The 144179-nt window shown below is 35.5% G+C and overlaps 1 long non-coding RNA gene across 1 annotated transcript; it reads left to right on the top strand.

Annotated features, from left to right (window-relative positions):
- Positions 1-4374: 4374 nt before the first annotated feature.
- LOC149920020 (uncharacterized) lies at positions 4375-101433 on the top strand. Its single transcript, XR_016463614.1, has 6 exons — positions 4375-4454; positions 41719-41809; positions 48335-48397; positions 64645-64730; positions 96714-96780; positions 100698-101433. It is a non-coding gene; the product is annotated as an uncharacterized LOC149920020 (long non-coding RNA).
- The last annotated feature ends 42746 nt before the right edge of the window (positions 101434-144179 follow it).

Genomic DNA, 144179 nt, shown 5'->3' on the forward strand with positions numbered 1-144179 from the left:
TTAAAAATCAACTGCAATCATCTTGTGCTGCTCACTGCTAATAGAATGCTTGCCACCACTTGGGAAATTAACTGCAGAAGTGAGAAAAAGAACTTTCTAGTTGAAAATGAGTTGTTAAATGCCTATTCATGAGAGCACGAGAAAGAACTTTGTTACTGTGAAGGTGACAGAGCACTGGAACAAGCTGATAGAGAGGTCGTGGAATCTCCTTCTCTGGAAATATTCAAGATCCACTTGGATGCTTTCCTGTGTAATCTACTGTAGGGCACTGCTTTAGCAGGAGGTGGGACTTGATCTCCAGAGGTCCCTTCCAGCTCATGATTCTATGTTACTCATCAAGAGCATAGCAAAAGATATGCATGTCAAATGCTAAAATTGTATTCACTGATTAGATCATACAAACGAGACTGGAAATCAAACTTGCTATTATAAAACTGGTGTTCAAAAAATGATATAGGTGTTTGCAGAAAGGCAGATAATACCTTTGAGCAGTATCACTGCTACTGCTTACAAATGTTATTTTAGTTGTAAAAGATTGCTACTACATTTGATTTTTGTGTTGTGAGTGTAGCAAAATTTCTATATGGAGCTACAGTATAATCAGTTAAATATGTCTGGATGTTTTAAATTATAGTAACAAATCTCTTTTACAGAGCACTACCAAAGTATGATCACTGGCATTCATTCCATCATAGACTAATATATTAATTATATAATATTTTTTTATGGAATTTTTGCATCTACTTCAGAAGAAATAAATAACAACTATTTTTCAGTGTTAAAAATATGATGGTACTTCAAGCTATAATGCTTGGTGATCTGGATGCTTTCCAGAGCAGTAAAATTCACAGTTTCTCTTGTGAGTTGTTCTTTTTCATAATCCAAGAAATTAAAAGGAAAAAAAAAAAAAGGAAAACAAAACAAAAAAAGATGGGAAATAAGACAGTACTTATCAGTTATTGTACCTTGAATTTTTGAAGCATCCCTGTAGCAGAAATGCTAAGTCATGGCCAGAAACATTGATTGAGCACCTGATGGAAGTGCAGGGCCAGCCCCGGGGAGCTCAGGTGTGTGCAGTGTACCTGAGTGTCTGGAAGGAGTGGAGCCAGGATCTAGCCCTTCCCAGACCTCATTTAAGGGTTGGTAGTGGAGGAAAGGCCATATTGCTGATGATTCCTGCCTACTTTAGGTCTTCTGAAGGGGAGCAGATTCGTTCCTTTACTTCTGTGCCCACAGCTCTTGATTTGAACAAGTCCTCACATGCTGTAGCTTAGGTCCATGCTACTCTGCTGTCACTGCTGTGTTTTCCGTTGTGTCACAATCCCCTAAGTTGTTTTAGTATGATGCACTTTTTCTCCCAGGTTATTCATTTAGTTCTCTACTGATAGGACAGTAGGCTCAAGCAAGACGTTGGGGTTTAACCCTGTGAGTTACGCTGATTAAGTAGAAAAGAGAAAAAGAGAAGTGATAAAATATTTAATTCTAGAGATATGGCCTTATGTTTGTTCTTCTAGATTTTTAGCCTACGCGTAGGGGAAAAAAATGCTAATTTTCTGACTGAGATCAATGAAAATTGCACCGTACAAAGTACAGATGGACAAATAAAAATGAGCCTGAAGACTCTACTATTGTATGAGGGATTTGCAAGAGTTTTTATGGAGAATTAAGCTGATATCTGAAGGGGAAGCTAAACTTTTCTGGTGTTCACAAAACTCTTCCTGCACTATACCAATCACATTGACAAATACGGTTCCTTCAGAAGTAAAGTTTTAAGGAATTTTGAAAAGGCCACCAAGTGTCTTTTAACTCCAGGATCTTCTGGCGTACTGTAGATACAAATGAAAAAAAATGTCTGATGCATCGTTTTTCTTCTGAGGAGAGCATTTGTAGTAGAAGAAAGAACTACCCAACTTTAGCGTAATGAACTAATGCAATGGAAAAGTATACTACAAACAAATAAAATCAGAGAAGTTATTGATATCTTATTATGCAATCTGTGCGATACAATCAGCATCAGTTTGTGTGATATGAATACAGTTTAAAAATACTCCTGCACATTTTCTATTTCTACATATTGTTATCAAAAGAGAGGCCGTTGGTAGCAAAGAGATCCTGTAGAACTTCACTGCAAGTCACGCATTCAAACAGCAGCATACTGATAGATTAGCATTAATCATCACAGATATATTCCTGCACTATACTTTGTAATTACTAAGGTTGCATCCCTTGAGTGTTTGTCTTTCCACAGCAAAACTAAACAGTGTTAAACATGCACACCTGCATGGTGGGTGTTTAGGTTTGGTGTTTTGTTTCATTTTTTTATTAATTTTGCATAGATAAATCAAACTAACTTTGAAAGAATAATCAGAATCATTTTGATCAGAATATCTTCTCAAATGCCTACCTCTTTCTTTTTTTTTTTTTTCCTACGTATTTATTTTTTCTTTATTAATTCAAAGAATGGTCAGACATTGCCTTGAAATACTTCTGGAAGAAATGTGTTTATTACAATATGAAATAATTAAACAAATGGTTTAATGAAGTCAAGGTATTATAAACAGTTTTTGTTTATAGAGGTGAGCCGAATACCTTTCCCAAATTTGCTCCTTCTAATCAGTAAACAAATCTTTGATTGGAAGAACCCTTTGGTCCCTCAGTAGTTACTGTGCTGTGATCTGCAGTATGTTCTGTCTTGCTTTATATCTGAAAATACTTTTTTTTTTTTACCTTTTTTTTTTATTATGTAGTTTCTGGAGTGGAACACTTGCAAAGGTGGGAATATTATCCTTCCTTCATTTCCTTTCCCCACTAAACATCAGGTTAGATCACAAGAACCATTTGGGGATAATTAGCATTTACTTCTCATCCAGAAGTAGATAAAGTGACGTAAAATCTCAAGATGACTTAAGACCATGCCTGTGTTTTACTCTAAAATACGTGATAGATTTTTATGATTGTAAAACTTAAAAAAACTTTATTAGTGTCATGCATGTCTTTTGCTACAGTTGAGAAAGCTCTAACTACTAACTGTGTTAATGTTTACAACCCCTAGTAGCCCTAATGCTATCAACGCTGTAATGAGAGCAGAGAATGTTGTTTCTGACATCTTTGAAATTCACAAATGCAGCTGAGGCTTGTGTTGGCAGTGCTCTTAGAACAAAGCATTGTTAAGGCTGTGTCCTGAATATCTTTTGTAATTAACTTAGTAGCTAGAAAACTTGTTATCGCTTAATATTCCACAAGTCGGGGCTCAGTGAATCAGTGGGACTGGAATGGAGATGTTTCTAGCAGTACTGCCCATATTTTAGATTTTTTTTTAAATTGTAGCCTTGAGATTGCAAAAGGCAATATATTTATATACTATAATTAATACAAAGTTGAATGGAATATTACACTACAATATTATAAAAAAGGAATTATTTTTGAGAGACATCACAAATGAAGCAGTACAGTACAGGGAATGCAAAAATTAGCAGTGACTGAACATTGATAAACTCACTGTTTGTGTACAGAAATGGATATAGAGAAATATTCTTTGTGACATACTTCAAACAAAAAAAGGAAAATCTTTTAAATATCTTTCCACATTAACTCTGAGGTTTAAAAGTAAATGCAGGTGCTAATTTTGTCTCAGTTAAAATATGAGCATTCAAGTGAACAGATAAATACCAGACTTTTGAATTATGATGACTGAGAAGGTGCTTTCAGACTTTCGTTCTGGCGTGAAGTTTGAGTGTTCTGTCACTAAAGCCTATGTCAGAAGCAAGAAGCTGGGACATCAAATGAAAGAAAACACTGTGTCTCTAAATATCCAGATCTTATGCTGACATACGTACCATTTTCATTTAAATGAATAACAAAAATGTCTGCAAAATATTCATATACTTTAGTGAAAATTCCCACTGAATTTAATATGAAATTCTTTAGGTGAAAGTAAGAATATATGTATATATTTATTCATAATGCTAACTGAAAAAAGAACTAACAATAAACATCTTTTATAATGATGAAGATAGACTTCATAATGACACCACCCTTTTCTAGAAACTTTTATTTTCTGTCTACTGATAAATGCTGAATAAATATCACAGGGCTAAAAAATGACTTTCATTTGTATGAAAAAAATACATAGAGCAAATTGTATTTTTAAAAGATGTAGTTAACTAAGGTCAAAAGGTTAAAAGAGGTCAATAATCCTGCATCATTAGTCTTTCCAGTAAAACATTGGCAAGGACCCCTTCCTCTCTCTCCCTGTTTTGGGGAGTTTTTGATTTCAATGTAGCTCATTAAACATCTCAAATTGAAGATCCCACAGGGAATGCAATACCTCTCTCTTTACTTTATCAAATCCTTCATCTAAAAATGATAAAATAAGGATCGTTCAGAGGAGCTCCATACTTCACTCCAAGGGAATAAACCTGGCCTTGGAAAAGCAGGCATTCAACCCATAAAAGGTAATAATTTATTGTTTGAATACTTCCTCAAAATGGTGGAGATCCAGATGCATATCTGCTCTGTTAGATAATCCTCTGTGTTGATCCTCCTGTTTTTGGTAATTGATAAACCTCTTCATCCTAGATACATAGAAATAGGTGCATATTTCTAACTAGTGTCCTACATTATAGCTGTTCTTGCTTCTAGTGGGCAAGTTCAGAACCAGGAACCCATTTACTGGGTTACCTCAATCCTGAGCAGAGGCAACTTCAGAGATTGGATGCTACTGTTCAAGGGCATGGTAATGATTTGACTGAGGAAGAAATTCAGTATACAATTGTGATTAGATCATAGAAACCTGTTCTTCTAAATGTACAGAATGCTGAATGTTGTAGTGTTGAGATTACGTAGCATTGAGATTCTGCAACTTAATACTCAAGCCAGGATAAGACAAATGTAGGTGTTGCTTATGGAGGTGCAACTGTCTTGTTAAGGTTAGTCAGAATTAAAAGTCATGTTCTGAATGCTTAGCAGCTACCATACTTAAATTCCAGATGTACTCTACAACATAAAGAACAAATCTAACAGTTTAAAGCCATTTGTCACCCTAAGTGCAGTATGATAACTGAGAAGAGACAAATTATTCAAAACTTCCCTACTTTTCCAGTTCTCATGTTGAGCTTTGATCAGTAGACTTCATTAATTCGTTACATAAAAGTCGTTTTTTCCCCTTATCTTTACATAGCAGGGGAATTACATTTTATTAATTAGTGGATACAAACAAAGGAATAAAAAGATCCTCTAAGTTCTTATTCAGTGAAAAAACCTTTGTGTTTGAATGCTCAGAAATATTTATAAACATTAGAATTATGACCATGCATATAGTCTCTTCAGTAAAATCAAGATGCTGATGGAAGGGTAGACAGACTAGCCATAAAACATAATCTTGGTGTCAGATTGAATACATTTATAGTTTATACATCAATAATACGTATTTCTTTCAAGTTCATTATCTCTTACTGATTTTAAAGACTACCCATATTTTTCTCGTAGGTTAGTATTCTTGTCATTCATTCACTTGACTGCTTTTTGGATAAGGGCCTGTAGCCACTCCTTTATTGAAATGGATGGTTGTGTTTACCCTTTATTCTGTGGCCTTCAAGCAAATTTTGTTGAATGACAGTATTGTAGCCATAATTGTAATTTATTACTTAAAACATGAAATTTATGTAAAAGTATCTTTAAGTATCAGTATTTTCCATATTGCTGGTAATGGTCTGCAGCAATATGACACAAAATTCACTGATAAATACTTTAATGCCTAAATGCTAACACATACACAATTCATCTACCTTGGCACATCTAAAACAGTAATTACCTAATGCCATTCACACAGTGTGGGGTTAATTGAAAGAGGTCTTGACCTTTGTGACCTGTCAGTTTTGCCTAGTCAGCTTGACCCAGGTCAGAGATTCTGCCTGATAGCTTTTTTTTTTTTGCATATCATAAAAGCTTCTTGTACTTAGAAATAGTGCTTATACATTTCTCTGCATCTACAGTTTTATGTACGTATGTATATCATAAGGGTGTGTATATGCATGCACAATAGTAACTAAACAAGAAATACTTTTTATTTTTCTTTCTCAACTAAAATAGACATCATGTAAATTGCAAAGTGAAGATGATATTTCTTTTCAGTTTGTATCCTAGTCATGATCGCAAAGCTAATTTCCTAGATGAGACAGTTGAAATTTATTGTTGCTTATGTTATCACAAATGACTCTGGAAAGAGATTTTGTCAGATACATAAGGTTTTCAAGTAGTAATATATACTAAAATAAATCATCTTTAATGTAAAAATATAATTAGTCACAGCTCTTAGCAACAGATGCACTTAAGAGAGCACAATACCTGTGATGCTGATTGAATTTTAAACCATGTTAAAACTGAAGCATTTCATGACATCTCCAAAACTTATTAAAACATATTTAAATCCAAAAGTTGTATACCTGAAAAGAAGGAAATATCAGAATTAAAGTTACTTCTGGAGACTGAACTCAGTCATTTTGTCCCAGATTTCTTTCTGTGCCTTTAATTCATGATCACAGAAATCACTGTCTCTGCTTGTCAGTTTCAGAGCTCAGAGCCACAGGAGGTACAAATGTGTTCAACTACCTGAAGGCAGTGTGGAATGACAACAGAGCCAGGTTCTTTTCACTGTTGCCCAGTGATAGCATAAAAGGCAATGGACACAAACTGGAACACAGTAGGTTCCCTCTGAATATCAAGAAACATTTATTGTGCAGGTAACCAAACAATGGCATATAATGCCCAGAGAGGTTGTGAAGTCTTCCTCTTTGGAGATAGTCAAAAGCTGCCTGTATAGTTCTGGGAATCTGGCTGACCATTCCCTAGTTAAAAGCAGATGAGCACCAGAGATCTCTAGTTAGTAATAACACATTTTCAACAGAGAAGATGAATTTGATAGTAGATTACTCTGATTTCAAAACAAAAGAATGGGTCCAGCAAATTAATTTGGCAAGGAACACATTTGTACTTAACCCACATTTCTTTATGCATCACATGTACCATAATCTTGTTTGCTTTGATATTTCTCAGATGCACTAATCTTTTCATCCTCTGAGATCAAATCTGAACTTCTATTGATTTTATGTTAAGGAAATCCACACATCCCTAGACAATAACTTTTGTACCCTGCCCCTGGTAGATCAGTTGTGTTTTCTGTCTATTGCATCACTATAAAACTAAATTTTTCTGGTTAGTTCACCAACAAAATCTCGTTTATACATGTTTATTTATATCCCTTTTGACATGTTGCCTTCTGTGAAATTTTCTGAATGTATGTCAAACTAAGTCAAAGAACTACAAGGGCAGGTTTTTTTTTTTTTTTTCTCTTCAACGTACTGAAGGAAGGCTCTTCTGCCAATCCTGTTGCTGGAGAATACATCCTTATATGTACTTTGTGAAGAAGGACTTTTGTTGTTAATGCTAGTGTGTTGTGACTTTCCAACATCACCTGTGAAGACAAAGTATCTTCCAGTTCCACCATGGGCTGAGATTTTAGTAAACTGAAGGGATTAAAGGCCAAAGAACACTAGATAGTTCACACACAGGTAAACATTGCTGAAGTATCAACAAATTCTTTAAATTATATACAATTCATACACTCTTCACTGCTCGCTCTTCTATGCTTATAACAATGCCCACCAGTTCGTTCTATTAACCAGGAAATAAAAGCTTTAGAAGAAGATAAAATGAGTAGAAAGTTTTCTAGAACGACTTATAAGAGATTTTCAGGGGAAGAATCCTACCAGTAAGATTAATTTATGAAAAGAATTGTTATAGAATTGATTATATCAAATTTTCTGAAATAGTACAACATTGAATCATTGAGTGGTCTCAGGAAAATAGACTGTGCTTCTGAGACATCCTGTTTTTATTTTCTAAGAGTTATTACTGGACTGAGTAAACTTTATAACTGCACATGACACTGAATTTGTAGAAATGGGATTGTATATTGTTTGTGAAATCTGCTTGGCATCTCCTGCTGCTCTGAGAATTTGCTGCAGAAAACTACTCTCTGTCTTCCACTTTTCTTATCTCTACCACTTTCACTTTCCACCACAGATCTCTTTCTCACTCCTATGCTTAATCTCCCTAATATTTTTTAACTATGATACATTAGATATTAAAGTTATCTTAAATTATCAACAGTGGAAGTAAAATATCGTATGAATATCAAAATATGATGCTTGCTGAGGTAGGTTTATACTCCCACGTTAGTCAACGAGATGCATATGTGTCAGTGTTTGAGTATTTTCTAAACACGTAGTAACTGCTATTTCTGGCACGTGTGTGGCTGATTGTTTCCAGAATGAACAAAACATAAGGCAGCATAATTATGCCTGGTAGATGCAGGCCACACTTTCAACAGTGGTCTTGTTTTTATAAATTAGCTAAATGGTTTCCAGAGAATGATGTGCTGAACTGTTTGGGACACATTTCTTTTAAGGAAATGATGAAAGGCTTTGCAAGTAGTTCCAAATGGTTCATATTTGCTTTGTGTAATAGTCAGGCATATTAGTCACCTGGAATGTATCTATAAAAGATTGAGGCTGCTTCAGAATAGTTTAATTTAATCTTTACTTTGATTCTTACCGCTATACTTATTCCTAGTAAAACTTTATCATATTAATGAAAAACTAATATAAAATTATGAATGGAATGATTATTGTTTTTGTCTTAAATCTGTATAGAGTGTTGCTTTACTTACATTTGCATTTTTGAAATATGGTGTTACTTAAGCAGTTTTATCAGTGGACCTAACTTCTTATTACAGAGAATATTTTCAGTAAAATGACAAAAAGTAAAAGTCATTGAAAAAATGTTAATTTCTGTGTGCAGTTAGAAGCTGCTGGAATAAAGTAGTTCACAGAAGACAAATGATTACTCAAAAATAATTTCTGCAAATTAATAAAAGAAATAGGAACTCATAGTGTGGCTTAGAAATATTACAAACTTAGCAAGGTTCTAGGGCAACATATCAAATAAAACTCATAAGCTTTGTTCTAATCTTTCCTTATGTACCCTGGAAATTATTTATTCATAAGTTACCTTCAGAATAAATGTCTTGTCCTAAAGGATACTGGTTTTCATATTCCTTGCCGTACTATCTGATCATATGATACTGAAGCCTACTGATATTTCTGATGATAGTCTCTGTTGGAATCTGAAGAGTAAACTGAAGAAAGATTTCTTTGAACAACACGGATTAATTTGTGTTTTTCCAGAGAAGATTTTTATAAAGGCATACTAATTTCATGAGCACTAAATGCTCTTGAAAGAGAAAAAATACATATTTTTATTTTATCAGATAAGACTATCTTTCTCCCATCCCATTTCCTCCCAGCAATATATCCAATAGCATTACTTAAATAACAGTAAGTATTTTTGAAAGTAAAGAGTTGCTAAAAGTGCCTGCCAAAAGCATTCCAACTTTCATAGAAAGAGAAGCAAAGGTCTTATGGCAAAAATTTTGAATGGACCTCAGACTCTGAAGACTTACACTTCTGACTTCTGCAACAAGTCAGTACCTTGTCTTAAAATGAGTTTACAAGCTTTACTGCTCATGAAGTTTGCTTGATAATGCTATGCTACCTGAGGTTCTAGAGATTAATCCAGTGTGAGCCTGAAGTTCAGGGCAAAAGTGAAGCAACATGTAGCCATACTTAGCCACAAGATTTGTGAAAATCTTAGTTGATATGACTTTGTACCTATATAAAGTCGTATGGCTTTTTTGGGAGGGGGAGGGGAGGAAAAGAAAGATAATCTGAAAATTGAGTTTTTCTTTTTAATCTCTTCAGATGAAATGAAGCAATGATAATTCTTTTTCAGTGCTTAGTCTGTAGCTTCTGATGACACCAGTATTTTTATTATTCCTCAGGGAAGGTTTTCAAATGATTCTCCAGGTTCTGCAGTGAATGTACTGTAATGAATCTCCTGTGAATTGTAATGAATCTCTTCCTAATTCAGAAGCTACTTTAAGCAAGCTTAATTCCATTTCAACTCCATATTCCATATATTAAGCAAGCTTAATTCTATTTCCTTATTATCTATTTCTGTTTAGAGATCTGCTTGACATGCTAACAGAAAAACAACAAAATCAGAAGCAAAAACATGCTGATCTTCAGTGTGATTCACTTACATTTTCCTAACAAATAGCTTAATAAATATTAATGTCTATTGCCCTGATAAAAAAAAAAAACAAACATGTGAAAAGAACTCATACCCTGTGCTCTGAGAGGCATGCTGATTGCTAAATATTTCTCACACATCTAACTTAAAAAGTGACACAATTCAGAATTCAGTTCTGGATGAATATGAGAGAAAGGCAAAAGTCCATAAAACTACAAGGAAAAAAAAGCAACAATAAAATATAAGAGAACCAGGAGAAGGACTGAGATGTGTCTCCAGGAATTGGTAGTCTTTGAAACTCCTTTCAAGACTTAATTGCCAAATCTTTCAGAGCTGCATTTTGAACCTGTTTGAAGTTTGTTTTGTTCTTTTTTTTTTTTTTTCCCCCAGAATAAAAGGTCCAGTTGTTTCCCAAGATCACAAATGAACTAGGTGTTATTAAAAGTTGTATTTTAAAGTAAAAAGCTCAGCATAAAGTGTATCTAGCATTTTGCTTTACCAGAAATGGATTATTTTTGTTGCACTTGCCACCAAATCAGCTTCATAAAATAAGCCTTTTTTTTTTTGCAGACTGTTAATGGAATAACTTTTCATTAAAATTTGCCTTTAAGAACTCTCAAATAATAATGCCAAAGGCTGACTTAATCTCTAAACAGTGCCAGCAGCTTTCAGAACAATTCAATGTGCTAATTGCTTCATACACTTTCCACAATATAGTCCTTCAATTCTAAATGATTTTTACAGAAAACTGCTATCATTGCAGTCTGCAGCAACTATTTATCTTGTCTTGATGTGGTATGCCTTTGAAAGAACTTAAGACATTGCAAGCTGAGAAAAGTAAATTGTTGAAATAAAGCCTACAAAAGGTTTTATTTTTGTCATGTCAGTAACAGTTCCTGAAAAAAGTCTTTACCTGTAAATGTCCTCTTTTAATCTGTACATTTTCTAAAGGAGAAAAAAAATATAATGGAACGGCTAAGACTGGAAGGGACTCATGAAGTTCATCTACAATAAATTTGCTCAAGCAAGGGCACGCAGCCCAGGACCATGTACAAGCAGCATCTGAATTTGTCCAAAGAAGGGATTCTGCAACCTCTCTTGGCACCCTTTTCAAACTCTCCATTCCCCACAATGTAAAGCATTTCTTGATGTTCACAGGGACTCTCTTGTGTCCCACTTTGTGCCTATTATCTCTTGGTAACCACTTAAAAGAGTCTGGCTCTGTCTTTTTTGTACCCTCCATTCAGGTGCTTATAGATATTGATAAGATCCCCAAAAGCCTCTTTGCCAGGCTGAACGGTTCCAAAACCCTCAGCTTCTCCTCACAGGAGAGGTGCTTCATTGCCTTGATCACCTTGGTGGCCCAAAGCTGGACTTGTTCAGTAGGTCCCTGTCTGTTTTACTGGGAGGCCTAGAAGTGGGTACAGCACTCCAGATGTAGCCTCGCCAATATTGAATAGGGAGGAAGGATCACCTTTCTTGACCTTTTGGCCACGTCTTGTCTAATGCAACCACGAAAACCACTATCCTTCTTAGCATCAAGAACACGTTGCTGTCTGCTGTTCAATTGGATCTTTACCTGAACTCCCAAGTCCTTTCATCTGTAGAGCTTCTTTCCAGGTGGGTAATTCCCAGCGTATACTGGTGCCTGGGATTGCTCCTTCTCAAGTGCAGGGCTCTGCACTACTTACTGAAGTCATGAGATTCTTGTCAGCCCACCTATCCAGGCTGTTACAGTTTTTCTGGAGGTCTGTGTGGCCCTCTGGTAAATCTTTTCCGAGGTTCATGTCACTGGTGAATTTACTGAATGTGTAATCTGCCCCATCATTTAGATTATTAATGAAGATGTTAAGCGAAACTGAATCTAGTACTGACCTCTGGGGTACTTTGCTGTCCAACCAGTTTTCTAACTATCTCCCCATCTACTAATTCATCCCATATTTCATCAGCTTGTCGCTACAGATCTTGTGGGAGATAGTGCCAAAGATCTTACTGAAGTCTATGTAGACATTATCCATTTCTCTCCCTACGTGCATCAGGCTGGTGATTTAATTACTGAAGATTGCCAGGTCAGGCACAACTTTGCTTTGGTGATTTCATACTATTATTTCTAATGCTTTTTTTTCTCCTTCATGTGCAGGGAATGGTTTCTAGAATTATCTGCTCCATGATCTTCAAGGGGAAATAGGTGAAGCTGACAAGCTCATGTCTTCTTTTCTGCACTTCCTGAAGATATGTTTGACATTTGCTTTCCTTTCATCTTCAGACAATCACTTGAGTTGTCAAAACTGAAGAAAGATTTTGAGTCTGGCCTTGAAATCACATATGCAGCTTCCTCACCACTTTCTCAATAGATGAATTCATCAAGGCCCATCCTCTTATGAATATCTATCGGTTCTGCCCACATATTCCACTTCTAAAACAAGCTAAAAGTATTGCTTTTAAAATCAAGTGAAAAGGAAGCAGTGCTTTAGTTGTCATGTGGGATGTGGAAAAGCTTTCTTTCTTGATGAGTGAGGATGAAATAGCTGGTATGAAACTTACATGTATTCCAATAAGTGATTTGGACATCCAGCATAGTTATTCTACATTGGTTTTTTTTTTTTTGTTTTATTTTTTTGTTCAAGGAAAGAATTAGTCGTCTGAGTGCTTGTAGAGAAGTGATTTACTCCCTTATCTCTTATTTAGAAAGTTCTTGTCTCTGGCCATGTTTAGAGTCCTAGAAGCCTATTTTTTTGCCAAACTTTTAACATTCTTAGCAATCAAAGCCACTTTAGATCTTTTCGTGTCTTATGCAAACCTCTGACTAACCTAAGAATAGACTCTGGTCTCCCATTTCCCTGAGGTTCACTCTGAAGAAGGGTAGTTGAAGAGGCAATTTGTCACGAGATGATTCCATCTTACCTGTTATGCATTGTGTAGCCAGCGCATTTATTCACAGAGAGAGAGGAGGCTGTTAACACTGCTGAATCAGTGCTTTCTAAACTGAGATCATAGAATCATAGAATTCTGTGCAGCAGATAGCAGGAGAGGGGCAGTCTGACAAACTGATGTCTGACATGAAAATATGGATAAAGCAAAGGTGTGGAATTGAATTCCTCCATGCGGAAAAAAATGGCACCTGTTCATATTCATTGATGCTTTTTGAATGTTTATGGAGACAAAAGAGTGGATATCAGTAGAGTAAGGTGGTGAATGGTATGTTTCAGCTGTAGTGACAGAGATGTGAAAGACAAGCCATGTTTCTGGATGGCCATGGAGATTTTTTTGAGAGTGGTATGCAGGCTCTCGTTCATCTCTGGTGAAATGCATAACCAATGGTGGTGACTATATTAAAAACTGATGTTTTGTAGCTGAGAATTTTCTCTATCAAATACTGCTACTGTGTTCTCTGTATTTGTTACAGTTTCCATGGAAATAAACAGGAGGTATTACTTTCAGAGCAAGATAAGTGTATGTATGAGTGTGTGTATGTGTGTGTTTATATCTTTATATATATATATATGTATATATTTGTCAGATGTGGACATGGTTAAAGTTGTTTGTACACTTTTGAGATACTGTTATCTGTTATTTACCTATGTATTTTGGAATGAACACACTTCCTTATTTATTCTTGTAGATGTCTCTGAAAATTGAGATTCATTTTAGAAAGAATAGACTTTTTGTTGTCTTTCCTTGGGATTTTCATTATAAAGAATTTACCTTGTATCTGGCTGGGAGGTAGGAAAGAGAGGCATTAGCAGAGAGACTTCCTGGAAGTGAATTAGCTGAGAACCTGTAAATTTGTCTTTTCTCTGGCATTTCTACCCCTGCATGATCACAATATTTCCTTCAAAGTAATTAGGTTAGAATCATTCTTACAATGGAAAAATAGAAAGAAAACTTTAGGGACATTTAAAGAAATTATATATATTTGGTACATTAAAAACTGAGCTGGAAAGCAAATTTTGTAAAAGGTTATATAATTAAATAAAATTTTATTTAATAGATTTTCCTCTTCCCATGACATCAACAGTTTTTCAGTACTCAAAACAAATGTATCTCATTTTCAAATGAAATTGAGGGGGATATTTTAAATAGTTGCAAACACATCTCAGATCTTGTAGTCATAACACGGTGTTTCTTCAGTCTCCTACCAGTGTTCTCCTAACTCTACACCTTTGATTAATTGGGTTTTAAGAGATTGAATTAGAAGCTAAATAGAAAGGAAAATTCAAGGTATTTAGCATATCTCCTGATTTGGGATGGTTAAGGAACCAGCAATATAAGTATGCACTACAGTGAATGGTAGGATAAATCCTACTTTTTAAAAAATAGCATTTGAGGAAATAAGGCCAGGCACTGGAGAGCAACACTGCAATTTATTGTACATAAATACTTCTTGGAACCCAATTTCCAAGTAGCCAGGCTAACACAAGGCAAGCTCTCCTCATTTAAAATCCTGTGAATCTGAGAGGATTATCAGTCTTACCACAGTGAAAGGCATGGACTATGTTGTGCATTTTTTGCTTTAGAAAGAAGCACAGAAAGTGTTGTGGCCAAACAGGGAAGATAAGCTCAGCAATAATCAGATAAGTGGGAACAGTTAATGACACAATTACAATGCACTAAATAGCTAAGTAGAATTGTAGATTCTCAGCAAGTAGGATATGTACCATTCAGAATTTGGCATGACTGTCATGTAGAGACATGTTAGTAGAATAAGAAAAAGAACTTGTACCTCACTAGATTCTCCCAGACCAGCTTCTGTGAGCAGATGGCGGTACAGAACTGATAAGTGTAAGTTCCATTTGGTTCTATATTCTGGTAGGTAGCAAGAAGTGATCCACAGGTGTATCAGTGGTACACTGTGTGTTTCACAGCACAATGCTTTCCCAACAAGCAATGCTTCAAAAGCAATCAAAATGGGATAATTACATACTGCTTTCACTTTAGGAAAAATAAAAATAAAAGAGGTACAAGGCTAGAAACTGGAAAGATTATATTACACATAATAGTGTCCCCAGCAAACTTGACAGACAATTCAGTGCCGTAGGACTTCAACTAGATTCTGTGGAGCTTTACAGCATCCAGGATTAAGCAATCTCTATGGCAAAAATGATCTTTTCAGGGATTTCAAATCACTGTTTAAGCAGCCATCAATATTACTAGAGGTGTTCTAAGGTAGCATGAAATCAGCAACTTAAATAAATGTAAATACTAATCCCCATGCTGATTGGTCCCATGTTCAGTTTATGTCTGTCTCTATTAACTTTTCCAGATTAGAAAAAAACAGTGCAGTGCTATAGAGTTTTATTTTAATCACCTATATTCAAATTAAAGAACCCCTAAAATGATGTTGTTTTGTGTCATGACTAAAACAAATTAGCATTTTTCTCTTCACACTTTTGCAGTGGAGTTTCCCTCCACCTGATACCCCAAAATAAAAGGAAGAATAAAACCAATAAGCACATGAAGCATTAGCATGCAACAGGAAAGTGGGCTGGTGTCTTTAACAGGGTACATCAGCAGTGATGTTTGGTCATACCAAATCTGTAGAAGGTCAACTTATTTTCCTGATTACTTTTAATCTTGGCTTCCTTAAGAATCTTTGCAGAGCTATTGTAATCACATGGCTCAGGCTAGTTCATTAAATCCTCAGCTTGTTGCTTGCAGATGTTTGAGGCAGGTGTTCTGCATAGACCAGGGAGTTTGCTTTTTTCTGCTGCGTGTTGCATTGAAGGTCAGAGGTTATACCTCAGTGGTAAGGTCTCAACTGCAAGGCAAGTCTCAGAGGTCTTTGTTAGGGGAGAAAAAGAATTCAGTCTCCTTAAAATTTATGTACTGCAAAAGATAACTGCACCTGCAGATTGCTGCTGTTATTGAAAACACATGATGGCTGTTGGAAGAAATATAAAATGCAACTCTGTAGTTCCTTTTGAGAATATGCAGAAACTCCAAATGATCTCCATTAGACCAGAGATACCCTAATGATTAATCTATCATTCAACAGTTCACAGATACAGTACAAAATGTGAGTTTTTTCAATACACTTGGGCATTCATTAAAATTCATATGTATCTAAACATTTATTTTGGGTAGTGGTGCATTCACCATCAAACAGTCACCCTGCATGATATAAGTTATGTCAGCAGGCAGGCATTCCCAATGACCCAGCTAGTTCATAATTGGAAAAGGTTAGTCCAGTCTTTCCTGACCACCTGTGTGTTGGCTTTTTAACTTCCCAAATGGAAAGAGCAAAGATAGATTCTTAGAGATCCAGGAAATCCTATGAAATAGACCACCCTTATTAGAGAATCTTCTGTCTTAAAAGGGCCACTGTAGGTTTAGAGGATAAAAATCTACTTTGGTTATGCTAGAAACAACCTCCAGTAAGTCTCAAAATTTTGGCAGTTTTTGTTATGTTACTCTGATATTAATGACATACATACAGAAAGAGATGGAAATGTCTTTGTGTTTCTTCTATTGACACATGCAGCAGTAACACTTCAGCATTCAGTAATGACTGTTGAGGCAGTGATGCTAATAACTGCAGAAAGTTGACAAAAGTTAAGACAAATGCTAGAATAGAATCAAAGCTTTCACTACCACTTGTTTGTCAGAAAGAGCCATTAATTTCTTACAGTTATCGTGTAGGAACTGTGAACAATCAATCTTTTATATTTGCATGTTGTTCTGAGCACTCATGAAAATTTTGTGTGAAATAATGATGGGTGTTATGGATGTGACAATAAGTGTGTTATGCCACTGTACTACATATGCCCTACACACTAAATACAGTTGGATAAATTGTGTACAATATTTTTTGATTTCTGAAAAATCTGTATTTATTAAGCCGTAATTTTCATAGTTTAATAAAGTGGAAATATAAAACAATCTAATTTCATTATTTGAAATATTTCTGAACATCTAATCTGAACAGCCTTAGCATTTGCCTGTTTATTTAGGAGATGCCTCATTTTCATCTGTTTTTTCTTTCCTTACTTTTTCTCGTGAATAGTGCACCTATGACATCACATCCAGAAATCCATCTGTAGTGCTTGTAATGTACTGTTTTCAACTGGATATGAATAGGACCAATGTTATAGTCTGGAATATTTTTGCAAGGATCAAAAATTAAAAAAATTTAAAAAATAATTTTAAAAAAAGAGACATCTAATATGCATATGCTCATGTAAGCCATAACTTTGAGGCAAACTCAAAGCCAATAGTGACCACTGTTAAAGGGTAAAACTGAACAGTGATTTAACTAGTTTTTTGCTACATTTTTACATGTACTGTACAGTGTACTGCTGAATGTTATCAAGATTTTAATAAAAATTTTTACACCATAATAATTTTTAGATTATGAAGCACAAACTCAGAATAGGCAGTGGGTATTGTTACACTGACAAATGCAATGTTTCTGATAGAAGACAAAATCCTGTGCAAATATTTTCTCCAGTTAAGTTATGAAGTGATTAACTAGTTTGATTCAGAACTGACATCATGCCAAGAGTCACCTGAATTAAGATGGTATCTAACCTTGAGAATACATGGGTTTAAACTCAATTTTCATAGTTTCTTTTATAACCAGAGTGATATGACTTAAAAAAACAAACAAATAATCTTTTTTCCAAATAAAATTTTTCAAAAAATTTCTGACAAGAACATCTGCATTTGCAACACTTGTCTAAGAACTGAAATCAAATTTTATTGCCTTTCCTACATGAAAAAAATTAAGTGCATATTTTTCATCATGATTAGCATCCATGTTAGATTTTAAATGAGACAGTTTATAGATCTTCCTAATTGCAAAGGCTGTGAGTGATAACTTGGATGGATATTCTACTTTTTCTCTGGTGAGCATCTCTCATCATGGTGTTAACACCGGTGAACTTAGGAAATTTCAGTTTTAACAAACCACTATTTTCTGGTGAAGATCTATTTTATCAAAGAAATTACAGCCACTTGTGCCAACAAGTCCTCTGTTACGCATATGCTTAATATGGAAGCAGAGCAGTGAGGAGAATCACTGAGTATGTAAACAGTCAAAATGGATAAATAGGATAAGACAAACCTTTATGTGCTATCACTAAGGTAAGACATTTAATGCACACTTAGAGTACATTTGTCACACTTACATTGAAAACTGGGGTATTGACTCATTCCATTATAGGTAAAGCAGTAAAATTAGGTTTACAATTACAAAATTAGACATGTGGGACACATTTACAAGCATAAATTCTTAAGTTAGCTTGACAGACTGTGCTTCTTACTCTTATGATGCTATGTTAATAGCACATTGATTTTATTATTTACTATGGATATATACAGTCTGTTTCAGGCAACATCTTTTCAAGACCATTTTGTGTGTTTTGCTCAGACTGTTCAACTCTTAGAGTTTCATTTTAGGATACATATATAGAAGCCCCTCTATAAATCTGTCACTACTTGGAGTAGGCATCTATGGAATATTCATATTCTGTGGCAACCCTTTTTCTTTCAGCTTCCAAAATTTCAAAGGAATGTCTGGTTTACTGGGTCACATCTGAACTTGCTAACTGCACATGCAAAGTCTATCAAATCAAAGCCATTCTCAGTAATGCTACTTCTCACAAAGTTGTACAATGTAAGCTGGAACAAAATGGCTATCTCCATCATGCAAACACAGAGAAAGTATTTTCAGCCTGAATTGAGTTTTAGAATTAAAACTCAACCAAAAGCCCAATTATATGGTGGTATCTTCCTCAGAATGTACTCTTCAGGCTCCAAAGGGTGAGAGGAGTCATGTGAATGAGTCAGCTGAGAAATGGTTCATACAGTACACATTTACTTTCTGATCACTCTAAAGGAAAGACTGGAGATACTTTTATATGATGAGCTGGCATAGTTGGTAGGTTCTGGAAATAAGACTGTGCTTCAGAAGTAAACTTTCAAGAGACTTTAGAAAAAAGTTACTACAGGTACTGTAGAGTGACTCAGGGATCAATTATGCAGTACAACATGGTTATGAACAGCTTTTTTTCATATCTGAGTTCAGTTGCTCACTTTCTCAGGCAGAAGGATGCCAGAGCCAATCATATGATTCTTTAAGTAAAAGAAAAACAACAACCAACCAGACAAAACCAGCACAAAGAAAATATGAAGAAATGACCACAGGCTTAGTATGTTTATCATGCTTTACATCTGTTTTTCTTACTATAACAGCAGAATAAACAAAAATGCATCAAAATCAATTTAAGCCCAAGAGGCTAGTATTTTTTTGCCACCAGTTCTACATTGTCATATGCGTGAAGAATAAATGTCTAGAAGACATACATTAAAAATGTTTGCAGGAAACAGTAAAGCAGTGTTTTTGTCACTTTTCAGAGGAAATATCACACTAGATCATCCTTCTTCAGAAGAAAAATTTGTCCAGGAAATCACACTACAATGAACTTTCCTTTCTTTCTTTTTAACCTCTAGGTTAAAAACACAAAACAAGGCAAAACTGGATAGCTTCTCACAACTACCTCTTGCTTGATCTATGTCTTCTCCCAAAACAGTTTTTCTATATTCCTGGAGCAGAGGATATTCCATCACGAGTATGAATGCAGATTGTGTACTGCAGGAAACTTTTTTTGGACTCCTTCCAGTTTATCTAACTGGAGATATGCCATTGCCTTACTCAGGATAAATATGCTGGCTGGTTGATTAATCATATCTCTGCCTTTAGAACCTCATTTTATACCTCTTTGTCTGTGCACTGACTCCTCCTCTCTTTATCTTGACTCTAAACAGTTTTTGAATATCAATCATTTGTTATGATCATCACCTGATCATCATCCCAATACTAGCCCAATAGGCAACAAATTATTTTGTAATTCCCTTTCATCATTATCTATTTTTTGTTAAAATCAATGGTAGCTTGAGGAGACTGCTGAAGAGGAAAATATTCTGAAGATGGTAGTTGTAGGTTCTTTTTTTCATCAAATACCTTTTCTGCTCTTTTAAAATTATTTTAAAATTGGATGGTTTTAGGTACTAGATGAGCAAGGATATGCAAAAAGTTGCACGTGGAAAAGGCTGAAACACTGTATGTCTTCTTTGCTTCAGATTGCACTAGCAAGACAAGCCTTCAGAGATCCCAGCTCTCTGGAGGAAAGGTGGGATAAAAGATGATGTACACTTGGTGGAAGAAGATCAGGACAGAAACACTCAAGTGAAGTAGACACGCATAACTGCAAAGGAAGGACCCACAAATACTGAGGGAGATGGAAGATGGCTACTCTCTTTGTTTGAACATGATGATTGGGAGAAGTGCCCAAAGGCTGGAAGAGGGGAAATGTCACTCGTATCTTCAAGAATGTCAAGAATTATGATGTAGGGAACTACAGGGTGGTCAGCCTCCTCTTGGACTTTGGGAAGGTAATGGAGCAGATAATCCTGGAAAAAAAACATTTCCAGGCTCAGGAAGGAGAAGAAAATCATCAGGAGCAGTCCATATGGATTCACCAATGAGAAGTCATGTCATTCATCAATATGATAAACTTCTGTGATGAAATGACTGGCTTGGTGGATGAGGGCAGAGAGGTGGATTTTGTTTTCCTGAATTTCATTAAGGCCTTTGAGACTGTCCACCATAAAATAGATAAGCTGTTGATTTATGGACTATATGAGAAGATAGTGAGGAGGATTGAAAATAGATTGAATGGCTGAGTCTAGATGGTGGTGATAGTTTGGAAAAACAGTGAAACACTCCACGGGTCAGTACTAGATTCAACCCTTCAGCATCTTCATCTGGATCTGAATGATGGGACAAAGTACCCCCAGCAAGTCTGCAAAGGACAGAAAACTGAAAGGCTTCGCTAATTTAAAAAAGTCGTGTGAGCTACCTGTTCTATATAGACCTTTTCGAGCAGGGGATTGGCAGGATGAGATCCAGAGGTATCTTTCTACTTCAACCATTATATGATTCTGTGATTCAAGTCACTTAGACCAAAATACATGAACATAAATGTCACCACGTGACTGATGCTTGAACCTCTAAACCGTTGTGATTCTGCAATTAAAAGACGGAGTTCAAGTTCAGTACAACATAAACTATTTTTTTAGTTCACGTGGTAGTTGAATAATCTATAATTAAGTGTGAATGTGCTAGAAGAGCAGGACAGAAGTGCATGTGTTTGCTTTGCTGGAATAGTGGTAGTACTGGTGATAAGGATGAGTACTGTGAACAGTAAAGAGTTTTTTGTTGCAAAAATAAGAATTTGTTTTTATGGAAATAAGGTCTGCATTTGAAAGATAAATAATATCATCCATATAAAGTATTACAGTATCAAAAACAGTATGGTAATTTGTCAGGACAACTTTCTAATATAAGCAACTAATTTCCTTACTGTACATACATAGCATTATATGAGGGCTGCTCTGAAAGAAATGCCTCCTATTTTATTGTGTTGGCCTGCAATTTCAGAGGCGGATGTTGCTGGTATGGCAGTAAAGGCAGAACCTTCCCACCAATATCCCATTACATGTTGTTGCTGTGTGCCAGATGAGAGCAGAGGGGTACTCTGACAAAACACGTCTGACACGGAAGCACAGATGAAGCAAAGATGTGGCATTGAACTCCTCCATGTGGCAAAAACTGCACCCAGTGACATTCATCAACACTTCCCGAATATTTATGGAGACTGAACAGTGTATGTGAGCAGAGAGAGGTGTTGGGTAGTGTGTTTCAGCAGTGGTGACAGCTACAGTGGGTCACCTCCACTGGTGCGGATTTTTACAAGTGCAACAAGTAGGATCTTGTTCATCTCTGGTGAAATGAATAACTAATGGTAGCAACTGTGTTGAAAGCTAGTATTTTGTAGCTGAAAATTTGCCAAATAGTCAAATAGTGTTATTGTGCTCTTTGTAGCTTTTGTAGTTTCCATGGAAATAAATAGGAGGGATTACTTTCAGAGTGAACTGTGTACCACAAAGCAGCTGTTATTGATGTGAGTATTTTATCACAGATCAAAACAGAATTTCTAGCGTACCCAACTTCCCAGCAGGAGCCATTAGGGAAAGAAACCTATGATTAATTTTGACAGCAACAGAATCTGTATTAAAAGAATGCGAGCCCCAGACCTAACAGGCTTATAAATTATGAATGAGTATGTGTGCTAAACCTGCTCAGACACTTGATTTAAAAGAATTGACACATAGGTGTGCCAGGAAAATATGAATTGCAGCGTAGGAGGTCTTTCAGAGAATTTTCAGCAAATATTATTGTAGTACTGTTGTGCTGCCTTGGGGGCTTGGATAAAACTTAACATAGCTTCGCAGGGAGAAAATAATAAGATGAATGAGGTATAACACAATCTTAACAGGGAAATTTTTCTTAGGTTTGTTTCATCACTCAAAAAGGGTGTGATGGGGTCTTTCTGTTGTGAGTTTTAGGTTACAGGGCAAATGTGTAAGATGCTAACGTAAAGAAAAACTTCTAAAAATGGAGAAAAAAAGTTTTGCTTGGATGCTTAGAGGCAGTGGAAGTCACAGTCAGCATGGTATGTAAAACCATTTTCGTGTTGCTGTTCACATGAGAATGTGACTTTTTCAGCAATTCTGAAAATCCACACAAGTAGTTGATGCATTAAAATGTAGATGCATTTCCAGAGGCACTTAATAGTTTATATAATATATCTACTTTGCCAAGTTGAACTCAGGTAATCATAGCCTGTTTTCTTAGCTTACCAACATTTTTTTTTTTGTTTTTCACAATGTGAAACTCAATTTCCTCCACTTAGTTACCACTATCCCTTCTTTCTCTGTTTATTCTCATTTTGAGGTGGCCATGTCACTATCAGCAAGGTCAAAGACAACTACAGGGGGATGGATATAGGCAAACCTTGATCTCTTCCTGTAAACAGGAATCATGTTAATGCGTAAAGAAAATAGCAACACTTGTTCAGATTATTTTTATTAAGTGGTGGTGCACCACAGTGGAGACATTTGTCTTGCAGAGCTGAAACAGAATCATCATTCTGTCTTTATCAAGAGAGTAGAAAGAGTCTCCTAAAGAATGTTTTATTTTGCTTATCTCTCACATTTGCTCTTTTGGTTGAGTTCCAAGACTACTAATACTTGTATATGTTCTCTATTTTGATCTTGACTGAATATCAGACATATGATTACTTTTCTTGTGTGCTGAATTTAGGCATCTTGACTCAGCAATATTTCTTTGTATTTCCTGGGAACTTTTGTTTTCTTTGTGAAGTTCAGTTTTATTACTATATCTGACAGTAAATTGATCAGATGAACTTTCTTCCAGAAGGAATTGTAGCTTCTGTCTGATCATGTGGAATGAAGCGAATTGCCTGGCTTTTGCAATTTGAGACATTTGGTTAGATAAACGATATTTATGTCTTACTGACTTGGAAAAATAAGTATTTCTGTTAAGGTCATCATATTAGATATCATATTCGAGATCCTTAGCAGCTTCCCAAATTGTATGTAAGTTAGACAAAAAAAAAGTATGCATCCAGTGATATGACTGATTCTACACATTTGATGTCCTTACATATTAATTCCCTGTTAGATACTTCATGTCTTCTAAAGGATGTCTCAGTACATGCTATTTTTATTATTTTACTGGCATGTCAAATCACATTGTCCAGTCTTAATAAATGCCTCTATTCCTTTAGTACATATATTTCTTACTACATTTAGGTACAAAACTCATTACTATTTGCTGAATTATGAGGGCTGCTCCAAAAGTAATGCCTCTCATTTTATTATGTTGGTTGGTATGGCAGTGGAGGCTGATCTAGTGTCTGGCAACCCTGATCATGACAGGGGGGCTGGAACTCAATCATTTTTGAAATCCCCTCCAACTTAAGTCATTCTATGATTCTATGATTCTGTGACAAAATGGCATCTGACATGAAAGTGTGGATGAAGCAAAGGCACATCACTGAACTCTTTCATGCAGAAAAAACAGCATCCATTGACTTTCATCGATGCTTGCTAAAAATTTATGGAGACCAAACAGTGGATTTGAGCACAGAGAGGCGTTGAGTGGTGTGTTTCAGCAGTGGTGACAGCTACAGATTTTTACAAGAGCAATATGCAGGCTCTTGTTCATTGCTGGCAAAAAGGTAGCTAATGCTAATGACTATGCTGAAAACTAGTGTTTTATAGCTGAGAATTTGCTTTGACAAATAGTGTTATTTTGCTCTTTGTATCTGTTATGGTTTCCTTGGAAATAAATAAGAGAATAAATAAATAAATGCATACTTTCATAGCAACCTACATATGTAATGATATTTTTAACAACTGCTGACACACACTTAAAGTCGATATTATGTGTTTAATTGTTGGCATAATTCAGTCAATTGTACAAATTATTCAAATCAGTAAGTTAAGGAAAATTACTATCACCCACATGTAAGCATAGTAAAGCTGTGTGTTAAACAAATCTGTTTTGTTTTACCTATCATAATTACATGTATCATTTTGCAACAATTGGTCAAAAATAATCTCTGATAATTTTTAAGAACAACTGTTATCACTATCTCATTGTGAATGGCAGTAATTTATCTCAAACTTCTTTCACTCACTTTGAAATATTATAAATGTTATCCTGCCTACAACCCAATCAGTTAAATGAAGTTATATCTGACTTCTCTGTTTTTTAATATTTTTACTTTATTTAAGACACTATATTGCAGTCCTGATCTAGGCCTTAGGGGAGGAAGTGAAGAATAAGAAAATAAAAAAGTTTCTGAACATGATGATACTATAAAATTTCTGATTTTAGGTTTTAATTCTCTGTAATTGAGAAAGGACTACTTAAAACTAAAAACATTCCTTTAGGAAGTACTTTGTTCTCCAAGATTTTCAGGAACTCAAGCAAACTAGAGGCAGAGGAATGACAGTCTATTTTAGCTGTAGAAAGACAGCAAGGCTGAGAAATCAGTTTGTAGAGCTAAAATGATTTCAAAAATTTTGGAACAGAGAAGATATCAAGAAGAGAAAAAATAGGACAAACACATATTCTTTAGCAAGACATCTCACAAATGGAGGTTAATTTTATGAGATATTTCCCAAAAATGGGAGCTGAAGTTTCATCTGTATTTCTAAATAAGTACAGGGATTTATTTATTTATCCTGTCATTTATTTATTTCTTAAAGACTAAGTGCTCCCAACTGGCTCTTGTCCATAGTGTTTTAGGATTCTAAACTTCTAAAATAAATTTGTCTTGGAGAGACTTAGCTGGACAGTTCCAAAAAAGAGAGTCAGGAAATGCTGCTAACAATTAGGAAGTAAGTATGCTACAGTCCAGTGCTACACTCAGATTCTGGCCTTTATTTAATACAGTACAGAGGAACCCAGAAAGCTCTTTACCTTGCCCAATCCACTGTGCGGCATCTGGCTCTCGAGATAGAGAAACATTTCAAACAACGATCACTATCATTTGTATGTAAATATCTCCAGTTTAAGAATCTGTGTCTGGGACATATATTAATTAATGTAGATTAATTAGTATAAAAATCAAATTAATATATTCTTTTGGTTTTATTCTTTTGGTTTTAAACTCATCTTAAAAATTCTTCTTGTCCCCTTCCTGATCTTCACTGTTGGTTTTTCTGCATTCTTATTGTTTTCATTGTTATAGCACAGAAAATGCTGAAAGCCTTGAGCTTATTCTATGCTTAGATATATGTTTGTTTTTCAATTATTATACTGAATGTAATGATGGTATTAAGAAATACTAGGAGCTCTGCTGGATTGAGGCCAAGATTAATATTGCTAGACAGATTAAGCTATATTTTATGCAGATTTAATAGAATGTTCATGCTCTTCCTATGTAATGTTGAAAATGGACCAGATTAAGAGAAAAACAGATATTCAGAAATCGGCCCTGGCTAGTAGGCTACAGACATTACACAGAGTGCCACAATAGGAAGGGTAAGTTGAAGGCTGTCAGTATGCTGAGTGCTGCACAAAACCAAAAGGCTGCTGATGCCTAATATAATGGAACCATCCTGGATCTCAAATCTAGTTTAATCGTCTTTGACAGCATAATGTTTTTCTTCAGCCATATAATGAAAGGGTGGGGAAGAAAATGATCAGGTTTAATATACAAACTAGAATTTGAATCTAGAATTTAGAAGATGCATCTCTCTTACATATATTATGTATAAGAAAACACAGTAGTTATTTAAGAGTTTCAGTCATTATTCTGCTGTGTTTTTTCATTTGTCCATAAAATACCTTCTCTGATTAGCATTTTCCTCCTGATGAAACACCCTTGTCAGTATTTCTCCCAAAGGAATGAGTTTTATCATACTGCCCTTCAAACTGTAAGAATACATTACAAAACTAAAACTTTCAACGGAAGGTATTATTTTACAATCCTGAAAATAATATATTTATTGAATTTTTATTAAAGATCACTAATTATTCCAAGTGACTAGTGATCACGAATGAATCCCCATTGCATTTGGTGCATAGCTTTTCCTAACAATATTGCTGTCCTAAGAAAAGGAAAAGAAAGATCAAAAGCACGGAAGGAAAGCACACTGAAAGTTTCATATTATGGTAGACAGCATCAGTTTGGGGATGTATGGGTTTGGGCAGCAGGGAGGCTTCAGGGATGACCTGTGAGCAGAACCCATCAGTGCCCCACATCAGAGCAGAGCAGCTAGAGGTGATCCAAAGGGACCTGCTGTGCCAGAGCTGTGCTGTGAGAGGCACTTGGTATGCTCTGGGAGAGTGGAATTAAGGAAGAGAAGCACCACTGCATTACAGCAGCTCTCCCTGTGCAGTTTCGGAGGAGCCCATAGGGCAGCAGTGGCTGAGGCCTGGAGGATGCACAGCCCATGGGTAGCCCCACAGGAGCAGCCCATGCTGGAGCTGCATCCTACATTATGTCATATGGAATATCCCTTTGGCCAGTTTAAGTCAGCTGCCCTAATTCTGTCCCTTCCCAGCTCCTTCACTGAGAAACTGAAATGGCCTCAGCTCTGTGCAACACCGCTTAGAAACAACTATAAGCATTGTTGTGTTATCAACATTGTTTTTCTATTAGAAGCAGAACATAACATCATATCTGACACTCTGAAGAAAACAATTTTGTCCCAGATGAAACTAGGACAGCTAGCAATAAATTTCATGAAACTCCCTATGCTGAATCTGTTTTGCCCGTGATGGTAGATGGTGAGTGATCTGCCTGTCCTTATCTCAAACCAGGAGCTTTATTTTTCATCATATTTTCTACTCTACAATGATGATTGAAGTAAGGACAATACAGAGAGGCACATGTAGAGCTGATTTACATACAGTTTACAAACTAACAGCCATTTTGACTTCCAGAGGGAAATATTTATTGGGTGAGTCAGTTACTTTTGAAAAAAACATTCTATTTTTCTGAGGAATTTACAGACATTTTAACCACTATTCATTAAAACGAAGACTTGAAAATACTGAACTAAGTTAAATAAATTTCAAAGGATTAAAAAAGTGTACATACCATATTTTATATATGACCCAAATACTGACTGTAGGATACATAGGCACATTTTCTAGTAGCAGAGGTTTTGTTATTTTGTCTTTATGGAGTTAATATCCTCTTCAGTTACATTCAGATGAATGCAATGTCATTGGTATTTATCATATTTTTTCTTGCTCTTTTGCCAGATATAATTCATATATTGATTGGACATGTCTCTGTTAAGTGAGTATTCAACTCTTACTGTTTACTTTCCTTAACATGGTACTGATGTCATCTTTCTAGAATGGTCTTATTTGGGATGAAAACTCATGAACTACGCTGATAAGATCCATGGAAAATTTGTCCATATGACCTGTTATGCCAATTTAAGAAAGAATAGTTTCTGTCAGATTAAATTGTCCTTATCTGTGTGCACTGCCTGATTTTGATTTTGAAAGAGAACACGAATCACAAAATCACGAAATAATTTACGTTGGAAGGGACCTCTGGAGGTCATTAGATCTTACTTCACTCTCAAAGCAGATCAGATTACTCAAGGTTGTTTGAAATTTTGAGCACCTCCAAGAAATAGACCTCACAGACTCTCTGAGCAACCTGGGCCAATGTTTTCATGGTAAAAAATATTCCTTTTATCTAACCAGAATCTTCCTGTTGCATGATGTACCTATTGCAAAGTCTATTTATATTTTGGATATTAAATATGTCAAAGGCTGTTCTCTAGTACTGTGGGCAGCTGGTATGGAGCAGATTACATTCATAACATTAAGCAATCTTTTCCTGCAAAAGTAGAAGACTGCATGCAAACTTTGTTGTGAATGCTCCTGGTCCTTGTCATTTCCCAGAAATAGTTTGGGAACAAAATGTGAAAAATTTGCAACAGACATACTGAGGAGTCTAGTAGTTTACAAGTTCTAGTGCTTGGAAGTAGCACTGCCTACTTTAACTTGGTGCCTCTTATTTCTATTTAATTTAATAATGAAGACAAGGCCTATAATTTAAGAAATATAAGATTGTATTATGTAACCCATATGATGTAACCATTATGATTTGTCAAATCTACTGACAGGTGCATTTCAATGTAATTTACGTAGATTTTAGTAAAGCATTTGACACCATCTCTCATAGTACTCTCCTGGAGAAACTGGTTTCTCATGGCTTGGACAGGTGTGCAGTTCACTATGTGAGGAGCTGGCTGAATCATTGGGCTTAGAGTCATAGTGAACAGAGTTCAGTCCAGTTGGTGATTGGTCACTAGTGACATTCCCCAGGACTCAGTATTGGGGCCAATTTTATTTAACATTTCTATCAATGATCTGAGTGAGTGAATATAGCGCGCTCTCACTAAGTTTGAATATGATCATGACTTTAGTGGCACTGACAGTCTACTTGAAGGTAGGAGGGCTTTGCGGAGAGATCTGGATAGACAGGGTTGATGAGCTGAGCCCAAACACGTGACATCTAACAAGGTTAAATGCCAAATGCAACACTTGAGTGATAATGACCCCATGCAGCAGTATAGGTTTGCGAAAGAGTTGCTGGAAAGTTGCCTGTCAGAAAAAGACTGGAGGATTTTGATCATCAGCTGAATAAACATGAGGCAGCAGTGTACCTAGGTGGCGAAGAAGGTCAGTGCCATCCTGGTCTGCATCATAAATACTGTGTCCAACAGGACCAGGGAAGTGATTGTCCCCCTGTACACAGTAGTGGTGAGGCTGCACCTTGGATGCTGTGTTCAGTTTTGAGCCTCTGACTACATGAAGGATATTGAGTTGCTCAGATGTGTGCAGAGAATTGTAACAAAGCTGTTGAGGAGACTAGAAAACAAGACTTAGAAGGAAGACACTGAAACAATTGGAGTTGTTTAGGCTGAAGGAGTTTGAGGGGAGACCTTATCACTCTCTACAATTATCTGGAAGGAGATTACAGTAAGAAGGGTGTCTTGTTTCTCAGGTGACACGTTATAAAACATTAGGAAATAGCCTGAAACTGCACCACTGGAGGTTTAGATTGGACATTAATTATTTCGTGGAGAGGGGGATCAAGCATTGGAACGGGCTGCCTAGGAAGTGATGTAGTCTTCATCCCTGGAAGTATTTATGAGGCATGAATGTGGCACTAATGGGACTCAGTAGGTAAGGGTAATGGTTGGACTTGATGATCTTGATCTTCCAGCCTAGATGATGCTATTTTTTTAATTTTTTTTTTAATTATTATTTTTTTCTTTTTCTGTGATAGTGCAAATCTGGCAATTGGCATTCTTCATGCTGAGAAGGCAGTCTTTCAGTAGCACTGTAAACAGATATAATCGTGTATCATACTTCTTAGAGTATGTGAACATGACTAGCAAAAGGAAACACAGTGTGGCTTGCCAGTTGTAACATTAGGTAGAACACAGTCTGCTTTCTCTGACTTGGAGCTTGAATCTTTACAGAGAAAACTCAAAATCTCTTTCAAGCGTCTTCTTAGTGCTCAGTGACTCACTGGCTTCCTATGTTTTGCACAGATCTTTTTTTTCAGGTTTTGTAGCTGAAGTTGGGCTGCATTTCTAGTGTTTTTACAGCTTTACATCCCCTACTGGACACTGTTACCACGTAGATGCATAATGTAGATAACTTTATCTGTACAGTGCTCTGTTCATGACCAGATATGTACATGAAATGATAAAAAACTTGTAAGAAATCTCATCGATTGCCTCTTAGCACAAATCACAATATTTATGGTAGCTTTTTGAGCATTACTGAATATTAGTAGCTGATAGCTGGCTAATCAACCAGACACAAACTGTTCTTTTTTAGAAATAAGCCAAATAGATGCAATATATTTTTGTGTAGTATAAGGTGTGATAACTGAAGTGGATTTTAAAGTCAGAATCATGAAAATGAATGCTTAAGATGTATTGCAATTTTCATTTCTTAAGGGGCTAGTCAGTTATTCAGATCTCAACTAAATTAATAGATAAAGTCATTACAATCTATAGCTGTTCAATGACTGTTACTCAAATGAACTGATAGAAATTCTGTTTCCTAATGTTTTTATGGTGATAAGACCATCTATTGCTTTCATTAGCAATTTTATGTGTAGACAGACCTGAAGTATAACACCTATCTCAAAACTTATCTCAATTCTGTCTACCTGAAAGACAGATATTTAGTTTAATTCTTTTGATAACTTGATTTTTTGGAACAAATTAGTAGCTGATTCCAGTGACCTATATGAAGTATCTATCTGAGTAGTCCAAAATATGCTTAAATACCTTATGTTAAGCAGAATAAATGCTCAGTTTCTCAATGTAAGCAACACAAACCAGATTCAGTGGGAAAAAATTATCTGAGAATGTTTTCTAGCTTCCCAACATCTCAAGTCAGTTTCCAAAATGGCAGTAAATGTACCTTAACATAGCTTGATTTTCATCTTGGGAAAACCAGAATTAATTTAAGTGTAGTTTCTCATGCTGTACAATGATATTTTTTTTTTTCTTTTTTTTTTCCCCTCAACTTAAGTATATACACAAGACCTAGAAAGATTTTTCTCAGAGTCTGAAAAACAGAGCTCAACATAGGCATGAAACAATTGTCATAAATACCTCAATAATTATGCTTTATCACGAGAATCTGTCTTTTGGTAATGCAATGCTTTCTACTTGATAAATATAACATCACTCTAATATGATTTTGAGCATAGATACTCCAATTTATTTTGCTACTGAAAACAGTCAAAATTCATAGTTTTTAAAATTTATTTCACATATTTTTATTTAGTTTCATGCAAACTTTCAAATTTCTCAATTGTTCAGAAATACTCCATTTTTAAATTAACTCTATGTATGACTAGAAAAAAATATTTTTCTTTTTTTCTTCCTTTCCTTCTTTTCTTTCTTTCCTTATTTCTTTTCCTTCTTTTTTCCCTTTCCCTTTCCTCTTTCCTCTTTCCCTTCCTTCCTTCCTTCCTTCCTTCCTTCCTTCCTTCCTTCCTTCCTTCCTTCCTTCCTTCCTTCCTTCCTTCCTTCCTTCCTTCCTTCCTTCCATTATTTCTTCCAACGTTGTGGAAATGTGAGTTTTATTTCTGTAATCAATGTATAAATAATAAAAATTGCTGTAATATGTTCAGTGAGTAAAATGCTAGCCCAGCTTTTAGAGTTTCTGCCTTTTTTGAAGTATAATTTATTGATATATAATTTATTGTGCCACTCAGTAATATCTTTAACTTATAATGAGCTTAATAACTGTATATGTTGTCTTTAGATAATACATAGACAGATAAAGCCATATCTACAATATTACTCACAATGACCACTCTCTGCAGTGCTTGGTAAGCTTTTGTGTCTTCACATACACAAAGCATATGTCTGAAAAGAAGAGTCCTTCATCTGTGCTCTTTTCATTAACATTTTTTGTGCCTACTTGACCTGAAAGTTTTATTTTCTTAAAGGAATCTTTGATCCTCAGCTGTTTTGCCTCCTCAAGCAGAATCCCAAACAGTTGGTCATCAAGAAAACTGGAACAAAAATGCCATCTTCCAGTGTATATATCTCTATATAAAAATACATATAAAATAGTTAAACATGTAAAATTTATGTCTCAGACTGATGTAAATGACACCCTCCTCCCCATCCCAATATTAAGAGTATTAGAGAAAAGAACTTTAAAATTCCATCAAATGGCCAATTATATCCCTAATCAGTACTTTGAGATATAAAAAGCTTTAGTCATGAAGGAGAAAGAAGAATGTTTTAATATTTTCTCATATAAAATGCCACCTGTCACAGAAGGATTATTAACAATTTACTCTAGTTAGTGTAAGCCAGTTATTAGTGCAAGAAATGAACTTCCTTAGTATTCATGATTTCAAAAGTTCAGTAAACTCTACTTTATTCCCTTAATTCTAATTCAAATATTTCTGCCAATACATGGCAGGAAAAAGATAACTTCTATATTTTTAAGATATATTCTATGTTATATCAGGTACAGCAAAACCATCATTTTTTGCTCCAATAACATAGTTCCTTGTATTGGTTGGTACTTTGGAAATTTCAGGTAATGTGCTTAACAGTGTGTCACAGACTTAAATCATTACAGAAAAATGAAAGTGGTGAGTGGTAAACTTCTACTGCATTAGTATCCATTGCACACAGTCTGAAATTTCATGATCAGCAGTTGCCTAACTGCTTTTTAAAGTACCTTTCACCTCAAGAAGTGTGAGGTGTTCAATCATGTCTCACAGCACCTGACAAAGGAAATCTGAACCCACAGGAGTGTGTCCTTTACAGTAAGCCATGTTCACTCTTTTACATGTGCTTGTCTCTCTGGCCTAATGAAAATTTAATATTTTCCTTCAAAATGGAACACTTCAACAAGAATAATTTAGTGAACTCATCTATTTCACATCCCCACAGAAAGAGGAAGAACTGAACTGGCTTGCTTAGCAACTAGTGATCCCTAAGATACTAGCTGATTACATGGCTGTATGTACACTATGTAAGCAGTTACACATATATGTGAACACAGGAACTCACCATATACGTTTATGTGCACATGCTGTCCATGTGTATTGGTATCTATAAATATATGCATGTCTTTCTATATACTGTGAATCATCTGAAGGACACTGATCAAGGTTGTGCATTGCAGCTAGAGAAAATGTCACTTCACAGCCAAAGAGTTGTGAAGAAGAGTGAAAACTAAAAGCATCTTGCATTCTCTTTGAGATATTCTTCTGACTATTCCCACTCAGCAGTTTCCGTGGATTCTTTTTCTCTAGATCTTCGTGCATACACTTAAAGCTTTTGTTACCTGAATTAGGCATTCAGTGTTCAGTGGATAGGAAGGGTCAGAAGTTAAAATTTTCAAAAGACACCTATGTATCTTTTTTTGTAAAACAATTTACTCCATTTTTGCTTTAGAAAAGGTTCAATGGTCGACAGTCTAATCAGCTCCTCTTAGGGATACATTAGACATTAAAAACTTTTGGAATACATCTACAAACTATGTTAACTTACGTATTTTTTATGATAATGATGAGAATAATTGGGAATTATTGGGAATATTTGTCTGTATTTCTAAGAGAAAATATAATATGTATTTGTTCATGACTTAACATAATATATGGTTAGGTTGTTAGATGGGAAATAAATACCCAAAAGAATGGATTTCAAGTATCATTTCTTAAATATAATGTGGTGTACCATTTAATAAGCATTAAGATGAAGTCTAAACTAATGCATAATATGAATACTGCTATTATCTTTAAATGTACTTACATCTGTATTTAATTCACTTACTTTATTTGCTGCTTTGTTGGCTGGACATAAGCCACATGGACAACTACTAGAAGAGCACATTTTTCTCTCTACTGAAATATCAAGCTTCACAAAGGATTGTACATCTTTATTCACACTTTATGCACACTTCTTGCATGCTTTTTCATTATATTTGACTCATATTGAACTTTTTTTTTTAATTTTGTTTTTGTATTTTTATTCTGCCAATAAAATATTATTAATTCTGTGAAATTAAGCTTTAGGCCCATGGCTTGGCCCAACGGTGCAGAGCTATGGCTGAGCATGGCAGCACTGTGGGGAGCGGGAGCTAAGGACTGCTGCTCCCTAAGTTTGGTGGCCCTGACAGTGACGTGGGGACCTAGGCCTGTATAAGTAGGGAAGCCCTAGGGTGAACAGGAACAGACAAGGCCAAGGGATCACTCAGGACCCAGGCCCAATGGTTTTACATGTTAAGAAATAATAGTAATAAACTCTCATTGCTATTCAGAAGTTTTTAAACTACATCTTTTTAATTAGAATATTGTGTTCTCCTTGATTTTTGCTGTGCTCATTGATTTAGAGGAGGTTGCAAAAATACAGTATTTTAAGAAAATTTTTGGAACATTCCACATTTGTTGGTTCATTTTACCATTTTTTAGCAGAAGAGTGCATTCTCTTTCCATTAAATCAGTCAATGAGAAAGTCAGTGACTACGTCAGTAGGAGCAGAAATTCATTTAAAATTAGAGCAAGTATGGACATGTTTTGTACATGCAACTGTGAACTTACATGAAGTTAAATGTAATGCATCTGTCATAAAATAAGAATGGCACTTTCTTTTCAGTGCAAATTTTGAGGGAGAATCCTAGCTGCGATGCTGCTCAGTTGGTATTATTTGGACCTTTGGCAACAAAAATATACACTGAAGTCTAGACATGGCCATTTTTGTTCTTTCCGGTTTTTCTTTTTCCGTAACAGAAAACCTTCAATTTTTTGTTATTACATTAAAACATACAGAGTTGGCACATTCATCAAAGCCATTAGCCAAGAATCTACTTTGACAGATTATACTAAAGAAAGATTTGACATGAGAGCAAAGTCTTGAGTTGAGAGAACAGCTATATATTAAGTGAGCCAAAGACTCATAGTCTGAGAGTGAATGTGTGGATGTTTTTTGTCAAATCAGAGATCCACATAAAGCTTGGTTTACTTCATTTCAGGGCCTCAGAAAACAGATGTCTCACCATTCCTATGACAATGAAATTTCTCTCTGTTCAAACACTGTAACAAATGGTGGGTAGTGTAAAAGGATCTTCTTGTAAAATAGTAAGAAGTTGGAGGGACAGAATTTAATGGTATAACTACAGATGTGATAATGACCAGCTTTTAATACAAAAGAACATTCCTTCTGAATTTTGCTTTTGTATGCATAGTGCTAAGAATCTGACTGCTTGTTGTGCATATGGGGGTTTGTAGCCACTAGCTACATTTTAAAGGGTTTAATTAATTCCCAGGAAAAAAACTGATGGTCTCAGGCTTTTAACACATTACTATTGGGAGGCTTAGTTTGAAGGTTTGTCTTTGTCTATATGATGATGCCCCTGACGTGTAAGTCACATCATATTTGTCTGTGGCTGTCATTTCTAGGGAATTACTGTCCAGTAATTTTAGCATTTGCACATTCATTATCAGATTTGCATTTAGTTTATAATATCTTTTATACTAGTTTCTACATGAATACCCTGAGGAAATAAGCTAGGAAAATATTTAGAATATATAAAGGTTGATATGCTTAACCAACTAAAGAGTATTGATTAAAAATCATTTCCAAAACTGTATTAGATCTTGGGCCTTTGTATAAACACAAGCTAACAAATCAGCCTAATACAGATTTATTTTCTGCTACAGTGCAGTGTAACTTGAAGTTTCTTTGTTGACAATTTATTATGAACAGGATCTTTTTTATTATTATGAAGAAAATTCTGATGCAACATATTAAGAAAAAAAAGCATATGGTAAAATAATTTTTTAAAAGGTAATAACAGACACAAATTAAGATTATATATGCTCGTATATGCAGACACTGACATTTAGTAATCAGTTGCTTAATTTAAATTGTTCAGCAGAACTAAGAAAAATCTGTATACATTCAAGACTTTGCATGGCCAAAAAATGAATCATTTCACACTACGTGAGCCAAGACATTCCACAACCTGTACAAAACAGAGACAGCCCACAACAGCATAACCAGAAAAAAGTCCTTTCCAGGGTAATGATTTCATATGGATGTTGTAGACATGGTTGATCCAAAGGCGTGGAAGGTATATACATTACAGTCTTATGTCTGACCGGGTGAAAGTGTACTTGTTGACCTCTACATTTGCGCTTGTTTATAATGTCTCCAAAGCCAGTAAAGAAATTTATGATATATGTTTAAAACAGGTCAGAAGAATTCAAACATTCTGTATCTTCCATTCCCTTCTTGTCTCTACAGTATGCTAGATGTTACTAGTGCAGTTACAGCTATTCATTGTGTGGGCATGCAAAGATAAATTGTGCTATCACATAAAATTTACTTCAGTAGTAATCAAAAAAGTTCTGAAATGTTTAATGTCTTTCAACAACTGTCTGTCAGATTTTTTATATAACAGTAGTAACTTCTCATTCCTAAAACACCTTTCATTCAAGCTTTTCAAAGAACATCACAAGCTTTGGATAAGTTCCAAGGAAGAATCTTAGATGTTGGAACAGAAAATACCTAAAAATTACACATCTGATCACAGCAAAATGACTCAAGGAAATTCAGTTCAATGCACAATCACTGCAGGTATGAGGCATTTCAGAAGTATGATCATGAGTAGGGAGCCATTACGTTGGCAGGAAACATTAAAATCAAAGGAGTGTTTGCTATGTTGGCCACCTCTGAGGCACCAAAAGAAAGAAATGCGACTCCAACTCTCTTACATGCATTTTTAGACACTGAGTTAAAGAAGAGTTTGTGTTTTCAGTGTTTTCAGTTCTTTGGTGCCAAACTTGATTTTGTTATATTTTGTAACTGAAATGAAAAAACCACAAAAATTTTGTATGAGTTTAAGAGGCAGGGTCCTATCAGATGACTGATTTGCCATGATAGGCCACCTTCTTCTAGTTCTGCTGCCCCTGTGTTTTTTGGCTGATGTTTTACCATTTTAACAGATAAAAAATAGCTGCTCCATCAGCAATCTTTCAAAAGTGTCTGCACCATAAAAACTTTTGTTTTGATCTAGGCTTGATGCTAACTGTGAATGTAATCACTGTAGTACTTCATGTATGGATTATGAATTTAGACAGGTTTATTTTGAACATTTCCAAAACTACAGTTTTCTGTGCATGTTTTGAGATCTTTACTTAAACTTGTAGGGAGCACCATGATTCAAAGTATGACTGTATGATTGTAGACACTTTTTCCCCACCCATTTCTGGAGAAAGCTGTTTTCTCCATCCTGATACATTCTATCTAAATTAAAATTTAGGCACGATGGTCCATATATGGGACTTGTTCTGAGTGCTTTACAGTGTTAAAGTGAACTAGGGGGAATTGTGATTCTCATTCAAGTACATACATACTGAATTAAATTTCTCTCATGTAATATAAAACATTATGGAATTAACACGAAAATTTAAATGTGGTCCATCCCAAGGGAGTAGAAGAAAAAATTTCCTTCAAAGAACATGCTTCAGATTGTCATGTTGCAATGAAACAAATATTCTCTGTCAATTAGATCACTTTATTTTCATTCAATGTAAAAAAAACCCAAAGTCAAAGTCAAATGGAAATTTCTAACTCTAACGTGTTTAAAATCAGATTATATCAATCCCCTTTTGAGATAAAATCGAACTTTCTCAATGGGAGATGACAAAAGTGCTCATACACAAACTGAATGCTGTACTGTTTCGAAATAGAAGATCCTAAGCATCTCAAAGATGGAATGTTTTTGATTTTGTCATTGCCTCAGCTGCTACCCCTTCAAAAACAAACATAGAAACAAACAAACAAAAACCACTCAGAGATGTTATTGCGTTCCAAAAGTCAGATTACAATAAAATCAGTAAAACTTGTCAAGTACTTAAATACTATGGAAAAGAATGCAACCAAAACATTTTCAGCAGCTTTTCAGAGTACTACAGTCATTGAGGCCAGGGATGATTCAGTGAACTGTAATGTTAGATCATCCATCCTGTAGACTGACTGAGGCAGGGAATTTAGGGAAAATTAAGATATACTTAATGTTTGGAAGACCACATTAAAGCTGCAGCAGCAACAGTGATTCTGACATGTTCTAGAAACCATTCATATTCTTTGCATTGCTGTTTCTTTAAAGGTGATTGTATGGACATTTTGATTTAAAAAACTAAAGTTGCGAGCTTTGAGGAAAAACAGCTATTAACTATCTCTGCTTGCTTCCTCATGTTTTGCTTGTTTCATCATTCATCATTAATTATCCTATTAATTTGTAATGGATAATAATTTAATTTTATATTAGTTCTTCATATATTATAAATTTTATTTTTCCCCTATAAAAATAGTTAATTGGTTGAATCTTTCCTCATGCTTATTTAGCTTGTGAACAGACTATTTTTGAAATATTATAAAAAATGTTTTTTCCTGATAAGAACAGTATATATAAATATATATATATAAAACCTTCCATCATAATCTCCTGTGTTCTCACATGTTCTACACTGTAAGCAGGAGTAGAGGAATATTTTTTGTGTGCTTGTTGTTGAAATCAATATAATCTATATGATCTGTTTTGCCTTGTGGATCATAAAAATTGTATTAAGGATGGCAAAGATTAAATACTTAGCATGAAAATGAGCACTAGAATAAGGAGAAGACAAACAGGATTTCATTAGCTAACAACTCTACAGAAAGAATATGTTGTATAAATGCATACTTCTTTGCAGTATGTAAAGATTTACCAAGCTATTTGAACTATTTGAATAATAATTGAATTGATTAGCTGTCTAAAATAATTAACTGATGAGAGATATAGAAAGATTATTCTACAAGAGATACAGTGCCTTGAATATTAGAATGTCCTCCCCAGTGTATTTTTTAATGCTATAAGATCTAATTTGACTAGACTAACACATCATTTATGGTCAATCAATTTGATACAATATGTAAATAAGAAATATCTTGTGGGCTTTGATTGCGTTGTTTCAGTAGTGTAACAATGGCTATTAGGAGCAAAGCTCTAAAGCAGGCTTAGGCTATGCAAACTCTTGAAAGAGAGTGATTTATTCACTGTGTTTAACCTTGTTAAAATTTATGAATTATCCACATGCAAGTCCAATAAATTTATTCCTGATGCACTGAATCTTTTTACCACTAATATATTTAGATCACTCTGAAAGTAATGCCTTCTATTTATTTCCATAGGAACTACAGCACATACAAAGAGCACAATTGCAATATTTGGTAGAGCAAATTCCCAGCTGCAAAACATTGTTTTTCAACATAGTCACCACCATTAGCTGTGCATTTTCACCAGTGATGAACAAGAGCCTGCATGCTACTCTTGTAAAACCTTCACATTCACCTCTGACACTGTGGGATGATATAATAAAGTAGGAGGCATTACCTTCAGCCTTCATAGTTTGAAATACATATCAACAATTTCCATCAAAAACAATGAAAAATTGCCATTAAAAAAAAAAAATAAATGTTTTTCTGTGGTAACTTTTACTTCTTCACTGAACAGCTAAAGCATTTGGAACGAAGAGGAAAATCCGGCAGAGTTCAAAACTCTTCATGCCACTGAGGCTGCAACACTTGATGCAGTTATTGCATTATTGCATTAGAGATCTCACAGACTGTCAGCAGAATACACGTGTGCATGGGCACACACAGACCATCTTATATACATACACATCTATATTTATATCAGTAGTCACAGAAAATAAACAAGAAAAAAGTCATAGACTGGTCATTTTCACCTATTTTATCAGCCTTTCTCATGCTCACTCATATGATAAGAGCATTTTTTTAGTTCTATGTGAGAAAGAACTAAAAAAATGTAATTCAGACAGTGGCTTAATAGTTGGTTGCACACAAGCAGCAATTTGCCGGACTCACCGAACCCCAGAAAATCCTGTTTTATCATGAGTTCAGAGATTTCTCAAGGCAATTTGCATAAATTCTAGATGTTGAATACACCAGAATCCCACTGACCTTTACAGATAAATAAATTGCTACGTGTACATACATAATTTTCTAAATTGTCCTGTTCATTGAGTTTCCACACGTTTCTTCTGAAAATGAAAAGTACTGATTTAGGGGGAAAGCCTTTGTCGATTAGGTTGTTTCACCAAGCAGAGTAGTCTCTCTTCTTTAGTTTTATGGCTTACATATATGCTTTGCCTAACTATAAAGGCTCGTCATGGGATTTAAGATACTGCCTTCTGTGTCCCTGTTATCAGTGCAGTGAGGGAGACATGTACCAGAATTTATTCTAAATTCACATCTGTTTTTCTCCTGGATAGATTTTTAAGAGTCAGATGTGATGGTGCAGCTGTTGGCCTTTTGCACATACTGTCTCCTCCTTTGAGGACCAAGCATTCGTTTTCTTCTCTTATAGAAGAAAATTACAGTTTTCTTTAGGGGATAGTTCTCATTAGGCTCTTCAACGTGCTCAGGTCTGTGGAAAGGCAATTCTTAGAACACTATTCCATCCCTATGTGAGGTTCAGTCACCACTCCCTACCTTAACTTGTGAAATGGTACAGGCAGCAGAGGAGGTCAAAGGCACATCCATCCTTTCTCATAATTGTAGAGCAGGCCAGGTGTGTTGGAAGGTGGAAAATCAGCAGATAGCTTTGTTTCCTGCCATAGAAAACTATGTTCTTATGTTGTGAAATGGAAATTCACTTTGAAGACCATATTGCATTAAAATACTATTTCAAGTGCTCATGGTCACTTGTTTATATATGTGTTTATATAGAGAGAACTTTTCATGTTTAGCCCTCTTGTATATATGCCTGTTACTTTGGCTTTCTTAGGTGTCAAATCTCTGGTGACTGGTGTGTTTGTGGGAGGCTTGAGGTAATTTTTGCAGTCCCAGAAAAACTGAAAGCACAAGGGAAAGTTAATTACAGTAATTTCTTCACTGAAATGTTGTAATGCAACAAAATAATAGAACTGATGATTTCACTTTCTTTAAACTTACTAATAGGACATAGTAATCCTTTCCTATGAAAAATCTATTCTGACACTGCAGTTTGAAAGAGATTCTTTACTGCTCTCAATTCTGTTTTGTAACATTCCTTTGTGCTTTACTGTGCATGCCAAGGCATTGTTGGAATTAGGAATGGATGAATTCAGTGTCCTGAGAGAACTAATGAAGATTAGTATAAGTACTTCCATGTGGCATGAAAACTAGAGAGATTTTGGGAAGAAGACAAATCAAGGTTTGATTTTGTCTCCATAAAAGAATGAGGAGCACAGTCAGATTATCTAGCTAGTGCTGTTGAATCCTTTTGGGGAAAAAAAATGCTTCTTCATTACATTCCTTTGATTTGTTCTAGTCCTGCTGACATAGGCTATTAAAAACCTTGTTTATGTTTTAGAGGCTTTTTAAAAGAGCACTTTGAGGCTTTATAGTGTTTGTAGAATATTCTTTATAGTTAAAATTACATGCTGAGATGGTAGGCTGCTGAGCTAATGTATTGTTACACTGATTAAATTGATTAAAAGCTTCATTTTTGACAGGCAAATTGTAGAGGCCGAGATCTCTTTATTGTACATCTCAGTAATTCAGCTCATGTCTTGTCCTACCTAATAATTGCTATTCTTCCTCCCTCTTTAGGAATCATCTCAGAAGCAGGTACATTTTCAACCAGCGTATTAGCTTCAGATCTGAATTACATGAGCCACAGTGTACAGAAGTCTTATTAAAGGTAATGGCTCATTCAGTGAAGTATTTCAAATATGTTCCTTCTCCTTCCTTCCTTGCTTCCTTGCTTCCTTGCTTCCTTCCTTCCTTCCTTCCTTCCTTCCTTCCTTCCTTCCTTCGTTCTTTTCTTTCTTTCTTTCTTTTCTTTCTTTCTTTCTTTCTTTTCTTTCTTTCTTTCTTTCTTTCTTTCTTTTCTTTCTTTCTTTCTTTCTTTCTTTCTTTCTTTCTTTCTTTCTTTCTTTCTTTCACTATACAGTGGACAAAGAAAGAGACACTTAATTTCTTAATTTTTAGAAGATAAGAAAATTGCTCTTATGGTAGCTGTGGATTGACAAAAGAGGACACGTTGCGAAAGTGTTTTATGTCCTAATCTGAACAACACAAGCTTACTTACAAATGTGTGACATAAAATTTTGAAATAAATCAGTGAAAATGTTAAAGACAAATGAAGAAGATTCATCATCTTAAATCAAGCCAGAAACCTGACAGTTGATAGTGGTGAACTATTGATAGTACTGTACAGATTTCCAATTTGACACAGATATTAGGCTATTTTGAGGTAAAAGTGGGTTTGTTAGCTATAGATCAGTGCCCAGTTCAGTGACTATTAAATGAAAAATATATTATTTGCCTGTCTTACGACATGAAAGGTAAGAAGATAAAATGAGTCTACCTGGTTCAAACTGAAAGTCCATTGGCTCAGTAACCTGAGCTGATGATTCTGCTCAGTGGACCATTCAACATGATCCAGAACAACCGTTCTGGTTATCAAAAGTGTGAAAACTTCTGGGATGGTGGTGACATCCTTCTGGTTCTATATGAAAGCTTTTCACTTACGAAGCTTTTATCTGGGTTTTATATTTTGAACCTTTATTACAGTACTCTGTGACAGTGAATTTAGCGGCTGATGTATCTTCCATTTAAACCTGCCATTTCATTTGGACACCTTTTTCTAAAAATACTTTTGATTGTTTGAAATGAATACAAATCATTTCATTTCTGGTTTTCTTCTTACTTGTCATTATATCAAATTGCTCTGGCATTTTACTCTCAACAGTCTATCTACATATCTTGTACTGGTAAAGCACTCTAAATACAGCAGTGTTTCCAAAACAGCTCTGACAACACTGGCTGCTGACAGTGATCTCAGTGTAGATATAAAGACAGTTTAAATTTTGGTATCTTTTCTTCTGAAAGCAGGGTTTTCAAAGGGGAAGCATACAGGAAAATAAATGGCTTGAGTTTGTAGTGTCAAAGGCACATAGGCCTCATCCATATGACAATTTGGGATACTGCATCTCCCAGAAGCTAGAATTTGACAAATTTGATCTTAACATCTATAAAAGCCTCTGGAAAGAAGAATATTAGGGTTTATATCTGTCTGTATTTGGGAGATTGTCCTGTGAAGCACAGGCCAGCAGGAGCTGATATGCTTGCCTGAACCTGGTAGAATAGACACTGTCCACAGAAAGACATTAAGGGAATTGCAAAATGTTTGTGCTTTTTTCCTTTGTTTTCTACTGAACAGTGAAAAGCACAAATGTTTGCGAAATTAAAATAGGAATCCAAGTCATAAATGGTCATTAGATGCCATATACATCATAATGGATGCTATGATAAAAGCAATCAGTTCACAGCAGCAGAAATGAGGACATGGATGAATGATGACTGTCCTAGCAGCATTTTGATGGTTTTGATGGTTTGATTTCTAGTACCCAGAGTTCCAGAGCCTGGAATCAGTTCTGTATGACCCTGGGAATTTTATTCCAGAACCTGGAATCAGTTGTGTACAACTCTGGGAATTTTTACAGGGAGTTACATTCCCTTTTAATGCCTTCCCACTCCACCCTCTAGTTTGTATGTGTGTGAACAAGCACATCAAATATTTTTGGTCCCATCTATAAAGTATACAGTGACAAATCAGATTCCTTTAAATTAACCCAGCTCTCAGACTCATAGTGAATTACACAACCTTCTTTCCTGGAAGGACCTACTTCTGTCTCCTTTAAAGTGAATAGGAAGTTGTTTTGGAATTACTTCAATACAGCAGATTTTCTGCACATCATTTGTTAGTAACCCTGAGCAGATACAGATACTTAATCTCCTAATATATCTCCTTAGATATAAGGGTTTGGAGTGTGTTTAAGGGAGAATTTGACCAGCTATGTAGCCATTGTCAGGTTATTTAGGAATAACCTCATAGCATTTATCTATAGTTAGAAATACAGCACCATATAATCTTAGTAGAAAAAATATTATAAACAAATAAAGTATTTGCCCAATTAAGTTAATTCTTCCTTCCTCAGCTGCTAGGAAAATCTCTACATTGCTATTATTTCACGTAGTACAGATTCTACTCATTACTCATGCTGGATTATCTCCGAACCTTGAGATTTGCAATCCCTGTTGACTCCTTCACCTCCCATAATTCACAGTTTTTTTCACTAAGGTACTTGTGAATAAGATGTGGCATTTTAGCCAATATTTTAATTTCTACATTTTGTGCTATTGCACACCTGTTAAAATATACCTCTTATTTCATTAAAGAGACTCAAAGGAGAATGTGGGGAAATTTTAAGCAACGCCTATCATAATTTCTTTTCTTCAATAGCCAGTTAACCCTTCTGTGGTCTTCTCTGCCTTTTCCTAGGTTTTGTATAACCAAAGGCTGCATCTTTTAGAATAGTAAAGCTTGGAGAAAATGCAGACACTACAGAATCATGCCCCAAAGATTATATATTATGTTTATCACCATAAATTTGTTACAGTGGGCAAATTTAAGAAGAATAGAGATTCCTATTGAACCATAAGCTTCTAGATTATGCTTTTTCAGTTCCATCCAATCTATTTTTTCTAAAGTTAGAAATTTCAGTGTTTTGCATATTCAGGCTGCTTTCCATTTGATTGCTGTGAGATATCCACACAGCCTCATTTTGTACATCTGGCTTTGACTTTCCCTTGTTATCCTCCAAATATAGTGATTCAGAGCAGGAACATAATTGTAATGCACTACCTCTTTTCAGTGTCTAAGTATGGATACTGGGAAGACTGTCCTCCTGATTTAAACCTATTAATCAGTTTCCTAAGGGTAGGTGATGTGAATATATCTCTTGCTAAAGGAAAGTGTGATTATTCTGGGGACCAGCTGAGGATTTCAGTGGTAGAAAGTAGTGCATTTGGATTTAGGCATGGGGTAAGGAAGTGTGTGGTTAGTTGATTTGTCTTTGCTTTGTACTGCACTGGTGAGCACTTATTGTGCTAAGGTGCTCTAAAAGGTTCTGAAACCTGGTCTCAAAGAAAAGATTTCCTTAATTCTTATCTACTGATCACATCCCTTATAGCTTGGGCACTTGACATTTTTAACTAATGTTAGCCAATACAGAAATAAAAATACGTTGTTTTGAGATCTGAATGATTGTTAATACCTGTAGAATGATGCATATATTTTAACAAATGTATATCCAGCTGGCTCTGGATGCCTTGGGAAAAAAAAACAGATGTGTGGCAAAAAAAAGTATAAAGAAGAAACAGAGCAGTAAATCGTGCATGACATTCTTTTGAAATGGCCTCAGTTTCTGAGGACAGTGAATTGGAACTAATTGTTGGGACTGGGTATAACAGAGCTGGGGAAGGATATGAGGAAAATCAGATGATGATGACATTCCTAGAGTTGTCTGGAGCTGAAATGACATATTGTCTCAGCAAATATCTAAGATGTCACTGTTAATAAGCCTAATGACCTGGACATCTACTAATCACTTTGAAGTTGCCAGATGAGATGCTGGAACTATCCTTACAAAGATGTGTTTCTTTATCAAGCAGCCGCTGATACCCCTGAATCATAAAGCTTGCAAAGACAGAAAAAATGTTAGTGTTCCAGTTTAAACTGGGTCATTGCTGAGATCCACAAACCTTCTTTACATACCAATTTCTCAGTAGGGCTCAAAGCTTAAGAAAATTGCCATTGCTATTGCTATCTATTTATCAGTATTCAAGCAGGACACTATGTAAGATATCATGATTATTTCCAGTGAGAGGCTGAATTATGCATTATAATAAGCATTATGAATATTAATTCATATTATGATTCTTCTTACTGTTTTGAAAGATGCAGTCAATTTTCTGATTCTCAGAATGAGCTCTGAAATATGGTTATGAGCTCAATTTATGTACCTAATAGTTACCTTTGAGAGTCTTTGATGGATTTTTGATGGAGAATTGTCAGCCTACATTTAAGGTAGAAGTACAGCCTTGAGGACTGTCTCTTGCCTTGCTAGTGTGTCCCATGTCACTGAGAAAGATCTGCAAAGACAGTTTTAGAGACAGTGATAACTAACAGGAAAAAGATGTGGACTTCTGTTAAAGTTCACTGATACTTTTTCAATTGAAGCTATGTAGTTCACAAATTTGGATAAATAGGAGAAGGAAATTCCTTGCATTTGGCACTACTGCTTCCAGCCTAGACCCAGCCAGAATTAAGCAATGATCTGAATTGAGTACTGATAAACTGTCTGTTCAGTTATTTAAAAAATGTTTTGTTTACTCAGTATTTCACAGAAGCAATGAAGCAATGTTTGCTTTTTTTTAGGAGTACTTATAAAAGAACTGTGGTTTTGAATTAAAAAAAATAAACTTGTTTTGAGATAACTATAGTTCACCTGGAAGAAATGCTGTATAAGTTGCTTACATACTCATTTTGTTCCAAATCTAATCATGATTTTATCTGATATACTTACCGTAGGTTTAATCCTGTCTGTACAAGGACATTATTTAGTTTTGTCATGGTTTTATGTTTTTTTTTTTTTTTTAATTTTCAGTATTCATTATCTCAACATATAACAGGTGTAGATTTTGACAAGATGGTCATGACATGAAGTAAAATTATGTTTTTATGTGGGTGAGGTATATCCTTATATGGATCAGGAGCTTCATGAAAATGAAGGCAGTGCCGAAAATTCAACAGCGAGTCTCAATAACTGACTAAAACGTCTTAAAATATTTTTTAGATTGCAGTTGTGATTTGCACTGATCAGCAAGGTAGCAAGAATTAATAGAAGGACTGACATACACAGAAGACTGCTAGATGTAAATGTCATCTAAAGGAGAAAATTGTAAACATAAGTCTAACTCAACATTTAAAAAAAATTAAAAAATCCTTTTTTCTATTTATGTAGACAACTTTGTTTCACAAAGGAATAACAAGTATTTTATAATATTAACTTAAGAAAACTGATAGATGATGCAAAGCTAAAAATATTATGTTTGGATGAGGGAAATCTATTTTCCAGTGGCTGATTGCCACTTACGTTTCTCTTATAGAAATGTTAAAAGAAAGTTTTATTTTTTATGATATCACATAAAGAACAGAATTACTTGATCTTATATGTATGAAAGCTTATAATATAATACATGAAACTAAAAAAGAAAAAAAAACAATAGATGAATGCAAATCTTATACAGGACTATCACAGCAAAGGATGCAAAATGGAAAGATATATTTCATAAATATGTTCTCCTATTCTTAAGTCTTGACAAAAATCTGGGTACAAATTATTTCTATGACCTATATCCATGAGTGAGATTTTATATGCGCATTTATGTGTGTCTTCATGTACTCACATGTTTCCACAGTTAAGAAGCCTTCCACAGGCAATGGAATACAAGTCTATCTTCTAATTCAAGTCTGAAAATCTTTCAATTAATGGAATGTATAATTTTATTTTTTCTTCAAATGCAGCAATAGAAATAATATTGTTTAAACAGACTTGGAAAATTTAAACTTTGAATTCAATTCACTGCATAATTTTTTTTATTTTTTATTTTTTATTTTTTCCTCTTCTTGCTTATTTACTTGCATTTAACAAAATGTGCAGGAGTGAAACAAATCACCTTTTATGGCAATAATAATTCAGAAAACTTTTAAAATCAATTTCACATGTAACAGGTTGTATGAACTATGGACAAAATGAAGTGAAATACATTAACTCCAGTATCATTTACAATAAGAAGCTGAAATTCATGGAAGCAAAATGGACATTAAAATTTGAAACAAAGAAAAAGAAATGTTTCTTTCTCCTAATATGCCACTTTATTTAAAGTTTTGCTTTTTATTGTATGAAATTCTCATTTGCGTTCAAGAAATCACACAGCTCTTCTAGCTTTTGTGCTGGAAGCTACCTTCTATTTGAGGAGAATGATGCTCTCTGCAATGAAATTATATGTTCTGGGTGGGTAAAACACTGCAAACAGATAGCTTTTGGCTATTTCTTAGGATGAGATGGCATCTGCCACTTGAAGACTCAAAGTAGGAATCACATACACTTCTCTGGCTAACCCATAAACACTGATTATCAAGAAAGCTGCTTTGTATTCAGGTGGTTTAACAGTCCATTGAAAGCATTCAAGCTCCTCAAAGCGTGGAAGATATCTGGGATGAATTTTCTAGTTCATTTTCTGGGGAAAAAAATCTTGGGTTTACAATTTCCCAGTATATAAAAATTTAAATTAATTGGATTTTTCTTTTTTGTAGAGAGAGAAACCATGTCTTTCCTGTGAAATGGAAGAGATCACAGGCCATTCTTTGGCTATGAGAGTAAGTGACGAAACAAAATGTGGTGGAAGCATCTATAAATTCCCAAAGGTATAGGCATTGTCTAAGACAAGGCTACTTGCTGGAGAGGGTAGAAAGTTACTAAAAAGCTGATCAGAAGGCAGAATGAGATGTAGTATTTTGGAATTCTCCCAGAACAAGCTGCTTGCATTAGATTTTTGCAGTCTGGCTTCAAAGAAAAAAATAACCGAAAACCTCTGTAGAGATTACTCTTGAGAAAATCCTTCACTTTACATCATTTTCTTCTTCTCTAAATGAGGAAAATATCTTTTATCTCGAAAACCCTTCTGCTTCCATTTTATCTTAGCAAACAGAGCATAATGACAACAGAAGTAAATCCAAACTTGCAGTAGGCTCAGATTTCCAACATTATTTTCTTTGTTAAATTTATAGCATTTTTTGTTGTTGTAGCTTATCCTTTTGTATTATGTTATAACTGATTTATAAAAATCCTTTCTAGTTAAACATGGAAGGCTACTTAAAGCTAAAGAATGTGTGCAGTGTATCATATATTTAGATCCAACCGTAGTTATTGGAAAGCTCATGATTTAAAGTAACAGCAACCTCTTCTGCTTTGGCTTTTGAAGTGCTCTCTTTTCTATTGTGACTATGAAAGATGTTGATTCACAGCCCCAAGTCAGGCTCTGACGTTGTGCCTTACAAACAAACTGTAAGCAGCATTGAAAGGAAAGAATGGTACAGGAAGAGTGAGATCTGTAAAAAGACTATGATCTATGATACAGCAAAAGGAGGAATTTAGTGTTGGACTGAATAATATTGCTCTCAAGAGGGACTCTGGACCAAGTGAAGAATTATTAATTATCTGTGAGAAGAAGTCAAAACTGATTGCAATTGTTAGGATGGAAATACCAAATGTGTTTTTAGAAAGCTTATTTTCATACAGATCATTTACCAAATCAGAGCATTTTGAAGTATGGCTGTCTTAATACCTGGGGTCAGTATAAATAATAGATCTTAGAAGGAAAAGCCTTTGTTGACCAGTGCTTTTATTTTATTTAGCTTATTATGGTTTAGTTTCTTGTTATATCTCATTCAAAGAGCTAGTGGGATGGAAACTCTTTGGGTACATTCTTGCTTCTCTAACTGAGAAGGAACAAACAAATTTTTCCCTTTAGCATCCTGCGTGGTCATTGATAGAGTGTCACTTGGTTGCTATGTTCCCACTTGTAAAGAGTAGGAGGGGAGGCTTTCATGAATCAGACAGTGAGACACCACATCAGAAGAAAAGAAATAAAGAAAGGCAGAATAAATGAACTGCAGGGAAAACGGAAAAGAGAAGTAGTGAAACTTTTGCAGAAAATCTCTGTCTCAGAATTATTTGGAAATGGTAGCTCAGTGAACTGGGAGACATACTTTTTAAGCTGGGAAATGCACAGAGCTCTTGAAGGAAAATAAATCACAAAGCTGGGAAATGTCACTAACAATATATCAATATGTTTTCTCTCTCACACTCCTACTTTCTCCCCATTTCCAGTGATTTAAAATGAGCTGTGATTAGCCTGGTGACCCTGGTGAGTGATTTCCGTGAAGAAAAAGTAAACCACAATATTTAAATATAGTGTTTGATATAAGCATGAGCCAAGCTTCACCTTTTTTATGGCTGGAAAAGAAGGAAACACAAGAGACTTATGATTTCACTTCAACAGTTGTGCTAATAACCAAATTGGCTGGTGTCAGAGCATGCCTGAGACAGGCCTCTGCATTCTTATGACGTAAAAGAAGAAATCACAGGAGACCCTCTTTTTCTTTGTCATAACCAGGTGTTTGTTACTTGATCTTAGTAGTGGATAGAATTGTGTCCTCTTTTTTTCCCCTCACGCATATATTCAGTTCTTCACTGCTGAACAATGTTCTTTGAGTTTTCATCTAGTGTTCATTTAGAAAGCAAAAAGATTTTTAGGTGAATACTAGCTATACTGGACAAGTTGGACAACTATACTGGATAACTCTACAATTGTTAATTGTCAACAGTCTTTGATATAGTTGAGAATTACACAAAATGAAGTATTTTGAAATGTTAAGCTTGTCATACTAGCTTTAGCTAGACATTTAGATATTGTTCTGTCTCTGGGAGTGGCTAGAAGTTAATCAAAATGTTTTACAGAAAATGTATCAGGGCTGCTCCAAAAGTAATGCCTTCTATGTTACTGTCTTGGCCTACAGTATCAGAGGCAAATGTTGATGGTGTGGCAATAGAGGTTGAATCTTCCCACCAATATTCCATTATGTACTGTAGCTGTGCCTCAGATGGCAGCAGAGGGACAGTCTGACAAAGTGGCTTCTGACATAAAAGTGCATATGGAGAAAAAGTGTGTCCTTGAATTCCTTCTTGCAGAAAATATTGCACCCACTGACATTCATCAACATTTGTTGGACAGTGGATCTAAATGCAGTGAGGGGTGACTGATGAGTTTCAGTAGTAGAGACAATGGCGTGAAAGACGAGCCAAGTTCTGGATGGTCCTACAGATAGTAGTAGATTCATTGCAAAAATTTATTTATTTATTTATTTATTTATTTATTTATTGAAAAAATTATGCATGGTGTATTGACCAATATGTTAGAATGCTCTTAACATAGGTTTGTTTACTGCTGATAAATAAAAGAGGTATAGAAGATTAAAATAAGAATGCTAAATACATGTAACCTTGCTTATATTTCCATTCAAATTATTCATCCAAAGTCATATTTTCTTCAAAATCTAGAAAATGATATATTTGTGATGATTTTTAGTTACGTTTGTGCTCTCTGACTATAAAGGTACTTTCCACTGATGTCATACAGGAAAAAAACAACAAAGAAACAAGAAAATGTGAAAAGAAAGTACACATGTAGATGAAATAAAAGTTTACTTCGGATTTCATGATGCCTAAAGTAAATCATGTTTTTTACCAAGGGTGATGATTTCTAGCAAACTGATTATTTAGCTACTGTCATCTTTGAAACTGTGATTTGTATTGCATTTTGCTTTGTATACTAAATGTGGCAGATATCTCACCAAAAGCTAATGATATCACTGGTTCTTTTAAACCTGTTAAGATATGTATACTTTGGCAAAAGAAGAGAGAACACAGGTAGTAAAAGACTTAGCGAACATGGAGAATATTTTTCATAAGTTCTGAGGAAAAGATAATTAAGAAATCATCTGGGAGTAAATAGGAAAGTAAAAGAGATGCTGTGTTAGCAGGCAGCCAGCAGAATGAACAAAGGCAATCATACGTGAATTCCACATGAGGAAAAAAAGCAATACATTTTCACTCAGAAAGAACCTTGCAATCTGATCTACATGTGACAAGAGAATTTCAGCACAAAGATTCACCTGGATACACAGACAGCATTTATAATATTATATTACAGCAATTACTGAAAAGACTTAGTGAGTCATATGGTACTCATTTATGGTGTTGTTACCCATGTGGATATGGAAAGGATCTCATATAAATATTTAACATATACCATTAACTAAATCTATAGAAACTCCATAAAGCATATGTTCTACCTGATGTCACATGTAGTAATTAGAGCTGTGCTTAGCAACTGTAATTGAAATCAGGGCTTCTTTGCCTTAAGCAGTATGCAAGTATAAGTGTAAGAGATAGTTCTGGTCTTGAAAAGAGATATAGAAAGCATCATGTATCAGCGTTCTTGATATATGTTGTAATATCTCAAACAAACTTCTCAAGGGCTTCCTCGAAATGCAAGAGAAAAGAGAATATTTAATAATTTTTAAATCTATTCTATTCTATCCCAGGTCCTATCTGAGTGTAATTCATGTGGGTTTTGCTCCATGATATTTATGAGTTAACTGAAAAATTTGATGCTAATATTCTCTGGCATATAAATTCAAGGTAAACATGTTCATTTGCAGCTGTAAGTATTTAAGTCTGATCTACTTCTGGATTCTGAACTTGTCTCCGAGTGCACTAAAAATGTTTTTAGATATAGTGGTCAAAAATCCATTTAAAGTAGTCTGTAGTGTCTTTGTGCAAACATTTGCATTCAGTAGTTCAACACAGTAAACCACCAAAAACTATTAGGAGGACTTCAATTTTACTGTCTGGAAAATCCACTATTTGGGCTGCCCTGGGCTTTATTTGGGGACAGTTCTCTTTCCTGTTTTCATAAATGACCTGGATGCACAACTCAAAAGTATAGTAATTTTTGTGGACAACACTAAATCAGAAGAAACTTTAGACTCCCCAGAGGGTACAGAGCCATTCCATAGAGATCTGGGCAAATTGGGAGGGTAGGTAGTCATCAACCACATAAAGTTCAACAAGAACAAGTGCTGGATTCTGGTCCTGGGATGGGGGCATCCCTGGATCTATATACTCACTGGGGGTAAAGAGGGGAACAGAGGGGCAGTGTTAATCTCTGCTCTCTGGTGATGGTAATAAGATCCATGGGAATGGCAAGGAGCTGTGTCATGGGAGAGTCAGGTTGGATTTTGGAAAAAGGTGGTCCTACACTGGACCAGGCTCCTCAGGGAAATGGTTACAGTCCCAAGTGTGCTGGAGTTCAAGACACATTTAAACAATGCTCTTAGAAATATAGTTTGAATTTTAGGTGGTCCTGCATGGAGCCAGAAGTTGGATTCAATGATCCTTGTGAAGCCCTTTCAACTCAGGATATTCTATGATTTTGTGATTCTATGAGAACCCAGGTCACATAACATTTTTAAGTTCAAAGGCACATAAAATACTTTTCAGAATCAAATCAGCTGTAAAATCATATCACTATGTCCCAAAAACTTTGATAGAGGAAAGCTTTCTCTTGGTGTGGTTTGGAAGGGAAATGAAAATTCCTGTGCTTTATTTTTCTCTTATCATGTAATCCAACCATGCATGTTAAAAGTGAATAAATATTTGCTACTGAAGGATCAAAGATGAGGGAAAAAATACATGAGTGTTTAGATTACAGATTCAGGGAGCTTGAGGGAGGCAAACTTTGAAAATGTAGAGTAGCTACTCACTTTGACAACTGCTGTGAATGTTGTTTAATCAATATCTGTGTCAAGCTGCAGAAATGCTAGAGCAGAAGTTGTTTCTGTCCAAAGTAATTGCTACAGGCAGAAGTATCTCATCTTGCACCTGGTTTGCTCTAGCCACCTCCTGTATCCCTGGGTACAGTGCTTGGGCAGCATCCCAGCAGAACCTGAAAGAACAAGAAAGGACTTTTCATCAGGCCAACAAGACACTTCTTTGCTTCTTATCCAGACATTGCAAGAGGCAGAGTCTAAGCTAGTAGCAAACTGGGAACATAAACAGTTCTATGTGCACTTCATAACCCTATCATGGTTTGTTAGGTTGTGAGAAGGGGAAATACTGTGCTGTACAGCTAGCATTCAAAGAAGCTTATAGACTGTGTATATGAGGGGCTAAGGCATGCCAAATACTGTAGCAAGATTACAAATACAAATGCAGAACTAGCATTTCTCTATGCTCATCTGTAGTGCCTGTGCAGCATTTTTTGCATCCAGCTCCAGTGGTAAACTATTACATATTGCAGCCTCAGCAGGGAGGAGAAAAACTTGCAAGTAATGTAATTAGGAAGAAAGTGATCTTCTTAGGGTCTCTTTGTTTCCGTCTTGTTGGCATCTCTTGAATCCTAGGGGCTCCTTGGTTCTGAACTGGATCTTTCACAGAACACAACTCAGAGGAAAATTGTTCCTACTAAAGTTAATTTTTCAGTTTAGGTTGAGTAGTGGTTGCTCCCTAAATTGAAGTTTTAAACCAACTAGTTCGAGAATATCCTCTTTGCTTTTGTAACCACTCGGGAGAGTAATTTGGGAAGATAACAACGTATCACAGTTATATAATTTTGTCTAATTTTTGCTCAACTTAGTTAAATGCTGATCTTCTAATTCTTCTGAATGTTATAAGTATTAAAATGTTCTGAAAGCCCATAAAAATAGCTTCTTGGGCCCAATTACAGATAAGAGTTTCACCTCATTTAAAGATCAAAACTTAAACACATAATTAGCCTGGAATTATATTTTGCTGAATATGGCTGGTTTACTGGATAGTTACATAAATGTCTTTTACTGGAGAGTGAGGTGATTAAATCCTTCAAATGCTGCAGCATAATTTATCCCAGGAGCAATGCTGCCAGAGCAGCACTTTTTTTATGCTATAGGTGGGAGACAAGATCAGCACCAGCGGTGCCAGTGTGGCCCCATTATAGGACGAATGGCAGAAGCACAATTTAGACTGGAATGCCAGAGAACATCAAATGCAGCCACAACATTTTGACCTTGTCACCTTGAAGAGCAGTAACACAAGCTACTTCCTAGAGTAATAATGTTGTACACAAGTTAGCAGAATGAGACAAAAGTAAATCAGGCTTGGAGACAAGGAATTCATAGGAAATTTTTATTGAGAAATAATAAGAAATAAGAAGACATTTTTGTCTGAGGTATCTTGGAGGAAAGATAACTGCATGTGCAATTTATGGGCCCTGGAGTAAATGATGATATAGCAGCTGGCTCTGCTGGAGGACCCAAGCATGGTATTTGCTCAAAATAATAATAAAAAAATAAAAATAAAAAAATAATAATAATAAAAAACCTGCTTAAAAATATATACACTATACCTGCAATAGTTAAAGGAGTTTGAGTAATAACAGGAGGAAAAAAATAATTCCCTAGCTGTCCACTGAAGTATCATATCTATACATGTATTTATGTTGAAAAGTCAGCTTTTTCTATGTACACTGAAGAGTTGAACAGCAGGAAGAAAATCCAGCGCAGAATTAAAACAAATGCTAAGTTGCTGCTAGATTACAAACTGTGACAGAATTCATAGGCAATAATATTACTTCTACCAGGTCTGTGCAGTTCAGTTTTTATTTAATTTTTTAAGTCGATGTAGCAAAAACAAGTGCAGGAAAAACTCCAATCAAATTTTTTTGTAAAGAATACTTATTATAAGACCAAAAAGGCAGCATAAGTGGATTAATTTCTCAAATTTCTCAGAGGCTCTTTCTTCTTCTTCTTCTTCTTCTTCTCCTTCTTCTTCTTCTTCTTCTTTTTTTTTTTTTTTTTTTTTTTTCAGTTTCTCTGGAAGACTAATATGTTGCCAGTGCTTATTACTTTTCCAGACCCAGGTGGATTAGTGGTATGCTGTGGTTAGCCTGATTCATATTGCATTTTCTCATAAAACTCAGTAAAACTGAGAGACAAAGACTGCAGACAGATCTATAAATTGTTGTCCACTGCTGATATTGTTGGAATGATGACTTTAATAGTGGCCAGCTACAACAATTATAATTGTTCTTTTTATGAGTTCTGTTATTCTCATTTTGCACCTAAGGTGCTGCCATGCCTTCCACGTTGTCAGGAAATTGAGAGAGCAATGCACATTGGAGTCAATTAGAGATTTTCTGGCACATGTGTCTACAATACATTTGCTTCTTAAGCTGGGATTTGGGTTACTTTTCAAGCAAAGAAATATTGAAAAGAAGAAAAAAAAAAAAAAAGAACCTCTGTAGAACAGAAAGTAATATTCAGGAGTGAGAATCACAGAATCATCGAATCTTAGAGGCTGAAAAAGACCTGTGGAGATCATCCAGTCCAACCCAAATAATTAAGTGAAAAGATCTCACAGAAGTGCGATACACATGCAGTAAAATAACTTGGAATTTCACAGTAAAAGAAAACAATTGCAACATATTAATAGAGGGTTTGCTAGCACCACTGTCCAGTTCCTAAGCAACTCTGCAACTGCAAAGCTTATAAAAGTATAGAGATCCATTCTCGGTGAATTTATTTCTTCACATATGTGCTGTACAATCTTGATGATTTTTTTTTTTTCCATGGGTGACAAAACCATTTTGAATAGCAATGGCGGTTTAAAAACCCATCTGGTCAAAAGATAAGATTTATTACATCTGAGATTACCATATGTTAACCTGTCGAGACAAGGTTATAACTACTCTCCACTGTAACCTCCTACAATTCCACATGTAAACTTTGTATTTGTTAACATCACTGTTTCCATTAAAAATGTACTAAGGGTATGAAATTTGACTTCTGTAAACTCAAGTAAATTATAGCAACTGTATTTTCCTTGTAGGCACTAATGTTCAGCTATTTGAAGAATGAAAATACATTTTTGAAGTAGAATTGTGAAAGAAGGATGGCAAAGATTTTGCTCACAATTACCATGGAAATAGTAATTTTCCTGTGTACATGATTTCTGAGTTTACTGATTTAAAAATTCATAGTTGTCAGAAATTTATTGGAATTGGAACTTGCTATGATTCTTCAGAGTCCTTTTTCACAAATATTATATAATGCTCATTATGTAATAATACAGTAAAAATTTGCTTCAAGATTTCTATTGAGGTATAAGAAGATATATTTTAGGATGGATTTCCATGTATTTTTCCTCTTGCATTTATTTTTTGTATTAATAGCCTCATCCCATTCTGGTTTAGTACAGAACTGTGTGATAGAACTGTGTGAGTAGTTTAACTTCTTCAAATGCTATTATGTTCTTGTATTTTTTTCACAAGATGTTAGTTTTGAACTTATATAACATTTAATTAACACCAGTTAACAAACTGTCATCTTTATTTCTGCTGATGAATCTAAGGATTATAATTCTTATTAAAATCATTCCAGTTTGAATAAGCTGCAGCTAAAACCTAAAGCTTGCAAAAGAAAAATGTGCCAGAATGTAACCTAAAGTTTACTATTAATAGTCATGTATAACACCAGCAAACAAATGGTCATCATTATTTCTGTTGATGAATTTGAGGATTATAGCCATTATTAAAATCATACCAATTTAAATAAGCTATAGCTAGAACCTAAAGATTGCAAAAGGAATATCAACGTAATTTGACAAAGTTTACTATTAATAGTCATGGAATGTGTGATCTGCAATTACCCATTACTTATCACTTATTCTCTTTTCATTGATCATTTTAACATTTGACATTGAATGTTATGACAGTTTCATAGCAGAGTTGTAAACTGTCATTAATCTTTGTGGTCCGTAGCACAGGAGTGTTCCGTTTTTTAAAATACTTGATGATACTATTGATAATGTAAATATAATGGTATTAAGTGTATTTTGCTATGGTGATGCTTTGATGTATAGGAAGAAGATATTTTTCCTCTCACTGCCATTCAACTATGACCTATGTTTGTCCATTTTGGGGTGACTTTTCTGTATCTAAACTGTTATTCATCAGGGGATCCTGACAAGCTAAAACTCAACCTGATTCTTTATGAGTAGCAATTGTGCTTTATCCATGGCAGGAAGCTCAACACAGCTGCATGCTAGCTGCCTCTCAGCAGGATAGGGGAGAATCAGAAAGGCAAAAACGTGAGAACTCGTGAGTTGAGACAGTTTATCAGATAAAACAAAGAAATGTGTGTCCAAGCAAAGCAGAACAAATAATGATTTCACTACTAGCTTTTGTCAGCCACTTCCAGGAAAGCAGGGCCCATCATGTGTAACATCGTTTTGGAAATACAAACAATATCATTCTTAAAAACATCCCTTCCCTTTGCTTCTTTCCCCCCAGCTTTATTGTTCAGCATGACATCACATGGCATGGAGTATCTCCTTATCCAGCTATCATCACTGCAATAACTGTTCTCAGTATTTCTTATTACCAGTCCATCCTGAAGCTTATTCCTGAAGCTTGGAGATGTAAAATGCCTTCAATGAGTGTAGCCTTGAAATTTTTTGTGACAGTGGTGACGGTGACAGTGTCAGTGCCAGACACAGAAGTCTTTGATATGAGTTATGAATTCATAAAGTGAAAACTAGGTTACAGGCATTGTGACCCCTGACAGTAACCTAGTGTTGATAAATTTAATTCAATTTATATGCTGGATATTACGTCAAATGTGAGGTTGAGCTGCTTTGTATTTTTTTCAGAGAGAAAAACTGCCTTCAAGTAAAGTGAATATGATGGATTAATGATATATTCCAAACATTTCATCTCAAGAACTTGAGACAAGTGCAGAAGATAATGAGGCATTGCATTGTAAAATTAAGACACCAAGTGAAATGCCATTTTAAAAAAGAATGTATCAAAACAGTGTATCATTATACACAGTGACCGTAATATCATATTGTTCTAATTAATATTGTAACTTCCATTTGCCTATCTAAATTGCAGGCTTGTTTTAATGGATATTTGTTTCAAGTACTATGAACATCAGAAGCAAGTATTTATAGTTTTCTAGATATTATTTAATCATATATTTTCATCTACTGTTAATAGTAATTTTCTGAAAATATTATGATAATTTCACTAATGCACAACCAAAGAGATCTAAAAGAACATTCATATTCCTCTTACTGATTTTCAGTTTCAGAGATTGTCTTGTAATGATAGGTTTCAAGATAATTTCCTTTACTTGAATGCCTGTTAGACAGACTTTCTAGTTAAGCTGAAATTTCTTAAATTCCACCTGAATTGCTTCTTAAAGAGCACCTCCCCTATGTGAAGAACTAGGGTTTTCAGCCTGGAGAAGACAAGGCTCTGAGGTGACCTTATAGCAGCGTTCCAGTACCTGAAGGGAGCCTACAGGAAAGGTGGGGAGGGACTTTTATACAAGGACATGTAGCTACAGGATGAGGGGAAATGGCTTTGAACTGGAAGAGGGTAGAAATTATTTTCTGTCAGGGTGGTAAGACACTGGAACAGATTGTCAAGAGAGGTTGTGGATGCTTACTCCCTGGAAGCATGCAAGGCCAAGTTGAATGCAGCTTTGAGCAACCTAGTCTAGTGGGTAGTGTTCATGCCTATTAACAGTGGAGTTGGAACTAGATGACTGTAAAGGTTCCTTCCAACCCAAACAATTCAATGATTCTGTGATTTCTAGGGGGAAAGAAGCTTAGCCAGTGCACAGAATTTAGTGTCTTTGAGAGAGGAATTTGGAAGACTTAGCTGCCTCCTGAAGGCAGTCTTTCAAGCTCAATCTCTGCACAGTTAAGGCAGCAGCAGAGTCTATCCGTAGATCCCATAATATTTCCATGGTTATGTTAGGATAAGAAGAGGTATTTTAGCTCCATTCCAACATAGGTTTGCTAACTGTCTTGTGAGTGCAATCAAAGATATGAAATAGGAAACTGCTGTGTTTAACACAATGCTAAAGAGCTGCAAGTCACTCAAGAAAGAAGGGATTTTTTTCCTGGAAAGTTCTTTATCAGCTGTGGCACCAAAACCTGTGACCCTCATTCTTGTAAATGTATCCATTAACAACAGTGCTTTCTGTATCCTGGTAATAAATCAGTGTAAGACTTTGCTCTGCAAAATCATTATGCTTGTTTATGTATTCCTCTGTAAGAAAGAGATTATTAGCTAAATCAATATATACCCAAACATGTGAATTATTTTGAATTTTGACAAAAAATACTACATTTTTGCTATTATTTGCTCTTATCACTAATACTTGAAAAATTACGTTCAATGACAGGAAGAGATTTCTCTATACTTTATTTAGCCACTTTGTTTAAGTATTATTAGTGTTTCATAAATTTTCTGTTTTCTTTTTCTTTTTAAAATGAGATTACTATTCTGGGTCCTTAAATACATTCCATAATTTATTTTCTGCTGTAGCGCTCTTAAAACTGAATTGATATTCATGAACAGTATTGACTGCAGTGTCTAGGGTCTTTCTCATTGTAACCCACCTGCATTGGTTTTGTATTAGCATTTTCATGGTGAGCTCAATATTCAGATATTTATATTGAGTGGTGAAAATTACCTAAAATTCAGAACTGAAGGGAAAAGCTTCATGGTAAAATTAACTTCAAGATTTGCCTATGAAATAGTGCAGTATCTTAAACTGTTTTGAGAAAATGCACAATGTATGTGCATGTGTGATAAACTTGAGTTGTATTTCTGATCCCATTTTATGCTAAAATCGATGGATTGACAATCCATTCTCAGACAGGATAGCAGTCTTACTGACAATCCCAAGATGGACAAGGTTTCCTCAGACAAACTTTTATTTGGCAATAGTAATTCTTGGTTATCTGTTTGTGCAAGATGTTTCTGGTCACATAAGTAAGCCACCAGAGAACCTCCAATAGAGGGAAGATCTCAGGAGACAATTCATCTGATCTCTTTCAGTATTTTCTTGAAGCTTTTTTTTGCAGAATATTTTAGTTGCGCATGGTTTAGACCAACCACATCCTGATGCTGCTCACCTCTCTCCTTCATCTGTAATGAGGTTCTGGAGTGACTACCTCAGATGTTTAAATGAGTATCATCAGCACAGTCTTTTCTGGGGAAAACAACAAATTCGTAGAATTTTCCACAGGGATGTTCATCGGATACTGTTTATTTTTGTCTGAAACTCCTAAGGATTGAGTTCTGCATTTTTTGTGAGAGGCTTGTTAATGTCTCAAAGCACTGTAGGATGGCCCAGAGCACTGCAGAATGATGTAATATGTTACTAAAGCTACAGAGTCACAAATAGCTGCCATTTTGAGAGATCTCCAATGCAGAGCAGGTTCTGTATCATCTGTTGATGATGTAATTCTCACAGTATGTAAAAGTAAAATGCTGCTGTCTTCTTTTTGGTAGCAACCAGCTACATTTAAAAACACTCACCTGTTTTGATATTAAAACTTTAAAATATATATATATATATATATATATATAATGCTAAGTATGTGAAAACGTGCAGTACATTTTTTGGCAGTATGATATGAATCACCTGCTGTAAGCATGAATTTCTGTTCTTCCATACTGATAGAGCTATTAACATCTTCCTTATCATTTTAGAAGATGTTTATAGACCAAAAAGTCTTTTAATGAGAAGTGGAATTTGTACAGTACTTCCAACTAAAATATGATTTATTTGTCCTTTTAAGAAACCACTGAATAAGCACATTTTGCATTTTGCTGCCCGGATTGAATTATTTTTTTCATGGTCCTTTTAGCTCATGCCCAGATTGCATCAGCTTCAGAACATAGCTGTAATGAAATACAGTATTGTGAAACTGTTCTACATAGCTGTCTGTAATACATTTCCTAAATAAATACAAATTAAAATCATAAGAGTGAACTGTGCATCAAAAGCGTTCTTTCTCAGTTCTTGGCATCTGTGAGACTTGGCTGGTATTCTGTTTTGCCAGTTGAACAAAATAAGAGTTGGTATAATGATCCTACTCATTCTGACCAACATCTTTTGTGTATCCTTGGAGGTTTTTCTCATCACTTATGACTTACTGTTGAACAGGGAAGTATTTTACTCTTTGCAGCCCTTAGAAACTGTGCGTTATAGTACTTGAATGAATGGTTCCCTTTAATAACATAAAAAAACAAGTGCAATTTTTTCTTCATATTTGTATCTTCCCACATAAAAGCAAGAGCTTACACTGTAATTTAATGCTGTTTCACTGTAATTTAATGCTGTTTCTGAGCATAATCAATTATCGCTGATCAAATAATTTATCCTGTTCCTTATACCTTATAAACAACTTACTGGTGCAAGAATTAAGACTGTATTGTGTCCTGTCATAATGTTAATTTACATTGTAAGTTTAAACAAGTAGCTAGACAGCAGAGCATAACCCATTAGATTAGAAACATCTCAAGTAATGCTCCTCATGTTTTTTATAGAAACACTTGAATGACTGAAAGATAATCATATTCTCTAAATAGTCCCATGAAATGCAATTTTATAACTAAACAAATCCAGCCACACTGCCTATAAAATCCTATTTTTTTTTTTCCTCCAAAATTATTTCCCTTTGTATTCATGATCAGATTTGAGCAAAGCTTTCTTCATTGCTGACTTTGGCAGTTCTTTACACATTTCAGTTATGTACATGACTGATGGATTCAGTACCATATCCATTCCTGTGACAAGATGAACTCCTACTGGATTTGCTGCAATGTTCTGGTGGTCCAAGCCTTCCTCTTCTGCATCCTGGCTGTAAATGCAAGATATTATTCACTGTCAACAACAATGAGAGTTCGTGGAGATGTTTCTCTGAAGTTCTGGCGTTGAGAAAGGAGGCTGAAAAGTGTCAAATTTCAGTAAAGAGGGAGAACAGAATTGGAGATGATACCAAAGTGGAGTAAGGAGACAAAGGAAGAAATATTTCCTTTCTGGTAATGAATGTGACTAAACTGAGAACTGCAAGGATCATATTTATGAACTCTCTAAATTACTGATGGATTTGTGTTTAAATTCTATCAATATTACATGCTTTAGGGACGTAATGCAGAAACTGAAAGGGTAATGGTGTATGTTAACAGATGCTGTAGTGTAATGAAAAGGAGTGCCCTCTAGTATTTCAGAAGAGAATATCCTGAGCAAACCATCTTGCCAGCCCTACTAGAGACAGAAAGAATAATAATAATAAAAAAGAAAAAAATAAAAAAGGTAAAACATACATGAAGAACTACTACAAGCAGGATAGCAGTGTGGCTAATGTTGTCTATGAATTCAGAAGGGATAACCAGGGTCTAAGAAGGCAGCTAAAAGTGCTCATGTCTACGTTCTGCTCACTCAAGCCCCATATTTTGCTCTCTGTGCCCAGGCACATGTGAAAGTCAGCACAAACAATAGCTATGCTGTTAGGAGAAGGGCAGACAAAAACACATTAGTGTGACATGGTGGGGATGCAGTGAGACCTGACATTGGAAATGGCAGTGTGATTGTGGATGTCCTTTGTGGTACACAAAGGACAATGAGCAAGCTGAGAATTGGTGCAACTAATTTTTAAGACGAATTCTTAAGGAAATCATTTAAGAATGGCAAACAGGGAACAGGGAATTAAACGAAGGACTCTATTTCTCACATGATTAAAACCAAATGGAGAACAATATTCTTTTGATGAGCAGTTGATGATGAGTGCTGTCAAATAAAGCAGACAACCTTCACAAAAAATAGCTTCTTAAAAATCTATTGGTCAATATACATGAAGAGGAAAGTACATTTTAAAAGTGAAGACAGCTCCAGGTGAGCTAGATGTTATAATTTCTAAGGGCTTGACTCAGGAGCCTAGTTAAAGTAGATAAATCTTGTCCAGTTGAATAACAGCATGCAACTTTGTACATGACACAGTGCTTGAGCAAATGACTTAACATCAAATATATCCTTGCACTGGAAGGCTGGGAATTCAATCCCTAGCTGAGGTTAAGGCTCATACTTGCCCCCTGACATGAATTTAACTGAAATCTGCTCTGTCTGCAAGGAGCTAAAAATGTCTTGTCAGCTGGAATAAATAATGGGAGATCAAAGCTTGCTACCTTTCTGTATTAAGGCTGCAGGGAAAGATCGACAAACATTTAGCATTACCTGACCTTTAAACTGGATTTTCGTATACAATCTGATATCATAAAGATAAAAGGACATTTTAAATCTTTCCAATTAATAGCAAATTTGAACACATTTTTAAGTTATTTTACAGAGAATTTGCATATATTCATATCTCTATGTGATGCATAAATCAGTAACTGGAAGATTTACACCCTCCTCTCCTTCCAGAACTACTATATGTTTTTATTGAAGCAAATGTATCAAATATCTCTTTAACATAAAGATGAACTCTGTGAAGCATTTGATTTCACTCTCATTGTGCAGTAGCAGTAAAAGAGCCTGTTTGAACTTCGATCTGTATCTCTGAAGCTGGAAGAAAGCTTTAGATTTTTGATCCTCTGACAAAACACAAGCTTTAATGGGTGAGGAGTCAGAAAAATACTTATAATTTTGTAATTTCCCAGAAAGACTAAAAGACTTTAACATCCAACAGTCCACTCAAAACACTGGAAATAAATCTGGACTAAGTCACAGAACATTCTTTCTTCTTTTGTACTTCTTTGCCCAACCAAGTTCCTGCTAAAACTCAGAAGTTCATCTGAGAATTCATGTCTAATTTAGATGGACTATAAGATTTCCATTTTGTTATTTCAAGAGGGCTTCTGGCTGAGATGCTCACAGACACCTCTGGAATGCCAGTGATCCTGTTTATTGAGTACAAGACAACACCCTGTCAACACAGTAATGTCAAAATATTGCAGATCCTTTTGTCTCGCACGGTATAACAGATTGCACAGAACAGCAGTTAATGCAATTCATTTAGGATAGACCTTTAGTCCTAATCCTGGTTCCTAGGACAGTTCAAATATTTTGAAATTAAATAATAAATACAACTACTTTACAAGTTGAACAGCTAAGTGCACTGAACTGTATACTCATACTTCTTTCTTCTTTTATTCACTCAGTGAATCCTGGATTTGCTTCAGTGCAGCATTCTGTGCAACAGATTTGAGAACTTTCTGGAGATGCCTTTCTTCAGGCTTCAGGCAAGGTAAGAGTTTGAATATTCCTTAAGAAGGAAATTTAGTGCATCGCTCAGTTTCCCAGGAGCAACAGGGGAGACTTTTACTACAACATCAACTCCTACTTCAAGTGTATGAATTTGAATCAGTTTGAATTAGGTTGTAGAGAGCTACCTTGCTGACAAGATACACAGAGTGTTCGTACCAAGACAATGAAGTTGCTTCCCAACTGCTACACAGGAGGGAGTTGTGCAGGAGGGAGTGCGGTCCTTCCTCAGGTACCAGTGAGTTTCCAGAGTGGCCTCTTTGAGCCCCCAACTTGAGCAGCATAAACTATTTGCTTCCTTGGGGTTGATATATTTGAAGGCTTTATTAATTGTCAATTCTTTGAGTATCTTGAAAATTTAAATGACTTTTTTCTAATTTTATTTTTCACTCTATGCCTCCCATTTTAAAAAACTTATTTTCCCTGCCTCCCAGCTGAGTCTCTTTTCAGTCTGGCTGAATCTCATATTTTCCTTTCATCACCTAGCCTATGACTCCACAGAGAGTCCTTCTTGGCTGCCACATTATGAATAGTTACATGTGCAAGAGCACATTCATGTGCAAAATTGCTCAAAATCTCAACAATGTTTAATGAATGCTGTGAAATGAATGGGCCTGTATGCACTCTGATAGGTTTTTGAAGGTAGGGAAAGAAAATAAGTGAAATAATATGGAAAAGAAAATCTCCCAAGAGCAGACAATGGAAGCCAGATCCAATATACTCAGCAGCAAAAGACTTAGTTTCCAATTTTATTTGTCCAGCCAAAAACTTTGTTTGTCTGTATGCCTACTGCACTTTAAGGTTTGTGTTTTGGAGGCAGGTCCAAGTTCTGCTGTCCAAGATCAACATAAAAACCATAAGGAAAAAAAAAATCCTTGTAATTATTTTTACATTTTAAAATGACTAGGTATTTAAAAAAACAAATAAACAACAAACATTACCATTTTGATGCAAAACAAGCAAGAAAATAGGTACCACAAGAACTTTCTCTGATTCTATTAGCTTGGACAAAGATGGTACATAGACACATTATATTCCAGACAAATCTAATTCCTATGAAACTTTTAAAACATTATTCTTAATATAATACATTAAATAATGGGACACACTATTTCATCATTTTGTATTGTATTTGTTTTCTAAGAAAATAGTTGAATAATCTTGAAAGGAAATAATCTTCCTTTTCCTTGCTCTTGCATCTTACTAGGCCAAAAGATAAAAAAAGAAAGAAAAAAAGAAAAAAAAGGTTTGTTTTTTTTTTAAACTTATCTCCATGTCCTATTCTTTTCTCAAAAAAAAAAAAAAAAAAAAAAAAATCGCTTCTATAGTTTAATGAGAATAAAATTACATCTATACCTCAAAATCATATTTTATCACTTAATTTTCTACACGACTAGTTTCAGTGAAGTTAATGGATTTTAGTTGTTATTGGAAATAAGTAAGAATTCATTATATGAAGAGTTCCTCTATTTAGGCGAAATAAAATTTAAACTATACACTCCGGAAACAATGGGCTTACTGTAAATCAGTTTGTTGTTGTTGTTGTAATGCATGTATAATGCTATGGCTGAATAATTAAACGAAAAGCAAGACTCAAAATCTTAGAAATCACATTTGATGGGTCAGTTATTCAGCTAATGTAAACCCATACTGCTCAGAGGAAGTCAAAGATGCAATGTGTCCTTGCACCATGTGACTGTTTAGTAAAATGTTTCTAAGGGAATATAAACTAAGATGTACCATATGCACCTTGTAAACAGTTTATAGATACAAGACTGCGATACTCAATTATTTTTACCTGTTTTTTTAATTAAACCTTCTTGGTCTGGTGTCCATACACTCAAGTTTTTAATTTCTAATGTAAGTGCATTAGCAAAAAGATGGATATCTGAGATATTTGACTCTGAAGTATATCATGTGTTTTGTTATCTCTAGAAGTGAGGTATATAAAGTATGCATGTATGTGTGTGAGCACACATGCTTATGTGCAAATTCAAAACCTCAGTCAAATATTGTTATTATTGGTTACTGGGAATGTTTGTGAATCACTTAGAATAACCGCTCTTTCTGAGGTTGACCACAGCGTTAAATGGGAAGATTGATTTTCAGAGTGTTAACACTACTTTAGAGAAAGGCTGCTCCACATAAGGGAAGAAAAATGGCTTATAAAGAATGCGTATATTTATGCAGCCTGGATATTACCAGAAGATATGGAATTTTGGTGACTGCTTTTGCTCAGCTATTGATGAGAAATGCAACTAATCTCTACCATAAAAATAGCAATCAACATGCAATATAGACCCTTTGTGGTGCTGAGGGTGTTTCACTGTTCTGGCTTTAAGAAGGGTGAAGAAGCTCTAATGGTTATCCGTAAAAAGAGATCTTCATTGGAGTGATGGTGAATAGACAGCCTAGCTCACAGAAAGTGACTCTAGAATTAACAAAGCTGAAAGCTTCACATTCAAGCAACTGTGTGGCAACAGTATTTCTAATGTCATATCCTTTCTTTGGATGATAGTTAAGGGTGTTAGTCACTTAGTCACTTTCTGTACCATGAGTAAACACAAATGATAACTCTTTCTAGCAATTTAGATAGCATTCCATAGTTAGAAGGGTTTTACAATTTAAACACTGCAGAAAATCTTTGGAAGGCATGATTCCAAGTCTTTTGATGAAGAAATATTTTTCCTATTCTCCACCTAGCCATTAATGTAAACCTTCACTTTTTTCTTCTTTTTTTTTTTATTTTTTTTTTATTTTATTTTATTTTTTTCATATTGATAGTAATGCCCTATATTTTACTTTCTTTATTCATTGTACAACCAAAGTTTTTGGGGTATGGCTTGTTTCATGTTGATATATATTAAATCAAGTGAACAGATTATATAATAGTCCCTTATTCAGAAAGCTCAGTTTGCTCTTTATAGTCATACATTTGGTAAGTTGATAAGCCTTTCTTTACTGAACACTATAGTATGCCAATTCTTTCTCCAGACTTCCTTTGTAAACTTCCAAACTTAAAGTTTTCTTTTTGGAAAAAACATGGAAAAAAGCCTACATAAATATACTACGTGCTTTGTTTCAGAGAAATCACAAGGTGCAGACCACACATGTCTGTGTAACATAGACATTACAGTGTTGAAGCTGTCTTCAAGCTGTACGGCTCATCTTTCTCATCTTGGTTGACGGCACTTTTCTCATCCTAAAAACACAGTAGGAAATTTCTCCTAGGAAAGATAAAAGGCCCATTCTTAATATCTTTTCACTGGATCATTTATGTTCTTTCTATATTAATTATAGGTGTTTATGTTTGATAACTGCCGTCTTTCTTGACTATGTTTCAGCAAAGACAAAAACTTCTGTTAATATTACAGAATGCTTATTGGATGTTGTTGTTTGGTATCCATTTCACTCATAGCTTTATCTTTTATAGCATAGCTGAAGCTCTCATGGAATAGCAATAAAAGTGGTGCTTAGGCTATGTAACAGATGACCTATATCTACACTGCCTCTAATCTGGTCATAAAGAAGGTTCAAGAGCTGTCAGGAGCAGTGGATTATGCCTTCTGACCAGTGAGGTCTGCCCAATTTCTGCATAGATGTACAGGCAGGCTGGCTTTCTGAGGCCATGTCAAGCTGGTTTCAGGATTAGGCAGAGGAGGAGGAGGGAGAGCGTGTTAAAAACAGTGGAACATGAATCTTCAACCTATGAACACAGATCAGAGAATCACAATTTTAAATTTAATGCCACAGTAGACATCACCAAAGTACCACGCCATTAACTTTTTGATGATCTACTGCTTGCAGTAAATTATGAGAAAGTTTGATTTTGTACTCCTACCTTAATTTAAATTGATTTTTCCTTGCCTTTAAAGAAATTCCCACTTGAAAAGGCCTCTGTCATAAGAGTGGAATGCATGTCAGTTTAGTAGAAACCAAAGGAAATAAAAAACACGTCTATCTGCTTGTTGTAGGAGTTTGGCACTGAACACAATAGTATCACTCCTGAGTGGTTAGTCACAAGGGTATCCAGCTGTAAAAAAAAGTTTGGATTTGGCTTCAAGTCAGGACCTACTGTTTTTCAGCAGGACTGGAAATATATAAAGTATAAAATGTTTTTGATGGTGCCAGAAAGGATTTAGCTTACACAGAACTCAACAGGATGGGTATGAAACCTCCACTCCCAGTGCCAAGTTTGAGAAGAAATGCAATTTTGCAGACTAGCAGACTCAATGTTTTCAATAGGTAAAAAAAGTAATATGCTTCAACAACCAATAGGAATACTCTTATTTCTATTTTGCATTATTCATTTAGTATGAAATGAGAAAGTGCCCCAATAAAGCATATTGAAAGCAATGTACTCTCCATGAATGGAGTTGTTATTGCGAAGTAGGACAATAAAAACAAACAAAAATAAAATTGTATTTTATTTATGCATTTCTTTTTCTATTATACATCCTCCTAAGAGTGCATAATAGCTTTATTTTCTTAGACTAGTTTATTGGAGAGATTCAAGAGAAATCCCTATGCATATATTTCCAAGAAAGAGTAGAAACTTCATCACTCTTGAGATTCTGCTATTTTTAAACAGACAGTTACATGTCTAAAAATAAAAATAAATAAGCTCTTTGTTCAGTCTTTTGGAGACTGTGTCAAGAAAAATCATTAAGAATAAATATGCCTAAACAACTCATATGTTCAAACATGAACCTTTACCCTCTGCTGAAATGTATCATCTATCTCTCTCTTTAGTCAGAAGCTTTCTCTTGAGTTATTTGTCCTTACAATCCTTGCTGTTTGGCTTGTTCCTATTTTTTAACTTGGTGAGTCCCATGCTCTGACAGCACTGTTTCTCCTCCTGTAGATCAGTTGTTAATTTTGTCCCATCTAAGGCTCACTGATCCTATAGTTGTGTTAAGCCAATCATGAGATATGTAGTCCATTGGTCATCTTTCTTGCACTTTCTAAATTTACTGTCAAATTCACTAGAGGTCAGTGAAAAAAAAACTGTGCCATACTACTTTCATTTTTGCTTTTAATTACACCATGTATCTATAAATAATATAAAATCTTTCACCCTTTTCATGAAATTTTACTTTGCTTTGACCTTGCTAATGAAAAAGTACTCACTACAAAGGTAGAGATATTTTGAGAGTATTCATATGGGATCTTATTCTGCAAATATTCATTGCCTATGGCCATCCTGTTGTTTGACCTTTAAAAATGAATAAATTCTTCAGGAAATGATGCTTCCAAAAGGACAAAGGTTTTGAGCAGGTTTATGTTCTATCCTACAGCTCTCAGGCTATGATAGATAAAATAGAGCAATGTCACTGTCCCCAAAACTTGCTGGAGAGGCTTGAGACAGTCAGAGCCTGTATCTAGTTTTTCAGACAGGCAGCCCCACAGCGAGTTTTGTGCTCTCATAACTATATTACTTGCAACACCCATTGCTGATATTTTAAAGTTAAGAGAGGCATAGGATAGGTTATGAGAACTTCTCAGCTGTCTCACTCTGAAAATGTGACAACAGACAGACATCACAGGTAGAATAATTCTTCCTGTATTTTGGGCTCTGAGCTATAGGATCCAAGTGTGCCAATTCATACCCCACAGGAGGCCATCCTACTTTTTACTTGAGGCTGGGAATTCATAATTGCAGGGACCAGAGATTCTGAGACAGACCCTGAGGAAATTCCCTGCTCTGCAAGAAAACTGTAGAAAAAATAGCATCCAGAAGACTTTTCCTGTTACAGCTCTGCATCCCAAGACTGGGACATCTGGTATCCATTGCCCATCATGTCTGAACTACCCTTTCTAGGCATATCATTGTTTGGCCCAGATCTCCTCAGAGGTATTTCACACCAGACATTGGGTGATAAGTCTCTTTTGATGACTTTGTCAATAATTCAGAGCAGTAACTTAGGAATCAAGTTTATTACTGGAAAATAATATAAAGAAATTAATTTTAAAAAAGACTGTGTTGATCTCTTTCTCTCTTAGAAAAAAACAGACTTATCCTAACCACTGCTTCGCATTACTATTTCCTCTGATCTCATCTTATTAACACAATTCTAAAGTTTCTGTAGGGAGAATCAATACTGCTGCAGAGACATAACTTATTCATTTCAGATTGGTGCAAGCCTAGGGACTCAGTGGTTTCCCAAAAACCAAGCACACCAAACAAGCTTATCCATGCTATTTATACATTAAACTTAAAAAGTTAGTAGTTTTCCAAATCCATCCTCTTTATGAGGTTTGGTTAGTGATTTACATGCAACTGTGATATTGCTGAATTCTTCTGGGGTTTTCTTGATTAAAGAATACTAACTATTTGTTTTTCTGGTTAGGGATAGTTAAGTGTTCTTTACTTGTCTGATTAAACAAGAGAACAACTTAACCTAAGACAGCATTAGCGAAGTGTTGAGTGTCTTAAAAATTAACACAGTGCTGTAGTAGTTCAGCAGAATACTATGGAGCAACAGATTTTTAGAACTTGTGAAGGAGCCATATCTGTACCAGACCCAAACTTCATTTTCTCCTTGCTGATGTTCCGTATCTCTGAGGTAAAGTTAACTAAACATACAGCTCACTAAGAAGTGACATAAACTCTCTGCAACAATTGTGCCATCAAGACTGAGAGAATATGCCACCAAATCTCAACCCTGGATATGGGGAGAGCAGATATCATCTGCTCAGGGATCTAGTTAATAAGGTCCCCTGGAAACTGCTTTTGTAAACATTACAGTCCATCAGTGCTGGTCACTTTTTAAGTGCCATCTCCTAAGAGCATAGGAACAGGCAATTCTGTAATTCTGGAAGTTAAGTAAGCAGGGTGGAAAGCTGGTTTGGCTGAACAGGGTTCTTCTAGATCTTAAGTGGAAAATGCATATGGCCAGAAAAAGTAAGGTCATATGCTTGGTAATTGCCTCGCTCTCTAATTTGTCTAGATCTCTCTGCCCCAGCTACTTGACTACCAATGTTGCAATTATCTTCTCTGCTGCTTTTTTGGAGGTGGTAATTGAGAATTGATCAAAACTGCCTTTGAAGGCATGAAGATCCATCAGTTTCCTAGAGGATCTAATTAACTAATTCCATAAGCAGCCTGAAACCTGCCCTCCATAGCCAGGGTTGAGGCTTTAGTGACAGTTTTCCTCCTATCACTAAAGATTTGAAATTCATGGACACTATGGCCAAGACAGCCAGCAACTGCCACTTCACTCTTAAGTCATTCTCTGTTCACAAACAACAGACCTAGGAGGGCACCTTTCCTCGTTAACAGGCAAATCATACACTCTAATGTGTCCAAACAATTGTACAATTACTTCCTTAAATTGTTCACTACTCCAGGAAGGAGATTCCTACTATCCCAATATTTATGGGATAGATGATTAATAAACTTCAGCTGTTGAACCAGGAACTTTCTATCTGTTCTTTCAGCACTGTTAGTCACAGTTGTATATTTGTTAATTGGTCTTAATTAGAGGTTTTTTTTATAAGGCCTGTTTCTCTCTTTTTTTTTTTTTTTCCCAGTAACATTTTTGTGTCTTAAGCTAGTTTAAAACATAAATATGGCGTGTCAAACTTGCTTGTTATGTTGTTCCTGTCTTTTTTTGTTATGCTGTTTTCATTTGATATTTTACACAAAAGAAGTAGAGGGTTTTTTTTTTTCAGAATGTATTTTAAGTCAGTAAAGGAAGAGATGGTGCTGTAATCTGCAATGGGTTTCAGGATTTTCCTGTAGCTGTACTCATTAGAACATATTTTTAGGGATGAGACAAACTAGTAATCATGAAATGTTTATTTTCTTTAGTGGCTTGTATTGTGATAATGACATTCTTTTGTTAAATTAAGGTACCATGTTCATGTTCGTAAGCTGTTCTTGTTCATGGCTACTTGTAGATCATTTTTAAGTCACTAAAAAGGGAAAGTTATGTGCATTCATTTAAGGTATGATTCTGTGACTGAATTCATTTTACTCTTTGACTCTGTCATGTTTTTAGTAAAATATCTGTGCTTCAAACCATTCTTCTCACCTCTTTTCCCTGTCTTCAGTTTCATTTTGTTGGCGAATATATTGAATTTTTTCTTTTTCTCCTTTTTCATTCCAAACTGGAATGAGAAGAAAGTTAACATCTGCTGATACAATAATAATCAAGAAACAATACTGTTGTGCTACTGACAAAAGCAGGAAAGCAATTAAACTTTCTCTTTATTAAAACAAGCCACCATCAGTTTCATTAGGAATCTTCTAAACATTCTAAGAACTAATGTTATCTTGGTTTGTTGCTGCAAAACTGCATTTTTCCTGTTCCACATCTATGCTAGCAAGGCTGTGGAGACCACATGACGTAGGACTGTGTCGTATAGCTTGTTTTTCTTGTGCATTAACAGTGTGCTAACAGAATTTTCCCTTTACCTGCTCCTCAATTATATTTTCTATTCTATTTCTGTAAATATAATCTCTTCTTGTTATAGCTAAATAATTCTACTGTTACGTGATTTAACAATATTATTTTCATAATGCATTGTTTTACTTTCCTTCTGCTTTGTGACTTCCACTATTTCACAGTGATTTTTCCTTTGGCTAACTTCATATAGGTAAATCATTTCCTATATACAAATGTATCAACATTGTTTAATTCAATTATTCTCATATTATTTCTCAGACAACAAGACAGAAATTTTAATTTATTGAATCTGTAAAACATCTGTAAAATTTACACATGCTTAATCGTACTTGCAATCAAGTGAATCACTGTATTCTCCAGTTGACATGTAATACCTACCCTAGCAAATTAAAAAAAAACAAACCAAAAACGCATCTTTATTTCTGTACTAGTCCTGTATTAGCTTTCTTTGAAATGTCAAGAGAGCTCCTCATGCCTGTGCCATTTTGAATAAGCAATGGATAATTATGTTTCTTAAATTCTATATTTTAAAACTCTGACATAATCCTTTATTATGTTTTTTTTTTTTATTATTTATTTACTTGCAGAACTTTTTTGCTTAATAAAATAATTCAAATCTGTAAAGATTGCTTTGGTTTTCCAGAATAATTAGTCTGCATAGTCAGAAAGTACTATAGATATATAGTCACAGAACTGAATAAATTTAAAAAAAATTAATAATAATAATAAAAAAAAAAACCACAGCAATTTTCATAAGCAGAATAAACAATACTTACTTTACAAGTTGTATAGATGCTCAGGACATATACTTTCTTTCTAATTTCAAACAACCCTGGAGGCTATAGTGCTAAAGCTAAACAATGTTTAGATTACCATAATGCTAAAGTCTTCAGTAGCAAAAAAGAAGATATGTATTTACATTTCTGTAACTTATATAGTAGCTCTGGAGTCAACAACTGTGTTTCATCTTATTAATCCTGAATTAAAATACAGAACTTTTTAATTCTTAAAGATTAAAAAAAAAAAAAATGTAAAAAGAAATTGAAAGAAGATCTGCTATGTCATTGTAAACAGTAAGAAACTTGCATATGGTTAAAATCACAAAACTTCCAATATATATATTAAAAAAACTAACTGTTCTTTTTATATCAGATGAAAAATTAGCTTTGATTTACTTCATTTTACTAGTGGAAACCACTGTGGTAAGTCATAGATTTACAGAATTATGAAAATACAAGAAGAATATTGTGCATGTTAAAGAATAAGAGGGATTTTTAATATTGTTTCTACATTACATACTACTACTTCAATAATATGAGGATTCCATGGCCTACTTTTAAATAAAGATTTGGAAATCATGATGCTGTCCATAAAATATCTGTTAGTTTATTCATTTATCTTCTCAAAGTTAAAATTTTGCAGCATGTGACATCTTGATGTCAGATTCCTCAAATGCATAAAGCATGAATGCTATTGCCTACAGTAGAATACATTTTTCTACAGAATGATGAAGAGCCCAAATACAAATATGCCCGTAGCTGTACACCTATGCTTATTTTAGCTTTACTCCAACATACATTTATAAATTACGCAGTTTGCTTGCATTTTGAGTTGCACAGACCATCTCTGGACTGCCTAAACAGGACATACAATTTAATATCCAGTGCTGGAAAGCCAAGAAGTAGGGGATTGTGATTTAACCCTAACAACAGGACTTTCTGCGAGCAGAATAAAAGCACACTATCATAGTGGAACTATTTGCACTGGAGTCAGTAAGCTTTAAGAACTGAAATATCTTCCAGGATTGGGTACACAACTTTTATAACAGGCTACTGACCATCTCAATTTACCAAGGCCTGAATATTTTGCTGAATAATCTTGAACTATTTCACTTACTTTTTGGCCCATTAAAAACTTTTTCTCAATGCCTTATCTATTTGAGTCTGTTCTGTAATTTTTTTTTTCAGCAGTTTCACATCTTTTTTTTTTTTTTATTTATTCTCTACGTAGATCATATAATTTGATTCCACCAGTAAAACATAATACATTTTCCTGTCTCCTTCTTCTTTCTCCCAGAATCCTGTTATAAATGATATCTGTTTGATTTACAGTGATTGTCATTTGACTGTCATTTCCTTTTTCTTCCTACCATAAATATTTATATGAGTGAATTGTTAAGATAGCTTTAGCAAGTTCTTAAGATCATGCACATCACAGATATCCAGTTAAACCCTGAAAATCTCAAATCTTTTTTAAAAGCTCATCCTAAATATTTGACTAATATTTGACAAAATATAGGGTGTATATCATATTTGTATTTTCAGAAATCTAAGACATTTAGTAATTTCAATATATATAAAAACATTAGAAGATGGAAAAAAATGAATCCAATATTACTCTTTTTCTTTGGTGAATGAAATAGACTTCTGCTTTTTTTTGTTGTTTTTTACTGATTCTGACCTAAGATCTATTTAAGCTAGAAGAATGTAGAGGAAAGATTAGAATGTTTTAGATGGGATTCAGGTTCTGTTCTAATTTAATCTCAGATTGTTTCTTACTTGTAAAATTCAAAGACTCCAAAGAAAACCAGGTATCCTATACAGAGGAAAACTCATTGAATCCCTTAAAGTTCAGAACAGTCAGTGTTTCTCAGTTCTTTGTATTTATTACTTGTCCTTTCACACATTTATTTGAAAATAAATAAGAGGTCCTCCCTACTTTATCTACAGATAACATAAATCACATTTCTCTATGTTACTTGAAATACACAGAGATTCAAACATAGTGTTTAATATAATAAAAATATTATTGTTATATGAGTGCTACTAATTGCTGTAGCTTCTAAGTCAGACTGACACACTCTGTATATGCATTCATACTTGTTGCTGCTCTGGAAAGGTATAACAGAAATAATTAAAACTATTCTGTGAACAGCAAAGTGGCTATGTAAATTCTGAAGGTGCTCAGAAGATCTCAAGAGGCGTGGAGCAAAGCTTGTCTTTCAAAACAACGAAGTTTCATGATTCTTGCTTTAAAGTGGCAATCTGTTTTCTGAACTAATTCAAGGATGTTGACTGATAAGTCAGTTTGAAGGCTGACTGGAACAGGCACACCTGAGTTATAGTAAATCTGGTCTCATATCCACTACTCAGGTAAACAGCACGTTCATCTGAGGGTAACAAGGCCTGCAGAGACGTAACATGACTCCTGTCTAAAAAGGGATTGTTAGGACCTTGAATGTACTTAAAGAACAAAACAGCACTAGCTAACAAACAAACAGAAACTATGGAATTGTTCTTAATTTATTTATACTCAATCAATTAAGTGAAAAATACAAAGAAGTAAAATGTATTATGTATCTTCTGAGGGATTTGTGGCATTAGCAGTAGTAAAATGTGGTTGTTCTATCAGACCTAAGAAAATTTTTTGGTGGATGAAGATTTTACCCAAAATACAATTGGCAGATCTTTTTGTTGTTGTTGTTGTTGTTGTTGTTAGTTTGTTTTTGATCCTTTTACTCATCTGGAAGCATTGCACTTTTTAAGATATTTAGTAGTTTTCTGAAGAAACAACCCACAGTGGAGTTACATTGGTTATTTATCTTAATATTAGATACTGTCCCAGTACTATCGCTTTAGCAATGCCTTCCCAATAGATTTAATATTTCCTTAAAATAGCAGAACATATGTTAACTCAGCAATTAAATATGCAACCAACAAAGGGAATTTCAGTTTTTCTTGGCACTTTGGAAGAAAAAAAAATTGGAAATATTTACCTCTATATTTGGAAAAATATTCATGGACACACAGATTTAAATATAATTTCTATTGGTGTTCATATATATTTTATCCATAATCTGTATTTAAATAGAAGTTCAAACAGTATACTAAAATAAAGTACAAAAAAGCTAGTCAATATTCAAATCAATTGAAACTGGAACTTTCCAGAAGTATCCAAGCATGGAAGTATGCAGTTAAGATTTTATCAGGATCTCTCCCTACTTTGCAGGCAACTCCCTTCTCTGAAGTTGGAAAGATTTTTCGATGGGATAACATGTCATTGCCATTGCTGATGGGGAGATGTAGTAGATAGATGACTTATATTGCAGGATAAGTAAATACACATTTACTCTCTTTGAATCTAGATACTGATGAGTTTCCATTGATGGATAAATAAAATCTCTGGGCGTCTGAAGCCTCACTTCAAAGAGGGCAAGTGATACTTCTGGTCTTAAAGCTACATTAAAGATGTCTTTTCCAGGCAACATTGAAAATAGGAAACAGAATTTTTAGTAGTTAGTGAAAGATGCTGTCCTATGCTCAAGCAACATTAACATTTGGATTCACAGGGAGAGAAAAAAAATCATCTGTTTTCCTTTTCTTCTATTGAAGAGTGAAGAGTTGAAGAGTGACATAGTCTCAATTATGCTTTATTTACAAAACTCCATTTCCAGAGATCAAAACTACACAGTATGGCTTCAATTTTTCCCTTGGATGGAATGATTTTATCAATGTAGAATTTCTTGTAAAACAGATCTATCTAAAGAGAATATTTAAAAAAAAAAAAAAAAAGTAAATGTTTTTCTAAGTGCTCAATCTGATTGATATATTACCCAACAGAGTGATTTAACTACTTCATTGCTGAGACCTGATTCTTCTTTATGATAGAAATCTTAGCTTTTTGGAAAGTTAAATAGGAAAATATAGAGGGAAGGAGCTGGCAGTTTGTATTGAAACTAAATAAAAAATTTTCTATCCCCTTCAGAACAATTGCCAATTGGACATTTAACAGAGAAACAGTGAATAATTCTTCAATTTACTACGTACTGGAGTATGTTGTTTCATTTTGTTCATGCAGTATTTGAGTATTCAGCACTTTATCAATATGAAACTGCTTATAATTTTCTTTGAAATTGGTGACGTAAATTATTTATTAAATTTATTCATTACTCACTTCAGGAATTGAAAGCAGTGTCCAGATTTGCTTTAATAGAGAATTATCTTTTGGGAATCCTTAGATAAATTAAATTGTCCTAGATCTATTGGCTTAAATGATAATATGATAATTTACAGGTGTAAATCTGTATCCCAACAATTGTTAGCATTGGATATGAAGACAAAAATCTCTAAGAAAACAGCTGTCACAACTGGATCTGAAGAACAAAGCTAAGTGACATCCGCAGCTATTCAAGTTTACTCTTTTCACATGTATTTGAGGATGTGAAGGGAAGAAATTTGAGGAACATGCTTACACATCATAAAACCTGAGCGATTAAACAGGTTAAAGCAATCTATTAATTACAAGGGTTTTTAATATGTCACTTTCTTATTTTCTTTGTTTTCTTTTCTACTAGACACTATTTAACTGATAGTGTCCGTGTTTCTTGACAAAATACTTTAATTTCTATTGTGTTGTTGTTTCTAATTTACTTGAAATAGAAGTAATTTGAAATGTAAATATGTGAGCTGTTTCTAGTGTATGGAAAAACTAGACCAGGTGAGACGAAACTGATCAAGTATGTAAATATATTCCAGTTTTGAAGAAAGTAGAGTTGGATTTTATGGCATGTAAGATAAATATTACTGTGCCATCAAAAGCAGTTTCTAAGATTTTCTTTCCATACTTACCTTTCATCACATCAAGCCACAGTATTCCCAGCAAGCCAGACCGAGAATTAAATGGGAGTCTTGGATATATGATTAAATAAGGACTGGTTTTCTTAGCAATGAAAACATAATTTGTTAGATTATGTATGTATCTGAGCAGCAAAAAATAGTTCAGTAACATTTTTTTTTTTGCTGTCACAGAGTAGATGAGAAATAGGGCATTCTTTAACTTGTTAGAAACCTGTAACAAAAATCACAGCATAAAATAATGGTATTACTATCTGTGTATCTACCTTGGGATCTTACTCTCTTCATCACCATAGTTTCTGGTATACTTACACGAAAGTAGAAAGAACACTGGGAGGGGGCATTTGCCTCATGCTTGACTCTGACCTCCTGAACTGTGGGAAGGCGGTGTGAGGTATCAGGAGGCAGGATGGTATGAAGGGGCATGTGTTTTAGGGGAGTGAATGTATTACAATGGGAAAGGATGAAAGAGCTGCATTTTGCAATGGATAGGGAGGAAGAATTTTTAGCTGTGTTTTAAAATAAAGAACTATTTCCCAGTGAAGCTTTCACAAGCACTGAAAATTGATAGAAAAATTTCTTAATCAAAACGTTTTGCTAAGGCAGTGCTGAAGGCTGTCTTGCACTTAAGTATTTCAGAGGCAATTCTTTTTGGTTTGTGAAAATGGAAAATAATCATAAATAACAAAACAAAATACCAAACTTAGAAGCATACAAAAATAATTGGTTTCAGAATACTGTTTTTACTATTTCTATTTTCTTTGGAATAAAAACAGTAAGAGTTTACTGTTAAATAAAGATTGCCAGAGACTGATCTTCAGCCCTAACGTTTAATAGCAAAAATTATTTAACCTCACACTGTTCAGTTCTCCCTCTCTAATGCAGACAAGGTTGTTTTTTTTGTTGATTTTCTTTCCTGCGCCCTATATAATCCTGGGTGCACCTAAAGTGCTTTTGCTTTGTCAGTGCTCATTGCATTTATAGCATATGAAACAAAGTGAGCTTTTTTTATACTATGAAACACTGTATGTGTTACAAAATCAGTCTGAAACAAAATGCTGTTTGAAAGGCAAAGTTTTATAGGAAGTTTTGAGGGTGGAATTGCTACATCTGAAGCATAGCTCTTGGGAATAAAAAGGGAACTTTGCAGGAGCAGTTCCAAAATGGGACAGTATGTTAAATGAAGCTTAACAGATAGCTCTTAGGCTCTCTTTTGCATTAGCAATGCAGACATACCCAGTGAGACAATTTAAGTAGAACTCTAATTGGAATTAATTTCACCTAACCAAATACGAAACAGTTCCCTAAAGCTCTGGTGTCAGTGAGTAAATGCCTCTTGGAAGATAACATTTTAATATACACAGCTAAAATAAGTCAGATAAATTATTCACTATAAATTAAGCCTTTTTTTTTTCTTTTTTTTCTTTTTTTTTCTTTTTTTCTCTTTCTTTCAGTAGGCTTTCAAGTCAGCTAGATTTAAAGCTAGGTCTAGGCAATCATAGACAATATGCTTAAAACATGACTGGATGTACCCTATTGCAGAAGAATTCTATAAAATCTACTTACACTATTATGTGGATTATTTTTCTCTTATTAATATGAATTATTACCAACACATGTTGTGCACAGCAATCCAATTATTAAAGAAAATAGTAATTAATATTTTTTAAATACAACATTAGTACCTCAAAGACAAAACCTGGACATTGTTTTTTGCCCTAGCCTGTTGACTTAGCAGTAGATAAGGTCTCTCTAGTTTCTCAGTAGATAGTGAGTATGCTTCAGCATAATGAAGAGATAAATTATCCCTGAAAACAAAAAATAAAAAGGGAGCAAAAATACTGTACTTATAAACATTCTTTGAATTAAAGATATCTGTTGTTCACCTGAAGGTGAACAGGTAAAATTTGGTTGAATACTTCCGAGATTCACTGAGAATGTGAGAGCAACATCAGAAAACCTGAATTTTAAGAAATAACAGTTGCATTTTACTAATAAATACACAAATTCAGGACCTGAATTTTTTACTTTTTATCTCTGATAATCCTGTTATGATAGGAAAGTCCTATGTTGTTTTACTGTTGTACTTCTGCTGCCATTAAGTTTTGTATTCTGATCTCAGAGTCATTTATTGTTTGTGATCCAGAGTTACAAGCTGTTTGGAGTTAATTCATAGTTAACTTCATTTGTAGACAAATTTTAATCCTTTATTGGCATTTTTAATATCACACTGGCAGCAGTTTATTTCTCTGGTTTTCAGTGTATGTATGACCAGAAAATTGCACTTTTATTAAGAAAATAATTCTCAAGATCATTTGCATTTAAGTAAAGGAATTTTCCATAATAATTCTCAAGTCTTGAAACATTTGGACTATTCATGGTTATATTAAACATTAGAACAAAAAATGACATTTATCTTGTTCTGAGTTGTAAAAAAAATGGATAATTATAGCATAGTTTAGGGGATTCTTTTTCCTGTTATAAAACCATGTTTATTAACACTGAATGAAGCTCATTAAAAAATAAGTATTTCTGAATGGCTCTCAAAAGTATTCCCTATAAAAATATGAGATTAAACAGAAAGTAGAATCAAAACAAACTCCCCCACATAAATTCCACATAGTTTGAAAAGTCCCTCTCTGCTTTTCTCCTCCCACATAAAGGATGTGAGACAGGAAAAAAATCTTCATCTATTTATGTTGTCTCCACTCATAATTTCTAACAGATCCCTCATTGCCACTCACAGTAGTACTCCATTTCAAGAATTATGTATACATTTTTATTGTTAATTGATGTGACATTAGCTGAATTTTACCATGCTTTATATATATTTTGAAGTCATATATTTAATAAAACTACTCGTCTAGGAATTTTTCTTTCACAGTACCCATTCAGCTGAAAAAAGAGAATATCCCTATAGTCTTAATTAGGTTCAGAGATATTTATTTCATAGATATTTTAATGACAAACTCTTTAAAATCACTGCATTTATTAATAAAATTTAAATTAACTCTGATGTCACTATTACATGCCATTACATGTATATTAGGCAAGTTTTATTCATTGAAATTAGTAATGATATTTTTATGGCAACATTCACTTAAAGATGAAAAAAAATCAAAAATGTCAAATAACAGAATAAATGCCAAGTGTTTTTTCTTTTGTTTACGAGAAAAACTTGCTAGAATGTTTAGTTGAGTTCTGCAACTATCTTGTCTGTCAAAGCCTTATTAACATTAAAGAAAATTGGTTGCTTCAGATGTCAAGTCGTGGAAACTTGCTGAGCAGTAAGAAACACTTAGCAGTAAACTGATGAATTGATTATAAGATTTAAGATCAATAATTTCTCATTCATACAGAGGAATACATATGTGAATATCCCTCCATGTTTAGTAAAACTAGAGTCTTCACCATCACAAATTGGAATCCCCATTCTCTAGATACAGTAATGATAACAACACATTAACTGTGCCTGTATGTAAATGCCTGTTCACCCTTTGCTCACCAAACCACTTACCAGGTGCACAGCAGATGTACACACCATCTAAATGAGAGGCAATTCCTGATATCTTACCTGCAGTGCAGAGAGAAACCAGTCATCCTCAAGAGCTCTGTTCCTCTTTAGTAGCTTCCTACATGATCTGCTGATCTTCAGCCTTCAAGCATAATCCTAAAAACTCCCAGAAATTTTTCTATAATCATATAGTGGAATTTTATACTGAAAAACTTACAGTGATTGTTTCACTGATTACAAAGTGATTATTTGCGATTATTGACTTCAATTTATCTCACTCATGTCCTGAAATCAGTTCTCAGTGATCATTTGAATTTACATCCCACAGCTTTTTCCTCACTCTAATATTTAACTTTAAACCATCTCAAATAGACTCCAGTTTCATCCTCCCTCTAATGCTTTGCAACAACATTAGTTACCCTCAGCACTGACAGTTCAGTTGAAAATCTTATTGCTAAGTTTGAGCAGACCACCAGTGAATGTAAGCTAAAGATTTCCTATATACACAAGTGCTTTGGGAGGGAATACACTTCAGAAAGAGAGGTTCCTGCAGCAGGTTGTCCCTGTGGAGGTGCTTCTGAATTCATTATTCCTAATTCATTAAATTTCTGTGAACATACACTGTCTGTGTAGAAACTGAATTGAAATAAATATTTGACCAAATAAGTCATTTCAGCATCCCACTGTTCAGGACTCAACAGTCTCTTCCTGGTGCTTCACCTCACAGATGCCTCTAAATTTTGTACTGCTGGTGTTTCTTTTTAGGTAGCTTTATATTAGCTAATTCTAGAGATCTTGTTATCTATATAAACCTAGACAGTTAAGGGGGATGACTGTCTTTATGCTATGGTGGACTGATCTTGTCTCTCACAGTGCTCATGTTGAACTCCTATGTTAAGACCATGGGTGTCCAACTTCTTGATTGGACTGGGCCACACTGAGTTCAAAGGAATTGTCTTGGGCCATATATAAAATATATAATATAATTAATGTATTTAAGTATCAAAACTTTCTATATTTTTTCAATAAAACATAAAAAAGCAACAAAAACATAGTGGGATATTCGACCTTGTTTTTGTGAAACTAATGCATCAGTTCAATGGAAGTTGCAATACTTAGCAAATTCTCAAGATGACTGTCAGATTAATGATGCAATTTTACTCTTTTTTTTGAAGAGTATTCTTCATTTTTGAAAATATTTGTTTACAAATATACATACTGCCAAAAAGTGATGGCATGAATAAATAAAGTGAGGGATATTTCTCTCTGGTAAGACAGATCTGGTAAAGAGGCATGATTGAATTTGAATTTGAATTGAATGTCTGATTGCAACTCTATATATTCCATTTCAAAATTTGCAGGTAATGTAAGTCACAAATATAGCAAAAAAATGTTTTTCTTGTGGGTTGTTTTATTTTTTTCAATCTTGAAACTTACTCTCAAATTCTGTTATCAAAACAGAAAGCAAGGTTGCATATGTTTCACTGTTAACAGGACTGTGTTTAGCCAATGTATCAAAATGCATAAATTCATTCGATGTAACTTGAGTTTGCCATAATTGAAGTTTCATTTTGAAAGCTGTTCTGGTTTGAAACATAGTTGATCTTCACGTTTTTTAATCTTGTTATTCTACACAAATTTTCCTTTGGATTCCATAAAGGACTTGATTTCATTTTACAAATAATAAAATCTTTTTACCTTGACAACCACCTTACTTCAGAAAAGTAAATTATGTCCCCATAGTCATCATCCATACTGTTAATTAACTCCTGCAATTGCGGATGATCCAGTCCCTTGAACTTCATGAAATTAGCATCTTTGATGACAATTTGCATGACATTATCTGTTTTTAAAACTTTCACACACAAATTTTCTTGATATATGTTGCAGCAATATTTCATCAAATGTGAGTTGCTGGCAGTAATTATATTGTCTTCTATTAATTTTATAAGTTGCTCTTACTGTTCACTGTCAGGGCTCTATCTGTAGGTATACCAGATTTGTTGACAAATGTTGAAAAAAGTCATTTTAATGTAATTTTCACTGGTTGATACTAATCAAGGGAATTAGTTGTATCTTTTAGTGGCATCAAAGAAGCATTTTCTTCAGTGATATCACATTTGTTATTAATATCACTAATAAAAATGGCAAGTTGAGCCCCATTTGTAGTGTCAGTACTCTCACTTGTCACCAGAAATCAGAAATCACAGAATCACCAAGGTTGGAAAAGACCTTCAAGATCATCCAGTCCAACCATCCATCTATCACAAATAGTACACACTAAACCATGTCCCTCAACACAAAATCCAGCTGTTCCTTGAACACCTCCAGGGTCGTGACTCCACTACCTCCTGGGCAGCCCATTCCAATGCCTGACCAGTGAAGAATTGCCTGAATCAGTGAAGAATTATTTCCTAGCATCCAAGCTCAATCTCCCCTGGCACAACTTGAAACTATTCCCTTTAGTCCTATTACTAGTCACACGAGCGAAGAGGCCGATCACCAGCTCACTACAACCTCCCTTCAGGTAGTTATAGAGAGCAATAAGGTCTCCCCTGAGCCTCCTCTTCTCCAGACTGAACAACCCCAGCTCCTTCAGCTGCTCCTCATAAGGCCTGTCTCCAGACCCCTCACCAGCTTTGTTGCCCTTCTTAGAACCCGCTCCAGGGCCTCAGTGTCTTTCTTGCTGTGAGGCGCCCAAAACTGGACACAGTACTTGAGGTGCGGCCTCACCAGAGCTGAGTACAGGGGGACAATCACTTCCCTGTTCCTGCTGGCAACACCGTTCATGATGCAAGCCAGGATGCCATTGGCCTTCTTGGCCACCGAGGCACACTGCTAGCTCATGTTCAGCCAAGCATCAATGTTTAGCCGAGCATCAAGTACCAAAGTATATGATTTGAAATTAACACAGCTTCATTCTCCTTTTTTTTTTTTTTTTTTTTTTTAATATATATACATTTTCCTATTTCACCAATTTGCCTGGATACAATCTGCTGAGACACAGATATCAGAAAAATCCATTTATTATCAGGGTAAGTTGCATCTGCTACACTTCCCATGTATTGCCTATTAAACTCACCATCAGGAAACTGTTTTGATTATTTTGCAATAAGATTTGCTGCAATATAACTAGCTATAATAACAAAGACTGTTTGAATTCAATTGTAATATTTATAAAACATTTTGTTCTTCAGTTCCACTATTTTGTCTATACAAAACATTCCTTGATACACATCAAAGTTGGCAGCATGTTATTGCATGTAATGTCTTTTCAAATTTCAATCTTTGAAAACTGACACAACTTCCTTACGAATTAAGCATAGTGCCATGTAATTTATCTAGACAAAAGACTACTCATCTGTCCATTTTTCATAGAACACTCTTCCTTCATGAACAATTTATGTTATTCTGGGGTACTGTTTTCTCTTGACATGACATGGGATAGGTTGAAATATTATTATTGTTAATCAACTGTGCTTTATTCACTAAGGGCACAAGTTCACGTAGCATGTAATGCACACAGGTTTCGATTTGACTGAGTGTGTGGCAGGCATGAGAGGTGGAGTCAGCACTGCACCATGCCCTCTCTCCCACAGTGTTCTCTTGTTGCCTATTGCATTCTACCCTTAAGCTAGGCACAATCGACAAATGAAAAATATCTCTGAATATCATGCAATAATGTTAACAATTTACAATCTTGTGCTGCCACATTACTAGCTGTCAGGGGCTGCATGCTGCCTGTGGGCCTCAGGTTGGGCATGCCTTGTTTAGATGAACTTCTATTTTGCACAAGTTTTTATTTATTGTTTAATATTTATTTTTTATTTTAAAGCAGACATTTATGATTTTTGGTGGAACAGAAGCCAAATAGGTAATCCAGTTTTGAAGGTTTTCAGGTAGAAGAGGTGAATTGTTTGCTATATCTGTAATTGGTATTTATTTTCTCTTGTTTGTAAAATAAGCAAATGCAAATTAGCTTATTTGTTCAGAGCTATATGCCTTAATTTTATAGAATATCAGTAGGGTGTATAAAGCTGTTTGTTTTCTTGCTATATATCAATTCTTGTAGAAATAAATATTTTCTGACAGGAATAGAAGGGATCATGCAGCAAGCTGTCAGTCAAAAGGTTGGTGATATATGCCCTTAAGTATAGAATGTGTGCACATACATGATCTTTACTGACTATTCAATACAATTTGCTGAGTTAATCTGGGCATGATTTACAATAGAAGCTATTCATATTGAACTGATACAGAAATTCTGTCTGTCTCAAATAATCACTCTTTGGCTAGTTCAGCAGAAACTACTTTCAGATTACCTTCTAATACTAGTCATCACCAAGTCCACTGGATATTTGAATGTCCAGAGTGCTTTTAGTCCTCCCTATGAACAGCAATGAAAGTACAGAATAACTTCTTCCTCATTAAAGAGGGGAAAGCACAATGAATAATTTTATTTCAGTGCTTCCTTTAAAATTTATGTATTAATAAGAGTTTTATTTAAAAAATATCTAGCTCTTTCTTGGCAAAAAACTACAGCATCATCTCATAGAAAAGAATCATAGAATCTAGAATCATAGAATCACTCAGGTTGGAAAAGACCTTAAAGATCATTGAGTCCAACCATGACCTAACCATACTAGCCTAACTAACAACCTTCCGCTAAATGATATCCCTGAGCACCACATCCAAATGGCTTTATTCATGTTCCTGTATACTTCTATCTTTGGCATCTTGGATTTTTGTAGAAAATATTGTCTGTTACATACTCAGAAGCTTGAAGTATTAGTGCAGTGACTATGCCATAATGTGGACAATTTGCAAATTATTGATAAAGTTTGCTTACCCTATCTTCAAATATGTGTTGTAGGCTACTTGTTTGGATTTGTTCTGTTCATTGCCTAAGGGATTTTCCCTACAGGATATCTACAGTTAGATTAAAATATTTATGCTATCAATTGTATCAGTCAGGCATAAATGCAGTAATTTTACCTCACTTATAACATATATTATAAAAAAATAATAATACATTAATAAGCAGATGTGTTGCAAAAATGAGAAGCTAAGCAAACCAACAAACACAGGATAACCTTTAAAACACTTCAATCTCCATTGTACTCTTTCAGAACAATAAATGCTAATGATCAGATTTTTGGGGAAGTTTATTAAAAAGATGCCCAGCAATTAAGTTTCTTTCTCATGGGAGAAGCTGAAGTAAACTTTTTTTCTGAAGAATACATAAATTTCAGGAGATTTAGATTTCCAGTTCTGTTTCCCAGTTCAGACATGAACTAAATGCAGTATCTTGTACTTTGTAGGAAAATATATTGTATATTTATTATGGAAGACATTTTACTGTGCAATACTCTTTTTTGCAGTAAAATGGCAGAACATTTTATGTTTTGTTAGCTATTTTAATATATTCTAGAAGCAGAAGGTTTAGTTTTCAAAGGTGAGAATAAACTAACTTTAGCCAAGGATATGCCCAGGATATGATATATGTTCACAAAAAAAATAAACTCTTATTTAGCAGCCTTGTCTGATCTTGTGTGAAAGGGCTACAGTATTTGGATATATATGGGCAAGATGCCATCTCATAATTACACATGAGAAATCAACATATTTCAGTTAAATCCATGCAGTAATAATATCTCCTCTTTCAATTTTTCACTGAATTAAAATGTTCATTTCTGAAGGAAAAAAAGTCCAACAAAGTATTTCTTTTCTATCATTGACAAAATAAAGATTTATGCTTATATATAGCAGTTGTAAGTCATGACGGTTCTCCAATTCAAGGGTAAAAGAGGTAAATAAGATCTTAAATGATGAAATACATAAAGCATAAACCTAAACTGTGATCTTGTATGAAGCTAAAGTTATATACAAGCTGTGTAGCATTTGAGAAAAAAATGTCCTTCTGTGAAGAAATAAATGTGTTTTCTTTTCCACTTTAGAACTTGGTAGTGCTTGTAGATGGTAACATTAAAAAAAAAAGAAATCTAATCGTGTTCTGGCTTGAGTTCTTCTGGGGTATATTTCATTCTGGCAAGATAAACTGTTTAAAGCTACTAGTGTTTATATTGGAGCATGTAATGGAGTTATACTCACAACTGATTCAAAGCTTCCAGGAGATAGGAATAACTTGTTCTCATCATGTAATAAAAGTGACTCATTTGAGAAAAATTTGGGATGAGATTCTATTAGCAAAGCATCAGACATGAGTAAGGGTGTCAGAAAGAGACTGTGAGATAACAGTAGATGCACATAGGTTATTCTTTGGAAAAAACAAAAACAAAAACAAAAAAACAACCAACATTGTATTGAAGAAAGATCAACAATACTTCTAAGACTTGCTGGAGAGTCATATTACATCTGCAGGTAGCGAATATTCTCAAAGAGATAAGAAGTTCAGTAATAGTCCACAGATTTTTAGAACTGTTAAAAGGAAGAGAAAGAATTTCATTTATAGACTCCAGCAACAGGATGTCTACTGACAAGGGGTGAACAAATATACCTCCCATTATTCATTCTATCATCAATAAATTAGTCTGTATTAGAGACGAGTTAGAATGATGGGCTTGCTTACTTTGATTCAAACTCATCCATTAATATTTGGATAAACTAATGAAAGAAGTAAAAAATAATTGAAGAAAAGTCAAAACAACTTTCATTCTGAAAATAAGTGTCAGACCAACATGAATGTACACAAATTCTCAGATTCTTTGATTAATATACATCTATGAAAACTTGACTAAAATACATGAACATTAAAAGGGAAGCCATTTGACCTATAATCCTTCTGTGCTTTTATCTCTGGATTTAAAAGTCTTACGAAAAAACATACCAAAGATTTTAAAAGGAATTTCAGGATAAACTATGCTTCTTTTCTTGGCTCTAAGAATTTTTTCCTAGCTAGATTGGTCAGATTAGTGAGGTAGTTTATGTAAGATGACAGCAAGTATTTGATGGTGATTTAAAATTATGTGATGCTCAAAACATAAAGCTTATGTCTTGGAACAATTAAGATGTTACAGAGTATTGAAAAACTGTCTGCAGGCACCATTTTTATATGAGCTGTGTTCCTAGTGATCGATCAGAAAAATTGGACTAAAAAATCTGAATTATTCATCAAAACCAAACTTTTCAGTACTTTGATTTTTTTTTAATGCAATTTTTAGCTATTTATTATTTTTAATACAGACTGTTGAATTCAGAGCAAGAGTAGAATTCCTTGGGAATCAGTTATTCCTTCTGGTCCATATTATGTTTGTTCTGTGGTTAATTCTTAGACATTCATGTTCTCCAGACTACCCATACACGTAGTAAATGTAGTAGAATAGCTTAGTTTGGAGGGGACCTTAAAGTTCATCTAGTTCCAATCCCCGTGCCATGGGCAGGGCTCCTCCCCACCAGCTCATGCTGTCCATGGTTGCACTCCAAACTTGCACTGAGCACCTGCAGGGCCCCCACAGCTTCTCTGGGTAAAGAGTCATATAAAACATTGTTATTTGATTTTTATTTTTTATATTTTTAAATAAGCAACTATCCATGTGCAGTTTCTTATTTATTTTTAAAGTGTTTTGCATGGTACCAACATTTGAAACTAAACTTTGTCATCAATTTTACAGCTCTTTCTAAGATAAAAGATAGGTACAAATATTCAATGGACTTAATCTTTTACCAAATCTCATAGTCAGTACAGTTAATGGAAGTATTTTCAAAGCATTTCTAAACTTCATAAAGAGAAAACATTTTTCCTAATCTTTTAAAAATGCGCTTGAGGAATATTATATTTATGATATTTACTTAACTTTAATAAACCGTGAACTGTAAATAACAATAGATAACAGAACTTTGAGGGAGTTATATACAAAATGTTTTGTCCTTAGAAATGGACTTTCTGAAACTAAAGCTTTCATGAGAACCTAAGTGAAATTCAAATGTATAAAAATGAATTTCTCATGGGGGAAAAAGAAAAAAAAAAGACAAGGCAAGGAAAAGAATGAAGATTGCCTATGATTTTGGAGGTCTGAATAAAACATCTACTCTGATTATTTGCAGTTATGCTATAAATTTTGGTTTCTGAAAAAAAAAAAAAACAACCTTCCAAAATTCTAAAAGTAGTTTCTTGTTTCAGTATAAAACTGTGCTATGTTTTAGCCTGCCAGACAGCTAATCACCACACCTCAGCTGAGCTGAGCTGCAGAAACTTATAAAGTACAACAAACCTGACCCATACTAGATGTGTATTTTAAGATGACTTTCACCCTACATTTTCTTGACTAAAACTAGTCAAATTTTAGTGACTCTATTCAGATTAATCCCTTTCTTGACTTATTTACCATTCTTGGATTTCTGTGTGTGTGTATGCTCTTGTTAATGTACATAAATTTCTCCAAAAGTAATGCTTTCTGTTTTATTTTTCCTTGAAAATTATAACACATACAAAGAGCACTATAACGCTATTTTATAGAGGAAATTCTCAAATTCTCAGCTATAAAACATTATTTTTTCAATGTATCTATTCATTTTCACCAGCAATGAACAAGAGCCTACATTCTGCACTGGTAAAAATCTGTGCCAGTGACCCAGTGTTTCACTGTTGCTATGACAGTGTCATTGCAATGAATATGTTACCCATGCAGTCTGTCTTTCATTGGCCTGAACAGATGAAAGTCAGAAGGCACCAAAACCAGACAATCCAGCCAAGATTGGCAGTGTGATTCCACTGTCTTCAAACTGACATGAGGCAGGGTTGGTTTATCATGTTATCATGTAATACCTGTACAGGTATACCCTTCTTTGGGTAAGGAACTGGCTAGAGGGCCATGTCCAATGGGTAGTGGTTAATGGAGTTAAGTCCAGCTGGTGACCTGTTTCAAGTGGTGTCCCCTAGGGGTCGGTATTGGAGCCTATCTTGTTTAATATCTTTATTGATGACCTAGCTGAGGGGATTGAGTGTACCCTCAGGAAGTGTGGCAGATGACACCAAGTTGGGAGGTGGTGTTGATCTTCAGAGGGATCTAGATAAGCTGGATTGCTGGGCTGAGGTGAATGGGATGAGATTCAATAAGGCCAAGTGTTGGGTCCTGCATTTTGGCCACAACAACCCCATGCAGCGCTATAGGCCTGGGGACGAGTGGTTGGATGATTGTGAAGAGGAAAGGGACCTGGGGGTGTTCGTTGATGTTCGGCTGAACATGAGCCGACAGTGTGCCTAGGTGGCCAAGAGGGCCAATGCCATCCTGGCCTGCATTAGAAATAGTGTGGCCAGCAGGAGCAGGGAGGTGATCATCCCCCTCTACTCAGCACTGGTGAGGCCGCACCTCGAGTACTGTGTTCAGTTTTGGGCCCCTCACTACAGGAAAGACATTGAGGCACTGGAGCACATCCAGAGAAGGGCAATGAGACTGGTGAGGAATCTGGAGCACAAATCTTATGAGGAGCAGCTGAGGGAGCTGGGATTATTTAGTCTGGAGAAGAGGAAGCTCAGGGGAGACCTCATTGCACTTTACAACTTCCTGAAGGGAGGTTGTGATGAAAAAGGGTCTGGCCTCTTCTCCCAGGCAAATAGTAGGACCCGAGGAAATGGCCGCAAGTTGTACCAGAGGAGGTTTAGGTTGGACATTAGGAGAAGGGGTTGGTGGAGTTGCCATCCCTGGCAGTGTTCAAGAGACATCTGGATGAGGAGCTACATGTGGTAGCAATGGTAATGAGAAGATGGTTGGACTAGATGACCTCACAGGTTTTTTCCAACCTTGGGTGATTCTGTGATTCTATGGTTCTATGGTTCTATGTTGCAAGAGAAAGGTGTTCTCTTTTTCTGGCCTGACTCTTGAAGTTGGAGCCTTCAGCTTAGTCAGTGTTGTGATCTAGCAGAGACAGTTCATAGTTTTTCTGGGTTCCAGGAAATCCAAAAGGATCGCTCCTTTCCTGTCCCAAAACAGTGAGAATCACTTTACCTGCTGAGGGTGGTGTTTAGAACAGGAAAATGAAGAAACGATCACCTTTGGCCTCATATTGTCTTGATAGATCCTGATAAAATTTGCATATGCAATTTTTTTTTCTGCTCATGTATGAGCAATCATGGGACAGATCTGGTGCCAGCTTTGTAGCATTCCAACATTCTTATTATTATTTTCAACACACTGAAGCTGATGATTCATCTCTGTACACAGTTCCCTGGTTATAATACCGTGCTCACATCCAGTGTTTGGATCAAGATAACTGTCGAATAACTATTTTGATTTTTTGTTTCATTCACTTCAGTCCGTAAAATAACAAATTAACTTTTTGCTAATACTTATGATTCACTTACAAATGAGTCAGGTAGCAGAAGTGTCAGTCTTTGATTACATGCATTTTTTTTTTTTTTAAGCAACACTGCTATTATTCTCTAGCAAAATGTATAATCTATACATTAGTGGCCAATTTGCCTTACATATTTTTTCTACGTGAAGTACAATTACAGTTGCTGTCATTTTTTCTCAAACAAAATAAGTGTCCACAATTGTTTTTTCGCTCACCCTGTAGTGAGGCTGATGAAACTGGGTGGTACACGAGGAAGTAACCCTTGAGGTGAAATTTGGTTTGGCTTGTCTGTTGATACATCTACTATATGAAGTATCATTTAATATAAACATTGAAAAAGAAATAAATTTGATGTCTTCAATTTCATCTTATCAATTCTTAAAGCTGGATCTGACTGATCACAGGCTTGAAGCTTTTCCAATTCCGGAGAGTACTATCTTGGTCTGAAGAATTTATATATATATATATATATATATATATTTTTTTTTTTTTTGAAAAAAAAAGGAAAATAAGTATTAGCCTTCATCATCTCTTTCTCATACAGTACTAATAGTCCTTAGTGCCAATCTGAAATTGAATTTATTCAGGGAAATGAGATATATTTAAAAAATAAAATCAGTAGTTTCACAGAATCACAGAATCACAGAATTGCCAGGGTTGGAAGGGACCTCAAGGATCATGAATCTCCAACCCCCCTGCCACATGCAGGGCCACCACCATTCCACCTAATGCTAGACCAGACTGCCCAGGGCCCCATCCAATCTGGCTTTGAACACCTCCAGGGACGGGGCATCCACAACCTCCCTGGGCAGCCTGTTCCAGTACCTCACCACTCTCTCCGTAAAGAATTTCCCCCTGACATCCAACCTATATCTCCCTTCCCTCAGCTTAAAACCATTTCCCCTTGTCCTGCTGTCACTCACCCTTTCAAAGAGTTGATTCCCCTCCTCTTTGTAGGCTCCCTTTAGGTACTGAAAGGCTGCAATGAGGTCACCCCGCAGCCTTCTTTTCTCCAGGCTGAACAAGCCCAGCTCCCTCAGCCTGTCCTCATAGGGGAGGTGCTCCAGTCCCCTGATCATCTTTGTGGCCCTCCTCTGGACCCTCTCCAACAGCTCCCTGTCTTTCTTGTACTGGGGGCTCCAGACCTGGACGCAGTATTCCAGATGGGGCCTCACAAGAGCAGAGTAGAGGGGAACAATCACCTCTCTGTCCCTGCTGGCCACCCCTCTTCTGATGGAGCCCAGGATCCCATTTGCCTTCCGAGCCGCAAGGGCACACTGCTGGCTCATGTTAAGTTTTTCGTCTACCAAGACCCCCAGGTCCTTCTCCACAGGGCTGCTCTCAAGGACTGCTCCTTCCAGTCTGTAGGGATGCCTGGGATTCCTCCGGCCCAAGTGCAAAACTCTGCACTTTGCAGTGTTGAACCTCATCAGGTTCACCCGGGCCCACCTTTCTAGCCTCTCGAGGTCCCTCTGAATGGCATCCCGTCCTTCAACTGTGTCAACCACACCACTCAGCTTGGTGTCGTCAGCAAACTTGCTGAGGGTGCACTCAATTCCGTCGTCAATGTCATTGATAAAGATGTTAAAGAGCACCGGTCCCAAGACAGATCCCTGGGGGACGCCGCTCGTTACCAGCCTCCACCTGGACATAGAGCCATTGATGATCACCCTCTGTCTGCGGCCTTTCAACCAGTTTCTTATCCATCGAGTGGTCCACCCATCAAATCCACATCCCTCCAGTTTGGAGAGAAGGATGTGTTGGGGGACCATGTCAAAGGCCTTGCTCAAGTCCAGGTAAATGACATCGGTCGCCTTTCCCTTGTCCACCGATGCCGTCACTCCATCATAAAAGGCCACCAGATTGGTCAAGCATGACCTTCCTCTGGTGAAGCCGTGCTGGCTGTCACGGATCACACGCCCTTTCCTCATGTGATCAAGCATGTCATCCAGGATGATCTGTTCCATGATCTTCCCAGGCACAGAGGTGAGACTCACCGGCCTGTAGTTCCCAGGGTCCTCCTTGCTCCCTTTCTTGTAAATGGGAGTGACGTGACCCTTCCTCCAGTCATCCGGGACCACACCAGACAGCCACGACTTCTCAAATATGATGGAGAGCGGCTCGGCAACCACCTCAGCCAGCTCCTTCAGAACCCTGGGATGCATACCATCCGGCCCCATAGACTTGTACACATTCAGTCTCATGAGGCGGTCTCGGACCTGCTCTGTCCTCACAGCAGGGGGGGATTTACCACCCCAGTCCCCACCCAGAGGTGTAGGGATGCAGGGCTCAGGGACGGAAGGAGTACTGGAGTCCTGGCTGCCAGTGAAGACCGAGGCAAAGAACTCATTCAGTACCTCGGCCTTCTCTTCGTCCGTTGAAACCAGTTCTCCTTTTACGTTTACCAGTTTAGTTTCTCAGAGACAAAGCAATGTCAAGGATGTTGCTGACAGTAATAGAGCTGGAAGTAGTTGGAAGTGAAAACTGAATACTCAAAGTTAATTATGACTAATTAAAAAATATTTATCTTTAGAAACTTAAATGTATCTCTAGGAAGAAACATTCTTTAGCCCTTTCTTATTTATGCTAATTCACATATTAAAATCTCAACACATCCAAAAATTTCAAGCAGAGATTTACAGGTAAAAACATGTCACTTTTAGATGAAAAAAAATAACATTTTCTTTTCAGATCAATTTGTAAATTTTCAGATTCCTTTTCCTTTTCAAGTCAATGTGAATGTCCTGCTTCAAGCTGAGATTTCTGTTATTTTGTTTAAAAGTGACAGCTCTTAGTAGGCCAGCACATTTTAGCTTTGTTATTCAAGGAAAAGAATTAATGGGTTCAGGACATGTAAGATGTTGAAATATAACCATAATTTCATTTATTATTTAATTACGGTCTTGTTATTTAAAGCGCTCACACAGTGTGTGTTTATATTTGTTTCTTAATTTTACATTCAGGGCATCACTGTTTTTATAAAACACATATGGAATCTTCTTAAGCTAATTTAAATAGATATTAAATATGTAAAAGCAACAGAAGTAAGAGTAGGCATGACTCTCTTCATAGTTCAGGCAGTGTTTGCACTAAAACTCAAATACTGATTGTTAGAATATAAAAATTCTCATATAATTGAGTGCAATTCCATATGAACAAGCCAAACGTATAAGTGAAATAACATTCTCTGGAATTACTATTTTCTGGGATTGTTCATAGGAAGAAGAAAAAATACTTTGTCTTGAAAAGGAATTCCAACAGCAGAGCAGCTTTACATTATTAGATGTAGATGGAAAGTGTGCAATAAAATTCTGATAAGAAATGGCTGGCACAGGAAACTCCTACAATGGCTATATAAATATCACAAATTCAGTATGGTCTTCTAAGACAATTGGAAATGTTAAAACCAGGTATATATCACACATCAATTTAATTTCAAATTTCTATTTAAAGCTCTCTGTTAAATATAGATTTTATTTTAACTTTATTGACATTAATATAATTAAGTAGTGGAAAAAAAAAAAAAAAAAAAAAAGGATAATATATAGAGCAAAACTTGATAACTTGAATTTGAAGGGAAGAATTCTTTCTTTAGAGAATCCATACTGACTTTTTTCTTAATAGCTAATTGTAGCTGCACTGGGTGAAGACAGAATGACTCTATTCTCCTATTCTATGAAAATATTCCAAGCTGCATTACCTTTCTGATACTGTAAATGATTAGATATCCTGGAGTGACTTAGTATGTCAGGCTCTAGCTTTTGACTCTGCAAAGGAATTTTTAAGGAATAGAAATAATGATTTATTAAGCAAGCAACACTGCATAGGTGGAAACTCTTTTGAAATATATCTGAAATTGGTGAATCTCATATGAGATACTAATCAGAGACAGAGGCTGTGGCAAATCTGAACAAATGGATGATTGTTATTACAGTGTTCACGGAACTGAACAGAATAGTGGGGGAAAAAAAAACATTTCCCACCTTCCAGGTATCTTCGGTAGCTGCATCTTTCAGCTGATACTACATATTATTTTTCTTCTTGTCAAAGAAAGATTCTGTATTAATTGTTTCTGTGTTTGTTCACCCTCTCAGATGACGACATAGACAACATAAAACTAAAAAATGGGAAGAAGTATATATGAAGAGAAGAAAAAAAAAGGTAAGAATGTAGCGAGGAAAGATTTTATTGGGTGGAAAGGGGAGGATGTCAAGAATGAGGCAAAAATTTGACTGTCTTACAGTAAATTTGAAATAAGCCTTAATAAAAATAGAAAAATAAATCACAACTATTCATGTTTTTCTGAATGATTTATATTTTTTCCTAGTGCACATATTCTACGCAGTCTTCTGGGAAATACCATAGTCACAAGCCGATTTGGCATACTCAGATCTGAAAAACAGACTTTTTTAAAAAATGAAATTTAATTTTGAAATGCAAATAAATCTTAAGAGAGACCAAAATATTATTGAAGTCATTATGAGGTGTGTTTATTCAGCATAGTTTAGCTACATTGTGAATTTAAGACACAGACTTCAGAGACAAGACTGAAATATTTGGTTGAAATATTTTATCTCCTTGACTAGAAATGAGAGAGGATGAGACTTTTTGAGTTTAGTATAGACTTTGAAGTCAGTATAAATCTGTAATTCCAAGAGAACTGTATCTATTGTTAGCAGCAGAAAGAGAGGGAGGGAGGGAGGGAGGGAGGGAGGGAGGAAGGAAGGAAGGAAGGAAGGAAGGAAGGAAGGAAGGAAGGAAGGAAGGAAGGAAGGAAGGAAGGAAGGAAGGAAGGAAGGAAGGAACGAAGGAAGGAAGTAAAAGAAAGAAAGAAGGAAAGAAAGAAGGAAGGAAGTAAAGAAGTAAAGAAGGAAAGAAGGAAAGAAAGAGAGAAAGAAAGAGAGAAAGAAAGAAAGAAAGAAAGAAAGAAAGAAAGAAAGAAAGAAAGAAAGAAAGAAAGAAAGAAAGAAAGAAAGAAAGAAAGAAAGAAAGGAAGGAAGGAAGGAAGGAAGGAAGGAAGGAAGGAAGGAAGGAAGGAAGGAAGGAAAAGGAAGGAAGGAAGGAAGGAAGGAAGGAAGGAAGGAAGGAAGGAAGGAAGGAAGGAAGGAAGGAAGGAAGGAAGGAAGGAAGGAAGGAATAAGGAGGAACCACCCTTCCTTTCCTATAAATTTTTTCCAATTCTGTAGATATACATTTCATATTTAACTTGGCAATAGAAAAGGAATGAAAATGACAGTGTGCCAGTAGAACAAGCAATGACTATTGATTTTCTCCTCTTATATTTTCCCTGATATAGGAAAAAAAAATATATATATAGGATGCACATTTGTAATCACAACCCTTTTTGTAACAGAGCCCTCAGAGGGATCTCCGAGGTGTCTTGGATTATCCTCTGAGAGGAGGATGGAAGAGGAGTATGGAATTCAAAGGAACATTCAGACTTGGGTAGACAGTACAGGGTGTGACGAGTAGAAGCTCTATGAGCTGGGCAAATATTAAGGGATATAAACTGTCCCTTCAACAATAGGTCAACAAGCCTTTGGATTTGGCCATGTCTGCCTGGCCATTTCACCTAGACTTCTTGGAACACTTTGCAATCTGCAGAAGTTTATGAGGCTGCTATTATCATTATCAAATAGAAAACAGAACTATATCTGTTTCTCTTCACTAACCACTAGCAGGCCAATAGTAGCTAGTACTAAAGTCACCCAAGAGTCTTGGAGCTTGGAAACAATAAAGTCATTATTTATGTGTATGAGAAAATTTTCCTTAATGATGAAATTATGTGCTGTGAAAAACAAGTCAAAACAGAAAAGTAAGAATATATCCTTTTAGTTGGGATGTTCTTAGGATGTGGCTCTGAGCTGGGAGCTTCATAGCACCCTTTAGGCTATGACATTATTCTTATTATCCCTTTTCTGATGAAGATATAACAGAGGCTGCTGGTGTAGAGCCATAAACTGGGAAGCCTTTTATCTCTTTTTAATAAATATTCATGACATATCTAGCTCAAATCTTGACTTCACAATTGTCTAATTTCCATAAATGATACAGAAAATGTTAAAGCTTGATTCTGGACACTGCTAGTTGAGGACAGAAAACAAGGATCCTACCATCAGGGCCACATAATTTATAGTACTCTGTTTCTAGTACAGGTATTAACCTTTCCTCCATTCAGTACGGTTTTAACAAGAGTAGAATTGGCAGATTGTGCAAGATCAAAGTGGATGCTGCTAAGCTTTTTAAGAGTGTGATTGTAACAAAATGCAGTCAGAAGGCCAATGGTATCCTGAGCTGCATCGGAAAAAGGGTGGCCAGCAGAAAGAAGGAGGGGATTGTTTCCCTCTACTCTGCCTTTTCAGGCCCCAACCAGAGTATTGCATCCAGGTCTGGGGCCTCCAACAGAAGAAAGATGAGTTCAGAGGAGGGAAATGAAGATGATCTGAAATCCAAGCAAAAACATTTACTTTTACATACATATATATTTATACACACACACTAAGATACATATAGGTCTACGGAAATAAGATACAGTTTCCTGGATGCTTTGTGTATACAATGTATATGAGAACTGAAATATTTGTCTTTGTCACTGTCCATTTAGAGTTAAAAAATTGGGTTTTTTGCCCCCCCTGAGTTATGTACCAGAAACTATAGAATATGCTTAAAACTGATTTGTGATGTGAGGATATGAAATTAGATGCAGATTTTATTTTTAATCTCTTTTGTAATATACTGTTCTCTCATGGTCTGTTAATAATATTTCCTGAGTAAGAAGATTTTTATCTTTATGCCCCATACTTGCATTTCATAACAGCTTGACATGCATCATAAATTTATTACAGAATTTCTAAAGTTGGAGATAAAAAATTCTATTCATTTCCCAGTCAAATCAACTTTTAATGGAACTTAAAGACTTTATGCTGGGTGAAGCAAAAGAAAAAAAAACGAACAAATTAAGAACAGGATGTATTTTTTGTTATTTTGGAGAAAACTCATTAAAACAAGACCAATGAGACTATAATCAGAATGACAAAAATAATGAGATGTTCTAAATAGAATCTATATGGCTTCTATTCAAGAAAATAAATTATGTAAAATACAATTTATAGTTAAAACCACATGGAAATTTCTTTTACAATTCTTCAGGCATTGGCATAATGCATCAGTATTTCCTTCAATGAAAAGCGAAGATAGAAAGATGGTATATTGTCATCAGTAAAGCCTTTGAAGGCTATATTCCTTATACAGAAAGAAGGATATTACCACATTTGAACAATTAGCAATCAATGTCACTTTGTCCAAAGACAGTTCTTCAGCTAAACACTGACATCAGACTAATACAAACCAGTGATTCGGACAAGAACAGATAGATAATTCTCATAATAGATAAAAATATAAAAAACAACAATTAAGTATTCCATCCTATAATCTTATTTCCATATCACTAAATTTCTTCTAAAAAGATAATACATTTTAAAAGGATTTTATTGGCGTTCCATACACTTTGTTGTACTGCGATATCAGACCTGTAAGAACAGTAATAAAACAAAGTTGCAGACTAAGGCTTATTTTTCCAGTTTTAGATCACATGCAAACTGGTGAAGAAAGAACATTTTAACAAGATTTTACTATTAAAACTACATTAAAATAAATGAACTTTTTTTTTCAAAAATATTCAGGTTTTTTTTTCACTTAGCTTTAGATAAGAACTAGATAATCATTAATTTAGATAATTATTTCACTGACAAGTAGCTTTTAATATTTTCAGCCTCATAGCTGTCATCTAGCATTCTTATCTGGAATTAATTTCCTGTTGTTTTACAGGATAATTTCAATTCTATCATATTTACACTATGCTTAAACAACAATTTTTCTCAACTTCACACTTATTGCATACTCAAAATCATATTCCCTTGAAGAGGAATAGGATATAAGTTTTAGGATTTTGGCTAAGCTGAATATTGTAGCTTGAATTTAAGCAGCAAGTGAATCTGTCTTTATTATGTCACAGAATCATAGAAATACAGATTGGAAGGGACTATAAATAACATCTAGTTCCATTACTTCTTCCACAGGAAAGGACATCTTTCACTAGTTCTGATTACCGAAAGCCTCATGAACACTCCAGGGATGGGGCATCCACATCTTCACTGGGCAACCCGTTCCAGCTAAACTTTAACACGGACTTTCCCATGTACTCTTCCAGCCCCTCTATTCCCTTTTCCTAATACCATGGACTTACTGGAATGTGCACCTTGCCTTTAGCAACCTATCTTGCCTATTGTGTTTAGCCTCTCTCTTTCCCATAATTTCCACCATGCGTGGTATCTACTTATTCATCTTTCTTTTGATTAATATCTGCTGTAATGTAATCTATGCAATTTTCATTAAAAAATGCACTTGCCTTAACCCCATCTCTCATATACCTTTGTTTACGTGGTCCTTTCATCCCAAGGCTTGGAGAAGTGTTATAGACAGTGTGGGCAGAGCTAAGATGAACAGAGAAAAATATCAATAGTATTTGGCTGGGGATTACAAAATTTTGTTGGCTGAAGTTGTCAAAGGAGCTTGTGTGAATGTACGCACAGATTTTGCATGTCTACACCTGGACAAACATCAGACAAAGTTGTTAAGTTTCTGCTGGGACCGTGAAGAAGTTGTTGAGATATAGAGGAAACATTTGGCTAAATAGTCCCATTGGACAACCAATTTAGGGAAGACAAATGTGTACATATATATGTGTATACACACACACGCACATACACAAATATATGTGTGTAGATAAATGGTGGTGATGTAATAGCTCTGAAATTTGCCCCAGAAGTAAATATTCCTTTTCAAATTAAGATTTTTTTAGTAAACTGTCTACAATTGAAAAACATCATAGTAAAAAATGAAAATAATAAAAATTGCATATACATGAAGGACAGTGAGATGTTATGTTAGAATTTAATGTATCGTGACAATACATTTGTTAAATATCATGGCTGTGATTTTTACTCAGAGACAGGATGTATCCAAAACAGTTTTCCATAAAATCTTGTTCATTAGTTTCTTCTGAAAGTACCTCAAAGATTGATTTTTATTTGTTGTTGATGTGACTTCTACTTGTTTATAAATGAAAAAATTGTTAGCTTTCAGATAGAAATTATTTTCCTTCTGGCTGATAATGTGATATTATACCTCTACAGTGAACAGCACAGAAATAATTTAATCATTTACAATACAAAACATCTGTGCATTTTGATTCTCTTATATAGTAACAATACTTTTGTAATAGTTTCTGTAATTTCATGTGTTTACAGTAACTTCCTTGTAATATCTCATAATTTCCTCATAAATACTGTGTGTTAAATAAATCTTCACAAAGGCCAAGATCTGTAATTCTTTACATGGAATCATAGAATGACTTAGGTTGGAGGGAGGCATTAAAAATCGTCTAGTTCCAACCCTCTCCTGTGATCAGGGCTACCATTTACCAGATCTGGCTACCTAGGATCCCATCCAACCTGGCCTTGAATACATCCAGGGATGGGGCCAGCTGCAGCTTTTCTGAGTAGCCTGTGCCAGTCCCTCACTACCCCCTCAATAAAAAAAATTCCCCTAACGTCTAATCTAAATCTTTTTTTTTTAGGTAAAATCATTCCCCTCTGTCCTATCGCTAGCTGCCCGTGTAAAAACTCAGTCCCTCTCCTGCTTTTGAGCTCCCTTCAAGTATTGGAAGGTCACAGGAGGTCTCCCTGGAGCCTTCTCTTATGAGACAAGCCTAGCTCAATCAACCTTTCCTCGTAGGAAAGGTACTTCAGCTTTTTGATCACTTTCAAGACCCTTTTCTAGATCAACTCTAATAGCTCAGAAATAAGGATATGGAAATACACTTCCCCAGGCTTCTTTATTTTTCACAATATTTGAAATAGTGCTGACACTTTTCATGAGTGTGTGTGATGGCAATATCTTCAGTAGGAACAGTTGCTGATTTTTTTCAGATTTGAAAGTATGCTTTTTATTATCTTAAACTTCAGGGCTTAGTAGAAGAAGTGTGAGAGAATGCTCTTGGGAAACATCTGTCTGTTGCTTCTAAAAAATTCAAAAGGCTGATATATTTTCATTTACAATAAGTTTTGAAAAAATATGAAAGAAGACATAACCATTTTCCAGAAATTAAAAATAAAACAAAACAAAAGCCCAACTATGGAAATCTTTCAGTTTCTTTCTTTTCTGTCAGGGGCTGAGCATTTATCTCATACAACTCTTGAGGTCAGAGTGATCTTATCTGCCATCAACAATGAAACAAACCCATGCAAAGATTTACAGTGAATAGAAAACAAACAGTCCACAAAAATGACTGATTTTCCAAAATGATGTCTCTTTGGGACATCATTGATTGAAACCAGCTTAATGGCTGCTTACCAAATTTTAGAACCAAAATATTGAATGAAATCAACCAGAAAGTTAGGAGCAAATTTTTTAGGGAATAAAAATAACTATTAGCTTTAACTATCTTGGTTTAATTAGAGAAAAAAATGTCATCAGTCTTAAAAATCACAGAATCACAGAATTGCCAGGGTTGGAAGGGATCTCAAGGATCATGAATCTCCAACCCCCCTGGTAACGTAGCTGGTAAAAATATTTCTCCATCAATTACAACAGTATCCTGTAGTTTAACATTTTGTGAAGAAGCGACTAATCTACAGAACTTTCTAGTAAGTTTTCAATTGTAGAGAAAAATAATATCATGCATTCATTGATAATCCTGTCCATGGCGAGAGGGTTGGTACTAATTTGTTTACAGGAATGTTATGACAGTCCTAGCAGACAGTGACCCAACAGCATTCAAAGAAAACCTTTTTATTCAGGTTGCTCACAGACAGCAATTTTCTCTTCAAATTGAATCTAATTGAAGTTTAGCATGAATAAATATTTTCTGTTTCTTCTTCTTGTCTTCTGGAGCAAAAGAAAAGAAAAAAGGCCAAATGAGAGAAAAGGAATGGTTGTTGTAATAACGTGTTTTCTTAAAACAAACAAACAAACAAGCAACAAACAAACAAAAAAAACACTTATTCTCTTGGCAATTTTGAACAGCATTTGTAACACCTTCTTTGTGAATACATTGAGGATTTTTTTTTCTGATAAGGATATTTCATAAATTAGCAATGTATACTATACTTAAATAGAGGGAATTATTTAATATTTTCCCAGAAAGAGGAGAGTGAGGTGATGAAGTTTAAAGAAAAATATTCAAACCCTGATAAATATAACAATTAAAATATAATTAATATAATAAAAATATTGCTAGCTATTGTAACTCTTATCTTCCTGTAATAACACATTTCTATATTGTTATTGTGTATTTCTATTATTATTACTGTGCTATGTCTATCAATTTAAAAATTTTCTCTCTGCAATTCTTCAACACTTAAATAAGTCCTTTACATGTAGCTATCATTTAAAAATTTTCCAAATGATAGGAAATTTTCGTGCTTAATATCCTGTAAGGCTTCTAGTATCACTTTTGAATGTGATTTGGAACCTATTCATTGTAATGTAATCTTTCATCCACTACAATTACATACTGTCATTAGCTTTTTTTGCTTAAAGACTAAATGCAAAGTCAGTTTACAAAACAGAAGGATTGATTAAACACAAACAATTTTACTCCCTCTCTCAAATGTAATAAAAGTTTAAATATGTAATAAATGTTTATAAATGTAATAAAAGTATATAAATCTAATAAAAGTTTAAATTTTTTTTTCCTAAAAAAAAAAAAAGGAAAAATTTATAGCAATGGAAGTGCTGTTAGATTTGTTAATTTTCTTAAATACAATAATTTTCATGCCTAAATACACTAATACATTTATGCTTATAAAATGAGACTATTTCTTTCTGCCATTTTTTTTTCACTTTACCTTTCAGTCTTTGTGCTGAACTCACTGGGAATTCAAAGGAAATCATAACTACTTTCTAAAAACAAAACTGCAATCTTGGGTGCTATTTATTCCACAGTACGAGTACTAATGTATCTATAGTCTTTGGATTTCATATGAAGTCGTAGACTAGATGTAGTGCTCTTGTATATGGTCACTCAGAATCAATCAATCAATCAATCAATCCATGTTTCGTTCCTGAGAAATAGCAAGAATTGATCAAATTAATAAAATATATCAGTCAACATAACAAGTTAACTAATAGGATATTATTATATGGCAGAAAGGTGTTAAGGCTTTTATATTAATCTTAGTGAAGTTTCTTTTTCTCTAATTGTGACGCTCCTATGTCACTGGGCTATCATAACTCAAGACCATATAGGCAGATACATCGTCTGATTGAAAATCATAGATAACTTTTGTGTTTTGTAAACTTGGGAAGATATTGCTTTGACTGACACATATTGATTACATTTTCTAGGTTGCTTCAGAAATCAAAACAATGAGCTGTTTTTAAAAGAGATTGAAGAGAATGAAAACATTGGGAGAAAAGCATCATGATAATACTGTATTAACTCCATGCATAATTTGAAAAATATTTTATTTATTTACTTGTTTATCTATTTGTTCATGAGAAGCTGTAGAAAATAAAAGCCTATTTCCTGGACAGATAAGGCACATTGGAAATCAATGTCTGTACACTGTATTTGGCTTTATCAATATCGTTCAGGATAAATCCAAGCCTAACTGTGCTTTAACTTAAGAAAAACAAAACAAAACAAAACAAAAAAAAAAGCAACACCTGGAATTCCATTTCTTTTTTTCTTAACTTTTTAATTCTTTAGAGAATAATTTGATTATAAATGAATGTAAAAAAAAAAAAAAAAAAAAAAAGAGGAAAGTATATTTTCTCCTATTTTAGATCTTGACACAGCCAAATCAAAAGGATTAGCTATGTCTGCAAATCAAGTGCACGCTTCAATATCATCCTTGATGTGCAGTACATTATCTTGTAACCAGTTCCCCTTAAAGTTATGAGGGGCATTGCATACAAATGGTGCCCAGACCTACTGCTGTAAATCTAAACTGGAAGATGAACAGAGAAGTCAAGAAATGGCCTTGATCCATCTGATCTCTGTCTACAAGGCAAGAAACTTAAAATAGCCAAGGAAATGTCTATGAGCATAACCCAAACATTAATTCTTCTGAATCCATCAGAGGTTTCTGGACTAAAGTCTAAACTTTCCCCTAATTTGTGGCTGTCTCAGCCTGAAATTTTGGATTGAACTCCTAATATGTCCATTGCAAACTGGAGATGATTAAAACATAGGTTTTAAATCTGTAAATTAATGTGTATATATATAATTAAATCTTTAATCTTTCTTCAAATATAAACTGACATCCATTTAAGTAAAGTTATTTTTTCCAGTTCCCAAGGATCAGAAATGTACAGGCCTTGGAGTCGTATTTGGCAGTTTCCTCAGAATCACTGATGAGAGAATAATCCATGTATGTATCAAACATCAGTACAATTTTTCTAGGAAAAACACACACTTCTGTTGTTATGTTTGGAGATATTTAACTGCTGAGATGTATTGAAAACTAAACCTACAAAATATCTTAAGATTACATATCAAGAATATTTTTAATCAATATTTATTGATATTATTTATATTTTTTTTCCAACAGAACAAAAAAAAATCTCTAATGTACCTTCATTTGACAAAGATCATGCAACCAATGGATATAAGAAATATAAGGATATAATACAAATTATTTTGTTGTTGACATTTGCATTTCTTTTTGAAAAGAAAAAAAAAAAACAACATACTTATGTATCGAAAGAGATATTCACAGACTGCTTCATAAGCAGTAACTTCTTATGTATAAAACCAAAATTACCAAAAATTTTTCAAATACTTTAATTTATGGACGATAATGATAACAAGCTTTGGAGCTTCAAACATCATTTTTGTATCGGTACACTTCTTGTTATGGGCCATTTCAATCATCCTGTATGCATATCTATATGTGAAGCTACACAGAGGTACTAATAAGATTAAGGAAGAGAGGAGTTTGGAAGGGAATTTTTGAAACTCCTACCTGAGTGCCTTACCAGATGCTTTACCTGCTCAAAGAGATTTTACTCTGTTTATTTTCTGTCTGGCATTTACTCCAGCACTGTTGACTGAACATTTCTCCATTCACAGGAAAAGATGAAAAAAATACTCTTAGTTGTGTGTCATAGTTTTATGATGCTATGTATTTTTGTAATTATGGCAGTTTTTGAGGAGATGGACATATGATATTCCCGAGTGGGTCTGCAGCCTACAGTCACGTTTCCCCTGCTTGCTGAGTGGGTATGAAAGCCATTAAAACAGCCTTCTTTGAACAGAGTATAGAAGGAAGTTCATGAAAAAGTAGGCAGAGAAGAGTTCTTGGGAAAGAAGTGTATGTGTCCACACAAGAAAGGGATTCTTAGACAGTGTGAATTGCAACACAGAATTATTCAAACTTTAAACCTTATACAAAGACTTATCTGTGCATCTTAGTGTGGGAAAACAACTATGTTTGACTGCTGTCTAATATCAAACAATCATGTTTGACTGCTGTCGAAGATATCAACATTTATGTCCTTTCTCAGATAGGCTCCCAGTGTGTTGCCTGACTTTTTGTGTGTCCTTTGCACTAAGAACTGAACAGTAACTCCTACTATGACAAAGTTTTATGTATCTGGCATTATTATTTTTGGATATGAGGTTTTCCAGAAGTGAGCTCTCAGAAAGAGAAGCATTTTGAGCAAAGACAGTTCAGCTGTTTTCAAGCATGAACTGAGCACAAAAAAAAATATGCTTGATAAATTATGGAAGTGATCTTGTAACTTGGAATTGCTCAAGAGGAAGGAAAGAGCTTTTAGTGACATATATTCAAATTATGACTTAACGGATATCACGTGCAGGGCATGGCTAGTGTATATATCACCAGAGTTTAAGTTTAGCACCTGATGTGTTCCAAAAAGTAAGGCTGCATTGGGCATCCATAGCTCATGTAGATATCTAATGAAAAAATCTTCCAGTGATGTACATAAATGGAGTGATCTGCAGCTCTGCTCTCTTGTTCCCTGCAGCTGTTTTCAAATGTTGGCAATCGTGACAAATCTCACATTTTATAGGCATAAGAGAGAGTCTCTCACTTGCCATTCACAGATGGACACTATATTCTGCACACTATATTCTGTGACACCAAGGTTGGTATTCATCTGATCTAATTTCAGATGTCTGCAAATGAAATTCATCTGATCATAGGATGAGGTAACTCTCACCCTAAAAATGCTTTTTTAATTCTTTTAACTGTTAAGGATATCTAACGTAAAATGGTTCAGTGATAAGTATTTTCTTAAGACAGATGAATCTCATCTCATCTTTAGTACACTTGCATCAAGTACAAATGTCCACTACAATTTCTTTTCTGTAAAACAATGGAAAATATCATATGCAAGTAAAGTCAGATTGACATGAATGTTCTATATATTATGCCCAGAAACAAATAATACTTTTCATCAGAATACTGACATACTTAAAGGGTCAGATAATCTTCTGTCATACTATTTTAAAGTAGAAATAATCCTACAGAAGGAAAAAAAAAAAAGTTGTAAAACATGAATAGCAAAATGGCAAATCAGAGCTGTTCTGAGGAGTGTATTAAATTTCTTCTTGCTCAAATAACATCTGATGATAATTAACATATTTTAATGCAGTATATTATTTAGAAAATAAAAACTAGAACAATGCCTTTTTGTTCAAAGCAGACACTATCTGTGGAGTGACAAGTCTACATTTTATCAACATTCTTCTTCCTGTGTTCTATGGATAAAATCTCAAAAGTTTACTTTATAAATAGTTTTTATAAATAATTTTTCTCAGTCATACATCTGTATAATTTAAAGTTACACTGTGTATAGCATTTTTTTTTGTTGGATATTCAGATAGTTTGGGGTACAGTTCTTATTGTCTTCAATGCAACTGAAGGTCTGGACCACCATTTCAGTGGTGATCTTGTATGCCCATAGTTTCCCTGTCAACCATGAAATTCAATAGTCAATTAGAAGATAAATCTATATAAACATTTTTAAATTATACGGATAAGTAATTCTGTCAGTCTAATGAAATTAATGGGAACCATTTTAATGGTGTTGAACTTAATTCATTAAAATAAAAAATAGATGCAGGTTATCTCCTTTCCCAGACTCCCTCCAAACTTTTCTCTCCCTACTTTGATTTTTACATCAAAATTAAAGTTAAAATTGAATATAAAATAAATTAAAAAAAAAACAAAACCAAAACAAACAAACAAAAACCCTACCTATATACTCATTAGAAAAAATATATTTGACAAAATGGAAACAATATAGTCATGAGGATCAGAAAAGTTTTCTCACAGTTTAATGAAATATTATAAAATATAACACAATTAGGAAATTAATGTTTTAACTGTTTAATGTATGTTTCACAACCTGTATTCCTTTAGAGTAAATAATGACTAAGACTGATTTAAATATTCATATGTTACCTTTGTAAATAAGAGTTACATTTCTGAAAGCTCTCTTGCTTTGCAAAAGCTTAGCTGTACAGATGTCTTCCAAGTGAAGAAGACAATACAGGGTGTGTCAGTGAAGAGGGATCAAGAAGAACATACATCTGTAAACCACAGACACCGCAGTATACTCAGACAGAAGTAGACTTTCCCAGCTGGCAGAAAGCAAAATTGAAATCATGACCATAACTGCCAAATAAAATTACTGTAGTTCAAATAGATAGTTCCAGACCTGAAGTTGTCCCCAAACTGTTCCCAGATGTCCTAACTATTGTAGAGCCATGCTGAGATCCCTCTTGGTTTTGTTTATTCAGTCTTCCAGCGAGGCAGATGAATTCCAGAAGTTTGAAAGACTATGTCTGGAGAGGCAGATGAGACATTGAACTGCTCCAGGATTTTCCACTTTGGATTTCACTAGAATGAAGGTGAGTTTTGGGAAAATATAATAGTAGTTAGTTTTATACTCATACAGAGAAGTTCTGAAAGCATTAAAATTGTATTATTTCTGTAAGAAGGCAGCTAATGCATGAATTATGAAATATATATCTGGTATATATATACTAAAAATACACCACAAAATATTCTGGGAATTTTTCTTTTAGCACTAATATCAATAACCATTCATACCTTTATCACATGCAGTCTGCAGCATGATCATTCTTTGTCAGTGATAATTAATCATTATATCAGTGTAGCATTTCCTTGAAATAAATAAATATATATTATTTCATGCATCCCTCCTTCTATTACTTGATTATGATAATATTGAAATCAGTTTAAAATTTCAGAACTGGATATAATTTTTACTCTGTGCTCAGACTTGTAGCAAAAAAATGTTTTCAGGTGGATCTGAACTATCATTAAAAGGCAAGAAAGATCTGACAGGCAAATTAAAGGGTCAAAAATTAATTTGTAGGGTTTTTTTTTTTTTTTTTTCCATTTAATATTTATCTGAATATAAATGTATTGAATATTTCTGTAATACTTCTTCAAGTTTCTCTTCTGGGTGACCACTGGGAACAACGATGGTGTTACAGAATCACAGAATTGCTGAATCACCAAGATTGGAAAAGACCTACAAGATCATCCACCAATCACCAATAGTTCTCACTAAACCATATCCCTCAACACAACGCCCAAACATTCCTTGAATACCTCCCTGGGCAGCCCATTCCAGTGCCTGACCACCCTTTCAGAGAAGTAGTATTTCCTAATGTCCAGTCTGAATCTCCCCTGGCGCAGCTTGAAGCCATTCCCTCTAGTCCTATCACCAGTTACTTGGGAGAAGAGGCCGACCCCCAGCTCACTACAACCTCCCTTCAGGTAGTTATAGAGAGCAATGAGGTGTCCCCTGAGCCTCCGCTTCTCCAGACTGAACAACCCCAGCTCCCTCAGCCGCTCCTCATCAGGCCTGTGCTCCAGACCCCTCACCAGCTTTGTCGCCCTTCTTAGATACCCGCTCCAGGGCCTCAGTGTCTTTCTTGCTGTGAGGCGCCCAAAACTGGACACAGTTTGAGGTGCGGCCTCACCAGTGCTGAGTACAGGGGGACAATCACTTCCCTGTTTCTGCTGGCCACACTGTTCCTGATGCAAGCCAGGATGCCATTCGCCTTCTTGGCCACCTGGGCACACTGCTAGCTCATGTTACTGGGAGTTGTCGCCTGGATTCAGTTTCTATAGAAGTGTTTTCTCACGTAGAGGAAGATCTCAAGACTTTTAGAATGAATTGGAAAGACAGGCTGAAAATTGCTGAGTATCTGACCATTCCGAAGAAAGTTGAAAGATTCATCAGAAAAGTTTCATTATTTGCTTAATGCAAAATCTGTATTCAAATGCTCTTTATAAAATATATTCCCAAATATAGGAGCAAGAATAACACATTTTCTTCTGTTCTCAAGACTGTCAGACACATCAATAGATAACCTGACTTAGATTGTTGTCCGTACCTGAAGGTATTGCTACAGTATGTTTGAAAACATTAAATAATAGTGAGAAAGCGTATTCCTCTTCAAAGTGGCTCTGATATCTTCTATTACAGGTAAAGAAAAATAGCAATGACTGCAATCATTGTTTTTTTGCAATGATTGTCTTAATATTTACCACTGTCATTGGAACAGAGGAATTGAATCAATCAAGACAGGCTTTACTAAATGTATGACAGTCGGCATCTAGCCTTACATATCAGCGAGGTCTGCCTAATGCAAATGCAATGATATTAAAATAACATTTTTATGGTGATGATGGATTTTGCTGTTGTTAATTGCTCATTTAATTATGCAACATCTGAGACACCAGAAGATTCAAGCGTATACGACATTCATTCTTGACTACACTGCAAACATTGTGGCAGGAAGGATGTCTAAACTGAGGCAAACAGGAGACTTTCCAGATTCCTGAGCCTGAATGCATGTATAAGTTTGTATCCTCGTAGTCTGTCAGGACGAGACTGTAGTACGTGCCATTTTTTTCTTTTATGTGGAGACCTGGGGCTGCAGATTGGTAGCAAGGGTGACTGTATCAGGGTGGCATGATGTTAGATCCTAATCTGGACAATGTATATGCCATGACAATAAAGTAACCTGGAATGGGCACTGACTTGGCAGCTGAGGCTAAGCTATCAGTACTAACCTTTATTTAAAGAAATAAAGGACTCTGTGAAGGCCCCTGCTAGTCTGGAAGCCTGATGTAATGATCTAGCCATATGTCTAGCTGTCATCAGTTTCAGAGTTCTGACTGGGGCTGTGATATTCATGGCCTCTGTGGTCTTAGGCAAGTCTCTCCTCTGCTCCATGCCAGCAGAAGGGAAAAATGATACCCTTCCTCCTCACAGAGAGGTTATGCAAATTCATTAGTGACTGTTTGTGAAGGGCTTTGAAGTAGAAAATCACTCCATAATTGCTAAGTATTATTTAATAGCTCTTTTATAGCAGGCATTTCCTTTTGAATTACCCTTCTTGATGTTTCATTAAAATGACATCATGCTCACTTGCAAATTATAGTGGAAGGTCATGTGCCTGCCAGTATAATGAAGCATGAAGAATTATAGACATCCTCCCTAAATAAATTAATTTGCAAGAAGTTATCACTACTGAGGTCAGACTGTAAGTTTCTCATATCTATGATGCTAGCCATATACTGATCCTCACTGTTTTTTAAATGACTTTTGTAACATTTATTTGAAACTGATCTCTTAATCAGTGTGATTTGGGATATATATTTTTTTTTGTTGTTCTTAAATGATATTGCTAAACTGTTTGTGACCTATAAATTAAATACCAGAGGTTCACACTGAGCTATCTATAAGTGCATTCTATGTCAGGCCAGGGTAGAAGAAAGAGATTGAAATACAAGGAAGAAAAAGTGTTGAGTCTTTGCATTCGTATAGAGCAAGAACAATCTTTGGTCATTATGGTGTAATTTTATGAAAGTCTGCATAAGAGTGTCTTATATAGGAACTTCTGGCTTCTATTTGCCTGAACAGTTTGACAAGAGTTTCTTCTCTTATTTCACAGATACAAGGAGCTGTATGTCCATTTACCGACGTACTTCACGCCTAACACCTCCTGTTTTACTACATTGGCCCACAATGTTAGTGGTGGATATTGGTAGTATGACAGTAGAGGTTGAACCTTCCTGACAGTATTTCATTCAATTTTGTTGCCATGGGGCAGATGGGAGCAGAGAGGCAGTCTGACAACATGGCATCTGATATGGAAGTGCAGGTGAAGAAACGGGGTGAAATTGAATTTCTCCATGCAGAAAAAAAAATGGCATTAATTGACATTCATCAGTGTCTTTGAACATTATGCATTTTGGCAGTGACAACACTGAAGTAAAACAAGGCATGTTCTAGACAGCCATGCACACTTCTCACACCATGAAATGAAGAGCACTGCAATCAGCTCATCCATACAAATAGTCAAATAAATGGTGATGACTATGTTGAAAGATAGAGCAAATTCCCAGTTACAAAACACTGTCAAATAGTATTATTGTGCTCTTTTTATCTGTTGTAGTTTCCAGGGAAATAAATAGGAAGCATTACTTTAGGCATGACTTACATACATCCAAGTCTTTACTTGAATGAGTATTTATATGGATACAGGTCCAGAATCCAGACCTGGTCTTGAAGTGCAGGTAGCCATGGAAAAGGTGAGTACCTGGGAGAGGAGATTTAAAAAAAAGATTACTTATCCCACAGCAGAGTTCAGAGCACGATATTAGTAGCTCTGGAAGGTAAACAGGCTCTTCTGTTATTCAAAGAGAAACAAGATCTTTTTTTAAACTGTGAACACAGCTTACAGTTACAATTACTTTTTTCAAGACACCCAACCTTACCCAGTACTTCAAAAATGTGAATATTATTTTTAGTTCATATATCATTAGTACTTAGAATACATATTGCAATAGTAACTCAGTAAAACTTACTGTTAAGAAGTGATAAGCATTTATTGGACTCATAAAATTGGGCTTTTTGTTTATGAGCTTATTATTCTTTGGAATAATTTTTAGCTCATGAAAAATAAGCATCTTCAAAATCTTTACACAGACACATTTTTACAAATAACTATAAAATCTAGAAACCTTTCAGAAGAAATAAAACAGAGAAATAAAGCACCAAAATAGGGAAATAACTTCACTTTAGTTGAAAACACACATACTTGGGACCTACATTCCCTGACTGAAAACTGATATTTGGGAGAGATAGAAAAACCAGTGTTCTGGAGAGGAGAACATGCTGCTAAGTGTTTATGGCACCAGTGAAATAGGAAAATGTCTGGACATGCTATTTGCCAAATAACTGTTATTTGTGAAGGAATAACTCCAAACATATCCCACTGCTTTGGAGCACAGAGTGATCCACTAAATGAAGACAGACAGTGACCCTGATCTTGATCTACTGTATGTAATTAAGAAGAGATCTTAGATAATTATTTCCTAGTAAATTTAGAAAGAAAAAGTGGGGTGTATGAGTGTGTGAGTCGTTTTGTAACTTTGATTGCCACAGCATCATTCTTGATATGCCTAGCTTGTACTTTTTAAATGGAAAACTACTGAATCTAGGAATAATGGGACAAATAATGAAACAGAGAAAGCCAATAAAGAGTTATTAATTTTTTGTTTGAAATTGGGAATAAGTGTAAAAAGATAAACCCATGAACATAATAGATTCAGATAGTCATTCACATTCAGTTGCTGCAGTTAACTTCTGCTTCCTCAAGCAAAAGTTAAAAAAAAAAACCAGGCACGTAAAGGGAGAGAGAGAGAAGCAGCAGCAGCTTTGAACATTCAAATAGAAATCCTGGATCCATTTATTTTTTTGGAGAAAAATCTTTGACATACAGCTCCTCTTCGAAACATTTCCATCTAAGGATGCATTTCCTCCATAACCAAACAGAACATCCTCCTCTGTGAGCTAATGGCAGTGGTAGCATCCAGAGCTCTTAGAATCCAGAGACTTCATCCAGCAGTCAGCAGTGAGAACTCCTAGTTGATCTATAGTATAGTCTCTAACATATTCCAACTTTCCTGTGTTTTTAAATTCATGATAATTTCTAAATTGAGAAATTTATAAATTTGTCTTTTGAAATGAAAAATATATTTGTACCGTGTGTAGGAGTGGGCATTACTTTGTTTGGCAGATGACTCCTGTATTAGAAGGGAGAAGCTTGTTTACATCAAGTTTGGTACTTGTCCTTTAATGTGATTTACAAGTGATATTTTATCTTTTTCTTTCCAAGTTTATCACACATTTCCTGAGGGAAAGGAAAAAAATATATAATTCTAGAAAACGTAAATATGCACTCTTTTCAGGCTTATTTATTATGAGTATTAAAATATACAGTATGGCATGCTTCCTAATGAAATGTCCATGTTCCTTCACTCAGTCTATCAGTAATTCAAAATGATTTCAGGCCATGCTCAGTTTAAAAATTAATTGAAAAGAAATTAGTCCCGCAAGGATATAACTGTGAGCTGTAATCTTGACTGACATTGGGATGAAAGGCTGTGGGTTTAATCACACTGCTTTTAAAAGCATTTTATATACGTAAAACTTTTCAACTTGCTACAAACACATGTGACTTCAAATTGCTCTTGGCATATATCTGTTCATCTGAGTAATACAGGAGCGCTATTGGAAAAAAGAATAATTCAGGAATTACTTTGAGGCACTTGTCACTATTAGTTCATCACAAATGTAACAGCTAATCTAAGAAAATCCTGAAAAACATATCTTCCATTTTATAATGGAACAGTTTTAGTAGTATTTTGGTTATCTGAGAAGTTATGTCACTGAATCTCTGATATAGGGTACATCCACAGAACTCTTAATAGTACAGAAAAGGATATTGAACAACAAAATATACTACATGAAGAAAAAAACAATTTCCAGCATGCTTCCTGTTTTTCTTTAAATATTGTTCAAATGCTCATCTTGACAAATTCCTCAAATCAGGAGGGATGACTGGGCCTAAATTGATAGGGTCTCTACTGGGACTGGTAATGTTTAATACCTTCATTAATTACATAGACAATGGGATTGAGTGCACATTTGACAAGTTTGTGGATGACACCAAGGTGCAGCAGAAAGAAGGATGCCACCCAGAGGAATCTAGGACAGACTTGAGAAGTGGACTGATATGAGACTCAAGAAATTCAGCAAAGCCATGTTGAAGGCTCTGCACCTGGGTCAGGACAACTTCAATCAGTATATACCAGAGGATGAATGCAATGAGAGTAACCTTGCAGAGAAGGACTTGGAGGTACTCGTGAATGGAAAATTGGAAGTAAGCCAGACATGCATGTATTCAGCCAAGAAAGCTAACAATATTGTCAATGGTTTACGGGCTGGTTTGGCTCAGTTCAGTGTCTAGCGGGGTGAAGGGATTTTGCAAAGACCATGCCTCTGGAAAAAGGGAACAGGGGACCCCAAAATAATTAAAAACAGCAGCAACGATCTGAGGAGAAACAAACTAATTTACTGAATATAGTATCAGAATGCAAGATAACACACCATAATACAATATAATTAGAATTGAAGCTAATAAATCAAATATAATGAGAGAGAACATCCAAAAGGTGGATAGGCCTCACCATAACACTGAAGTGAGAAGCGCAGTCCAGTTGAGCAGCAAGGAGATAGGAGGAGAGCCAACGAAGAAAAGAGGATGAAGAAGAGCGCATCAGGTGACCTTGCCAGGAGTTATATCTCCTCTCTGTGACCACAAAGTTCCCCGGGGAATGTAGTTCTTCTCTTCTGGGCAGGTACCCAGAACTTGAGCATTAACAGTTAAACTCCCAGTGCCCTACATGATGTTATGATGTGGAATACCGAAAACCAAAGAATCACTAAACATGACAAATATCCTGCTTTGCATTACAAGGATAGCTAGCCAGTTGAGAGAGGTAATTCTCCCTTTTTTACTCTATCCTTGTGAGGCTCTGCACTCAGCCCCGAGGCCTGCAGCAGAAGAGAGATGTAGAGCTCTAGCAGAGGGTCCAGTGAAGAGCCACTAGGATGATGAAAGCATTAGAATATCTCTCCTATGAAGGGAGGATAAGAGAGTTTGGGGTTGTTTAGCCCAGTGAAAAGAAAACTCTGGCATATGTTTTTGAGGTCTTATAATACTCAAAGGAGACTTAAAAGAAAGACAGAAGAAACTCTTTTCCAGGCTGTTCTGCTCACAAAATTGCTTCCAACAGGTTTCTGATGATATCAGCAAAGTAGTTGCAGGTAGACCGATAGTCATATACAGAAAACGAGTAGAATGCAGCCATTTCACACTGGTGAAAACGGTGATACAGAGCGCTGGCTATACAGCACTCCTCCTACTCAACAAGCAGCCTAGGCCTAAGAGATAATCTCTCTTTTCTGGCTGTCCCTTCTATAAGCCCTCAGTCCATCCCTTCTGGTCATACGGAGAACACATGTGCAAACAATTTGCCTATGCTCCCTGGGCCAGCCACACCCCTTCACCAGGTGCTCAATCACCAGTTCAAGCCGTGACCTAACAGTTCCTCTACATAGGTCAATAGGTAATAGCTTAAAATGAAAGTGGAATACAGAGAAGAAATTTTTTTACAGTAACAATGAAACACTGGAACAAGCTGACCAGAGAATCACAGAATCACAGAATTGCCAGGGTTGGAAGGGACCTCAAGGATCATGAATCTCCAGCCCTCCTGCCACACGCAGGGCCACCAACCATTCCACCTAATGCTAGACCAGACTGCCCAGGGCCCCATCCAATCTGGCCTTGAACACCTCCAGGGACGGGGCATCCACAACCTCCCTGGGCAGCCTGTTCCAGTACCTCACCACTCTCTCTGTAAAGAATTTCCCCCTGACGTCCAACCTAAATCTCCCTTCCCTCAGCTTAAAACCATTTCCCCTTGTTCAAAACAGAACAATGAAATATGTTTCACAGAGGTTTTCTTTTCTTCTCTTTTAAAGTTGAGGTCATTAAGGAGAAGAAAATTAGAAATTCCTCAGAAGAACTACTAGTAGATTATTTGGGCTCTCTTAAGATTTTGTCCTATTGCTTTCCTTTGCCATTATCTTCCTTCTTTGCTATAGCTTCATAAAAATATCTCCAGTCCAGGCTTGAGTTTGCTTTAAAGATACTATACGTGCCTGTGAGATTTCAGATTTAGCTAAACAATTGCAGAGAAGAGGCAGGCTTTAAAACACACTTTTTGTGATTCATCTAGAAGTATAATTAGAGTCTCCTTTTAGGGATGCTGATAAAACTGATGAAAAATGTTTCTCATTTCAACTTCAATAATCTACAGAATAAGCATCTAGAAATACAAGGCTAAATGAAGATAACATTAAAGATGTAGCACATAGCTAAGTACTTTACAGTAGAACATTAGTATTCTGATCTGCAGAGTGTTCTATAGGCAAAGTTAACACACACATAGCACAAATGGTTATATTTCCACTGGCTGTTTATTTTTGAGTTCATAAACATTTGTAGTGTGGAGCTTCGCATTTTATTATGCTGTTTTGGAAATGCTGTGTAATTATTTGCTCTAACCTAATGTTCAAAGGTAATATTACATAGCAGTAAAATTTTGAAATATTCTGAGAGGGCTGCGTGTCACTATATAGCCAAGCACTTAACAGGTACATGGTATCCATGCCTGCTGAATAGGGACAATGTAATTATGGCAGTCATCCAAGAACAAATGAAAGGATGGGGATATGGCTTCAAATAGCTTATATTTGAAACAGTATCCAGCTGTTAGACAAAAGGGAAAAAGAACTGGAGAATGTTACCCTGGAGAAGACCCATGGCTAATCCAATTCCTGTAAAATTCTTAAATCTTGACATTTCACTGCAAAATCATGCAGTAATTAACAGTGCACACATATTTTTCCATTGTCTGTTACAGCTATATCTCTCTTTTGGATTTTGTAGCTTCAGCGCACATATTTCTCTTCACAACTGACATGAAAAACTAAATGCATACACATTGGCTCAGCAATCACTTGTCTCATTTCAGTGACTCGGTTTCCTTAGAGTGTGTGACCATGTCATTACAGTGGTAACTAATGCCTCATAGGTAAAAGCATTTGTGTGTTGTACTTCAAAGTGTTCAATCTAACCTAAGATATGAAAGAACTGACATTTAGCATGGAAGTCACAGAGAATATGAGGGTTTAGTTACATGGATTAGAGAAGGAAGAGAAGGAAAAATTTTGATTGCAGATATTTTACCTGCATCATTCTGTAAGTAGTCTGTGAATTTGATCCAACAGATTATGACTTGTTTGGTTTCTCTTTGGCTGCAGATGCCACCTTTCTTTTCAGTATAGAAGAGAACATGAAGGAAGGTTGATACATGCCCAGGTCATGCCTCAGTACAGGGTAAACAGAGTCTGTTCCAGATTACAGCCAAAAACTCAGAAGCACCTCCAGTCCTGCTAGTGTGGGCGTAGTTTCAGAGTATGAAAAGCATCCTTGTTTCTTCTGACACATTTGGCAGAGAGCAGTGAATGTGGCTGAATGCTGCTTCCCCCCACCACAGACAAACTTCCTGTGAAGTGGGATTGGACAAATGCTGCAAAGTCAATGACTGACTAAGGCAAGAACAGACAAATTCATAGTTCACTAAGCATGTAAAAACCAGAAACAGACAACAAGCCATCCCTTTTACCTCAGTTGAAATGTAAAATGTATTAAACAGAAACTTCAAGACACTTAAAGAGAGAAGGATGCCATCAAAGGCATTGCTGTGTTGTAATGTCATGATTTAAACAAGCAATTACTTTCTATCTTGATCCTAGTATTTCAGAGGCAAGACTGCTCCAAAGAGGCAAAGAAATGTTAAAGATAGAAAGAAAGGTAACTAGATTATATGTATTCTTAAAAGTGAATGAGAAAATCCACAACTATCAAGATCTTTGTACTTATAAATCTTTTTGTAGCATGTTTTATGTTTTGGTTTGATTTGGTTTTGGTTTGTTTTTGTTTTGTAAATGAGTATCTGAGGTTCAAATTCAAGTGACATCAAGAAAACATCATAGGTAATTACACTTTATGATGTGGACAAACAAGAACTATCACGAATGTAAAAATTGCAGCATATTAATTTGATGCTGAGCCCCAGGGCTTCAACATTTTACGTGTCTTACACATTTCCTCCATTTCATTCCCTTTATGTTATAACTTTCAGTTTAAATGTATTAATACCAAGTAAGAAATTTCGCTTCTGGTCTAGGCTTGTCATTTAGTATATGCACATGTATTACTCCTTGGTGCTTTTTCTCTCAGGCACATGTATTCACAGATAGCAATTGCATCTCAAAGCCAGTTACAGAAATGTTGATGGGAAGGAACCTGCAGGGTCTCCTCCAGAACTTCATGAAAATACAGCTATTGGCAACATCATCAGGTCAGGCAGCATTTTGCCTAGATGTATGTTCGTAAACATCCAGGAGAGGAGTTTTCATATCTTGCTGGGACTCAAGGGCTAGGAAGGTGGGGATGAGGGCTTAGATTTTGGGTTACCTATCAGGATCATCAAGCCATTTTCTCTAGCTATAAAACAGAGCCCCTGTGCTCTCCAGGCTGCAGAGATTCAGTGCCTTCTGAAAACACTGGTGATAAAGCACATTACAAAGCACATTTACATTTTGTTTAGCACAACATGCCCTATAGCAACTTCTGACATCACTCAACTCTGCTGAAAGGATTTTGAAGAAGCTTTCATGGAATATTAGCTTGCTCCTCAGCTGAAAGGAATATTGAGTATAAATCATTTATACTGATCACGCAAAAACAACTTTCAGTCAAATTACTTGCATTCATTCACTTGATAGATGTTCACAACATCCACATTACGTAGAGGACTAATTCTTTGCCAGGGCACACATCTGAGTGAGTCTTTGCTCTTTTCTCTCAGTTGTACACTAGACACGCATGTTTTGAATGAAACATTCAACTGTGTTGACATAAGCTTCCCAAGGGGACAGGTGTACTAGGTTTAGGGTTATATTTACTCACAAGGAGAGCATTCAGCAGGCACAGCAGATGAAAGAATCTGGATGAAAGATCACGTCTCCATTAGAAATAAGGAGACTTGTATCTGAGTTTAAAGGTTTCTTTTAGTCCAGCCCAAAATTTACGTTAATGTGAGGGTTGTTTCAGTCAACTTTTAAAGGGAATTGGAGGGGCTGGAATGAACATAATAATTATCTCATTACAATACTTCTCCTATTTACATGAATATACACTAAGAGAAACATCATGGAAAACAAGTCAACTTGTAATATCCCTGTTTCATGAAATAACATTGATCATTTATTTCCATTACATGCTTTGGTTTCATTAGCCTAGATAATTCTCAAGCATCCCATATTTTTACATGCTATCTGTATATTCAGAAATTTCCCATCATAGTTTTTAAATAGTGTAATGAAACTGCAAACAAGAGGACAAAAAGTTTAATCTGTTTAGTCTAAAACTATTCAGTCAAAATGAAAGCTGTGTGCAGTGTGGATATTTTTGTGGAAGTGGTCAAAGGCAAGAGAATTACAAGCTTTCAGATGAAAACATGACTAGCTTCTGGTTCAGGTACCCCCTTCTGTTATTTCAAAGTGGAATTATTTTGTTAGCCTTACTATTGTTTACATTTATTGATTAGAATCTATGAGAAGTGGCTTAAGTTAAAATACTTGTGAGTAAGCATAGTGGGGGAAGGTGCAAATGATGAGAAATGGTTCAAATCCATATGACTCACTTTCCCAGGCAGAGCTTTTCTGCATGCATCCACCAGTTCACAGCTGGAAATAGAAATAGACCAGATCCTTAAAGGTAGAAAAACCATCACTGACTTGGAAACGGTTGCTGTAAAATGACTTTATCAGTCAGAAGTAATGGAAAATCCTCACATACCTACAATATATGGCAATTAGTACTGTCCAAGCAGGACATAAATGCAATTAATAAAAAGTGTACTGTGGATTTTTGTTTGCTGGCTGAAATAATATAGAAACAGTTTTTAAAAGTCCTGGTTCAAGTGAAGAAAGAGGCTGCAACAGTGCGCTCAGCGTTTGCCTCGTTTGAACTGGAGCTACAAAACCCCTTATACTGTTATATCCACAGGCAAGTCAAGGGAAGTCTCGTAGGGGTCTGAAACTGCTTGGCAGTTCAAGCACTTGACTGAAATAAAAAAAGATAAATGCTTAATAGCAGGTGAAAGAGACTAGGCATGCAATTTCCAAGTATGGATACCAGATTATCTGGATGATTTGGAAAACATCTGCTGTTTGGGGAAATATGCAGTGCAATTGGATTTGCAGAAGAACCACTGAATCATAGAATCATTCAGGTTGGAAAAGACCTCTAAGATCATGAAGTCCAGCTATCAACGCATTGCCACCATGCTCTCTAAGCTATATTCCTCAGTGCCACATCTATGTGTTTTTTGAATACTTCTAGGGAAAGTGATTCAACCACTTCACTAGGCAGCCTGTTCCAATGCTTTACAACATCCTCTGTGAAGAAATTTCTCTTAATATCCAACCCAAATCTCTTCTGGCACAACTGGAGGCAATTACCTCTCTTCTTATCACTAGTTAGCTGGAAAAATAGGCCAGCAATCACCTCACTAAATCTCCTTTTCATCTAGTTGGAGAGAGTAATATGCTTCTCCAGACTAAACAATCCCAGTTTCCTCAACTGCTCCTCCTAAGACTTATGCTCTTGATCCTTCACCAGCTTAATTAGACTTGTTTGGACATGCTTTAGTGTCTCGAAGACTCTTGGAGTGAGTTGCCTGAAGCTGAACAGAAGTGCGACCTTAGCAGCACCAAGAGGACAATCATTTTCCTAATCCTGCTGGCTACGCTTTTTTTCTGGTACAAGCCAGGATGCCACTTGCCTTCTTGTATACCAGGGCACACTGCTTGCTCATGTTCAGCTGGATATCAACTAACATCTCCACATCCTTTTTCCCATGCAGCTTTCCAGCCACTCTGCCCCAAGCATTTATGGGGTTGTTGTGACTAAAGTGTATGACCTGACACTTGGTACTGTTGAAATTCATACAATTGGCTTCGGCCCATTGATCCAGCCTACCCAGATCCTTCTGTACAGCCTTCCTACCCTCGAGCAGAACAACACTTCCTCCAAACTCATCTGCAAACTTACAGAGAGTACACTCAATCCCCTCTTCCGGATCATCAATAAAGGTATTAAACAGGACTGGCCCCAGTACTGACCTTTGAAAATCATAGAATCATAGAATGGCCTGGGTTGAAAAGAATCATAATGATCACTTAGATTCAACCCCCCTGCCATGGGCAAGGTAGTCAGTCACTAGTCCAGGCTGCCCAGAGCCATATCCAGTCTGGCCTTGAATGCCTCCAGGGATGGGGCATCCACAACCTCCTTGGGCAACCTGTCCCAGTGTGTCACCACCCTCTGAGTGAAAAACTTCCTCCTAATGTCTAACCTAAATCTCCCTTCTCAGTTCAAAACCATTCCCCCTTGTTCTATCACTATCAACCCATGTAAACAGTCGTTACCCCTCCTGTTCATATGTTCCTTTCAAGTAATGGAAGGCCACAATAGGTCTCCCCAGAGCCTTCCCTTCTTCAAGCTAAACAATCCCAGTTTCCTCAACCTTTCTTCACAGGAGAGGTGCTCCAGCTCTCTGATCATCTTAGTGGCCCTCCTCTGGATGCGTTCCAAGAGCTTTGCATCTTTTATGTGCGGGAGGCCTCAGGCCTGGACGCAGTACTCCAGATGGGGCCTCACAAGAGCTGATTGGAGAGGAGTTGAAGAGGGGATTGTGTCCACCCTCAGCAAGTATGCCCATGATCCAAAGTTGGGAGGAGTGGCTGACACACCTGAAGGCTGTGCTGCCATCAGCAAGATCTGGACAGGCTGGAGAGTTGCGCAGCAAGAAACTAGATGTGGTTTAAGAAAAGCAAGTGTAGAGTCTTGCACCTGGAAAGGAATAACTGCAAGTATCAGTACGAGTTGGGACATGACCTGATGGAGAACAGCTCTGTGGAGAAGGACCTGGGAGTCTTGGTGGACAACAGGTTGGCAATGAGCCAGCAGTGTGCCCCGGTGGCCAAGAAGGCCAATAGGATCCTGAGGTGCATTAAAAGGAATGTGGCCAGCAGGTCAAGCCAGGTGATCCTTCCCCTCTACTCTGCCCTGGTAAGGCATCATCTGGAGTACTGTATCCAGTTCTGGGCTCCCTGATACAAAAAAAGACAGGGATCTCCTGGAGATAGCCCAGTGGAGGACCACAAAGATGATAAAGGTCCTGGAGCATCTCACTATGAGGAAAGGCTGAGTGACCTGGGTCTGTTCAGCCTTGAGAAAAAAAGACTCAGAGGGGATCTTATTAATGTTTATAAATATCTTAAGTGTGGGAGTCAAAGAGACTTTGGCCAACCTTTTTTAAGTGGTCTGTGGGGACAGGACAAGGGGAAACGGCCATAAAATGGAACATAGGAAGTTCCGCACCAATATGTGAACTAACTGCTTCATAGTGAGGGTGATGGAGCACTGGAACAGGCTGCCCTGGGAGGTTGTGGATTCTCCTTCTCTGGAGATATTCAAGACCCATCTGGATGCCTACCCCTGCAGCCTGCTGTAGGGGGCCTCCTTTGCAGGGGGGTTGGACCTGATGATCTCTGGAGGTCCCTTTCAACCCCTACAGTTCTTTGATTCTGTGATTCCGTGATCTGGATTTAACTCTATTTACCACCACTCTCTGTGCCTGGACTCCCGGTCAATTTTTTACCCAGTGAAGATTACATCTGTTTACACAATGGGTTACCAGCTTCTCCAGGAAAATACTATGGGAGATAGAGTCAAAGGCTTTACTAAAATCTAAATAAGCTACATCCACAGGCTTTCCCTCATCCAGTAGGTAGGTCACCTGGAGATACTGGAGATGAGGTTGGTCAGGCCAGACCTGCCTTTCATGGACAGATGCTGGCCAGATCTGAAATGAAATTCCTTTAATCTATTTATGCTATGAACTGTGTAAATTCCAGTTCTACTGGAATTTGATCACACATATAAAATGAAAGAGTGGTGATTTTAAAAAAATGCATTTGACATTTTCTACCCTCTCCTTCTACTGAGACCAGCTGTGGGATTCTCTTTAGAATCATAGAATAGGGTTGGGTTGGAAGAGACCTTAAAGATAAAATTCTAGCCCTCCTTCCACAGGAAAGGATACATTCAACTAGATCAACCCAATGCAACTTGGCCTTAAAGGCCTCCAGTGATGGAACATCCACAGCTATTCTGGGCAATCTCTTCCAGTGTCTCATCAACGTCATCATGAAAAATTTCTTCTTTATATCAAATACAAATCTACACACTTTCAGTTTAAAACCTTTATATGCTGTCCTATCACTACAAAAAGTCTCTTGCAGAAAGTATATTGCAAAAAGTCTCTCTTCATCTTTCTTATAAGCTCTGTCTTATGATGAGAGAGTTAAGAGCAGGCTGTGTACTTCAGAGGATTCTCCTTGTTAGGTCATGTGCCAGAAAAAATATACATCTCTCATTTTAAAAGCAGAAGTTGTTTCTTCTAAGCAGCCCTCAGTGGTGCCATAGCCAGATTTTGTTTTGGATCTAGAAGAAAAAAGCTGTGGTCCCAAAGCTAACACAAAGATTTACATTGAATGTAGAATTACTACACTTCTGCAAGTGCATAGCTACTTCCATCTCACACACACTGTGTATGTACTCTCAGCATGCATTCTTGGATTCTTGGATTACATAACCATATACAGAAATATATGACATTACTCTTCAGAATATCTTCCCCAAGAAAGATTCATTCACCCAGGAAATCATGCAGTACCAACAGCAATAAAGAAACACACACATTCTCCTATTATCAATAGAGGTCAGCTGCAGTGAAATAGGAACCATGTAAGAATCATACTATTCATCAGAAAAGAGAAGGTGGGTGAGGTCTCTACAGGGAAATGGGTTCAATTGGGTATTCCTAAAAGCATTTCAAAATGGCAGGATCGGAAAAGGTTAGGTAAGCTATTAAGCTCAGTTCAAAGAACATGCAAGTAAACTCCCTGGTGCACAGAGAACTAGATTGAATCCTTATGAAAATGCTGACCCGTTGGCTCTGAATATTATAGAGGAATTAAAAATAGGAGGAAAATAAGTAGAATAAATATACTTTTTCCTATATAGTAATAGTTCCTTGCCAGCTGACTGATTTTTTATTTTTAATATGCAGAATATGAGGGGCTTGGTTTTCCCTTTCTAGTTTTCTCTTGGTAGTAATTTTTATCCATTTTGCTGAAATACTTTCCTCTGCATCTGCAAGAACAAACAATGCCACTCAGGAAACTCTACTAATTATTCATTGTGGACAAACCCATACAGAAGCTTTCTACATCTGGGTGGTCAATTTAATATCTCACAATGAGTTCAATTAGACTGGAAACAAAACAGCAGAAGGAAAATAAAGTAGTGACCAAGAAAATTTAGACATTCTTAAAGCAAAGTAACTTATTTGGTTAAATATAGATGTATTTATTTATTAGTCTGAGCTCTCAAGTGTGTCATGAATACATTTCATGAGTATTTTAGGTATGAACAGGTCAGATTTCTCAGGACACAGAAGTAATTATTGGTCATATCAATACATTTGTAAGTGTAGTCAAGAACAAGTTTTTGTAAAATATTGTTAAATACTATTAATATAAATAACAGGAAGTAAACAAAGAAAGGATACAAAAGAAGAATGCAAAAAAATCATATGCTAGAGAAAAAATGACTTAAGGACTTACGTGCTGAGGGCCATTAATTGTAAATGAAGACAATGTTTTTTAAATATTATGGTCTACAGAAATTAGATATTTTATATGCACTGTAGCATCAAATTCTCTAGTATGAATCATTAGATTGAAGAACTATAAATACTTAACATGGAATAATATCAACTACAACAAATTAGAGATCATATCAACAGAGAAGAAAACAAAAGTAAAGTGAATCCATGAAAGATGTTAAGTCAATACATTTTACTTAAACGATAATTAGCTTTTAAATGGATATTTCCAGGAGCAAAATTGATTTAATTGTAATCTTAACTATAGAATGGCAAAATGTCTGATCTTCTTTGCTGTGCTATATACTTCAGCACTTAGCATGTCCCTCAGTTTGTAATTTCTAACTTTTTATCACGTCCTCTGAGGAAATAGTGAAAGAGCTAAGTTTGTCAAGCCTGGCCAGAAGAAGGCTTAGAGGACTCTTACTTTAACTGTCTAATGGGTATTTAGACCAGAGACAGAGGCAGTTATGCAGTTATTTGTTTGTTATGGTAGAATAACATAGCAAAAGACAACAGACAAAAGTTTCAGCAAAGAAAATTCCAGTCAAACACATGGAAAAGTTTCCTCATCCTGAGAGTGGTCAAATACTTGAGCAGACCACTCAGAGAAATATTCAACACCTCACTGGGCAAGGTCTGGAGTAGTCTAATATCAATTAAAAGCTGACTATTCCTTCAGCAGGAGATTTAGAGAGACTAGATAGTCTGCAGTGTTCATCTAAATGAACTGTATTTAAAATCTAAGATCTAAATTATTGTGTGATTTGATGATTTGAGTACAGCCTGAAAGGCATACAGAAACAGTCAGTTGTCTAAAATTCAAGTTTTCCCTTAATTGCTCTACTTCTGAGCTGAAGAATATTTTCTTTCTTTCTTGTTCATGAGGGTTGTAAAATAACCTGTTTGAGGCTTTGTAATAAGTCATTTATCCTGTCTGAAAAATACAGCAAATGAATCTTAAGTACTGTCAGCTCTATGAACATACAAGGCCAGAGAGAAAGAGGTTCATTATCACTGTTCACGTATCTCGAGTGCAAAAATTCTCGTCTGAGCTAAAGAATCTACCAAGATTCTTTAAAGAAATTAGAAATTAAAAGGATTTTAGTGAGCAGTTCACCTGATCTATCTCAGAGATGTCAAGAGAAATGAATTATACTTTGAAATGGACTGCTTTTCTGTCATTGACCTAAAATTACAAGTAGCTAGCTCAGTGGTGAGTGTGCTGTGTAAAGATTCAAGTGAAATTAGTCCCATCCTAACAACCTTGTAAAAGGAGTTCATATTTTTGTGGTTCTTTGTTGGTTATTGTTCTTAGGTTAGTTCAGTACCAAGTAACATAACCATGTAATTCACAGCTTGGGACTTGGGATTAGAAGAGATATAATTGTCACATTCTGTTAAAATTTTTTATAGATAACATGATCAAGTTGAAGAAATGGTTTGAAGTCTTCTTTAAAAACCTTGACTAAGTTTCTGAATCACAGACTTAATTTATGGATTATTTTCACCTCCCGGTCATCTTCTGGAGTAGCAACATTATGGAACACAAACAGTCCTGAATATTTCTGGAGAGCATTGAGGTAACTTGTTAAAGTCACAGCTGCTATTCATTGGCAAGAAAGAACTGATTAGGATGACAAAATCAGTGGAATTTGGGTTGTAGAGGTATTAAGTATGGTAGATGACAATCTTAATGTGTGCAAGGAGAGTAAGAGAGCAGAAAGTAAAATTCAGGAAAGAAGATTTTAACTTATTCAGGAAACTGGTAGTTAGCAGCTCAATGACAGGCTGCTAAGAGCTTGGAAAAAAAAAATGGAAAACTTTGTCCTGCAAGGATGGTCCACTCCATTACTTGGGAAGACAAGCAGACGTTTCAAGTGACTGGCTTGGCTAAGGTGGGAACATTGACTGGAACCCTGAAGTAGACAGACAGGAAACAAGGAAAGACTGCTCAGGAGGAATCTAGAAATCTTGCTTGAGCATACAAGGAATGATATCGGAAAAGCTGAAGCTTAAGAGGAGTGGAAAGGAAAGCCTCAAAGATTAAAAGGCTTGAACAACATGATTTACATTTGTAACATCAGTACGTTCATCAACTGACAAAATATTAAATTTGAAATTAGCTCAGCTTTACTCTCCAAATTTCTTTATAGATTTTCCTGTTTCTTCACTCTGCTTTGCTATAGCCTGGGGAGACAAAATGGTTTTAGAAAAATCCATTTTTTTAAATCAAGACAAATTATATCTGCCACATTTTCCATACATTGCTTAATAAACTCACCAACAATACATCCTTTTGATTCTTTTACAGTCGGATTTACTACCATGTAACTAGCTTTTATAATAGAATACATTTAAGCTGTAACTTTCTAAAAAACATTTTGTTGACAGATTTTTTTTTTTGTTTTCTGCTCTTTTGTCTTCAAAAAACATTCTTAGATATGCCTTGAATTTGGCAGCATGGTTTTGAGAAAAATGTTTTTTTTCAAACTGTAATCCTTGAAAACAGATACAATTTCCTTACAAATTAAGCATAGTTCCATATTATTTGTCTCAACAAAAAAGTATTCATATGTTCATTTTTGTTGAACATTCTTCCTTCATCTTTGAGTTTTTGTTTTTTTGGTGTTTTTTTTTTTTTAATTTTGATGCAATATCAGTTTGGTTAAAATATTATTGGTAATCACTATATTTTACTGAGCAAGAGGCATGAAATGTGTAATGAACACATGTTTAAATTTGACTGAGTGTGTGTGAGAGGTGGGAGAGGTGGAGTTTACACTTCATTGTGCCCTCCCCTTATCCTGTTTTCAGATCAGACAGTGTTAATAGTACACAGATGGTTTGATTTTTGCTGAGTGATGGGTACATACCTGAGTCGGATTTGGGCTGCTTGGTGGTGAGAAGCTGTTGCCATGATGGCACTGTGGCACGGGATGGAACATATTACTGACTGTCCCAGGCCACATGTAGCCCCTGATCTGCAGGTTGTACAAAACTGTATTAGGAGGTCTGTATGGGAACTGCTGAGTCACGGCCTGAACCTCTGATAAATCACCTGAGGCGAGCAATGAGTCAGCCCTGGGAGCACAGGTGAAAGCAATTCACCTGTGCTGCAGGAAGGGGTGGAGCCTGGTTCCACCTCTCCTAGACCCATTTAAGAGCTGACTACCAGTGGGGAAGGATCTCTCTCTCTCTCTTCAGAAGATCCACTCCACTGGAGTTTGCTGAGCAAGCCTACAACATGGGTAAGCCTCCTATTTATTCTCTTTGTCTCACTGTGCTTAACTCTCTTGTTTATTTCATTATTATAACATCTTAATATTATTTGATTATATAATATTCCTTTATATGATTTTCATTGATTATACAAGGTCCAATGCATTTTGGCTGGGAGTCTTTTCTGGTTTCTAAATATTAGGAAAAGTAATGAGCATTTGATGGCTGTTTGGAGGCATAAATAAACTTTAATATAGGAAATGCAATGGTATCCCCATCTTATGTTCTGAAATACAGAGGTTCTTGTCATTTTGTCACTAATGTAATGGTAGAGAATTATGTTTATGACTGGTTTGCTCTGTGTACAGTGTAATGGTGGGCAATGGTAAGAATGATGCTAGCATTTCCACAGTTGTCACTGGTAAAATAGAGTTCTTCATTCTGTAGATTTATGTTTTGTTACTGTGTTTTGCTGTTTTATCACTGTTTTTTTCCCACTCTGGAAATACTGTAACCTATTGATTCATTGGATGATGAACTAGCTTTAGCCATCAGAATACATGGTAGTAAAGAAATATGCTTTGTTCAGTACACTTACAGTTTCTTGCTGTGTTATAGATGACCAAATAAGAATTGTGACCTTAGAAGAACTGTCAGTTTTACACAGACTGTATTTTGGACTGCAAAGTTATACAACTAATAGAGAATGGATATCATGGCACTAGAAAGAAAATGGAACTGTGACAGAAAAACAAGCAGAAGCAGAAATAAAAAGCCTGAAAAACTCTACCTCATGCATTGTTCAGGAGAATTTGGATTAACTGTCACTTGTTATGAGAACAGGGATTCAGTTCCTTTAAAGCTGTGATGAAAAAGGAAACAGGCAAGCATCAGGCAGAAACTCAGAGACAGTGCTTTTTTCCTAATTAAAGCAGTATGATTACATAAGTTCTGAAAAACAAACAACATCTTCTGGAATTCCTTATAAGAGTACATAGGCTGTTTTCTCACATCTGCAACATTATCAAGTGTCTTCATTATTTCTTATCTACCCAGTCATCATAAAACTGTAACAGCATCATGAAGATGATCTTGTTCTTCAATGCCTTTTAACAAATCAAATCTCTATTTGAGAACAGGGAGAGAATTATTTTCACAGTGTAGTATCATGATACTGACAATTGTACTACTGAATCTGATACTCATGTCCTACTAGTAGAAGAAATTATTTTCTGTGCTTAGATTAAGTCTATTATAATTTCTGTCATTTTTAGGTTAATTTAATTGAACTCTTGAGCATGATTTCTGGGAAAAAGGCATTAAAATAAAATTGTCGTCATCTGGAATTCATATAAGACTGCATCGACATAATACACTGAGTTTTCATAAGATTAACAAACTCTTAGTCAGTTTAATAAAATGTTATTAGGCATTTTATGTATGGAACATAAGATTCTCATCCATGTGATATGACAAAGAGACAGAAGGTCAAATCCTGGTCACATTTGTATTTCTATAAACTATAATTTCCCTAAGTCAAAACAAAACCAGAGTTATTCTGATATATTTTATTCTGTTTAGATTCTTTTCATTTGTTTTAAATAGCTTGTGGCTATTTCATAGCTTCTTCAACCCTACATTAAACTTCTCTTATGTAATAAACATTTTGAGATATCACCAAAAATAAAATATTTTAAATAGCTCAGGGATTATCAAAGCAGTCACATTACATATTTTGATTAGAAGACATTTCATCATACATTTTCTTTCTTGGCATCATTTCATGACAAGCAGTTGCATTCTAGAATTATTTATGGATTTGAGTATGTCCAGGTAAAAGTGTGTGATCTGGAAATAAAATTATAGTTTTCACTGTGGGTTTCTTGGTTCATCTATAATTTCACCTTTACACTGAGAACATAAACATAAGTATAAATATATATGGAAAATAAATTCATCTTGTATCTATGCAGTATTGGCATAAGTGATCTCTTGTAGCAACCACGAAGATATTTTTTTATTCTTTGCATTTACTGGTTCACAGCTAAAGAGGATCAGATTAGGAACAAGCACTGGGAACAAATCTCAGAAAAGTTCATGCAATGTCTTCAGCTGTGTGACCATTTAATCTTTCCCAACGATGTTTTCCTCACTGCTAAGAAAAGTCTAGGGTCATATGGGAGCCAGTCTGACTTCATTTTAGCCTTAAAACTCAAAGGAGATTTCTTAAACACTGAAACTAAATGTACTGGGACTGTTTGAGCTGGAATTAGTCTTTTTCATATCAGTCTGTATGGCAGTGTTTTAAATTTGTGGCCAAAATAACACACCAGTGCTGTAGCTACTAGTATTTGCACGGTGTCAAAGCCTTCAGTTTCTCACTTGGCTGCTCCAGTGAATAGACAAAGGCTGAGCAAAAGTTTGGAGAAGGTTCATTTGGACTTAAACTGACCAAATGAATTTTGCACGCTGTATGTCATCATGAACTGCAATAAAAATAGGGGGGAGTTTCTCCAAAGTCATTAGTTGGAGTCATTAGTAGTCAGTAGTTAGAGACTGGCTGGGCATCAGTCTACTGCTGGCTTTTGCATCACTTTTTTCCTCTTCTTTTCTTCTTGAACTGTTTTTGTCTTAATTATTAGAATTTGTATCCATGTGCACGTGCTGGTTGGTTGGTCTTGTTTTACTGCTATTACCCTTCTGATTCCCTCTCCTATCCCACTGTGGGGGATTGAGCACGGGGAGCAAGAGGCTGAGTGAGGTCTTACCTGTCAGCTAGAGTTAACCTTGAGGTTGATCCCAGCTAATTTTCAAGGATATCTGGAGTAGCTATCAGCAGAGAATAAATGCTTTGAGTGAAAAACAAACAGCACAGTCTGCACCTGCAAATAATCTTGGCTTCTGATGGACATATAGCTGCCAAGAATTCCAGTGAAATCCCCACTTTCTTTGTAGGGGATCACAGTTTTTTTTTTTTTCTCCAAGAGTAAGCCCTTATGAGGAATCTATGTGAGGCAAAGGCTGTAACAAGGACAAGTCATGAAATGATTTGTGATACTATACATCATAAAATCACAGCTAAAAATCTCTGCACTGCTAAGTGTACAAGAAATATGGTAGTGAGAAAAGATCTACTAACAATGTGTGATAGAGAGAAAACCCCACATTTTTGTTTAATATAGCTTTAATATAGCTTTAAATCTGTGTTTACATACCAAGCAGCAGCACTATTTTGCTCTACAGTTACTGACATTCTAGGCATTATTGTGAGTAAGAAATACTTGGGAAATAATTAAATTCTTTACTAAGTCTTGACACATTATATATGAATAATATTAATTGTAAGTGGTGTCTGGCTCCTAGCAGATTTCTCAAGCTAGAGAAATACTCAGCTATCTTAGATGGAAATCTTCATATTCCATTAAGGTGTTTTAAAGACCTCAGATAATTATCAAACCTCAGTTTCTCTATAAATTACAAACGAACCAATGTCTACTGAGTGTTCTAGATCCCTTCTCCCAGTAATGTGTAAGTGAAAGCAAAAAGCTTTCTCTTATTTCTTTGTATTTTTTTTAATTGCAGAATTAGCAGACAGCCTGAAGAGTGAAACACATATGTTAATCTACAGACAGAATGCTTTAAGCCATTGTTTTTGATTTGTGTTAATGTTTTCCAACTGAATTTCTATTCTTCTATGTAAGAAGAAAAGGAACTTTTTTTCCCATCCCAATCCCCAAAATAATTCTCTAATGAGTAAAAATGTATAAAAACCAACAACTGAGCAGATAGTCCTTTTCTTCATATTGCTTGGAATTTGATATTCTCCTAAGGCATTGACTGCAACTGCATGCAAACAATTTGTAAAATAAATGTACATACTTGAAAATAAATCTGTAATTCTGAACAATGGATAGATTTTTTTTTTACCCTCTCTGCAATACTTGTTGTCCTATAGCCATAGTAACTTAATGCTTTTTCATCCTCCACGCTCTCAAGAGTGAAATCAGACTGGGCATGTTTGTCACCATGACAGCAAAACACTACATGTATTTTAACCAAAGCAGATGTGGAGTGTGTAAATCTCAAGTTTTTTTTTTACTTTAGAGAGATTTGAGGCAGCTCACTTCATTATGACTTCCTGCATAATAAAGAAGTGAAATATTTCCTTGCTTCTGAATGCTAAAGAAACCTGTATATTCTGTGCCTCAGGTTGTATTTCCCTTGAATGTTGGCACCAAGCTAGCTGCTGCATCTTTTCCCTTATGGCAGTCAATAAAATTTGGTTATGATAAAGTTGTTACTTAGAAGACAATGCTATTTTTTTTTAGGAAGCTTTGCTACAGTACAAAGGCTTTCTGCTTGTGACAATATCATTGTAGTTCACAAAATAATCAAAGGGAAATAAAAGATATGATTTCTGAAAGCCTGAGTAGTAAGACAGTACCTAAAAAATATGTACCTTAATTGTATTGCATTGATGCTGGTTAAGACCACCGTGTCAGGACAAAGGAATTTGGAAGAGCAGCATTTTTTTGAAATACTGTCTTTCTTCAACTGTGATGTCTCACTAAGAATAGGTGTCTCAGCATTTTCCTTCCTTAATGGTCCATCATTGTAACTCACCTTCCTTCTGGGTCACAATCACTTTAGGAAAGCATATGCAAAATGTATGGCAATACAGAGCGGAGGCACATAGCTATTACATAAAATCATCTGAAACCTTTTGGGAATAGGCTGAAATTTGCTGAAATTGTGCAATTTGTTTCCCTCCAATGTACTCTTTTCTCCCATACTTGAACTAGTAAATTCCCATACACTTCACTAGAATGAATCATAGAATCATTGAATGGCCTCGGTTGAAAAGAACCTCAAAGATGATCTAGTTTCAACCCCATGCCATGGGCAGGGTCACCAACCTCTAGACCAGGCTGCCCAGAGCCACATCCAGCCTGGCCTTGAATGCCTTCAGAGATAGGGCATCCACAACCTCTCTGGGCAAGCTGATGATATAGTGTGGCTTTCCTTTGCATTGCTTTCCTTCAGTTGACATAAGAATGACTTGTTTGAAGGACTTGCTTAAATTGGAGCAGCCCACTGTCCAATTTTTATAATGCTCTTGCACTTCACTATTGTATGGTCCTACCTTGTACAACACTAATTTGCCATCATGAACAGCAATTAGGCAATACCATATAGACAGGGCACTGTCAAGGGCTGAATCCACCTGGATGTATGAAGAGAGAATTCACCTCACTTTCTACAGCATTCAGAAAAACAAGAGAGATCTACCCTGCATAACAAGCTGCAGCTCTTGAAAGTGCCTGGATGCAATTTCTATGATCTCTCCCTTTCTCTGCAGGGAAGGAATGCTGCTCTGTAGTGTCCCAGGCCAAAGGCACATTATAGCTCATTACACATTTATCTGGCAAACACTAAAGGCCTCTGCTGAATATTCCTCTAGCTTCCTTTCACTCCTTCCTCTACCACATATATCGCAGGAAATAAAAGTCTCATAAAATTGAGAGCAGTTTGTGGACTGAGTTTAGTAGTGATGAAGTAGGCACTTTATAACTATTTGTTCTGTTATAAATTATCCTCAACTGCAAACAATTAGAAATGCTATAGATGGAGAACACAAAGACATTAAATCCTGCAAAACCAACTTAAAATTTGTACTTAAGGGGGGAACTTAATATGAGTGACATTCTCTGTGGTTTGTAGTCTATTGCCAGCACTTTTATTTCTACAAATTGTGAATAACTTTTTTTTAAAATTAAAATTAGATATTATCTAGTACTGACGTTATTTCAAGCAATACTTGTTTACAGGATCTTTATTTTTATTGTTTATTGTGTAGTATTATTGTAGTGAAAAGTGTTTTCTACCATGAAAATATCTTCATAGAAAAAAGTGTATTAAATGAGATCCTGGAAAATAATAAGAAAAATCCAGTCAGTTTTCCTCATGCTATCTGCTTGTTCCATCCACTCCCAATAATAGCTTATTAAAATTGTTAAGGCGGATTAATCACATTTTCTGAGGCTGATTTGTCATCAAAAAGGCAGAGAAGAGACAGTTTCCCTTGTTTCTGTTACAAGTGCCTCTCACATTAAGGAGAAGGAAGAGAGACTGAAAACTTCAGCAATCACTGTGCAATAACTATGGCAAACACAAAGCTGACAGTTACTTAAGCAGTATTCTCTTGAAATTTTTATTCCTCAGACTTCCAAGTATGCACAGCTTTGTCCTAAGCTGAAGTGGGGCCCCCAAACATAGGCAGGCAAAGTGACAGATGCGCTCCTTAACCAAATTTGCTTTAGAAACAAGAGAACAAGAAACAAAAAAAGTTGTACATGCAAGGAGTCTTATGCTTAACAAACTTCTTATAATCCAACCATTTTATTATGTAAGTATGTCAGCCTGGGTAAGCATTTATTGGAACTCTCCTCACTAAAGCAATTGGTTGCAAGCCAATTTTTACCCCTTGAGTTGAGACGCCTCTCAAAGATACTCCTTGAGGTTGAAAGATCATTTACCAACAGCACATCTCTGGTAAATGAATAATCTCATGCATAACTGGTACTTCAGGACATTAAGATCCTGTATTGATAATTTATATGCTCTGTGTATTAAATACTAAGTTGAACCTTGCCATAAAAATCTGTTAAACCTTATTCTCAGCTGGAACTGAAACCATCTTCTTCAGTGTCTGGTGGTATGGTGCTATTTTTGTTTGTTTGCTTGCTTGTTTCTAGGAAAAAACAATGTACTGGTGACCATAGTTGCTACTGCTAAGTAGTGTTGTACAGAGGCAAGGCCATTCTCAGAAAAGGACCCAAGAAGCTGGGAGGGAACAGAATTGGTACAGCTGGCTTAAACTGGACAAAGGATTATTCCATACCATATGACATTGTGTGGAAGGAGTTTTGAAGGGGTAGGTGTTCATCCTCTCCCTTTCATTGTTTAGGGGGCTACTAGGCACTGTTTGGGAGGTGGTGAGAAATTGAGTGTATATTACTTGTTATATACATTTTTGTTTATGCATATTTGCCATTATTATTATCCTTTTCTTTTTCTCTATGTTAGTAAATAACTCAACCTATGAATTCTACTTTATTTTACTTGATTCTCTCCTCCATCCCAATGTGAAGAAGGGGGGGTGAGCAAACAACTGTGTGGTGCTCAGCTACCTGCAAGGTTAAACCACAAAACTCACTTTTACAATATATTAATTCAATAAATTATCTCTACTATGTTTGGTGATTATTCTTTAAGGAGTTTAAATCTCAGCTGTTACAGCCCCACCACAATCCCAAGGTTGGCTCTTGCCCTCAGGCTCTAGATGCCTCCTTCCCACAAGGAGGCACAAGGATCACATCTGACAGTGAAAGAATAAGCCATGGTTCCTTAGCCAAGGCAGTCTGGGATGGCAGGGAAGTGGCAGATGGGTATGATATGGGATACCTAAGTGCCAGTGCTGGCCCAACAGGAACCATCCTATGTGGTGATATCCTCTGGGTACTCCTCAGATCTACAGCAGTGATGGTGGGGAGGTGGGTCAGGCTGGAGAATGACTCTGGACTCCACTCCGTGGAGTGGAGTAGGGATCCCTGGAAAATCATATTAAGCCAACTAAGGCCCATTGGTGCCCTCAAGGCCAATAGCTAACAATTTATTTAAAATAACACTGTTACTGAGCTAGAATCATATTCTCATGAACTGGACCAAGGGAAAGGAAAAAAAACTTCATTTAATGATTACAGATGTCAGTGGAATAGAAGCAGAAGGTAATATAAATGAGGGCAAAGGCTGTGCTGTTGTTTTACTATGAATATTTCACATTCATGAGTTCTGTGAAAATTCCCTCACATTTTTTTTAAGTGCAAACTGACTGAGCATTCAGGGGAGCCACTTAAATTGAAACTGTTATATAGGTCACAATGTAACCAGATAATACATTATACTTTTTTGCTTATTAACACAGAATTTTAAACATGAAGGATCACCCTAGCTTTACCATATATAAATCTGTTCATCGTGTCTGAAGATCCACACAGGATAATATTATATGCTGCCTTAAAATTCTATGTTTCGGTAGCAGAAGAAAGTATTGCAAAGACTTTCTTTCATTCTCATTCTGAAATGCTTTGATGTGCTTCAAAGATAAGAGCACTTCATTATGTTCATGAAGAGTAAAAGTGTCCTACTATGACAAGAACGCTTTTAATATGATGGTTAAGTGAAGCTTAGCATTAGTTTCAAATGAATAAAAGCACTTGCTGATGTCAGGTCATGATTCATATTTACCCTCTTTAAGTCCCTTGTTCGCATAAAAAATGCTTGCATCTTCTAAAAAAAGGCTGGGCTTTGTTTCATAGCATGATACAGGATTACATTGACTTGGATTTCTTGCAATAAGATGAAACATTTAAGTCATTAAGTTGACATTGGAGATAAAAGACTTCCGAGTTACTATTCATAAGACCACCTTCTCTTTTGTGTAAAGGGCAGACATTAGTGGGTCTCCTGAATCTTGTATTTCGAAGTTTCTGGGGCAGCTTTTCATAGATACAAAACTTGTCAGATGGTATTCTGCTCATTTAAATCATATATTAGATGAATCTCTCATACAATGGGAATAATTTTAATGTGCACGAGAAAATAAATCGTGACACAGGTTTTCCCTTAATAAATGGTATATTAAATCTTTGTCTCTATTTTAGTAATTTTCACACTTGAATGATAGGAAGCAAAACAGCTTTTTTTGGACTTCAAATCATTATTTACTCATACTCTAGCAACTCAGAAGAATTCACAACAAAATTGTTGTACTGTTTGCTAGGAATTATGCAAACAAACAGAAAAGTGTAATCTTAGTTCTAAACAACTCTCAGGCTAGCATTGCACACACTTTTTTTTTTTTCACATACAGTGGAACTTAAATATTTTACATTGGCTTGTTAATTTTCCCTCACATCCTGAGAACTGAATTAAACATAGACATCTTTCATTAAATGCCGTCTAAATCCTGCAAAAGTGATCCAATGATTTCTTTCTGTTTTCCTCTACTACATTTCAACAATTGTTTGAATCATCTTCTTTCACCAGCAAGATTCTTTTGCTAAGTCTTGAATTCAGGTAGTTTTTGGGAAGTATAGAGAGGGCATTTTTGTGCTGTTCTCTTTCATTTTATACCCTTTCCTTACTTATTGAGAGCAATTAACTGGAAAATGAGAAAACCTTTCCCCTCCCTATGCTGTGAGGTCTGAAAAGACAGTCATGTCTTTTCTTGGCTCTCCTTTTAACAATTTTCTTCTCTGCTCTACATTTCTCTGACATTCATATATCTCCTGTTGCCCCCAGAGTCCCCTGCTGACAGGGATGTGTCAAAGTCAAATCACTTAAACTGTTACCATTTCCCTTATGCACTGTTCTTTGAAGAACCACTTTGCCATATGGCAGTTATGTCATATAATCTCATCTGTTATGGTTATGTCTAAAAGCCAATTGGAAGAAAACCTGATAATACCAAAGCTGAAATTTTATGCAGTGGAACTATACCTACTGTTTTACAGAAGAGTATTTATAATGCATTATTATAACCAAATGTGCTAGATTTTCCACAACTAAGAACAAATCCAAAGCACCAAGTTATTGGTTAAACTTAGATATTTCCATCCATCATAATACTTGAAATTGCATACTAAATAGAAATGAGGGTAAAATATGAGGCAAATAAGGTCAAAATTAATCATTTGTTTGTATTCAGACTAAGCAAACAAGTTCAAAAATTTAAAATATTTTAAAAATTAATAAATAGAAATCTTAAGCTATTTCAAAATAAGATTTTATGATTTGACATCTTTATCCATTTTACCCTTTAATCCTTAGAATTTTTCCAAGTTTCTACTTTCTGAAATCATGTGAACTTGCAAAAGTGTATTTTGACATGTTAAACATAATCTTAAAATTTCAGTTAATAGTTCTCTCTTGTGCTATAGATAGTACACTTAAGCCTGTAGTGGCTGTCTGGATTTAGGAACTCGATGCTTTATATGCATCTACCATTGTGTTTAAGATGTGTTTCACATAGATTTGCAGGAATGTGACATATTCTAACCTCTTAAAAGTAAAACAGTGTAGAATAAATATGAGATACTTAAAATATGGGATTATTATCTGTCAGGTCAACATGGATGAATTTGAATCAGACACTGAAGGAGCTCCCTCTTTATTTGCTGCTGTTTTTTTATTTATATCCACATTTGAAATAACATTTCAAAGACCTTTTGTTACAGTGTAAAGAATATGCAGCCTATGAAAACCAATATATATTTTAACTGTAGACTCCACATTGTTATTCCAAGACTTTGCTAGATTTTTGGAATTCCAATTCCAGGCACAGCATTCAAAAGCTAGACTGTGTTGCCAAGAGGTCAGAGTTTGAAAAGAGAACAAAAAAAGTTATTGGAAGACCTGTGAATGACCACTGATATTTTTCTCCAAGGCTACAAAGACATAATGCCCACTAAGATAGAATGATATACCTCTATATGCATGTATATCTGTTTAAAATATTCGTCTCATGCAAATCAGATCAATGTTATACAGCTGCATTTTAGATGATAAATGTTTTATAAATATGTTCATGAGCATGAATCAGAAATGAAGTAATGACTTCTGAATGTGTAATTAATATGTTTCCTGCTGATTCAATATCTGCTGTCTAAACAGTTTGGATCTTCCTTGTTCCAAATGTGAAAAAGTCTGTTGCACCAGAGAAAGAAATAAAAACAGACATTAAGCTGGATTTATCTGTATTTCAGGGAAATTACACTGATAAATTCTGAAATGATGAAGAAACATTTAGCCCATTTAAATAATTGAAAAGTTCCATATTCTCCATTAAAAGGGCTCAGGAGAATTTTGTCTCAGGCATACTAAGGTTTTAGGGCCCTAAATGTCATCAAAATGGAAAAAGCCTGGAGATCCAAATGCTTTTGTAGCTCTTGTTAGTTGTCTCTTTGGATCCATAAACTCTTTGATTGATCTTCAATTCACCTTGACGTGCTCTGCATGTAAAGTATCTATTTATGCATCTTCTGAAATTCTGAGTGGTAGTGTTAGATGACCCATATGTTCAATGAAACACATCCTAGATAACTTCTGTTCTCTTACATTTGAAAATATTGTTAGGAGAATTTGCAAGATGAAATTTCCAACGTTCAGTGGAAGGTCAAAAGAAATGGAGAGCAGTTGCACAGGGATAGCCTGTTCTGGCCTTGGTCCATGGAAAAAAACATGTGCTATAGTGTCAGTAAGCAAAGCTCTTAGTTAGCTTTCTCAAGGAGCGCTCAGGGACTTTGAGCAATGACGAAGTCCCAGAATGAGTTTTTTGCTTAATTAATGCTATAGACTAAAATAGAAGATGTGTTTCCTATTTGGTTTTAATTACGCCAAGGCAACATTTATAATTTGGAATTATAAATGTATTTACATTCAAGGTAATCAAATTATTACCTTGATTAACTATCTCAACACTGTTAAAAACTTTCCAGTTTCTGCCATTTATTGTGGTTGTGTATGAAAATTAATTCACCTTCAATTTTATTCATTCTGGATGTTTGATAGCCTGTCTCTTAAAAATTTCAGCAAAAGTTGGGCTTCACCTAGCACTGAACTGCCACAGCTACTGCTAGGGTTGGGAGCGAGGGAAGAGAGGGGAAGCTTTCTTCCATAAGTCACAGGGAACCGAGCAATAGAACTACCGTCCTCGTTTCAATCTGGAATTAGGTGATTATCCTTTTGGACTATCACACCTAAATTCCTCCTCTAAGGGGCGTAGTGTCTAAATTTGTGTTTGATTCACTTCATCACTAATCCAGCTTGACTTGAATACAACTCCATTTATTTTAATATCTTTATAGCAACACAAAATAGAGTAGACCAGATATGAAGTAAGAAGTATACATGCAGCATGAAATGAATCACTGAAGAAATATGCAGTCTGCAGAACAGACATAGTAGATACAGTTTTTCTTTTTCTTATTTAAAGGATATTTTATTAAGAGATTCAGCAATTTAAACCTTTACTAAAATTGTAAATGTTTGCAGAAAATAAAATTATTTTATCTGCAATGATGATTAGAATATACTGTATAGTAGATAAATAATAATATGCATAATTAATTATGTGAATAAATACAAATGTAAAACAACTAAATTAAGGTACAATTACAGATAAACTATAACATATATGTATACTGATAAATGTGACATTATTGTACAAGTACAGTAACTTGGCACTGCTGTAAGTTACAGAAAGCTCTTTAAAGATCAAAAGCACTAGTGTTGAAATGATGGTAATAAGAGCAAAAGTCAAACATATTAGCAACACCTCTGGGATACTTGGTAAGAGTCTAAATGTCCAATTTAAGGAAGTAATATATTGCTACAACATTAAAAGAAATAATTCAGAGGCAGTTAATGGTTTTATATAGAAGATCTTGAGGTGAAGTAAAGACATGAGAACTGAGAAAACCTAGATTTGTGTTGGCTTTCTTTTTTTTCATTAAGTTGTAACAGATTTTCACAGGGTTTATGAGAAAAAAAAATACTTTTAGTTGTCAGAAAGATCTTTTAAAATAAAATTGAGTATTAACATCCTTATTTTTTTGTGAACACAGATCTAAGGTCCTTCACCACAGTAATAGGTACGCCATAACAACCAGCAGTTAAAAAGGAATAAAATGTCATTGTTGTTAGATTACTTTGTAATTTCAGCTGTTATTTCAATGATTTCCAGTTAACTATTACTATCCCTTCCCATGATGTATGATGTAAATGTCCACAATCAATTCAGATTACAGCAATTAGATATTCATTATAAAATGTGAAATTTATTCAATAGAAAGTATATTCTAAAAATGCTATTGTAAGCTCTGAGATAGTGACATATATATATATATATTTCAGATCTTTAATGATTATTCCTTTTACATTAAAATTCTTCTGGCATTTCTGTGAATATGTAAATATGCATAATGTAAATATGTATACTGTGTACGAGGCATGTCCAACCCACAAGCCAGAGGGCTGCATACGTCCCAGGGCAGCCAGTAGTGCTGTAGGAATGCACAAGATCTAGTAATTAACAATATCATAAACTTACAACTATATTATGTGATACTTAGGAATATTTTTCATGAGATGACTGCACTCAACTTAAGTGTGGACTGCAAAGGTGACAATGGAATGCTGTGAAGGGGAGAGCACAGTGCAGTATTTGCTTCACGTCTCACGTCCACACACTTCGTTAAATTGAATAGCTCTTAGTCTGATTCAGGCACTGTCCTAGCCCTGCCCTGTCTCCTGCCCTGGACCATAATGGCTGTGGCAGTTCTTCCTAGAGGCCCAGCCCAGGTTGTGCACCCATCACACAGCAACAACCAGACCATCTGTGTGCTATTAACACTTGTCTCAGCTGAAACCAGGGCAAGGAGAGGATGAGATACAGTGCTGACTCCTTCATCTCCCACTTTCCACACACACTCATTTGAATTTAAGTATGCGTGCATTACATGCTGTGTGCACCTCTGCCATTTACTGAGTAAAACACAGTGACTATCGATAATAATATTTCAATCTAACTAAAGTCGTCTAAAAAGAAAACAGAACTCAAAAAACCCCCAAAATTGTGAAATAAGAGTGGTCAATGAAAAAAGGAGAGACAAGTACTTTTTTTGTTGAGACAAATAATATGGCACTATGCTTAATTTGTAAGGAAATCATGTCAGTTTTTGAAGATTCTAATTTGAAAAGATGATATTTCAATACAGATACCTGCATGAGGATGGATGAGATGCATGAGAATTGAAAACAAATCCCAAAATTTTACAATGATTTGTATAAGTTAGAAAAAATATAAGTAGCCTGTAGACTTAAATGAGAGGAGAATGTTAATTTACAAGAAATTTTCACAAGAGGATGTAGAAGATATAATAAGCTGTAATTATTGACAGCAGCACTGGATTTGAATCAAGGACAGTTATCAGAGGTCTCACAAAAAAGCCCTGTTGGTGGTAGTTCTGGGAGTCTCTTTGAGGACAGTACCTGATAATTCACTCAGTAATAAACTTTTCCAGCAAGAAGGTGTTCTGTTTATTCTTAATCACAACTTTTATCATATGGAATTCATTAAGTTTATTCATTAAGCTTAAATGTATCCTATTTCAGGGAAACGTACCTGAGCACAAGGTTGCATTAAGAAGGAAAATATGTTCACTTGTAAATTACAATTCATCCTTGAATGTGAAACTGAGAGGTGTGCAGAGGTGACATTATTGATTTATGTCACTTACTAAATGTTTCAAAAATGCCCCCAAACTTCTGTCTTATTACTAATATGTTCAGTGTTTCCATTTCTGTTCTAAAGAGTTGATACACAGGCAATTGGAAAGATTTCAACATCTATCG

Source organism: Phasianus colchicus, chromosome 1, assembly GCF_987193195.1.
Source record: "Phasianus colchicus chromosome 1, bPhaCol1.hap1.1, whole genome shotgun sequence".
Classification (NCBI taxonomy): Eukaryota; Metazoa; Chordata; class Aves; order Galliformes; family Phasianidae; genus Phasianus; species Phasianus colchicus.